Here is a 121,667-nt window from a genome sequence, read left to right as displayed (position 1 = left end):
CTGATTGTACTCGTTTACTCATATTTCTAAGATGGTGTGAGAGTGAGATGATGAGATGTACATGAAATTGTTATTGTTAATTTTCTTTTCTTTTAAAAAAAATATATTTTATTGATTTTTTACAGAGAGGAAGGGAGAGAGATAGAGAGCCAGAAACATCGATGAGAGAGAATCATCGACCAGCTGCCTCCTGCACACCCCCCACGGGGGATGTGCCCGCAACCAATGTACGTGCTCTTGACCGGAATCAAACCCGGGACCTTTCAGTCCGCAGACCGACGCTCTACCACTGAGCCAAACCAGTTTCAGCATGTTATTGTTAATTTTCTATTGTCAGGTGGTTTATAGTGATTATCGTTATTGGTTAAATAGCTCAGCCATTTACTTGTGTGATCTGGCTAAGTTGCTTAACCTCTGAGCTTTGCTTTCCTCCTTTGAAAATGGGGATAACGAGATCAACCTGTTGGGACTATTGTAAGGATTAAATGGGTATGTAAAGTATCTAAACCTTGTAGGCTGTTAAGACAGTAGGGTTAGGGTTGAGGGAAGAGGTAATGACGAGGCCAAAAGGGGTAAGGAATTATAAATGTATTATCTCATCTGGAAAACCAGATGGGCTGAACCCCAAAATGGTGCCAGCGCCAGCGAGTCAGAGATTTTGAAGGACTCTAGGCGAGCCCTGGCCAGTTTTGCTCAGTGGTTAGAGCGGTGGCTAAGGGTATGTACCCCAGCTGGAGGCTCCTTCCTGGGCTTGGGCCCTTGTCAGAGCTCCTGAGGAGGAAACCAACCAATGTGTCTCTCTCACCTTGATGTCTCTTCCTCTCTCTCTTTCCCCATCTCACCTAAAAAATCAAGCGAAAAGATATCCTTGGGTGAGGATTAAAAAATTAATTAATTAATTAAAAAATTAAAAGAAAGAAAGTTACTGGTTTTAGCAAATGGAATGTGGTCTTAAGCGACAGGGAATGTCAGCTGCGAAATGATCGAAAGGTCAGTTTCCCAGGAGAGGGGATATCGATTCAATTACTTGATCAGACCTAACAAGTGGTCTCTTCCCATAGCGTGCTTTAGCGGAAGCTGGGTATTTGGGTATTCAAAAGCATCCAACACAAGGACCTTAGCAAAGCATTTCAAATCTCTGCATCATCCGTTTGTCATCTGAGAGAGGTCTCTACTAGAGACCTTTGCAGCTCAGAACTGCTCCTTCATAAGACATGATTCTGTAACATCAGCATCACCTCAGTCTGATTCAGCCTTCTAATCACCATTATCCACACCCTCTTCCAATTTCTTCAAATATGTGAGCAGTCTCCCCACAGAGGTAGGAGGTGAGAAAGCTCCCTGGTGGCCACCGGAAGCCCAGCCTGCCCTGCTGATAGTGGGGACCAAAAATATTCTCCTGGCCCCAGGCCTGTGGCTCTTGGGACTGTCCTTGGATAATTGCTGCAAGGTCCTGGGAGCTCAGTGCCTGTGTTCAGAAGGAGGTGCTACCCTCCCCACCTCAGGCACTTTAGAGGCTGCCTCAGCCTAGCCACGATCTGGAAACTTCCACTGCCCCTGCCTGTTCCCACACTGCCTCTCTAGTCCTTGAGACACTAGTATATAGCCTAATGTTTTCTCCCCTACAACCCCCCACCCCTTTGGCCTGGGTTCTTTCCATTCCAACCCCAACTTGGAGCATCCTCTGTTCCTTGTCCAGTTCATTCTTTGTCACCCTCGCTCACGGCTCTCTCTGTAGCTCGGAGCTCAAGGCAAAAGCTGCACGTCCTCCATTCCGTGTCTAGTCACTCAGCTCCCTTAGGCTATATATAGCACAGCTGTGCCTTAGATTGTGTAGCGCTTCAAGTCCTAGTCCCCCTTTCCCTCCCCCAACATAGAGAGCCCGCAGGGTAGGGAAGCCCAGCGAGAGGAGGCAGGGAGGAGTCGGAGAGGGACAAGAAAGGGTGTGGGGCATTGTGGACCTTCCAGAGCATGTAACCTTCCATCTGTTATCAGGGACTCGCCGCTTCTCTCCCAGCCTGCTAGCCATTCCCTGCCACTTTCTCTTCTAGAGAAGGAGGAGCAGGCAGTGTGCCGGGGAATTCTAATGATCATCTTATTTAACCCTTATTTAATCCTTTGGATACCTACTAGCTCCGTTTCACAAAAGATACAGACTCACGGAAATTGAGTGGCAGAAGATCAAGTATTTAGAGGGTGGTTGGTCAAGCAGCTGACTGACCCCACATCTAACTCCGGCCTACACTCTGGATCCCCTGTCTGTCGGCATCATTCATTCAAAGCCTGGTAAAATAGAATTTCTATCGGTGCGACCTGATCTGGAAGGAAGTTTGCCAAGCAAATTACTAATGTAGAAATGCTGAGACCGAAATAATTATTAAAGACTTGGCATATTACCAAAAATGTTATCATAGTTTTATCTTATCTGTGTACTAAAGCAGAATGCTCCAGAAATTTGTTCCTTAAAGATTTCTGTGTGTTCTCAGAACCTTTTAAAAATAAAAAGCAGCCTAACCGGAGAGTCGACCTGAGGACTGAAGGGTCCTGGGTTCATACCAATCAAGGACATGTACATTGGTTGCGGGCGCATTCCCCAGTGGGGATGTGCAGGAGGCAGCTGATCAATGTTTCTCTCTCATCAATGTTTCTAACTATCACCCTTCCTCTCTGTAAAAAAATCAATAAAATATATATATATATAAAAAAAAAAATAGCCGAAACTGGTTTGGCTCAGTCTGCAGACTGAAGGGTCCCAGGTTCGATTCCGGTCAAGGACATGTACCTTGGTTGCAGGCACATCCCCTGTGGGGGGTGTGCAGGAGGCAGCTGGTGATGTTTCTCTCTCATCAACCTTTCTAGCTCTCTATCTCTCTCCCTTCCTCCTCTCTGTGAAATATCAATTATATATATATATATATTTAAAAAATAAATAAATAAATAAATAAAATAAAGAAAAGAAAAAGCAGCCCTAACCGGTTTTGCTCAGTGGGTAGAGCCTTGGCCTGTGGATTAAAGGGTCCCAGGTTTAAATCCCGACTCCTGGCAAGAAAGGATTAAGTGAGCTGCTTTCTGTGCCTCAAACACAGGACCTCTGCCTGCCTTGGCCCCCCGAGGCTCACACGCTCTGACTCTAAAGTAAACCCGAACGAGAAACATCCCTCGCACACGGCTATACATGTGCACGCCTTCACGTTCACACGCACTCACTGGGTTACGTTTTCAGCAGAGACATGTACACAAATTTCTGTTCACAAAAGGAGTTGTACATCACCCCTCGTGCTGAAAATACACCCTAGACTTCACAGGGCAAAACAGCTGGTTATAAGTGTGATTAACTGTAACCTTGCCTGGAAAATCTTCCTTCATTTGGATCCTAAGACAAAGAGGTAAGGTTCCTGTGAATTTGGCAGCTTCAGTTGCAGTTAAACACCCAGAGATTGTGATGGCTATTGATTCCAGAGCCTTCTTGTAGATCTGTAGGTTACAGGATGTGCCTCTCCTTAAAGTGAGTTCTGGGTAGTTACAGTTACACCTGGATTCCATGATTTAAGGACAACATTCTGTAACGTGCTAAGTTGGAGTCTTCTTAAATGGCCATTCTTATTCTTTCCTTTTATCTTTATTTCCAGATAGTATCTTTAACTCATCAAACATTATTTTCCTAGGAATTTAAACATTAAACTCTCTATAGAAATAACATGGACGTATCCAACTAATAGAGAGTTACTGCTTGGAATTTTGATCTGTAACTAATATTCTTTGTGAAATCTGCAATGCAACATTTTAAAATGAAATTTTGTGCCCTGAATTTTTGTAATTTTAAAATCCTTGATAGATTATTCTATGATCATAAAGATCAGTATTATCCTTATCTTTAAAATGTATAATTGCCCCCAAGAACACTATATGAGATACTGGTTCCTTGGTAAAAGGTAAATGTGGCCCTAAACTCATTAGTAGTCCTTTTTGTTATTACTGGGTAAATACTTTCATCTAAATTGTAGGTTGGGCAATCTGCTCCACTGCCTGTTTTTGTAAATAAATATATTTTTTTTGTTTAAAAAATAAATAAATAAAGGGTCCCAGGTTTGATTCCAGTCAAGGGCATGTACCTTGGTTGCAGTGATCAATGTTTCTCTCTCATCAATGTTTCTAATTCTCTATCCCTTTCCCTTCCTCTCTGTAAGAAAATCAATTAAAATTATATAAAAGAAAATAAAAAGTAATTTTTTTTTTCTATTTCAGGACTTCCCCTCCACTTTACACTCATTCTCCTGTTAGTCCAGAGTAGTGAGATTTGATTTTAGGAATGATGAGAAGTCTGGATTTTTTTCTCACTCACATTTAATACAAGCCTCAGTTTGTTCTTCTGTGAAATGGGAAGAATAATAGTAATAGTACTTACTTCATAGTTATTGTAAGGATTAAGTAAAACAATCTACTTAATGCCGTTAGCACACTTTTTGGCTCCTAAGTGCTCAGTAAATCACAGCAACTATTGTATTATTATTTTCTCAGTTCTGGGCTGGGATGCTGGTGGAGCATCAAACATGATCTCAACAGGTAGAATGTAAATATCGTAATGTAAATATCTGTTTTCTGATGGTCTTAGGCTATACAGCAGGGGTTCTCCTAAGACCATAGGAAAACATAGATATTTATTACGATTCATTAACAGTAGCAAAGTTACAGTTATGAAGTAGCAATGAAAATAATGTTATGGTTGGGGGTCACCACAACATGAGGAACTGTATCAAAGGGCTGCAGCATTAGGAAGGCTGAGAACCACTGGCTTGGTCCCTGTTCTCTAAAGGGCTTGGAGTTGATCTTGACTCTTGCCGTCTCATCCAGACATTTCCACCCACCCTCCCCACCTCTGGACAGGGTCACCCTCCTCTTGAGAATTCAGGCCACCGTTGGGAGCAGGAAAAGGCTCATGGAAGAGTGTGTGAATGCCTGGGAGGAGAGTTCCCATGGACGCTGGGGATATGTGAAGGCCCAGGGGAGTTGCTGTGACCCTGGGTCTCTTCCTAGAGCAGTGAGTGCTGGGGAGAGAGAAAGAGACATCAGCTGCCGGACAAATTTCCAGCGCAGAAAAGCCCCGTTAGGACAGACACACGGGGGCTGAGAGGGATCGAGGGAAGGAACAAAGGCTTGGGATGAAGTGGGACCCTCCAGAGTGCATCCCAATTTCTCTCCATCTGCGTAGCCATAAGGTACTTTTCTTTTTCTAATCAAGGCTGGATGATCAATGAGCATTCCTAAGCTTCAGTATCAATCTGGTGAGGCGTTCAGCTTGGCCAGCCTACTGGAAAGCAGAGTAACTGTCCAGGAATACCCACTGGAAAACAATAGGAGTACAGATTTTGGAGCCAGCCAGACCTGGGTACAGATCTCAATGCTGCCATTTACTAGTTGTGTACCCTTGGACAAAGGTACTTAGCTTTGGGGAAGCTCAGTCCCCTGGTCTATAAGCAAACTGTTACTTACCATATAGAACAGTAGAGGTTTGAAATGTAATTACCTAGAACAGAATAGGTATTTCTGTAGCCCCCCAGGCAGTATAAAGAGCTCTGGAGATGTGAGGGAAGTCCCCGTTGCTTCAAACTCCTGAACAAATCTCCTTGGTCCAGAAAGCATCTTTGAAGGTATAGAAACCAAGACCTGAGAGCCTGCCTCCCATAATTGGAGCATTATATTTACTTTTCACATTGTTCAGAAGGAAACTTGAGGCCATATAACTCAAGGAAGAACCCAGGATCTCTACTCTGTTTCTACCTCTGACCCAGCCACTTTATGTCCACGAGAATTAAAATACTAAAGCCAGCTAAGGGCCCTTTTCCATTTGGTCTTTCATTACTCTCCAGTGCCTGGAGTCCATCCTGAAACTCAGCAGATGGGGGGTTAAGCCTGGTGCCCTGTCCTATCTCCTCCCCTCTCCACTCCTGGCTTCAAAGTCTCCATAAAGCCCGCTAGTGCTTCCCTGACCCCGTAGTGGCAGCTTCATCTTCAGCTCTTGGCCAGTTCAAAACAGACGCTGAGCTCTGGCCCGGCTGCTTAGTCCACCTTCAGGCCATCTGCTGCGGTAAGCACAGCATGCTGAGACCTATAGGACCAAAGGTTGCTGCTCCTCGGGGAGAGGAGGGATGGCGAGGTATAGAAGTTGCCTAAAGCAGGGAGTTGTTTCATGATTAGACTTAGGAAGCAGCCCACAGGCAGAACCCCTGGTTTAAGGACCAGGCCTCTGGGACTCCATTTAAGTTGTGATCAGAGCAGGCATTTACAGGTGTTAGCAAGTGGAACAATAGGATCACCAGCCCAGGGGTGGAGGCAGGGGTTGGTATTTGCAAAGGACATGGTAAGAGTTGGAAACGGGAGCAGCTCAGGGACGAGCATTTGTTCCGTGAGTATTGTCTCAAACGTATGCTCAAGTATACACAAATCCAGGTCCAATTATTTTAGTCTCCGGCTCTGGTGATTGGGTAGCCACCGCAGTCTGGGATGGCTCTGGTTCCCTGGGGCCAGATCCTGCTCTGTAGATCCCTCAGGAGTAACTGTCACAAACTCAAGACGAGGGGGGCTTGGGGGTGTCCCCAAGGCTCAAGGCCTTTTTGTCCCACCCTCATCTGTGGATTTTTCCAGCTGCTTTTCTTGACCCAAGGATGATACCCATAGGGATGCAGATGGGGGAAAGGGAAGCAGAGAAAACTGAAGTCAGAACGAGCTAGGGAAGAGAGATACTGAGATGGAGAAATGGTGCTAGTGGTCCAGCCATCTGAAACAGGTTTTTTTTAAAAAAGTAGTGGCTCTGTAGGGAATGGTGAGGTCTCCTTTCCACCCCAAACTGAGGAGCACTGGAGTCCTGAGTGTGGGGTGCCTCCTTCTAGGACTGGGCTGAAGCCTGGGGACCCTGCTGCCAACATCTGGGGGCAGGATCATGTCTGCTAACAAAGGCTGGTGGGTGCCACCCCAAGGTGAAGACAGCGTGTCTGATAAGTTCCTGAGGAAGACCAGGGAGTCTCCACTGGTGCCTATAGGTGAGTGGGGAAAGGAAGGGATGGGAGCATGAAGGGGCCTCTTAGAGAACATCTCTCCTGTCCTGCCCACTGAACAATTGTCAGCTAGAAGAGTTAGCAGTAGCAGAGGGGCCAGAAGACAAAGGGGCACCACCTTACAATGAAATGAGGGCGTCTGGATGGGTGGAGGTGGCGGCCACCTGATTGCACGGGGCATCTGGAAACACAATGTCAGGAGGGGAAGGAGCCGTTTGGGCTCCCTTGTCTTCCTTCCTCTAGTCTAGGCCCTGGGAAGGCAGGAAAGCAGCTGTATCAGATGTGGGAGCCAACGGTGGTCAGAGAAGGGCCCGGAGCAGACCTAATGGGGTGGGCGAGTCCTGATGATGGGCTATTTGCAGGTGGGGAAAGGGAGTCATTGGAGGGAGGCAGCTACTTGGGAAACACCATCCAGAGGAAAACTCAGTCGTCTGGGAACCCTCCCACCCCCAGCAAAGCAGCTGTTCATCCGGATGCCAGTCTTCCCAGTGTCTCTTGTCAAGTGATGAGCTTGGTAGATGAGGTCCAGAGGTCATGTTCTCTGACTACAGGCTTAGGAGGCTGCTTAGTGGTGGCAGCATACAGGATTTACCGGCTGAAGGCTCGTGGCTCCACCAAGATGTCCATACACCTGATTCATACCCGCGTGGCAGCGCAGGCCTGTGCTGTGGGCGCCATCATGCTAGGTGAGTTCTGGCAGTTAAGGGACCATGGTTTCAGGCCCTACTCCCTACACAGGCTCCATACCCAGTCTGTGGTGAAACCCCCAAGCAGAGACATTTTCAGGGTTCCGTTTAATCTCCTGTCCCAGGCCTGTGGGGACAATATGATCTGTCTCATGACAGTTTGTCCTAGAGGCGAGAAAAACCATGCCACAAATCAGAGGCTGAATTTCTCTCCCTCTCTGGATCAAAAGGCAGGCAGCTCCTTACCAGCTGTATGACAGTGGACAAATCCCTCTCCCCGATCCCTGGTTTCCCCATGTAACGTAATGACCACCTCTGGCTTGCCTGTATCACAGGTTGCAGAGAGGTTTCTTAGTGAGAAATGCACTTGTAACGCTTTGCAAATTGCCAGAAGGGTTGTCCCCAGGCTGTGTGGTCAGGTGCTTGGAGCAGCTGCTAAGCCCCAGGGCAGAAAGCTGAGCCCTCAAGGGAAGGGCTGGAGCCAGACCCTGGGGCTCGGCCATTGTTACTCCCCTCTGGGGCACCCGGGAATCAGAGGGGTGAAGGCTTCGATGCTAAGGGGTATTTTCTTTCTCCCTCACACAGGAGCTGTGTACACCATGTACAGAGACTATATCAAGAGAGCAACACAGGATGCGGGGGAGAAGTAGGTTTCTACAGCAAGGGCAGTCAGACCCTCACGTCAATCCCTGGTATGTTCCTAATAAAGGAATTTTGCAGAAAATCGAGTCTCTTCTTCGCCTGGGAGAGAAGATGAAGGGATTGGCAGTGGCTGGTGGGGGAGCTCAGAGCAAAGGGTTGGGGATCAGAGTTGTGGCCCTGAACTTCAGGGCAACAGAAACTCTCAGGGGGGCAGAGAGAGGTGCAGGAGACCTCTGATCCCAGAAACCCAACAATTTCCGAGCCAGCTCAGGCCCGCCTAGAAAAACATGGTGGACAGGACGCCAGGAATGGAGTGGGGCATTAATAGCCTCCATGCTCACGGGAACAATGGATTAAAAGGCTGCTTCCCTGCCCCGACCGGTTTGGCTCAGTGGATAGAGCATTGGGCTGTGGACTGAAAAATCCCAGGTTCGATTCCAGTGGAGGGCATACACCTTGGTTGCAGGCTCAATCCCCAGTAGGGACCATGCAGGAGGCAGCTGATCAATGTTTCTTTCTCTTATCGATGTTTCTAACTCTCTATCTCTCTCCCTACTTCTCTGTAAAAAAAAAAAAAAAAAAGTCAATAAAAATATATTAAAAATAAATAAATAAATAAATAAAAGGCTGCTTCCCTGGAGACCCAGACAGGAAGTAGGCTGCAGCTGGAAGCAGAGGCAGTGAAGCCTCATGGGAGACGACATAGATTTAGAACCCAAGGGCCAGGACTGGACTGTGCTGGAGGAGAGGGGGTGGAGGGGGGGCGGGGATGAAAGCAACAGAGAAAGGCAGAGGTTAGAATGTTCTGTTCACTTATAAACCATGTCTAAGGTCAGACTTGTAAAAAAAATTCCATGTAAATTCTGAGGACAGGGCCTCCTGGGGTTAAACATTTTCATCCCCTCCTCCTTCCCTGAGCCAAACTCCTCTCTGTTCCCCGGGAATGGAGCCAGGCACAGGCCACAGAAGAAACCAGGAGGCCGAATGGGCCTCCTGCACTGGGCTCTGGGTTGGAGGCTCTTGGGCTGTCCAGGACGGCCACAGCAGCTCCCACACACGCTGACAACATGGAGTCCAAGTCACATGAGGCCCCCGCTTCCAGTCCAGGGTGCAGCCCACTGCAGGGAGCAGGAGCTGCTGGGGTCCTGGCGTTCACATGGGGTAATTGAGCACAACATCTTGCTTGGCGAGCTCCAGCAACATAGGATCGTCGAAGAACTTGCTGATGCTCACGTCTTCACTCAGGCCCTGCAGAGGGTGGGGCAAATGAAAGAATGAGTCCTGTGTGGTGTCTGAATGAGGTGGGGGCCACCTGAGACCTGTGGCTGAGCAGGAAGCCGGTGGTGGTGGGGGATGGACTGTTAGCCAGGCTGTTTCGGAAGCCCAGCCTTTAGGGCTTTGTCACTGGGGAGCAGGTCTGGCTGCCTGAGGCCTGTGCAGACTGCATCTCTATGCGGTTCAGTAAACTGCCGAGTCTTTGGGAGAAAGGTCCAAGAGTGAGAAAGATAAAACTCCTGCTGAAACCCGCGGGGGCTGAGGGGTGGTGACAGGTCTGAGGGCACACGCACCTTTCTACGACGGGTTTTGATCATGAATTCCCGGGCCAGGTGAGGAGCTGGCTGTGGCTCCAAGGGGCGGATGACAATGCTCTTATCCAGAGGATCCCCAGGAACAATCTGAAAGGCAAAGGGGTTTCAGAGGGTCCAGGCACACCTCTATTTGGGTCTGGAAGCAGGACTCGCTTGGAGGAGGTTGGAAAATCTATCAGGACTTGGAAGGGAAACAGGTCATAAACTTGTACAGGTGGGAGGCCAAGTCGGCCAGCCCGCACCATTTCCTCACCTGCCAATGGTGAAAGACAGACAAGGAAAAGGCCTGCCCCTGGGTGTGAGTCCGCAGGTCAGTCTCAAAGCCAAAGGAGTCGATAGCCGGGATGAAAGCTTTGATGGTGTAGAGAGGGGAGCCTGGAATGGGTGCATCCTGAGTCACGTGCCCCCTGAGACAACACAAAGGCCGAGTCAAAAGCAGAGGAACAATCTGCCCTCAAATATACCCCAAACCAGGATTACCGTAAAAGCAAGCATGACTGTGAATGCACTGCAGGAGACAGAAGGGGCTGGGGACCTCAGCCTAACACCCTGTGGAGGCCAAAGCGGCAGCAACCTCTGGGCCAGAGTGGGAACGTTGATGCCTAAGGTTTTATAGATATTCCCACCACGACGCACTGCAGGACTTTCCCCAGGAGCTCTCTGGGGAGGGCTGCCCAATAAGAAATCTCAAATCTTAATCTGCAGGAAAGCTGGGGACTTCCTCATTCCTATTCTTACTTCCTTCTGAAAAAAAACAGGCTCATTAGATTTCAGGAGTGGAGAGCGTGGGAGGCTGGTCCCTCCATGGTAGCCGAGTGCCTTCCTGCTCGTCCTGAGTCTCCCTAACGTGCGGGTGCTCACCTGCGCCGGGCCAGGACGGTATACACAGCGGAGACACAATCCGCAGGCGCCTGGACCTCTACGAAGTAGTAAGGCTCCATGAGGCGAGGCGTGGCCTGCGACAGAGCAACAAGGGGATGCTCAGCTCGGGGGAGGCGGAGGACTCGCGCCCCGGAGGAGCAGAGCCCCTCGCGCTCACCATGAGGAAGGCGGAATAGACAACTCTCCTGGCCGTGGGGATGATCTGGCCGCCGCCGCGGTGCAGGGGCTCCTGGGCAACCACTGCATCTAGGATCTTAAACTTGACATTTCGGATCACTGAAAAGGAGATGGACAGCTGATTAGGGAGTGGCTCATGGCCAAGCAGCAAGGAGCCTCTTGTAGCTCTACAGCTATCTTGCGGCCACAAAAGGTACAAAATGGCCCTACAGATGGGCATTCTGATAGGGCACGCCAGGCCTGGAGCGAAGAGCTCAGCAGTCAAGCATACGTTTAGTGTTTGTTTCAGACACTGTAAGTTCCCCTAGAAGTTTATGTGCTTCTTCTGCAGACATTTAATTATTTTTTGATATAGAATAAATTCTAGGAATTGAATATTTATTCCCATTTCAGTCCAATCCCATTCTTTTGATACAGCTCCTCAAACTTCTTCCTTCTCAGGAATGAGGAACAAATGTCAACCTAGAAATGACTTCATCTGTAGGCCGTACTAAGTGGCAGTAAAGGATAGGGAGGGAGAGGCAGGAAACAGGCTGGGGACGTGGGACGGCCCTGCCAGGTCCCAATGATAAGCCGACCACCTCCTACACAGGAGCAAGGGCCCTAGAGGACTGAGGTGGGGGAGGCGGAGACACTGGTAGACTTACACTCATCACAGAGGGGTCCCTCCCTGGTTCCCCACTGGAAACCTTGAACAATGCTGTCCTTCACTGAGCCAAGAAGAGCCTTGTCCACCTGCGCAGAACAGAAGGGTTCTTCAGTAGTGAGCCTGGCAAGAGCCAAAGAGTTTAGAGGGAGGAGAAGGCAGGAACGCTGGTGAGAGGATATTCCCCTTCACCAGAAGACACAAAATACGTTCAGGGAAAAAAGAACACTTTGCAGTGTCTTCCACTTGAGCTAACAGACCATCACAAGGCTCCCATCAGTTCTGTACCTCAGAAGGCAGGGTGTCATCCACCAGGATGTTGGGGCCGGTGGCATCAGGGCCAAAAGCCCAGATGGAACGGGCAGCCAGCAGATCCCAATCGTACTTGGTTTGAAAGAACTCTCCCAGCTTCTTCCTGGGGAAGGAGGAGACAACAGAGGGCTCAGCCAGCTCTGTGACTGACTCCTGGGCTATGGATCCTGCCTCTCTGGAGACAGTCACCCCTCCCCACCCACACTGTGCCCAGGACAATAGCAGAGTGGGAGAAAAGAATCACATCCCAGAAGAATGTGGGCTATTAGACCAACAGGTAAGTTACGGCGCCCTGCCCTGTCTCCCTTTAGCCCTGGAATGAGAGCTGTGTTCTCGCCTGTTCCACGTGATCTGGACCACCTCATTCTCGATGTCCTCAGCGAGGCCCTTTTCAAGAGGCTCAGCAATCATGGTGATCTTGTTCCTAGTCAGAGAGGAAATGAGTAACGAGGTGGGTGAGCAGGACTAGCAAGGGTCATTTCTAAGAAAAGGGTGACAAAGTTACAGATAAGGCAATGACATCAGTGAAAACCACAGGAGTAGAGCCAAAAGAGCTTATCTTTTTTCTCTCTTTAGAATCTACTTCTCTCTCTCTCTTTTTTAAAAATATATTTTTATTTGTTTCAGAGAGGAAGGGAGAGGGAGAAACTTCAATGATGATAATCAATGATTGGCTGCCTCCTGTATGCCCCACACCGGGGATTGAGCCCATAACCCGGCCATGTGCCCTTGACCGGAATTGAACCCAGGACCCTTCAGTATGCAGGCCAACGCTCTACCACTGAGCCAAACCAGCTAGGGTGAATCTATCACTCTTTATGAAAGTAAGGTTTGGGGCAGCATTTATATAGAAAGGAGAAGTGACAATTGCAAGTCATCCTGGCATAGAAAGTCTTATGGCAAAGGACTCCATAGATCATGTCCACAGGCAAATGGATCAGAGGCCTGGGCTAAAACTCAATATGCTAAGCACCCCATTCCAAGACTGCGGGGTCTCTATTTCCAGAGTTTGTGACTGTGGTGGAGTTGGTGGGGAGGGAAGAGTGTCGGTCCAAGGACACAACGACCCCCAGCTTACTTCTTATTGGGTGTTTCAGCAAAGCACTTGAGAGAGGATGTTTCTACCACAGTCTCACAGAAGGTGACAACAGGGTCAGCCACCTGATGGGAAACAAGATAAATTACTAGGCAAGGTCTCACTTTGTTGGAAGGATGACCTCCTGCTAAAGGGGATTCTGAGGGCCCCATGACATTACCTCTGTGAGAAGCCCCCTTGTTAATCAGCATCAGTGACAAATACAATAGCAGGCTAAGTCACCATCACTAAGAAGCCTGAGAAAACTTAGTGTAGTGCGGTATCTATGTTCTGGAGTCAAAAATACAAGGGATCAAATCCAGTTCTGAATTATGGTGTTCCAAGGCATCCTTCACCATCCATCTAGCCGCCCCTCCATCATTCATTGACACCATTCCCCAGGCTCCCTCCACCATTCACTGAAATCACCCTGTAGGGTCTGTCAGAGCTGGTACTAGAGACCGCCTGGGGAATATCCCTTCTGTTCTCAACCTGGACTTCTCCCTGAAGCTCCCACTGGCCCTGGCCTGTTCCTGGGAAACCCAGTACCTTATATATAATAGCACCAGCCCTGGGCACACCAGTAGAAGAATCTAAGAGGGGTACTTATCCTAGAGGGTACTCATTCCCATCACCCTACGGCCTTGGAGAAAATGTGTCTCTCAACTGGGACACTGAGGCCATGACGGGGCAGTTTAACTGAGGGGCTGTGTCAAGGTTTGACAATGAATCCAGGAGAGCCAGGCCCCACTCTCACCTTGAAACCATACACTCTGAGCCTTAATGACCACAGACAAATTAATTGTCCAACTTTTTTTTTTTTTTTTAAACAAATGACCAAGAATAACTTTGGCTTGGGAGCACTGACTTTAAACACATGACACTGAGAATAACCCTGCAAAAGGGGGCAAACCAGATCTCAAATACCTTCCTATCATGCTTTTCTGAAACCCATCTAGCATTTAGTTGCTTTAAAATCAGCCTGGAGCTATGAGCCATGCCTCCCAGCCAGGCAGGCACTCAAGAAAGAACGGGCTGCTCTTTACCTTGATGTCTATCTCCGAGTACATCTTCCGCAAGTCATGCATCACACAGTCCAGGTAGAGCTCCCCGGTCCCCAGAATCACGTGCTCGCCAGACTCCTCCACCTGAAACACAACAGCCCTCTGCTCACAGCCTGGACTCTATGGTGCCAGCAACAGCAGACAGACCAGAGTCAAGGCTGGGACCCGGGAGGAGGTGCCTGGATCCACTATCATACACGGCCTCTGCTCCCGGTCGCTTCCAGTCTCTTCAAGAAGGATGAGTGACCTATGAGGAAGTCCCCAAGACCCCGGATCACCCAGGACAGTGCTCCTGGATGTGAGGAGGTCACCAATTTTACCACCATCTTATAAATTTAGGGAAAACCATGCCCTGTGTCTGGGGACATAAGCTGACCTTTTTTTTTTTAGAGCTGACCAATTACAACTACTCAGAAAGGTATGCTGGCAGGCTCGAGAATGTAGAAGGGTCAGGGTGACTCACTTTTTCCTCTCAATTTTCTGGAAAATTAATTCAAAGTGTACTCTAGAAGAAACATCTCTTTCCTATCTATACACTTGTGAAAACTGCGCGAGCGTGCGTGCGCGCATGCACACACACACACACACCCCTCCCCCACCCACAAACACGGGTCTCATCCTGTCTTTAAATGACAGCAACAGGGATTAAGTCCTGATACAGGCTGTTGGAAGCAGCAAATCAGAGGCACCTGATGGACACAAAGCAGTAGGCAGCACAGGCCACTTAGCTGGGGCGAGGAGGGCTGGTAGCTGCAGGCCTCGGCCTACCTTGGTGGTGAGGGACGGGTAGCTCTTGTTGACCTTGCGCAGGCCGTCCAGCATCTTGGGCAGCTCTGAGGGGTTGACTGGCTCCACAGCAATCTTGATAACAGATGTGGTGTTGAACTTCAAGGGCCGGAAAATCTGAGCCTGAGATCCAAAATGCAGAGGAGTGAGGGCACCTGGCCTGAGTAGGCGCACAAAGTGTGGACTTAAGAGAGAACTAAGGACCTATTAGGAAGAGACTCTTCTCCAATCAAGAGCCTCCGGGCTGCTTGAGGCAACCTGAAGGGCCATTTATTGCTGTGTATTTTGGCAGAGCAGAGAGAAGGGAAAGAATAAAAGGCATTCCTTCTGATTCCTAGCACCTGAGCAGAGGCTCCAGGGAGATTCCAGCAGGCTCAGATCTATATAGAAGGCTGAGCCTGGGAACCAGGAAATGGCAGAGACTCTGGGTTAGTTCCCTGCTGGCTCTGCTGCTTATCACTCATGTGTGCTGTGGCATCGTGAGAAACTTTACCTCCTCATTGCCTCGGGGTTCGGTTATGGTTGCCGTCTTCACGATCGGTTGATCAACACCTTCAATCAGAACCCAGTTGCCAGCAGGAACGCGGTTCACCTCAATGTGGTACCTGAAGCAACAGCCAATAAGCAGTGATGATTGGGCAGAATATTGATTTCATTAAGATGTACCAGTGCCTGCTGTGTGCCAGGCCCTGAGCCAGGAGCAGCGGTCAGCCGAACAGATACTTTCTATTATAGCAGGGAGGGCAGCAATAAACAATCAGTCACATGACCACACATATATGTAGTTACAAACTGGTAAGTGCTATGAAAGTACAAGGGACTAAGAGAGGATAAGACAGGAAAACCTAATTCCCGTTGGATGTTGGTGGTAAGCAAGCGCTCTCAAAAGCATGGGATGGAAGGAGACGCCAAAGCACCACAGAACATAGTGCAGCTGTCCCAGCCCTTCAATGTCCTTCTGCCTCCTAGTGAACGGGGTGGATTGGAGGAGGGAAAGGGGCCTCGGCGAGGCACAGCGGCCACATGAGGAACAGGACTGCCCAGTTCTGCTTCCTAGCTGGGATGCTACATTTAGGAGCCGGCAAGCTACCCAGAGGCCCAGGCTAAATATTATTCTGCAGGTGAAGACACTACAGGAATCCAGCAAAGTCTTCTCTCTCGGTTCAAGAATAATCAGTGGAGGGTGGGAAACAATTTCTTTTGGGAAGAAACATAACAGTTGTGACTCAAGAAACACAGAAGAGGAAGAGGGGATTAAGATGAGTAAAAACAGAAATGCTGTTACAAAAGTTCATGTAAGCCATCCAGATACAAAGCGAGGCTCTTGGCGTTATCCCAACAATAGCTGCGCTTTGGCCCTAGCAACGCTGGGTAGAAAGAACTAGAAGGCAATAGATCTGCTGAGGGAGGGGCAGCTTAGCCCCTGCTGGAGGGAGCCAGGCAGCAACGGTGTTTCCAGGGAGGACCACCCCTTGCAGGGGCTTGGGGCAGTTCCAGTATGGCGGACAAGCAGGCCCCTAGAGGCCGCGGTTGGCAGTACCTGGCCACAGAGATCCAAAGGCGACCCACGGTGCATATCTGGGAGTCTTCCTCATCCTCCAGAGTGTAGTTCTCCCCCAGCACCTTCACCGGCTGCCCGGCATGGATGGTACCACTTAGCACCCGGCCAAAGGCGTGAAACTGAACTCCGTCATCTGTGCTGTACATCTTGGTCGTGTGGCACATCAGGGGACCCTGGAGGAGGGGACAGAGTGCAGCCAGGTAAGTACCACTGCCTCCGCCTCCCCTCCCTGCAATGCCATGAGCTCTATGAGGAGGCAGTGCAGGCCTAGATGTGGCGACCTCCTAGGAAAATTCCAATCATGCTTTCCCCTGCTTATTAATAGGTGTCAAAGGCATAAGAGAAAGAAACTATTTTCCTCCCCGCCTCCCCTCTGGAAATAGGGAAAAAAAAGCAGGTTTAGGATGGCCGATTGGCACTGTTAACTTGCAAGATTATAAAACGAATTTGCGCCCCTAGTTTCCTCCAAAGATGTAACTCACAACTCTCAATTGGCTGAGAGTTCATGCTGAGAAACTGGACTGCTGGCGGAATGACTGGGAAAGTTTTAGAAAAGCCAGGGCTGACCAGATTAGCAACCATTTGTTGAATCTTTAACAACTGGTAGGCACCATAACACTTTCTTAATCTTACTTAATCCTCATAATGACCACACATATTATTATCCTCATTTCTCAGATCAAGACCCTCAGGCTGGGAAAGACTGAAAATGTTGCCAAAATCCTATCATTAGCAGCAGTAACACCAGGCTTTGCACTCAGGTCTGTCTGTGCTCCGGTGGAGGGGCAAGCAGAAAAGGGGGAAGAAGGCGTTATTACTCCAGGAACCAGAAAGCACTATCCCTGCCCAGGGGGGAAGAATCAGAGTCGGGGAGCCACATGCCCTTACATCAGGGTCACAGTCGCTCATGGCCTCGCCGAGGTCGGAGTCCACGCCGCCGGTGTAAGTGTGCTCGATCTTGGGCTTGGCGCCCACCTTCGGAGAAGGGATGTGCTGCACACACATGTCCACAAAGCCTGCGGAGGAGAGAAGGCCGTTATTCCACACCCTCACGGGGGGGAAGAGGGCTGAGCGGTGACGTATTCCTCCACTCACGACACTATGATTTTAGGGGAAGTGATACCCTATTTTCTGGGCGTGTGATGCTAAAAGGCTGGAGTCACACTGGTGCCAGGAAGCACAAGCAGCAGCTCTCAGTGATTCCTTGGAACTCAGCTGACAAAGATTTTCCAGTATGGAAAATTTTATTGAATATAAGCACTCACTGCACACTTACACGAAACAGTAAGCACCCCATCTCTTCCCCTTTGGCAAACACTGCATATGTTTCTGTTCAGTAAATTATCCTGGTTTTCTAACAGTCAATAAGTCATGCAAAAAAGACGCTCCATTAGCACCTTGGGGTAGGCATATCTGTTTTTAGTGGGGTCTCCCATGTTCGACCGAGGGCCAGCCCAGAATGACTATTCAAATGATGCACTCTGCAGACTCAGACACCTATGTCGCACTAGACTCAGACTCAAGAAATGGCTGAGGGGCCTCTTTGCCATCATCTTTCCCTCTCCTTTATTTTACAGATGAGAAATGAGTCAGAGAATGACTGGCCCCGGGTCATCCTATGGAAGAGCAGGATCAAGACTTAGGTCTATTATTAACCAGTCCATGTCACCTGCCTTTTTTGTAACTAAAATACAGAAGAGACAAGCTCGGGGGAAAGAGAATTCTGAGTCTACAAACTGTCTCCCATGCCCTCTTCCCACTATTGCACATCATCGACGAGTCCACTCCTAACTGTCCCTGGAAAAAGCACCTCAGTACCTGTTTCCCATTTCCTTTACTTGCACATTTCTGCTTCCCCATTCCCTTTACTTGCATGTTCCTGCTTCCATAGTTTCTTTACTTGCATGTTCCTCTTGGTAGGGAAATGTAATTGCTTTTGCTTCCCAAGACAGAATTCTTGGTACCACCAACTAAAGAAAGCAGCGAGGAAAACCCAGATGCTCTGTATCCCGACCTTATTTTAAAGCCTCAGATCTTTTACCCACTGTGGGTTAGGGAAAAGTTCCCATGACACGTGGCAGGACATCATGATAGTGGCGTTAAGGGGGCCATGAGCTCTTTAGTACCTGTGAATTCGCCAAAGAACTTCTTGCAGACCAGCCTGAGCAGGGGGCGGATGTTCAGCTTTAGCTCCTCCTTGGTTAGGTGGATGCCAAGCTCGTCCAGGGTCCTCGGGAGGCTGGTGTCCACATCCCCCACAACCTGTGACAATACCAGACACATCAGCTGTGGTGACAGCCCCGCTGTGTGCTATGGAGGAGAAGGGAAGGCTGCTGGGCAGTCTGAAGGGTAACTGCACTAGGTTCTTGTCTAAAGGGAGGGCACATGTATGTGATGTTTGTCAGATTGAACAGGAGGCACCAGACAGTTACAGACATGGGATGCTCCAGCAAAAAGAGTATAATGTAGCTTCAAGAAAACCTTTGGTACCAGCCCTTCAAACCAACCCTGGGTGAAGCAGGCTTGATTAAATGCCCACACCAGCCAATAAACCTGGAACTCTCAGATGGATTGTTATCAGTGCTGCCCCCTGGTGTCTGAAAAGCAGCATCTCATCCCACTCAGGCAATCCCTTATCCTCCCCTATTTAGAGACTTCTCAGATTGAGAGATCACTGCGCTGGAAGGAACCAAAAAAGGTCACCTAGCATTCCATCGCTGTCAGGGCAGGCCAAGCTAAACCATCCTCAGCAGACTCAAGGTCTCTACCAGACAGACTCTATAAATTTCTTTTATTAATCCATTCCAGCCTGACACAAGTATTTTTTTTTTTTTTTTTTTTTAGCACTAATAAACTTGAATCATGTTATTTTGGTCTTGTTGCTATGTTTTACTATTTTAAAGCTGGAACGACCACACACGTTTTGTGTTTATGCGTGTGTTCACTGTGCACAGTACTTACTCAACACTTGCATATTTTATAACTGTATGAAGTTTCTTGTACAAAATTATTACTTTTAGTTCTTTTAGGGAGCAAATTCATACAAACATAACATTATACTCTTTTCACTGGAGCATCCCATGTGTGTAACTGTCTGGTGCCTCCTGTTCAATCTGACAAACATCACATACATGTGCCCAGAGTCATTAAATCCCAGCCCATGCTGCCATTCTTCTAATGGCGGCAAAACACTTCATGTCGTGGGATGTACCGTAATTCATCTAATAGATTATCACTGAAGAACTTGTCACTGATTCCCACGTTTTAAATTTTTTTCTTATTGTTAAAATAATGCCATAACAAAGAAATATATATATAAATCTCCATAACTGAAATGATACGTTCTCAAGTGTCACGTTCTTTTAAACAGTCAAAATCTTTGCACAAATCTGTTTAGGCTGTGCCTTTCCTTCCTTTCGTACACTGCCCCTTCACTCTGAATCCAACAGCACTTAGAGGACCACAGTGTTCCAGAGCCAGAAGACTGGTGACCAGCCATCTGCGGACTCAGTAATACAAAGCTGAGCAGGTCAAGGGGCAGCAAGGAGTCCAAGTTCACCCGAAGGCAGACCTAACCCAGGTGGCCTGACACACTTGCCTGAGCGAGTATCTTATACAGGGGCTCCAAGATGAACTCCACGAAGCTCCTTTGGGAGCTGCTGGTTGGGGCCTTTTTGGTGAACTTTCGCCTAAAGATTAAAAAAAAAAAAAGTTACAGGTGGTCCAGGAAGATGACGATGGTGTCACCGACTTCCAGGGTGTATCTCCCAAGTTCTGAGCAAGAAATGTGTGTGTGAGAGCATAACATCTCCAGACTCCTGACGGCATATGGGTATTACTCTCATGAGCGCCTGCACTGAGCTGTAACAACCTCTCACCTGTTAGAGCTCATGAAACCAGCTCCCTTAGAGGAAACATGGTAGCTCACGTCTAAGAAAAAAGTAGGCTTTAATCTTCAGAACTCTGTCCTCACTACTGGGAAATGGATAACCCCTCTAGTGTCACTTCCCACACCCTACTTACGTCTTAGGGTTGAAGTAGATGTCACCCCAAAGTCTCTTAGCAAACTCCTGGTAGTTAATGTCACCTATAAGAGAACCATACAATTACAATCTACTTAGCAAAGCAAGCTATTATTCAAAATTTTCTTTCCGGTGCCACAGGTACCTTTCTAGCACCTTTATTTCCAAGGTCCAGACATGTCCTTCTACCCAGCAGGCAGACAAGGACACACAGACACAAGGACAAGGCTGGCCCAAAGCTGGCACGGCTATGCTGGAGCCAAATGAGCATCTATCTCCAGCAAGCAGAGCACTGAGCTGCAGACAAGGGTACAGTTTTTCTTCTTCCTTTGATGGAACAGGCTCAACTGCCTATATGTTATCCTCTGTCTGCACCTAAGCACCCTCCCTTCCAGAATGGAGCCCAATGGGTCTCGCCTTTCCTCCCGATCCACTGAAGCTCTATTCTGCTGCCAGTGAGGGCAACGTCCCAGCTGCAGCGTCACACTATGGCTCCGACTAGCCCCAAGCCTCCAGAAGGCAGATATCTAGCCCTCTGGAGAGAAAACAACAAAGCCAACCTTTGTCTCATCTTTTTAAAAAATATATTTTTATTGATTTCAGAGAGGAAAGGAGAGGGAGAGAGAGATATAGAAACCTCAATGATGAGAGAGAATCATTGCTCAAGCCCACAACCTGGGCATGTGCCCTGACTGGGAATTGAACTGTGACCTCCTGGTTCACAGGTTAACGCTCAACCATGGAGCCACATCTTTGTCTCATTTTTAAAAAAAAATAATATATTTATTGATTTTTTTTTTTACAGAGAGGAAGGGAGAGGGATAGAGAGCTAGAAACATCGATGAGAGAGAAACATCGATCAGCCGCCTCCTGAACACCCCCCCCCCCCCCCCCGGGATGTGCCTGCAAGCAAAGCACATGCCCTTGACCGGAATCGAACCTGGGACCCTACAGTCCATAGGCAGACGCTCTATCCACTGAGCCAAACCGGTTTCGGCTGCCCATTTTTTTCACAAGAGCAAGCATATGCACACACAGTGTGAGGCAGGACAGCTGACTGGCGGGAACAGAAACCCTGGCGCTCCAGCACCTGCCAGCTGTGAGACCTCTAACAGAGCCTCTCTCCTCAGCTCTGAAAACAGGATGGCAGCCTGGCCGTGTGGCTCAGTTGTTTGGATGTCATCCGTGCACCAAAAGATCTCAGATTTGATTCCCAGTCAAGTTTCATACCCAGGTAGTGGGTTCCACCCACAGTTGGGGCGCATATAGGAGGCAACTGACTGATGTTTCTCTCTCACACTGATGTTTTTCTACCTTCCTTTCTCTCTAAAATAAATAAATAAATAAATAAAATAAAAAAATCAATGGATACATATTTTTGGGTGAGGATTGAAAATAAAATAAAAACAGGGTGACAATGACCCTTCTAACGAAGTACAGAATTTGACACACGACCCAGGACATGGTGCCCAGTGGAATCTGAAGGAACTGGGGAGGCACAGAGGCAGAGGAGTGCAGGAGCCTCTTAGACGGGAAGCTACAAAATCATGCAACTGGGCATCCTGGCGGAGAATCGCCCGCACTGATGCATGGCCGTGAGTTCTTTCGTAGGTCCACAAAATTTCTACCTGCCTAGGCATGGCTGGAAAGCAGCTAGAACACTCCTAATGAGGGAGGCTTCCCCTCTGAGGAAGAGATATGAAAGGGCCTTGTGAGCGTACATAATTCCTCTAGGAGTCTTTTTCCTAAGGAGCCCTTTCTTCGTTCTTCCTAGTTACTTTCCTTGTTCTATTGTTTGGAAACCACTGAGCCTAAAGAAAGGGTCTAGGGCCGAAAAGCGCCTGAAAAGTGAGAATAACGGTTGACTGAATGCTCCCCCAACAGGGGCCTCTGGCATGACGCCAATCTCTAAACCATTCAGCGGGAAAGGCACACAGGCCTCTGGGGAAACTGGCGAGACAGACTGCCAGCCGGGGCTTACCGAACGTGTCGGCATAGATCTTGGCAAAGGAGCCCAGTGTGAAGCAGATGCTGTACTGGGAGCTGGAGAAGCAGACGTTGCCCAGGAGCGGGGACAGGATCAGGTTCTCATCAGTGGAATACATGCTGAAACAGAGACGGTCATGGGTGCACAGCCAGGCTGGCACACACCAACGGCCAAGGGCAGAGACTCAGCACCACAGCCGCTCTCCAGCCCTTGCCCTCTGATGGCGCTTACATAACAGTCAGCTTTGCCAACAGCCTGGTCCAAGAAAGTGACATGATGAAGTTGTCCCCTAACTCACAGTCACAAGCAGACTTCCCAGAGCTGGGAACACTCTGCATGATCTTGGAGAAGTTCACTGCACCGGACAGACAAGGGGAAACTTGGAGGGCAGAGACAAAGGGATTAGAACACAGGAAATGAGTCTAATGCGATCGGACAGAAACACATTCTGGAGAAATCTCAATCTTACAAACACAGACATGAACACCAGCATAAATGAATGAATGCACGAGTAAAAGAAAAAGTAACTTTGCTCCCCATTCCCACCGCCCTAAAGATCTTTCTTCTGCTTTGTTTGGCTTGTTTTATTTTTTAAATATATTTTTATTGATTTCATAGAGGAAGAGAGAGGGACAGATAGAAACATCAATGATGAGAGAGAATCATTGACTGGCTGCCTCCTGCACGCCCCCCATGTACCCTTGACTAGAATCAAACCTGGGACCCTTAAGTCTGCAGGCTGATGCTCTATCCACTGAGCCAAACTGGCTAAGGCTTATTTTTTAAAAATTGTGTTAAAATTTTGTGTCTTATATGCATAACCCATTGACACAAACAATATTGGAGGGAGCCAACGTGGGGGAAAAGGGGACATATATAATAATTTCAACAATAAATTATTTTAAAAAACTGTCTTAAAAGTCATGCAGAAGCAACAGCATCACAAGTTCACTAGTATCTATAACAAAATTAGTTGTACAGGGATCAAATCCACAACCTTACCTTACTACACAATGCTTTATAGAGTTTTTTAATTTAGAAATAAAAGTATTGTATTATAAAGAGCAGTCTCCTACTTCACTCCCAAGTTATGCTCCCCAGAGGCAACTGCTTTCAATTCTCTTAAAGCCATATTTCTAAATAACATGTTTAATATGGCTATTTCTTGTTCAGAGGCTGAAACATGACTTCCTATTTTGGTTGATGAGATTTAGTCCTATCCCGCCCCATCTCCCTTTTTGAAGAAGTTTATCATTTCATATTTTGGATTCTGATATTATTTTAGCCTCTAGTCATTCTCAGCCCGTCCAGAGACGGGGAGATGTCGTTCCTGGTAGTAATCAGTGCTACAAGCAGGGAAGCACCTGAACGTAATCTGTCTCTGGCCACGTAGGTAGTGCCCGCAATCCTCAACTGGAGAGGTGTTGTCTCAGTGGGACGGTCTCCTCCTGGGCCCTTTGAGGGGCCTCAAGAAGTCATCCAGTACATCCTTCAGCCTACAGATAACTGTCTTTAAGACACCTTTAACCTATTCCTCAAAGCCACCTTGATATCGTATTCTAAGTCTTCCAACCATCACTCACACTTACTAACGTAAGCCCTTGTAAACCTGTCTCATAAAGCAGCTATACCCAGAAACAGCAGCCAACAACTCCCTCTTTACTGAGTGCTAATAAGTTAACAGCAGCTAGCATTATTCACTGATCAGTTACTTCTTTTTCTTTTAAAATATATTTTATTGATTTTTTATAGAGAGGAAGAGAGAAGGATAGAGAGTTAGAAACATCGATGAGAGAGAATCATCGATCAGCTGCCTCTTGCACACCCCCTACTGGGGATGTGCCTGCAACCAAGATATATGCCCTTGACCAGAATCGAACCTGGGACCTTTCAGTCCGCAAGCCGACGCTCTATCCACTGAGCCAAACCGGTTTTGGCTGATCAGTTACTTCTAAGCGTGCCAAGTGTGTTACATCAGATATCTACTTAATTTCTTATAACATATAAAAAGGCAAATATTATTATCCCCTTTCACAGAAGCAGAAACTGATCTCATCTCTAAAAGCTTAATTTGCCCAACTTTACGTGGCTGGTATGAGGTGAAGAGGAGACTGTTTCTAGAGCTCAAGGGACTGACAATACTAAGCTGATGGTGTGTGAACATGTGTGCACAGCTGGGGAAGGCAGGGAGTGAAGGAAGCCAGGCTGTGGAGTCAGTCCCGGTAGAGCCAGGCAATGAGCTTCTGGCCCTGTCCAACAAGCTCATCAACACATGCCAAGAAATCCGAGTTGCCTCCAGAGTTCAAGGTTAAGATTTATAAAAACCAGAGTCCCTGAGGACACAGCCAAGGTCCCTTTACCTTATCAATCCATTGACCTCATCCACAATGTGGCGCAGCTTATAGTACGCGTCCGTGGGTGGCAGCTTCAGCTCCAGGATCAGCCGGTCGATCTTGTTGATGCACACGGTGACCGCCAGCCTCTCCTGCACCGCATGCTTGATGAGCCGCTCTGTGTTCAGCATCACCTGGGAGACACGAGGTGGTGAGAGCAAAGAGGGCAAAAGGTTAGGGAGAGGTGGGGGAGATAAGAGATCAACCGTAAGACGTGTGCATGCATATAAGCATAACCAATGGATGCAAAACTCTGGGGGATGAGGGCATGTATGGGAGTGGGGTGTGGGTGGGCAATGGTAAGATATGTACACATATAATACCTTAATAAAAAAATGGGGAAAAAATAAAAATAAAAAGAATGTATAGTTAAAAAAAAAAAAAAGTCCTTAATTTGGTAACTGTTACTATGGTTATGTAAACGAATGTCTTTGTTCTTAGGAAATACATTCTGAAATATTTTACTTTCAAATGGGTCAAGGGAAGAATACGCACACACGTGTGAGTATGTGTATACATGTACAGAAAGAATTACAAAGAAAATGAGGGTGAGTTCTTTGTATTCACAACTTACCAATAAATCTGATATTTTTCCAAAACAAAACAAATTTAATAAAAGCAATTCTGGCTCCCTCTGCTGGCTATCTAATTAATGACAACATGAATGAGGTTAGCCAATTTACCTAATCTTTCAATTTAGAAATATAAGACATCCTTGGTCCTTTAACTCCAATTTCTCTTATGATTAAAAACACTCAGTAATATTTAAAATCCATTTATATGAACATACCTCTTGTTTTTTTATATTTGTCATTTTATCTTTTTTTCTGAATAGCAATGGGTCCTATCATTCATTTTAAACTTCACTGGAATCAGAACTAATTTTGAACTTCATTTAGAGCAAATATGAGCTTTAGTTTTAGAGCAAATATGAGCCTTAATCCCACAGACTCTCATGTTCTCTGGTTCCCAGCTTGCTCAGTGTTCAGTGCTCTGTGGGTGGGGCAAACCTAACAGTAAGTAGGGGTCTAGACTCACGCCCTCGGCAGCATCGATGAAAAGCACCACTCCATCTGAGATGCGCAAGCCAGCCGTGACCTCATCAGAAAAATTCACATGTCCTGTAAAGCAAATACCAACCAAGTCACTAACTAAATTGCACAGTAGTGTCCAGCCGGTGGTGGCAGGAAGAGGCACAATAACTGGTAAATGGTCTGAGGGGTACTGCAAACCCCCAGTTTCCCTTTCCCTTCTCTCCACAGCAATCTGTGGTGGATAAAATTCCACCATTAGAGTCACATCCTTGGATTAAACTTGTGTACATGAAGTCCCCAAACAAAAAGAATGTGTTTTACCTAGGAGGGCATAACATATTCACATTCGTCTACTCAGCAATAAGCAGAGTTCTGAGGAAATGAAGACAATTTGGAGGCAGGAGAAAAGGCAAAGGAGGGCCAGGAGAAGGAGAGATAGTACCGAGATAGTACCTGGCAAGATGCTGTGGGAGCAGGACTGACAGGTATGAGGGCACTGGGCAAGGAAACCGATCTGTTGAAACTCAGATTTTCCTGTTTAAAACTCTGCTCCACTTGGTCTTCTCCAAAAGATAAAGAGTCAGACTCGGGGCAAGGCACACTGCCTATTGGTAACCTGCGTGTCTACTAGCAAGCAGTTGATGTGTTGCTACCATAATCTCCTTCAAAAGATTGAGAGTGGCTGAGGCAGGGAACCATGTCTGACTCACCTTTGTTACCATAGCATGGGCCTGAGCAGACTCAGTGAATAAATGAATAAAATTTCCTAAAATGTAAATATTTCAGAGAAGAGTAAAGAGAGGAGCCTGGAGCGCAGCACTTGCTACGGTAATTAACTAGTCAGAAGCAAAGAGGGTCAAGGAATGTCCTACCTGGAGTGTCCATGATATTGAAGAGGTAAGATTTTCCTTTAGTATCCGGCAAAACCACTGTCACAGGAGTGCTTTTGATGCCAACACCTCTCTGCAAGTAAAAAAAAAAGAGTTCAAGTCTTCTTCCCCTACAAGAGGGGTTCATTCTTCTCTTGCAGTTTGCCAGTTGCTAGTAAAGTACACTGATTTATCACTTTGTAGTAGATATGATTTGTATCTAGCCATCCAACCGGAATGACCTTGAAGATGAAATATCTTAATGTTAACAGCATTTGGGGAGGGATGTTGTTTCAAATACAAAAAAAGTAAAACAAGTTTTATCCTCCTCAAACACTGGGAACAAAAATAATAACCAAGCTTTAGGTACGTAAAAACAAACAATCTGGGGGCATTTTAGGCTCAAAACATAAAAATAAATAAATAAACAAACAAACAAATAGACAAAAACTATAACAGGGAACCTAGCCGGTTTGGGTCAGTGCATAGAGCATTACCCTGCGGACTGAAGGGTCCTTGGTTCAATTCTGGTTAAGGGCACATGCCCAGGTTGTAGGCTTGATCCCCAATAGGGGGTGCGCAGGAGGCAGCCAATCAATGATTCTCTCTCATCATTGATGTTTCTCTTTCCCTCCCCTTCCTCTTTGAAATCAGTAAAAATATACATATAAAAAATTATAATAGGGAATAATTATTAAACTTTAGTCAAATAAATATATTAAGAAACAACAGTAATGTCCAGCTGGTGTGGCTCAGAGGTTCAGCATCGACCTATGGACCTAAAGGTTGCCGGTTTGATTCCTGGTTAGGGAACATGCCTGGGTTCTTGGCTTGATCCCCAGTAAGGTTTCTTTAAAAAAGAGAGAAGCTACTGCTAGAAAGGCATTGTCTTATGGATGAAGTAATCTTACAGATTTTAAGCATGATATAATTTTAAAAATCATGTTGGCGCCTGCATAATTTACAGATGTACACATCTATTAGTATCTGCCCTATTAGACCCATTAAATCCAGTCAAGGATAGGAGGGTTCCTCCCTTTTATCCTACCGCTTGCCTAGCCAGCTCCCTTCAAGTTATAAATAATGGGATGACTGGTAGGTAGAAGTTAGGAGATAAAGAGGTGAGAGCGAGAGAGGGGTTCGAGGTATGCACCAAAGTGTTATCATAAAGACTCCTACTGCCAAAACTGGTTTGGCTCAGTGGATAGAGCGTCGGCCTGCGGACTGAAAGGTCCCAGGTTCGATTCCTGTCAAGGGCATGTGCCTTGACTGCGGGCACATCCCCAGTGGGGGATGTGCAGGAGGCAGCTGATTGATGTTTCTCTCTCATCGATGTTTCTAATTCTCTATCCCTTTCCCTTCCTCTCTGTAAAAATCAATAAAATATATTTTAAAAAAAGAAAAGACTCCCTACAAAACTATTGCTGGGTCTGGTGTGGGCACTAGTCGAGTTTCCAAAGCAAACTTACCTCTTGTTCTGTGAAGAGGATGTCAGTGTAGCAGAGCTGAAAAAAATAAACTGTTGTTACCAACTGAATTCAGACGCCTCTCCCACACAAACCATCAATCACTTTCCCCCACCACTTCCCAACTCAAGGTTTCTGCCACCGGAAGAAAATACATGAAAAGAGCAGGGTCTCCCTACAAAAATTCCAGACAATGAGACCCGTGCCTTCACAGACGGAAAATGCTCGTGGATGTGTTTTGGGGGATGGGGGTGAAGACCAGGTATAGCTGGAAAGCTAAATTATATCAAATGCACCCAATTCTTAAAGGGAGTCACATCCAGCCTTCATGGAACCCCACATGCTGAAACAGTCAAGCTGGCAGAGACTGAATAATTATTACACTGAGACTTGCAGCAAAACTGGTCTCACTCACAGGCATGTAAATTCATCATGAAAACAATACAGTCCATGCCGAAACCGGTTTGGCTAAATGGATAGAGCGTCTGCTTGGGGACTGAAAGGTCCCGGGTTCGATTCCAGTCAAGGGCATGTACCTTGGTTGCGGCATATCCCCAGTGGGGGGGGGGGGGTGCAAGAGGCAGCTGATCGATGACTCTCTCTCATCGATGTTTCTAACTCTATCTCTCTCCCTTCCTCTCTGTACAAAATCAATAAAATATTTTTTAAAAATACAGTCCAATTGTATTATATTTATAGAGGAAGCTTTTAATATTATGACAGGGAAAAAGTGGCTATAGTCGGCCAGTGTAGCTCAGTGGTTGAGTATTGACCCATGAACCAAAAGGTTGCTGGTTCAATTCCCCATCAGGGCATATGACCGGGTTTCGGACTTGATCCCCAGGGGAATGGGAGGGTTTGTGTGTTTGGGGGCAGAAGGGATGTGTAGGAGGCGATAGATTGATGATGTTTCTCTTTCATTGATGTTTCTATTTAGCCCTCTGCCTTACCCTTTCTCTAAAATCAATAAAAAATTTAAAAAAAGAAAAAAAAACAAAGAGAAAAAGAATTGGCTATAAAAGCCCTAGCTGGTTTCACTCAGTGGATAGAGCATCGGCCTGTGGACTGAAAGGTCTGGTCAAGGACATGTACCTAGGTTGCAGGATCGATCCCCAGCCCAGGATGCATGCAGGAGGCAACAAATCAATGTTTCCTCTCTGTCTCTCCCCCTCCCTTCCACTCTCTAAAAAAAGTCAATGGAAAAACATCCTCGAGTAAGGATTAACAACAACAACAAAAGTCAGAACATATTAGAAAAGAGGAGGGATCTCAAGTGTAGAACAGATCATCCAAAAATACTGCAGAGTAATATTCTTTATGCTCCCAATAAAGTTGTAATTATTTCCCTAAAGGCAATTAATAGAAATTACAATCATAAAGCGGCACTTTGACGACGTCATTATTTATAGTGAGTGAGAAGGCTGAGGGAAGGGAGACAGACACCCTGTAAATCCTCAACAGAATTTCTACTTACATCCTGGTCATAGCGCTTTCTGATCTCCGGATGAGTCTGCTCTATTAAACAATCTACAAAACACGTCTGAAAGGAAAAAGGAGGTTAAAACCTGCCAACCACAGAGTAAAATCTATTCTACTCTTCCCCCAGCTCCCAACACAACACATCATTTAGAGATAAGGAGAGGAGGGAGAGAACAAGGAGGATTATGGGACAGCAAAGGATCAACACTAAAACCACAGGATTATTTTCAAATGAAAGATGCAGTCTTTCTTGGACAAGCATCCTCAGGGAAATAAAGACATAAAATGAGAGTAAGGCTCGTTTTCCCCTTTTCTGTCCAGCTGTAGACACAAGGCTTGTGCATGCAAGCGGCTTACTAATAGGCTCTGCAGGCTGATTAGGAAAAGCTAGAATTTCACATCAAGGTTTCACAATGCGCACCGAGCCCCAGAATCAGGAGGCCCAGCCTTATGGGCTCAAACCCCAACCTATGCCTCCGAGGGCTGAAAAAATGAACAGGAACGAAGAGAAATCCTGTTCCAAGTAGCTAACAGTTCTCTCACCTTGCCATGATGGAGGTGGCCACAAAGGGTCACATTTCTGATGAGTTCTGAGTTATCCATCAGATCTGCCAAGAAACTGAAAGGAGGAAGGAAATTGGGAAAAGTTCTTAAGTGGGAAGGGGTGCAAAAATGGTATTTTTAGTTGTTCAGGAACTACTTTCAGAGGCCAATGTGAATTTCTATATGGGTAGAACTCTGGTTTTGGGAATGGAATAGGCTTATCCATGAGAGCGACACAATCTGTGAAGTCTCGTGAGGATTTCAACATCAAAATAATAAAATTTAAAAAGCAAGGAAAAAAATAAACAAAAACCAGTACCAGAACTAACACATATACACAAGTACTATCCCTTCCAAAATCTTCAGACTAATCATTTAGGGATAATGAGAGGAGGGACTTAAAATAACTTTGGGAGTTTCTTTTTTAAAACTGTCATCAGAGCTAGTTAACAAAACAAATGCCATCTCACTAACAATGCCGAGCAGAGAACGTCCATCTTTACCAAAACCAGCATTGTCTTTCTTGCTTACCACCCACATTATTTATGGCAAGTAGCCTTTAGATGACTTTGGCTCTTTAAAAAGATCAAAGTCTGCTTTCAAAGATTGGAGATTTAAAATAATCACCATTGAGAACAGAAAGGAATATGAAGCAAGTTTTGAAGATAACTGAAAATTTGCTTCAAAAATGTCTAAATGATGGCAGGTGAGCTGAACATTTGATGAGGGACCCCCATTCTTTTGAGCAAACGAGATGAAAACATGGCTAAAAAAAAGCTTCATTATCTAACATTGAGCTACAAACACTTCACTATACAAGGGCCATACAAGTGAATTAATCAGTTTAAATATTTGCAAAAACAGTGTGAAGAGTCTAAATTATTCTATATATACAATTAGGTTTACAGTGTTTGTATGGAATATAACATAAAATCAATAACTGATAATTCAAGAATAAACTGTTTCTGGGTGAGTGGGAGGTAATGAACCAAAGACCCAATATGCATTTGTATAACCCATGGACACAGACAATAGGGTGCTGAAGGCCTGGGGCAAGGGGGGCCTGGAGGGGTTAATAATGGGGAAAAAGGGAATATATGTAATACTTGCAACAATAAAGAATTATATATATTAAAAAAGAGGGTTTCAAATAACCTACTTTTGCCCTCCTTTTTAAAATAGATCATTATGCTTCCAAAACACTTAGCAATTTTGCTGAGTCAAAAGAGGCTCTGGTGGCCCAACACTGACATTAAATACTCAGTACTCTCTGAGTACTAAGGCTGGCTTTCAATACCAAACTAGAGATTTGGAAGAAGAGAAAATAGCTGAGATATGGATGAGAGCCAAGAGAAAAGTTAAGAATGCAACTAAATATCCTAGAAGCCATATAAACTGAAAGGAAATCTTGGCAAATTGTAGGGAGAAATTTTGCTTTTGAAATTCACTGGCTACTTCAACCACAAACCACTTCCTACACCCCCATGAAATAATGAGCCTACACTATTCATGGAGAGAGGTTGAGAGACCTTATAACTTACTCCATTTCATACACCGTGACAGGTAACGTCTGCTCCATCAGAGTGAATTTCTTGGTTTTCACTGGCTTAATAATAGGTTCTGGGGGGGAAAAAAAAGTAGTAATGTGCAGGTAGGCAAAAAACATAAAAATACAGAGCTCTATTCCATTAGGCTGGGCTTTCAGAATGTACGATATGTCATATAAATTTACGTTATTCTCAAAGATTACACAGATGCTGAGGAAGTTCTGGGAATGCTACTTTGCACAAGACAGTAAAGGAGAATTGTGAACTGAGCTTGAACTTCATTTTGTGGGACACAGGGAGAGGGACTGGATTTAGGCTGAGGTCAATGTCAGTTCAAAACCTCTCCTTGCACTTACAGAATGGAACTACTCAGAAAATAGGCATCATGAAGTTTGGTTCAAAGAGTTGGGATTATTTGGTGGGAGAACTTAAATACAATCTTCAAGCACCTAAACAGATATTAGGTAAATGAAGAAATCACTCTTACTTTCCTAGAAGAAAAGCTATGAGTTTTATTGAATATTAAAACAGGATTGCCCTAGCCAGTTTGGCTCAGTGGATAGAGCGTTGGCTCATGGATTGAAGAGTCCAGGTTTTATTCCAGTCAAGGGCACGTACCTCGGTTGCAGGCTAGATCTCTGGCCCTGGTTGGGGTTCATGTGGGAAGCAACCAACCAATTGATGTCTCTCTCTCCCATAGATGTTTCTCTCTCTCTCTCTGTCTCCCCCACTCTCTCTACCCTCTTTAAAAATCAATGGAAAAGCATCTTCAGGAGAGGATTAAAACAAACAAAAAACCAGGGTTAAGTGATTCTCAATCCAGAAATAGTACTTGAAGGCAATAAAAAAAATTAATTCATTCACTGAATTCTCATGTTTGCTGATGGCTATGAAATGAAGTGTTCTAGTTTCATTGTTGCCTCCCACAACTCAGTGGCCCCTGCCTTACCTGTGAGGGGCTGGGTGTCTTCCTCCTGAACTATGGTCTCCACCTCAGGACCATACACCTCTTCCGCGGTGGGATAGTACTTTTTGTCCTCATGCAGCACCACCTCCATCCCAGGGTGGTCTTCATCGTGGTCGCCTACATCATCATCATCGTCGTCGTCATCCATCTAAAAGCAAGAGAGGCTGTAAGAGGCACACACTTTTCCTGCTCAATAACTGACATTACACGAGCTAAGGGCAATGACTTCACATGTGTGATGGCCTCTGATTTTGAGTTCTGTGCTAGAGTCAGTGGGACAGGTTCTACTCTTGCATAATCCTTCACAAAGAGAGGACTATAGAGCCAAGGCTGCAGACAGCTCTTCTCATTCAAACGAGCTCCTTCCTAAGTGTGAGCCACTGGTCACAAGTGGATCAAGAGTGGAGAAAGCAAGTGGCTTATCACAACACACCCTTTTAAGGGAAAACATAATTCCTTCCAAGGACAGAAACCAGGAAGCAGAGATAGAAACCGGGAATAAGTCCGTAACTTTAAGATGGTCACTTAGATTCACTGAACTGTTGTAGAAAAATAATTTTCTTACAGAAAACAACAGGTGTTGGTGAGGATGCGAAGAAATTGGAACTCTCATATACCGGTGCTAGCGATGCAAAATGGTGCAGCCACTTTGAAAAACCATTTGACAGCTCCTTAACATGTCAAACACAGAATTACCATATGACCCAACAATTCCATTCCTAGGTACAAATGAAAACTGATGTTCACACAAAAACATAAATAAAGGCTCAGAGCAGCAATGTTCATAATAGTCGAAAAGTGAAAATAACCCAAATGTCAATAAAATGTGGTATATCCACACAATGGAATATTATTTGGCAATAAAAATAAATACTTATACATGCCACAACATTGATAAATCTTGAAAACATTATACTAAGTTAAAGAAACCAAATACAAGGACAATGGTTTTCAACCCAGGGGCAATTGAGTAACATCTGAAGATATATTTGGCTGTTATATATGGTGTGTGGGATCTACTGGGCAGAGGCCAGGGATACTGCCAAATATCCTACAAAGCACAGGACAGACCCCACAACAAAGAATTTTCTGGCCCCAAATGTCAATGTTGCCGAGGTTGACAAACCTGGCTCCAGTGGTTCTGAGCAGAGGAATAATATGATCAGACTTTTGTTTTAAAAAGAATCACTCTGGTTCCTGTACTGAGAATATACTGGAAGGAGGGAGATTAGAAGGAAGTGAGGGGAGGCTGAATCTGGATATGTTCTGAAGGTAGAGTCAAAAGTGTATTCTAGCCGAAGCCGGTTTGGCTCAGTGGTAGAGTGTCGGTCTGCGGACTGAAGGGTCCCAGGTTCGATTCCGGTCAAGGGCATGTACATTGGTTGCGGGCACATCCCCAGTGGGGGGTGCGCAGGAGGCAACTGGTTGATGTTTCTAGCTCTCTATCTCTCCCTTCCTCTCTGTAAAAAATCAATAATATATATATATATATATTATATATATATATATATATAAAGTGTATTCTAATCACTTCTTGGCCTTTTGGGTTAAGTTCAAGCACAATTATCTGTCCCTGTCAGTTTAATATCTGATATGTCCTCTACCTGAGGACAATAAATATATTACATGGAATGCTGGAGCAGGGAGGTGGAATAGGGGCTTAAAAAAAAAGTGCATTCTGATGGTGGGGGGGGGGGTGGGGGGAGGGGGGAAGCTCAGTATTTAGGTCCCAGACCAAAGTTTGAGATGCCCTGTTACCGTGGTTGCCAACCTTTCGGACTTCACAGACCAGACTGCTGCCCTATTAGACATCAAGTAGAGAAGCTAAGAAGGAAGTTGGGCATATAAACCTGAGGTTCAAGAGTAAGGCCCAGGTTGGAGATATAAATTTGAGAGTCCTCAGTGAATAGAAAGTATTTGGTAGATTGGATGGGATCATTAGGGGACTGAGTACAGACAGAGAAAAGGATAAGGAATGGAGCCTGGGACCTGTTGACAGTTATGTCAGGGAGATGAGGAGAAACCAGCGGTGAAAGCTGAGAAGGGCCAGCCAGTGAAGAGAAGGAAAACCTGGGAATTCTCTGGAAACCAAAGGAAGAGAAATGGTCAGCTGGGCTAGTCAGATGCTACAGAAATACCTGGTAAGATGAGGACTGGATCCAGAACAGAGGTCACTCGTGACCTTGACCAGAACATTCACACATGGCCTAACTATATGGTCTTGTTGCTCTTAATAGCTTTAATGGGATAAAATTCACATTTCTCTCAACTCACCAATTTTAAGTGCACCATTTTAATGGTTTTTTAGTATACTCAGAGTTGTGCAATCATCACTGCAATCAATTTTAGATCCTTCAGCCATCACTTCCCAATTCCATGCCCCAACCTAGACAATCATTAATCATTCTACTTCCTGTCTCTACAGACACTAACTCTTTATTTGGCTTCACTCTGAATGTGATTTCCTCAGATTTTTTCTTGGTCATCGCACCAGGAGTAATCTCTCCTTATATCCTATTACCATGGATATAAGTTAATATGTCTTAAATGGCACTTGTCCTCCTTCCCTGTCTCATATTAAAAACACTTTTGTATGCACTTCATCTCCCCTGGCAAGCAGTACGCTCCTGGAGGGCAGAGATAATGCTTTGCTCTCCCTGCCTCACGATTCCTTGCAAATAATAAGTGCTCCATAAATTCTTAATGAATGATTTCTGGGGCTTTATTTAACTTGCAATTCAAGTTTGTTGGGATCATTTTGAATTTAGATTCTGTTATCCAATATATGAGCTTATGTGATGTGTAAATTTTATAAACTTCTTTATCTTTACCTAAGTCATTGACAAAAAGGTCGAAAAGGATGGGACCGAGCACAGATGCCTGGGGCATGTCATAAGAGCTCTGGCAGTGACTCATATCAAAGCTCTCTCCGTCCCATTATTCAATGGCTGGGACTTGTCTCCTATTATGACCCAGCCCATATACTTTCCACAAGGATGTCATGAGTTACCGTGGTTACTCTGGGGAGTGAAATAGAATAAGAACAAAAATATACTTTCTATTTGGCTTGAATGTGTTCATTATTTACGTGTATAATATCTCTTTAAAATAATATATATATATATTTAATATATATTTTATTGATTTTGTACAGAGAGGGAGAGAGATAGAGAGTTAGAAACATCGATGAGAGAGCATCATCGATCAGCTGCCTCTTGCACACCCCCTACTGGGGATGTGCCCGCAACCAAGGTACATGCCCTTGATGGGAATTGAACCCGGGACCCTTCAGTCCCCAAGCCAACGCTCTATCCATCGAGCCAAACCGGTCTCGGCTAAAATAATATTTTTTAAATATATCTTTAGAAAATCATTGATTGGCTGCCTCCTGCAAGCCCCCAAGTGGGGATCAAATGAACAACCTGGAATCAAACCAGCAACCTTTTCACTCATGTGTCGATGCTCAACCACTGAGCCCCTCTGGCCAGGCTAAAATAATATTTTTAAGAAGAAAATAACTGATTTATAAGAAAAATAAGATATCAGATGCCTTGCTCAAATCAAGATATATAATATCCACAGCATATACCTGACCTATATCTCAATCTGGTAATTGTATCAAGAGGAAACTTTTATAAAACTCACATGAGCTTTCTAAGTGGTTAAAGTCATCTGTTTTTAAAAATCTTTCCATAATTTTTACCACGCTTGCACATCACACTCTCTAGCCTGTAGTTTCTGAAATGCAGTGCCTTACCTCCATCTCTGAAAAGCAGGATGAGTTGCCGATTCACTTCCTAGCACCACAGCCAGTCCTGTTTCTTAAAGATGACCACATGGCTCTCAGCTTCCCTCGCCAAGGTCTCCCCCATCCAGGACCTAATGCATCTGGACTTGGAGACTTGAACACACCTAAGCCCCCAAGAGGCTCTCTTTTCACCTCACACATAAGGCTTCAATTTTCTTGTCCCCGTGTTTTTTCTATTGTTTCTAGTTTGAAGGACATTTTTCCTGACGGAGAATACAGATGGTAGCCAGGACTGTTATTCTGCTTCCTGCTGTTTTATTAATGTCACAGCTCCATCGATGAGCAGTGGCCTACCTACTTCTTGTTCTGAACACCACTAAAACATAAAAGCATCTTCAGTGTCGTTTGCAAGTCTCAGACCACACTGAACTTCACCCTCCATAGCTCTCCTGACGGGGAGTCAACGGAAGCTGCACCTTCTCTTTCTGCTGCTTTTATTCGTCTTTCAAAACCTGAGCTCATGAAGGAGTTCCCAGTGCAGCTGCACTTGGAAAGGGTGACTACCTTATATATTTTTTTGGAACTTTAGTAGCTAAGTTTTCTTAGGGAAGTATGAGATCCCAGTAGGTCATATTATAATGTACAAAGGTATATTATGGGAGCACAGAGTATTCAGTACTTTTATTTTGTTGTTTTTTTAAAGAGAGAAGAAAAAAGCAATATATTTGTCTTACCTCATCAAGATCTTTGGTCTCTCTGCCCAATTCATCATCATCTTCATCAGAATCTAGCTCTGGTCCAATATAATTCCCAAACTCGTCATACAAGTCAGTATCCATGATGCTGCAATTAAAGAAGAGAAGTTAGTTAGATTCAGACAAGGTAATCAGGCCTCCACCACATGGTCCCACATGAAATTTATAAACTTTATACATCTAGGCTTATAGTTGACCATATCCCTTCACTCATTTCCTTTCCAATTACACTAACTCATAGTCTCTGTTTACATACTCTTCTTCTTTTAATACTAAATAAAAAATATATAACTTAATACTAGAAGGCTTCAAAGCTAGTATAAATAACTTTCTTTTTCCTGAATTATTTGAGAACCAGAGGCCAGGTGCATGGGATGACCTGCGGGGACCAGCCTGTTGTGGGAGTGCCGCTCATCCCAGTCAGCCCAGCAGTGCTTCCCCTGTGGGAGCGCACTGACTACCAGGGAGGTAGCTCCTGTGTTGAGTGTTTGCTCCCCTGGTGGTCAGTATGCATCATAGCAACTGGCCGACCGGTCATTCTGGTCGTACCGCCATTAGGTTGCCGGGCTATTATTATATAGGATCGGATAGGATAGGATAGGATAAGTTGCTGACACAATGCCTCATCACCACTTAAAAGTTTACTGTAGGAGTTGGCACATTATGGTCTGTGGCCAAATCAGGCCTGTTGCTTGATTTTATAAAGCCTCAAGCTAAGAATTTTACATTTTTAAATAGCTGAAAAATCAAAAGAATAATATTTCATGATATGTGAAAATTAATGAAATTCAAATTTCAATGTCTATAAAAACAGCTTTATTGGAACACAGCCACGCACAATCATTCATATAGTCTATGGCCACTTTCACACTGAAAGAGCAGAGCTGAGTAGCTGCAACTGAGCCCATATGCCCAGGAAGCTTAAAATATTTACTATAGAAAAGGCGTGCCAACTACTGCTTTCGTGTGTGTGATTCCTTCGAACAAGAACATTCCCCTACATAATCATAATGCAACTATCAAACCCTGGCCGGTGTTGCTCAGCAGTTGGAGTGTCGGCCCTTGCACCGAAGGGTCTCGATTCCAGGTCAAGAGCATGCACCTGGGTTGCAGGTTCAATTCCCATGCGGGAAGCAACCAATCAAGTATCTCTCTTACATCAATGTTTCTCTTTTCCCCATTCCCACTTTTACTTCCATTGCTCTAAAGATCAATGGAAAAAATATCCCCAAGTGAGAATTAACAAAAACAAAGCAAAAAAAATACAACCATCAAAAATCAGAAAATCAGACACATTCTTATCACCTAATTCACAGACACCCCCTCCCCCCCAACTTTCACAAACTGTTTTAACAACATCCTGCACAGCAAAGGATCCAACCCAGAACTGCATGTTTGCCTTTAGCAGTCATGTCTTTAGTCTCACTCTGGAACAGTTCCTGTCTTTCTTTTGACTTTTATGACTTAACACTTTTGAAGATTATAGGCTAGTAAGTTTGTAGAATGTCCTTTAACTTGAGTTTGCCTGATGTTTCCTAACGATTAGATTAAGGTTATGCATTTCTAGCAGGAACATCACAGATGTAATGCTGTGTTTTTGTTTTAAAATATATTTTAATTGATTTCAGAGAGGAAGGGAGAGGGAGAGAGCTAGAAACATTAATGATGAGAGAGAATTATTGATTGGCTGCTTCCTGCACACCACCTACTGGGGATCGAGCCTGAAACCCAGGCATGTGCCCTTGACAGGAATCGAACCCTTCAGTCCGCAGGCCGATGCTCTATCCACTCTGCAAATCCGGCTAGGGCAGTGGTCGGCAAACTCATTGGTCAACAGAGCCAAATATCAACAGTACTCAATTGAAATTTCTTTTGAGAGCCAAATTTTTTAAACTTAAACTTCTTCTAATGCCACTTCTTCAAAATAGACTCGCCCAGGCCATGGTATTTTGTGGAAGAGCCACACTCAAGAGGCCAAAGAGCTGCACGTGGCTCGAGAGCTGCAGTTTGCCGACCATGGGGCTAGAGTGATGCTGTGTGTTTTTTCAGTGCATCCCCTATCAGGTGATATCTGATTTTAATTAGTTGTGATGTTACCTTAATCACTTGAGTACAGTGGTCTCTGCCAGGCTTTTCTATTGTAAAGTTACTTGTTTTCTCTTTGTAATTAATAAGTATTTTGTGGTTTTCTCTACTTCAATTACTGAAATTCTATTCAAAGCACAGTTCAAATGCCACCCTTTTCAAGCTTTTTTGGAACCTCAATATCTCACTCCCCTATGCTGCTATTGTCTTCTGCGGCTTTACCAGCATTTACTTGTTTTGAATGGCAGTTAACAGTACTGATTACCCTCACCAACAACTCTGCAGCTTACAAGTAATAAACAACAGATTAGAGCATGGGTTAAGGGTTTGGGCTCTGGAATTGGAAGATTTGGATGTGAGTCCTAACTTTTGTCACTTAATAACTATGTATTCCCGAAACCGGTTTGGCTCAGTGGATAGAGCATCAGCCTGCGGACTGAAAGGTCCCAGGTTCGATTCCGGTCAAGGGCATGTACCTTGGTTGCGGGCACATACCCAGTAGGGGGTGTGCAAGAGGCAGCTGATCAATGTTTCTCTCGCATCGATGTTTCTAACTCTATTTTTCTCCCTTCCTCTCTGTATAAAATCAATAAAATATATATATTTTAAAATAACTATGTAACTTCAGGTAAGCCACTTCTACTCTAAACCTGTTTCCTTAACTGGAAAATGGAGTGCACAATTTCCATTGCATAAAAGGTTAAGAGAATTAAACGAAATAGTGTATGTAAAGAATTTGTCAGAGTCCCAGACTCAATAAATGGTAGCCAGCATTATTTTTTTATCTATTTAAAAATATATTTTTATTGATTTCAGAGAGGAAGAGAGATAGAAACATCAATGATGTGAGAGAATTGATCAGCTGTCTCCTGTACACCCCCTACTGGAGATCGAGACCACAACCCGGGCCTGTGCCCTGATTAGGAAGTGAACCATGACCTCCTGGTTCAAAGGTTGACACTAAACCACTGAGCCATGCCAATCAGGCATTTTTGGCTATTCTTAAGTTCAGGAATCCTGTGTTCTTTGTGCCTACCTGACAATGTATAAGTAGGCACTGTTATATATTAAATAAATGGAATGTTTAATTTTGAGATACTGTTATTTCTTGCAATAGGTTAATCCTTTACCTCCCTCAATGCAACCTGTTGAGTGCTGATTGTAGGCAAAATAGAGAAGAGCCCCCAAAACTAGTAGCTAACATAAACTATTATAATTTTAAATATGCACAGGGATTCGTTACACTTCCAAAGAGCTATCACATCTGTGCTCATTTCATTCTCCCAAATCCATGAAGTGACAGCAGAAATTTTTACATACGGATATTCATGGGACACACCAAGCTAATTTCTACTTCGGGGCCACTGTACTTGCTATTCTCCTCTGAAATGCTCTTCCTTTGGGTATTTATATCTTGTTCCTTCATTTCACTCGGTCTCTATGAAAATGTCACGTTTTCTGCGAAACCTTCAATTGTCACTCTATAAAAGTCCTCCATACACACTCTCTGTTTTATTATTATTAACATTTACCACCAACTGAAACCTATCTATCTATATATGTGTTTACTGTCATCCCTCCAACTACAATTTAAGCAAGGACTCCATTTCACTTAGTGCCTGGAACAATACAGGGCCTCAATAAGTATTTGCTGAATGAATGAACGATTCCAACAAGGCACAGAGAAGAGAGCTGACTTGCTTCCAGTGGCACAAAGCCAGTAACTTTGGGCATCAAACCTCACTGCAACTTCCCGCTATAACGCAGGCTCTCAAAGGAACACAGAGTAAGCACGGAGAGAGTCTGGCACAGGAGTGAAGATGGCACAGGTGGAACCGGAGAGAGGGGACTGAACAGTGAGAGAATGACTCCTGCCTAGGGAAGGGTTTAACGGGTAGACATTGAGGGAATCCTGGAATCTGGGACTGCGTGTTGGAAGTCGCGGGAAGGCGGGTGGGGGTTGGGGGGGGCTTTCATTTCTTTCCCGTTCCACACTCCAATTTACCCGTTTGTAAAGTAAAAGAGGCAGATAGCATATATAGTCTCTTCCAGATCTGACATTTGTTCCCCTTCCCACCCGGAGCAACTTTCCCATCCCGTAGCGCGTCAACTCACCTCCCTCCCGCTCAGCCAAAACCTCCGAGCAGCCTACGGAGCCCGCGCTTCCGGCCCACGCTGCGGCGCAGCCTGCGCCGGCCGTCCCGAAGGACCCCGCCGACGCCGCGGCCGCGTTTCTGCCGCGGACAGCCCTCTGCCTGAGGACTAGCTCGGAGGAATGGTGTCCGCGGACACAGGAACGGGAGAGGTGGAGTTGTAAAGACTGAATGAAACTGAGGCGTGGGCTACTCCAAACAGAGTGAGGCCTGAAGGGGCCTGAATCTGATCAGGCGCCTCGGGACCACACTGAAAGGGGAGGGCCTTCGAGCCGATCACGTGGGCAGGCTGTGACAGCAGTTGCTAGGCAACCACTGCGGCTGCGTCTGGTCTACACGGAGCTGTTCTGTTCCGGAGTATCTGAGTGTCCCCAGAGAAAGCAAGGGAACCGAGGCCAGGGCTGCTGGGGTGACAGGAGGGCAGGAGGGTTAGTTCTGTTTATTCAATTACCGGGTAGGGTTCAGAACTGGACAGGAGCCAGGACATCTGAGTTCAATTCCTGGTCAGCCCAGCCGCCTTCTTGGTTGGGGTAGAGAGGGTGGGCGAAGGGCTTGTTTGCAGACATCCCACTACCCTGCCCTAGGGCTGTTGATGATGCTTCAACCATAACATCTTGCTCAGTGCACCAGGAATCTGAGGCTCAAAGAGGTCTCACCACAAGAAAAAAGCAAGAGCCAAAACTAGAACCCATTTAGGTGATCTCGCGGTAGAACAGGCCAATCAGCCTCATACGCGGAGGCTACAGAAGTACAGGGGCAGAACTAAACAGGGCTCCCAAGTACCTAGTCCTCCAGCCCTGGGCTGGTCAGAGGAATTTGGGACAGGAATCATTAAGCCCCTTCCTCTACCACTTCTACTTGGTTTCCTGCTCAGTCATTGCATTTGGTTTGGGTGAAAAGGTATTCTTTCTCATTAAAGACATTTAATGATGGATGAAATTTTATCCCTGGGCTCCAGAGCAGCTAACAATAGTTCTGCTTTTGTGTGAGGTTCTCCTCAATCACCACAACTTGCTATGTGGAAGAGTGAAGGGACTGAATTCTGAGATCCATATGCTTCCTCAAAGAAAGCACCAATTCTTAGAGGCAGAAAACGAAATTAAGCTATGGCTCCAAACTGAAAGTCATTCCGTTTTCAGTGACAACAAATCTTAAGCACGTCCTCACTGTGTAACTCTATAAAGTAGAGAACTAGGTTCTTGTAAACCCCCCAAATATAACTGACAAGATGTCCGGGAGTGCTTTTGGGTCATTTTGTGGGCTAGCAAAGAATCCACTTTCCTTCCCCTGTTATGGACCTTCCAATGATGTCCATCCTCTTTTCCTCCCCAGGCACAAGCCATGGAGAGGAATGACATCATTGACTTCAAGGCTCTGGAGAAAGAGTTGCAGGCTGCAGTTACCGCCGATGAGAAGTACCGGAGAGAGAATGCTGCCAAGTTTCGGGCAGTGGAACAGCGGGTGGCTTCCTATGAGGAGTTCAGGTTGGCTTAATGTCTTTTTTCTCAGGTCCCCCTGTTATGGGGTCTGTAGTGGGTAAGAGCACGTGCTCTGGAGTCAGACAGTTCTGGGCTTAGTCCTGGTCCCGTCCTCTGCTACCTGTGTCATCTTGTGCGAGTCATTTAACCTCTGTGAGCCTCTATTCCTCATCTGTAAGAGAGAATAACCATGACTATGATCAAATGAGTTATTACATGTTAAGATTTTTGAGCAAGAATGTCTGGGACATGGGAAGTACCTAAAAGCTGTCAGCTGCTGTTGTCGCTGTTGTTATTGTTGTTGCTGTCATATTGACCTGTCAACAGGTTCAACCTATGTCATGCACAGTCCAGCCACCTCACGCCCACAGACGTCGTTAGGTCTGTCCCTGGATCTCTGTCCTTTGTCTGCAGGGGTATTGTCCTTGCATCACACCTCAAGCCCCTGGAGCGGAAAGACAAGGCAGGAGGAAAGAGGACTGTGCCCTGGAACTGTCACACTACTCCAAGAGAGACCACTCTGGACGAGACAACTGAAATCTCCCAGGTAGGCGGGGCCCAGCAGGATTCCCTGCCGTAAAGCTCCAGTCCCGTCTTCTTACAACACCTACCTTTTCCTTATTTCTCATGTTAAGGCAATGGAGGCAGGTTTCTTCCTCTGATCCCAGAAAGAGAGAGTGAGGGGAGTTAAATTGGGCAGGACAAATCGGAAAGTTGAGCGAGGCAGGTCCCTCTCAGCCAGTCCTTTAACTTGCATTCGCAGCTCAGGCAGGGGTTGCTCTGGGTTATAGGGTGTAGAGTATAATGACCCTATGACGGTGTTGGCAGGGAGACCTCGCCTGGCAGGTCCTTAACACTCCCCTGGAGTTCTTTCTCTCTTCCTGAGGTTTCCAGTCGTCCCCTCTGCTCTGCTCAGAGTGAAAACCCTTCCTCTCACGTTCATCAGTAGGACTACCCTGGGACAACAGAGAATCCCAAACCGGGCCTGTGTTCTGAGAGACCCTCTCTCATCCGAAAAGGCGGCCGCCATGGACCACAGCCTTCCCAGGGCTCAGAGAGCAGCAGCAGAGTTCGGCTGAGAACCCATAGGCCTCCCTCCCTCGCACTGCCACAGAACAGCTGCAAACGCTCAGGGTTCTCCTTTCTTTTTTTTCTTAAAAAAAAAAAAAATATTTTATTGATATTTCACAGAGAGGAAGGGAGAGAGATAGAGAGCTAGAAACGTTGATGAGAAACATGGACCAGCTGCCTCCTGCACATGGGGGATGTGCCCGCAACCAATGTACATGCCCTTGACCGGAATCGAACCTGGGACCCTTCAGTCCACAGACGCGACGCTCCACCACTGAGCCAAAAGGGTTTCGGCTGGGTTCTCCTTTCTTTTTCCCTCCAGGAGAAAACACCCCTGCAGCCTGAGACCTCAGCGGAGTTCTACCGTGACTGGCGGCGATACTTGCGGAGTGGGCCAGAGCGCTACCAGGCCCTCTTGCAGCTCGGAGGTCCCAAGCTGGGCCACCTCTTCCAGACAGACGTGGGGTTTGGACTTCTAGGGGAGCTGCTGACAGCACTGGCTGATCACGTGAGGCCGGCTGACCGGCTGGCGGTGCTGGGGATCTTGCGCAGCCTGGCCGGTACCGGGCGCTTTGCCTTGAACCTCAGCCTGATGAGCTGCGCAGAGAGAGCGAGCTGCAGAAGCTTGTTCCAGAAGCTGCAGGCCATGGACACCCCTCCACCCATGAAGGGGGGGCTCAGCCAGGAGGAGCAGGGTCTGGAGGAGCAGCCTGGGGGGCTCCCGGAGGAGGAAAGTCTCCTACAAGAACTGCTAGGGTTGTACCAAGTGGATTGATGGGGCCAGTGACCTTCAAAGGCCCCCAGGGATCACGGGCAGCAGGTTTTGGTTCTCTTGGGGCCTCTGCAGAACTGTGGTAAAAATCCCACACCGGCCGAAACCAGTTTGGCTCAGTGGATAGAGCATCAGCTCGGTCAAGGGCATGTATGCTGTTTACAGGCACATCCCCAGTAGGGGGTGTGCAAGAGGCAGCTGATCGATGTTTCTAACTCTCTATCCCTCTCTCTTCCTCTTGGTAAAAAATCAATAAAATATATTTCAAAAAAAGAAAGAAAGAAAAGAATCCCACATCAAATTCCCTTCTCAACTTGAAATCTTCAGAGCGAAAGCTAGAATCTAATCTTCCCCTCTTCTCCAGCCCCTCTGTGGCCTCATAGTCTGAACTGTGTAGATCCGCAGGATGGACAAGGGCCCAGAAAGTTAAAAGAGCTTTGCTTCCCACACTCAGAGTCTCTCACGGCTGTGGCCCACAACCCCGAAAGATGGCGTGTGCCCCACCAAACGCTGGCTACACCAGTAAGGCTTCCACCCTAAAGGGGAAAAGGGAAAATCACCAATCTTCCATAATAAACCCATACTGATCTCCATAGCTTTTAACAAGAATATTTGTAACATAAACCCAATGAATGGACATTTAATCAGCAAATGGTCAAATGCTGCCTCATTTGAGATGTATTTTTCCCCAGGGGCTGAAATCCCTGCAGGTTGAGTCTGGGAAGGCCCCAAGCCATCACGTTAGGTCTGGCCAACCTCCCAGGCTTCTTCCGGGGGCCAGATGGGAAGGCGGCGGGTTCCTCCAACTCCTGGGTTAACCAAAGGGAAGACCTTTCCTCCAGGCATCGGGGCAAGCCTGGGGCAGGGAGGAGAGGTTTCCCTGACCAGCTCCTCGCCTTGCTTCTCGTTCCAGGTTCTCCTGGCCCATTCTTGGGCGGGTGCCAGTGTTCTAGAAAGGGGAGAGAGGGCCGGGTTCTAGAATGGCTTTTCCTGGAGATCACATTGGGAGGGCATCTTGTCACGAGAGAGGGGCCTCCTGGGCACCGGCTGGGAATAAATTGCCTTGCCCGTGGCCGCTTCCCCTGCAGACTACTGCTGCTTTTCCTGGCTGCCCCCTCCTTCCCTGCAGTAGTGAATTCTGGCAGCCTCAGAGGCCTTTGGTGCCTTGGTTTCCCCCCTCTGACTACCCATCCTCCCCACCCCCCGTTCAGGCATGAACCTGTCCCACATCATTGTGCTCCTGTGGGCCTGGGGGAGGCTCTGGGCCTTTGAAATCGTGGAGAAGGAGAACATCTTTCAGAGGACCCCCTGCCCTGCCTTCCTGATGTTCGATAACGCGGCCTACCTGGCCGACATGAGCTTCGAGCTGCCCTGCCACTGCAAGCCCGAGGAGGTGCCCGCCGTGGTCTGGTACTACCAGGAGCGCCTGGGCGGCGGCCGCACCAGGGTGCTGACGGACTTTGACGGGCAGGTGCTGACGGCCGCGTCCCACGTGCGGGTGGGCAGCGACCTGCTGGTGCGCTTCAGCATCCGCATGTTCAGCCTGCTGGTGTTCCGGGCCCAGCCCGAGGACTCGGGCCTGTACTTCTGCGGCAGCCGCAGCGGGGACTACTTCTACGCCTACGACGTGGACATCCAGAGCAGCGAGGGCATGGTGGCCACCTTCAGGGACCTGGGCCAGGAGCCCTTCGCGGACGAGTACCGGGGGAGCCTGCACGTCTTCACCACCTTCTGGGAGTGGACCCCCTGTGACCGCTGCGGGGTCCGCGGGGAGCAGTGGCGCATTGGCCTGTGCTACCTGCAGAGCCCGGACCTCTCCCCACGCTACCGCAAGACGATGCCGGACGTGGTGTCCTGTGGCTCCCGGGCCGTGCCACGGAAGCTCCAGGCCCAGGCCAGGGACCACGCCCCCGAGCTGCTGGTGCGGAGCTGCAGGGTGCCCTGCAGGAACACCACGAAGATCCGGGGGAAGCTGATGGCCATTCTGAACTACGTGTCCAAGGTGGGCAAACGGCCCTGGCTGCCCGAGGTGCCCATCCAGTACCACCAGCAGAGGCTGAGTCATGGACTCATCATCTCCTGCCCTGGGGCCCGGCCGGAGCAGGCGGTGGCCTGGGACAAGGACCGCCAGCACCTGTACCGCACGCAGTACCTGAAGGGCACCAACCGGTCCATGAGGGTGTTCATCGACCACGGCAACCATCTCCACATCCGCTTCACCCAGCTGGACGACAGGGGCATCTACTACTGCTGGCGGCAGGGCGAGCGGGTGGCCGGCTTCCGGCTGGGCGTGGCCCCCTGGGGGCGCTACAAGGTCTCGTTCTCCGACCCCGAGGTCCGCTCGGCCCTGGAGCTCACCCTGGTCGGGTTCCTGCTCCTCACTGCGGTCTTCGTCGCCGTCCACCTCTGGCGCGGCTGCTGTTACGTGTTCCGCTGTTGTCCCAGCTTCTCCCGCTAGGTTCTCCCTCCGCCCTCTCTGAAGACCCGTGGGGCTCCCATGTGTTTGTTAAATGATTCCAGGTGCTTCTGGGATGTGGGCCAGGGAGGGCGAACAAGTGTGTTAGTCACATCCTGCTCCCCGTTTTCGTGGGCGCTTCTGGGACCTGACCTGGGGCGGGGAGACGCCTGGGGCGGGTGGGACATGGGGACGGAGGCTCTGATGGAAGTGGCCGAGGTGCACGTGTCTTCTCACTCCATCAGGTCAGAGGAGGAGGGAGGGAACCTCGTAGTTATTAAATGGCCTATTCAGTATTGAACGGTGTTGGAGGTGCTTTCTTTTCTTGCCTTTGAGGACTTGCCAAGTGGGTGCTGGTTAAATCGGGGGTGTCACGGAGAAGAAGGAAGAAAAGAGTGGGGAAACCACGTATAGGTCCTCTCTGCCTTCCTCCCAGCCTCGTCCTGGGACCGGCTGGTAGGGAGGTAAAGACCAGGACAGGGGAAATGGGTGAGGAAAATGGAGGACTCTCCTGAGAGATTGCACCCACGCTGGAGACTGGGGGTGAGAAGAGGGGCTGGGAGCACAGGCAGGGGGAGGAGGAGGGAGTGGGGGGAGACGCTGCTAAGGCAGAGCAGGGTTGGAGGAGGGATTTGTCATGTGGTGGCTGCCATGGGGGGATGTTGAGCTCTGGAGATTGAGCTTTTTGTTGAGTTCACAAGGAGCAAGTTGGGTCTTGTGCAAGGTTCCTTGCTGCTCCCTTCCCCGGCCCCAGCTTCTGAACAGATCAGAGTCCACTCAGAGGGAGGCCACAGCAGTTGGCTTTATTTAGCTCAGTAGCTAAAGGCATGCGTGGGTGGCAGGAGGGAGTCAGAGAAAGGGCACCGAGCCTTGGAAAGAGAGTCCCATCTCTCCCGCCCATTAGCCTTAGAGGAAGAGGGGGACCCTGGAGTGGGTCCTCTCAGCCCCATTTCTGGGCGCACACAATCCCATGCTCCCCAGTCCTCCCGTGGAAAGCAGAGCAGACGCTCTGGGTGGAAGTGTGTGTCCCCTCTCCAGGCTGTAGCAACCCAAACCAGGGTCTTCACTCTGCTCGTGCCTCCGTTTCCTGAATTACAAAATACAGTGCTGCCTAGAATACTGGGTACATTTTGCATTTGAGTCAGAGGGGACCGTAGGGCCCTTAGTTGAGGGAAAAGCATCAGGTCACTGAGGCGCAGACAGGCAGGCGGAGTGCGTTGGCCTCACCCAGCTGTGTTTGCTGGGTTGGGAGGCAGCGGCAGGGGCCCAGAGGCTTCGGGTGGACGGGGATTATGCAGCAAGAAAGGACCCGGACAAAGTGTGCCCCGCCCTGTGGACCACAGCCCCCTTTTCTCTTATTTCAGCATCTTCCAGAGGATGCATTACTTCCTTAATCCCCACCACCCAGAGGCCAAGTTAGCTGGTCATCCACAACCCCAACTCTGGTGTCCAGCATCCTCCTCCCACCTCCTCCATCTCTACCGGCCTCCCTCCCCCGGATTATATGGGGGAAGTCCTCCCGGGCTTGACCTCTATGAACTGACACCCAGGGGCCAAGCAGCCCCCTCGACTCCTTCCCGGCACCACTGCCCTCTCTACGTAACCTAAGACCCCCTCGTGCTGAGAATCAGGCTCCCACCTGCCCACACGGCAGCTCAGTGAGGCTGAGACACTAGAATCAACACTGAGTCCTCCTTCTCTCTGGAACCCGGGCAGGCCAGGCCTCCTGTCTGCTGAGGACGCCAGGTGGCAGGATACCCCGCCTGCTATCCGGCTGGCCAGGGTCAGTCTAGATTAAGAATGAGCTGCTGGCCAGGGCTGCCTTGCCTGGGAGGACTTCCCCTTCCTGTCTCAGAGTCTCCATCTTCCTCCGGCAGCCCCGGGGAAACTCCAAGGCCCACTTCCCAGATGGCCCGGAGACTTCCAGCGCTGACAACGGTTGCCATGACAACAGGGATTGGGCTCCCGAGAGTGATTTATTGGGTCTCGAGGCCCTCCCCAACCTCCCTCGTCCCTTCCAATTCTAACCCGAGCTTCTGGCCATGCCCCTCCAGGCTGCCCCTTTGGGGTGAGTGCCCTTTTAGACGGAGATGCTGGGAGTGGGGTGGGTGCTGTCTGGCGGGCCTACTGCTGATGGAGCCTAGAGCAAAAGCCGGCAGAGAGACGTAGTGGGGGGGTGGGAGCCCAGGTCTGGGGAAATCAGCTGTCAGAGGAGGGGCAGCTATCCTGTTTACTGCTGCAGCCCCCTCCCGATGTGGGACAGGGGCCTCCAGAAGGTTCCCGCCTCACATCACGTCCTTGTGCTCCTGCTTGGACTCCTTAATGACCTGCAAGGGACAGAGAAGGGGCACAGGGCCACCGTTAGGCGCTCACACAGACCTGGGCCCACCCCCGCCAGGCCATGTGACCTTGGGCTGGTCCCCAGACTCCCTGGGTCTTTCCTTCCTAGGGTAGGAGCCGGAACTCCCTCAGCAGCAGGCAGAGGGTGAGGTCACCCCTGAACATCATTTAGCGCCATGCCGCCAGGCACCCGGTGAGCTGATGGTGTGAAATTAACTAGTGCTGCTGCTGGCGTGCCGGGGAATGCCAAATCCCCCTTTCCCATTCCTGTGCAAGGTTCCTTTAACTGAGCTGGAAATGGAAAGTTGGCGGTGAAAACGGCTAACTTCTTTAATTTCCTTTCTCTCCGCCCCAGGCCTGGCGCTGGGGCACCTGAGTTAGGGTGAGGACGGGAGAAAGCCCAAGTCAGGACCCATCCAGTGGTCTAGGCGCCCGGGCTCCCCTTAGAGCGGCCAGCGGAGGGGGCGGGGAGTTTAACGACATCCAGGTTCCTTTCCCTCTTCCAGAGCCTCCCTGAAGAGCCCGTGTGGGTTATCGAGAACCTTCTGTGTTCTCGTTCGGCTTCATCCTAGAGCCTGGCCTCAGGAATCCCTGGGGCAGCCAGAGCAGAGGGGCCAGAATCTCAGGGCTGCTGTCCTCACCTCTCCATCCCGCATCTCCACCGTCTTCACCACGATGTTCCTCTTGAGATGGCCCTCGGACACGGACTTGGTGTCCAGGCTGGTTTCTGTGGTGTGAGGAGAGGAGGCCTGTGGGCGCTAGCCATCCTCTGCCACCCCGGCTCCCTGCCACAGCCAGAGCACGAGGGCGGGCCCAGGCTCTTCCAAAGGGGCTGGCGACCCCCAAGTGCCCTCTGTGCCGGACGAGTCCTGGCTACTCTGCCCGCTGCCCTGCTGGCTCTCCTGGCCTGGCTGCGTTCCAGTCCCTCTGTAGGCCGTTGCCCGGGACCTGGCTCTCTGACCACCCAGCACTGTGTCGAGGAAGGAGCACGTGGGCTTTGAAATCAGGCAGGCCAGAGCCCGAGGCCCAGCTCAGCCACACGGCTGTGGGCAAGTTACTTCACCTCTCCCAGCCCCCGTTTCCTGACCTGTAAAATAGGGGCATGGTGCCTGCTTCTCTAGGTGGGAGCGAGAAGTCGATTCGCTGAAACAACGAATGTTAAGTGATTGGCTCAGTACATGGGGTCCCTTTTCCCCTTTCCTACTTCTCTCTGCCTCTTCTAGGGGCCCTAATGGCCCTTTACTGTCTGGGACTCAGCAGTATCACCTCTAGGTGGTCCCTCCTGACACCCCCCCCCCCCCCCCCCCGTTAACTTTTCTGATGCTGAACCAAGTCCTGGGACACACATATCTACTTCCTAAATGTCTGGCCCGGAAGAAGACTCCTTTCCCCCTGCCCCCCACCCCCACCCCCGTAGCTGAGAATCACGAGGCCCACATACAAGTAAGAAGTGACTGAGCTTTTCCCCTCAGAGAGAAACATGGAACACTGATACTTAAAATTAAGAGCAGGGGATGCGAAACTTCATTCACTACAAGGGCAGCGGTCCAGGGGGAAATAATCCTCTTGGGCTGAATCAGCGCTGAGCTGAGCCTCGGAGCCTCGGGGACAGACAGTCAAGCAGAGAGCTTGCCCCTGGGCGCAGAGAGGCCCGAGGGGCCCTCTCCGATGGGTAAGGAGGGAGGCAGGGGCTGGCCTGTGCTCAGAGGCCCCAGAGCAGCTCGTCTGAGCACCTGAGGACACATCGCCCCGAACACCAGCCGGGCTGCCGGCGTAACCTCCATTTGCCCTGTGCCGGGCTGAGCCGGGCACTGAGGCTGCTGGGCAGATGGGGAACCCGGGAGGAGGGAGCCCAAGAGGACGGCGAGCATGAGCTTGGGGGGCTCCCTTTCTGCCACGCGGAGGAAAGCGCCGTGTCTGAGAGGCAGGAGCTAACCGAGAGCCGGCGGGGCCCCGTCTACAGGCGGGGGAGCCTGGATTGGGATAACTTGTACTGTGAGGCTTTTGAGGTGTCTTGTGACCGTGTGACCTTCCCCTCCTCTGGTGCCTTTGCCCCCTGCAGTGACAGGCAGTTGGGAGAACAAAAACATGAAACGCTCAGGTGGGCAGAGGATCTGCAAGGGTGGAGGGGTCTGCAGACAGGACAGAGGTCGAGACCCTCACCCAATTCTGTAGGAAGCGGGGTGCAGGGGTGAAAGCGGGGCCCAGGGCAGAGCAGGACGGGAGTGGCTGCAAGCCCCGCCCGAAACGCCCTGGGCTGGTGTGTTCTGGTCCACGGTGAATCACGAAAGCCCTCAAGGGTCCCCCCCCCCCCCCTTTACCCAGGTTCTCAGCCCCAGGCCCCTCTACTGACCTCGGATCTGCAGGTTGGAGAAGGTCTGCACCGGGATGGTGATGCTGAAAGACAGCGGAGGGAGCACAGTGACCGGGCCGTCCCAGGCCAGGCCCCGCCTCAGGCTTAGGACAGCCTCAGGGAGCGCCTTTCCCAATTTCCCTCAGCGGCCAGCGCGCCCCGGAGCTCCCATAGTCTGCCAGGGGCGTGGGTGTGATCTGTGCACATCTCCATCCCATGGAGGATGCGGACGTGGAGGATGGCAGAGGGGAGGGCAAAGGCAGTTCTGAGGAGGCACAAAAGACAGGTCAGGGGAGCTGAAACCGGTTTGGCTCTGTGGATAGTGTCGGCCTGCGGACTGAAGGGTCCCGGGTTTGATCCCGGTCAGGGGCATGCGCCTTGGTATGTGCCTTGGTTGCGGGCATGTCCCCAGCGGGGGGTGTGCAGGAGGCAGCTGATTGATGTTTCTCTCTCATCGATGTTCTAGCTTTCTATCCCTCTCTCTTCCTCTCTGTAAAAACTCAATAAAATATATTAGGGGGAAAAAAAGGCCAGAGGAAAAGAAGTCCAATTATTGTTGGGGGAGCGGGCGGGTGAGCCTTTTAGTTCAGTCCTTGCCCTGGGACCTAATCATCACCGGTTGAATTGAACCCATTCACTCACTCACTCACTCATCAAACTTTTACTGAATGCCTCCTGTGTGTCATGGGTGCCCCTCTCGGGGCCCTGGCGGAGGAGGGGGCTGGCAGCCTCACCGATTCTCCTCGCCCTCCAGCAGCTTCCTGTAGGTGGCGATCTCCATGTCCAGGGCCAGCTTGATGTTGAGCAGATCCTGGTACTCCTGCAGGTGGCGGGCCATCTCGTCCTTGAGGCTCTGCCCCTCCTCCTCCAGCCGGGCCAGGGCCTCCTGGTAACTCGCCACCTCCCGCGCCTGCCGCTCCTCCTGCTCCCGCATCTGCCGCTCCAGGGACTGGTTCTGGGGGGTGGAAGCCGGCCGGTCCCTCGAGGCACTGAGGCACCGGCTCGTCCTCGGATGGGACCAACTGGGGAGGCATTGGAGGCCCCCTTCCCGCCTTCACTTTGGCCCCGCTCCCAGTCCCTGTCCCACCCTTGGTCCCTCTCCTCCAGCATCCCTGGGGCTGGCACCGTCCCCTCCTCCCGTTCGCTCGCCAGCCCCAGTCGCTGCCCCCGTCCACCGGCCCCCGGCTCTGCTCGCTCACCGTGCCCCGCAGGGACTCCAGGTCGCAGGTCAGAGCCTGCAGCTGGTGCCGGTAGTCGTTGGCCTCCTGCTTGGCCCGGCGGAGCAGCTCGGCGTTGCGGGCAGCGGCGTCTGTCAGGTCCGCAAACTAGACGGGGAAGAGGGCCTTATGCAGCCGCCTGTGGGGAGCTGTGTGGGCCTGAGGGAAGGCAGAGGTCTCTGGGAAATCGGGGAGGTGGGCAGGACCCCAGGGTTGTGGTGCAGGTCACTCCAAGACACCGGGTGGGATTATTCCCCAGAGACTGTGAATCTTGGGTAGCAGATACAGAAGCCACTGCTGCGTCCTCAGCACCCAGCACTATGCCGGGTCAGGGAATGAACGAATGGATGGACAGAGTTGTCACAGAACCCAGAATCTCCTGCACTGGCACCTCCATCTATGGGCCTAAACCCTGTTTCCCCCACCTGGACAGTCCTGGGTTCTAATAGCCCGCCCGCCCCCCGCTGGCAGCGAAGTCCTCAGGGCTCCACCAGGCCGCAGTCTGCTCAGAACCATTGTTGGCTTCTGCCACTCACTCTCCTCAGCTCGGGTGTCCTGGGCCAGCACCTCCGGCCCCACCTCTCTGTGCCTTTCTGCCTCCAGCCTCCGCACATGCTCTGTCCTGCACTCGGAACACCCCTCCCCTCTTCTCTTCATGGCCTGCCCGCCCGTCCTGCTTAGGCCAGTTGCCCTCCTTCTATGACACCCTCCCTGGTCCCCGCCTTGTATGTGGACGCTGCCCTGCAGTGTTGTCGATGGACACCTTACTTGGGTGCCCATCCCATCTTCCTGGTCAGGATGTCTCTGCAGCCTGGGCAGTGCCTGGCGTGCAGCACATGCTCATAATCCAAGGCACAGATGGCAGAGGCATCAAGAATGCAGGCTCCTTGCCGAAACCGGTTTGGCTCAGTGGATAGAGCGTCAGCCTGCAGACTGAAAGGTCCCAGGTTCGATTCTGGTCAAGGGCATGAACCTTGGTGGTGGGTACATTCCCAGTAGGGGGTGTGCAAGAGGCAGCTGATCGATGATTCTCTTTCATTGATGTTTCTAACTCTCTATCCCTCTCTCTTCCTCTCTGTAAAAAGTCAATAAAATATATTTTTTTAAAAAGAAAAAAAGAATGCAGGCTCCCAAGTGAGCTGGCTTGGTTTGGAAAGCTAGCTCTATCGCTTAGAAGCTGTGTGACTTTGGGCGAATTAGTTAACCTTTCTGGACTCCAGCTTTCTCATCTATCAAAGCACAGTACCTACTTCATAGTAAGATAATCTACGCAAAGCACAGGGCCGGACACACGACAGTGTTGTCAAATAGTAATAGTAATAGTGGCCATAAGTTCTTATTAGAGTATTGTCTCTGGGCAAGTCACCTCCCTTGCCTGGTGAATGTCAGTCACCCAGAGAGGATCCTCTCCCAGCTTCCTCCACCCTCCTTTCCCTGAGTGTCTTGTGTGGAGCCAGGAGGACTGCCTGGAGGAGGCAGACTGGCCCGCAATCAGGGTTACCTTGGACCGGTACCACTCCTCTGCCTCATGCATGTTGCTGGACGCCACTGCCTCGTACTGGGTGCGGATCTCTCTCAGGGCCGCGGTGAGGTCTGGCTTGGCCACATCCAGCTCCACGTGGACCTGCTGCCGGGCCAGCTGCCCCTGGAGCTCCCGCACTTCCTGGCCGGGCGAGAGAAGGGAGAGCAGGGCTCAGAGCCCAGGCCACAATCGGGGTTTCCCGACTGACTGCCTGCCTGTCGGACATCGATGCTGGCTAAGGGAAATGGGACAGCCCTAGTCGGAGGGACGTGCATGGCTCAGGCTAGAGGAGGCGGGGGTACGGAGGAGATTTGGGGCCTCATGGTGTCCTCCCCCAAGGCCTGGATAGGCAGGAGCACGGAAAGTGTACCCGTGTCATTATGAGAGAGTCTGCGTTCCTGTGCGTGTGTGCCCTTGGGTTCCCAGGTTCCACGGGGTCATGAGCTGAGGTCAGAGCTAATTGGGATCTGTTTCCTTATGAATGGTTCTCGGTCAAATGGAGACAGATGGCAGGATGAATGGAGTCAGAGAGACTGTATGGTTTTTAGCAAGTCCTTTAATGTTTTTGGTCTGTGAAAAGGAGATTATACGGAAAGGTCCCCTCCCACAGGGCTGTAGTGAAGAGAAAGAGGTCACAGAGCTTTTGTAATGCTCAATGAGTGGAGTGTGTCTCTGTGTGCATTTACCAGGGGCTGTTGATGCTCTCATGTCTGCTTCTATTTCTGTCTTCCTCGATTTCTCTTTTTGTTTTTAATCCTCCCCTTCCCCCCCAGTTCCAATCTTTGTGTTGGGCTTTACCTCTTCATGGATCTTCCTCAAGAACTGGATTTCCTCCTCCAGAGACTCAATCTTCCTCTCCAGATCCAGCCGGGCCAGGGTGGCTTCATCTGCCTCCTGGAGCAGGGAGGAGGCAGAGGGTCACTCTGACCCCAGACTCTTCCCCCCATTCCCTGGCCTTGTCTGTCCCCCGCTTCGGGGGCTGGGAGAGCAGCACATTGCTCAAGAGGGCTGGCGGGGGCCCGTGTTTGGGGGCTGTCACCAACCCTTCCCCCCTCCTGCACCCACCCTTCACCCCTGACCTGTCGATAGGCGGCCAGGTTGTTCTCTGCCTCCAGCCTCAGGTTGGTTTCATCCTGGAGCCTGGGGTGGGGGGACACAGTCCTGGCTCCATGCTCTTCTGAGGACTCTTGGGCCCCTTTCCCAATCCAGAGGGCACCCCCAACCCAGGACTAGGGGAGGGGCCGAAGGAGAGCCTTGGCCAGGAAGGTGAGCAGAAGGGGGCCTTTGCTCTAACTCATTACTAAGGTGCCTGTCAGGGTTGCTGCACCTGCTCCTGCTCACATAGGAACTTCCACCAACACACACTCACTGCTGCTGGCACGCACGCGTGCACGCACACACACACACACACGCACACACGCACACACATCCTCCTGCCCTTGAGGGTACTCATGCATGCCCAGCTGGCTGAGCAAAGCACCAAGCCCCTGGGGTGCCCCCTGGCTTTTGGAAATGGGTGTTAATAAAATCTCTGCTGCACAGCTGTGCAAGGTGAAGCCTTGGCTAGGATCCTAAGCTGATGACAGACAAAGTCCCCTGTGTTCCGAAGCTGGGCTTTCCTCCTCTTTTCCCCATTTCTCCCCCCCCCCCCCAGCCCGATCCTCCTTGGGCACCCCAGCCTTCCCTTCCCTCTGTGAACCCGGGCTCAGAATAGGTGTGCTCCCCTCCCACAGGGCCCCAGCGTGAATGAAGCACACACACCCTGCCTGCTGGGACCCCTCACTGCTCTAGCACAGACTCCCTAGGGGAGGTGCTGAGAGTATCCTCTTTCCTGGCAGAAGGTCTTGGGGAATCAAATCCCCGAGGCCCTGAGCCTCCTCCCAGTCCCTGCCATCCTTTGGGGAGCAGGGACAGCCCTCCCTTCCCAGAGATGTGGAAAGCAGGGAGCAGGGAGTCCTCCCGGCTCAGGAGGCCCCTCCCCCGGGGCCCTCCTCACTTCTGCCGCAGGGTGCCCAGGTCCTGGGCCAGGTTGTCCCTCTCCGCCTCTAGCCGGGCGCTGTTGGCGGTGAGGTGATCGAGCCGCAGGCGCAGCTCCCGCAGCTCGGCCTGGTAGACGTCGGCCAGCTTGGTGGGCTCCTTGGCCCTCAGCTGGTTCAGCTCCGCGGCCAGCGCCTTGTTCTGCTGCTCCAGGAAGCGCACCTTCTCGATGTAGCTGGCGAAGCGGTCATTGAGCTCCATCATCTCCGCCCGCTCGCTGGCCCGTGTCTCCTTGAAGCCGGTGTTGAGGGCCCCGGCCAAGGAGAAGTCCACCCGGGCCGGGAGTGGGGGTGGCATGCGAGCCAGGGAGAAGTGGGTGCTGGGACCCCAGCGGCGGCTGGGAGCCGGGCCCCCCACCACCATCTCGGAGGAGGAAGCAAAGGAGCGGCGGGCAGCCGAGGTGACCCGTCTCCTCTCCATCCTGGCCTGGCTCTGCCGGCTCCCGGGATGCGAGGAGGGCTTTATAAGGAAGGGGCTGTCTTGACTCAGCCCAGATTGTCCCTGGAAACACCCCCTGGCATAGCCTGAGGAGGTGGGGCTGGGTTGCAGTCCAGCCATGGGGAGACTTCTTCTCACCCCACTGAGGTCACTGTGCCCAGAGGCAGGCCTCCTGGGTGTGCCAGCCCCAGCCTGGCCATAGTCAGAGGTACTGGTGGGCAGTGTCTGGGGCCAGAGGCTGGGGCTGAGGCCCAATCACTGGACAAGCAGACCCTCTCTCTAGGAAGATGGGTTAAGAAAAGGTTGGACCAGGTGACCTTTGACCTGCCTCTAACTCTTAGGCCCCATAACCCAGGCCTTCCCTCACTCAGCACTGCTCCTTCAGTGCCTGATGAGTGCTGCGAATGTGACAAAGAACAAGCCTGCTCCATACCCTTAAGGAACAGCCAATGTTACAGTTTCTTCTTTAAAAAAAAAAAAAAAAAAAAAAAAAAAAAAAAAAAATTATTGATTTTTTACAGAGAGGAAGGGAGAGGGAGAGAGTTAGAAACATCGATGAGAGAGAAACATCAATCAGCGGCCTCCTGCACACCTCCTACTGGGGATGTGCCCACAACCAAGGAACATGCCCTTGACCGGAACCGAACCTGGGACCCGCAGGCTGACGCTTTATCCACTGAACCAAACCGGCTAGGGCTGTTGCAGTTTCTTGCCCAGCCAATTCCCAACTGATAGCTGGAGTCCGTTCCTCTGAATTCAGGCATCCCGCACGCCTGCTTTCTTCCCATTCCCTGGAGTTCCGGGCTGGGACTGAAATTGATCCCCGGCCTTTTGTCTGGGGTGGCGATTGCCAACCGGTGGTCTGCAGACTGCTGGTGGTCCGTGAGGTCCGAAAGGTGGGTGACAGCTGGCCTGGAGGGTCAACTGAGGCCTCTTTCTAGCAGTAGGGGATGATGAAAGGAACTTGGGGGTCCTGACAGGGCAAGAGGGGGCAGGCACTGCACTCTCTGGCCCTTTCCCAGCCTCAGTCTCACAGGGCTCACCTTTCTGCGCGCAGCTTCCCGGCACCCCCTCCTGGAGCCCAGGCCTTGACAGCTCCACAAAGCAGTTATGAATGAGCTGGCTGTCCCAACTCCCATCTTTGTTCCTGTAATACCCTGTTTCCCTGGCCACCCCTCACCTCCCTCACACTGGAGATTCATCTCCTTCGAGTTCCCACACATCAGGTGGAGAGGACGGGGGAAGGCCTCCAGGAATAGGTGGGTTTGGGAACCCAGGAGCCAGTGCTTCCAAACTGGGAACCTGGACCCGGGCCCTGTTGCCCCTTGAGACTTCAAATCTATCTACGCCTTTTACTCTGGTCCAGCGGGGTCAGCACCCCACCCGGGACCCCCACCCATCTGTGTCCTTGGACTTCTGGGAAGTGGGCAGCCTTCCCACCCCCGCTCCGCCTGCTGCCCCTGCCGGGGCCTCTGAGCCCTTCTCCTGGGCACTTGCTGAATGGAGCCTTGTTCGCGGCCGCCAGGGAGGGCGCCGCACGCATGGGGAGGGCAGCCCGCAGGGGGCTGTGCTGCTTTTATCCCGGGATGTTAGGCTGTGAGGCAGGGCGCCGCCCACACCCCCTGCTCAAAGGATTTCTCAGAAAGCAACTGATGGGGCTGGCGTGGAGCTGGAAGCGGGCTCTGTGCCCACCCCAGACCATTGTGACTGTGCCAAGGTGAGTCATTCAGTGGGCACGAGGGGGAAGGCCCCGGGGGTGGCCAACCCCGCGCTGCCAGGTCTCCAGCTCTGCAGACAGGGCCTGGCTGCTCGCCCCCTCCCCAGCTCTCAGAGGCAGCTCAGGCCCCTGCGCTGGGACTCACAGGGGGAACCCCGGCAGGCAGCCCATAACGTGCCCGCATGGAAAGCGTCTTCCCCAGCATCCTGCGTGTGAGTCCCAGCACAGGGAGAGGAGGGAAGAGGCCCCAAGTCTTAGCCGCATCTGACCCCAGGGCTTGAGCCGTTTCTTGGCGAGGGAATCCTGAAGGGGGTGCTAGTAGTGACTTTTGATCTTGTCATGGGTGGAGGGGCTGGGGAGAGACATTATTTGTATTGCACATTCAATGTAGAAAAATCAGAAAACACAGATACTCAGAATAAAAAAAAAATGAATTAGCCATAATTTTGCCACCTGGAGATAAATACTACCAGACTCCCCCCCCCCCCCCCCCAAACACACACATATAAATTCATGTTTTCACAAGGGGGCTCATGTTGTACAACTTATTTTGTAATTTGCTTTTTGCACTCAGTGTGCTAGGGACATTTCCCCATATAAATAAATATGTATCTAGCCTGGCCGTGGTGCTCAGTGGTTGAGCACCTATGGACTTAGGTCACGGTCTGGTTCCCAGTTGGAGCACATGCCCAGGTTTCAGGCTCAATTCCCAGTGGGAGGCGTGCAGGAGGCAGCGGGTCAACGATTCTCTCTCGTCATTGATGTTTCTCTCTTTCCCTCCCCCTTCCTCTCTCTGAAGTCAATGAAAACATATTAAAAAGTATAAATAAAAATAGTATTTATCCACATCTGTGGAGCACGGCTACAGCGTTTGGACAGGTTCAAGCCTCAGACTAATGGAGAGGGCACGGTCTTCTGGGCAAAGCCACGTGCAAGTCCCAGCACAATTGGATTGGCCCTCCCAGCACAGTGATAGCCAAAGGCTATGGCTGTGAGCTTGACCTTATGGTCTGAACCTGTGGTCCCACGTGGCTGAGTGAGATGGGCTGTGGGAGGTGCAGCAAGTAAACAAAGCTTGATCAGGTGCATGTATTTGAGTAGATTCAAAACCCGGGAGAACGTTGTAAACATCTTGACCACGCTCTTACTTTACCTCGTGGAATCGGCTATAAAATAAAGACTCGGTTTGCAGGCTGTGGTATTGTCTCTCCATCAGGGCAGCGTCCCTCCCTAGCTTAATTCTCTTGTCCATCTTCTCTATCCTTCACCGCCCCCTCTCAGGTTCACCCATGACTGTGCTGGCTCGGCACATGCATCATCATTCTAAGAGCTGTATGGTTTTCTTCTATATGAATTAATTTAACTAAATCCTATTAGATAGTTGTGTTCTCCCACTCCCTCTCTGCACACATACACACACACACACACACACACACACACACACACACACAATGATGCACATCTGCCCCAGGCAGACACAGCTCCCAGCCTCCACTGCTATTTGCATTCTCCTGGACTGGCTCAGGTCCCATCTACATGGTGTTTCCTCTCCTGCTTCACCAGCCTGAGGGCCTCAACATCTAAAGCCTCAGGCCAATCCCTAGACCAGTGGTCAGCAAATTGTGGCTCTCAAGCCACATGCGGCTCTTTGGCCCCTTGAGTGTGGCTCTTCCACAAAACACCACGTGTGGGCGTGCACACACAGTGAGATTGGAACTTCGTGGCCCATGCCCAGAAGTCGGTTTTCGGCTCTCAAAAAGAAATTTCAATCATTGTCCTGTTGCTATTTGGCTCTGTTGACAAACGAGTTTGCCCACCACTGCCCTGGACCAACTTTTTCACTGGACAGCGGACAGCTGTGGACCACGGGGAGAGGATGCCGAATACCCCTCCACAGGGCCTTCAGCTGAGTCATGTCCCACTTCAAGTTGAAGTAGGTATAAGATGACCTTCTACGCCCTGCACCCCCACCCCTGTGTCATAAATCTGTCAAGATGCCCGTCTGCCCACAGGCCCCACGTGTCTCTCAGGACAGGCCAACGACTACGCCTGGCCTCAACCCATGCACAAGGTGCGCAGTGTTTTCCAGATTTGCCAACCTCTAATTCAAGTGGCTGTTCTGCCACTAGACTGCCGCCCACTGGTTCTGGTTGAGCCCCTGCCGCTCTCCCGGTGCCCGCCCAGCACGGTGGGCAGCAAGTGTAGGTGGGATGGAGAGAATGAGTCTCTCTGGCTGACCACTCAGTGTGTCCATTCCCTGACCGTCTCTGAGGAAGGGAACCGGGCCCTGGTGGCCACTAGATGGCAGTGCTCAGCTTACCAGGTCTGGAGGCAGCGAAAGGGGGGACTCACCCAGAGGCATCACCCCCTTTATTTTCCAGAGCTGCCTCTGACTGCTGCGGCAATGCCCTCTACGGAAAGAGCAAGGCTGTGGCTACTCAATAGCTGTATGATCTTGGCTGACTTAAGGTCCCGTCTCTGAGTCTCCATTTCCATTATCTGTAAAATGGGGACTAGCCATACTTACTTCGAAGGCAGTGAGGGTAAAAGCAGTGAAAGCCGGATGCAGCAGGTGCTTGATAAACCATAGCTCCCATTTAATAACACCTACTAGGTGATTTACAGATCTACACGTGAGCACGTTTGTGATGGGGTGGGCGCGGATTGGAAGCTGGGTCCTCGGGGAGAGGGGCTGCCATGTCCTGTTGACTTCACGGTGGGTGGAGCAGGGGCCGTGTGTTCCCACCTCCCACACTGGGCAGCCAGTTGGCAATGTGGACAGGACGCAGGGGGCGGCAACAGCAGCCGGTGAGGACAGGGTGGGAGTCAGGTCTGTTCGCCCCTCGCCCAGCACCGTTCGCCCCTGGCTTTGGGTTTCCCGGGGGACACGTGTAAGCTCCCTCCAACTGCCCAGGAGGAGCTCAGCGTGGAGGCTGTCTCCCAGTCTTCCTGGCCTCCCTGACTCCTCCTCTCTTGCCCTTCTCCAGCCCTAGACTAGAGGCCAACTCCATTGAGTTTGAGAAGCTGTTGGATGGGGCTGGCTCTTCTGCACCTCAGCTCGCTTCCCGAGGAGAAGGGCCACGCCTTCCCTCATGGATGGGGGCTTCCGAATGCTGGGACCTGAGCCAGACTGAGATCACCCTAAGGATGAGGTCTGTTTCCCCTTTCAGACTAAGGTACCCATAGGACAGGAGCCGACCTCTCCCCATGGGTGGAGCTCCCTGACAGAAGGACCCGTGGTTCACTGTCAGCGGGAGGCCCCTTGAGGGCAGAGGTTATCTCCTTCCAGTTGGAGGATGGCTGCCCCAGGCCAGGGTAGGTTCCTTTGCCATCCACAGCCTGTGCCCAGCCAGCCTCTGCTGGTTAGAAGCACCAACTCCTGTGGCTGCAGAAGGAGTCCTGGATGCACCCCCCCCCCCTCTCCTTCCCTTTCCCCTTCCCTGCCGCCTCTCAGCACGTCGTCGTCATGTGAAGCATCATCAATTCACTCACCTGCACAGACCCAGGGGCCAGGCTGCTTCATTGGGGTTAATAAGATCGAGCTCTTTCTTTCCCCTTCCTCCCCCCTCCCAGCCAGGGCTCACTCCAGCCTCCCCCATCCCTCACCTCTCACCCCGAGACCCACTTTTTAATTGCTTTCTCCCCGATCTGCTCTGCTCCTCGCTCCCCTCCATCTCCCTGCCTGACTGCATCCCTCTGGGAGGGTGAGAGGCGGGGACCAGATGTGTCCCCGGCTGGAGAGGGCTGGCAGGCAGTCTGTTATTTCCAACCCAGTGGTCCTCCAAATGGACAGGATGAGCCAGGGGCCAGCGGTGGGAGGGCTGCGGAGAGTGGAGGGGAGCCCTTTGGTGGCTGGAAAAGCCAGTTTGCAGGATCCTCGGGGTGACTCTGGTCCCTTCTACTCCCAAAACCTCCCCCTCAGTCCTCCTGGGTCCTCCTCCACAGAAGAACCGTGGAGGAAGGGAAGATGGCCATGAACTAGGATGGACCTGGGAACCGGGATCCCTCCAAGCTTAGCCAAGGGCCAGAAGGACATTCCTAGGGGAACCTGGGGGCATAGAAGCGGAAGTCTGTGGGGGCCAAGCAGATGGCTGCGGTGGGCAGGCCTAGAGGGGAAAGCCCAGTCCTCTCCCTTTGACAGTCTCTACACCGGTGCAGGGCTGGCTTACTCTCAGGGACAGGAGCCAGTGCTATCCTGACGTCCTGAATGAAGGGACCATGTCTTGTTCTCTGTATGAAGCTCCTGGCACCGAGTGGGGTTCTCTGAACTGGGCAGGTGTTTGCGCCCCAGAGTGGGGTCCAGACCTGAGCTGCAGGGCCTGAGGTGGGTGAGAAGGGCCTGGGAAGAGAGTACTTCCAAACTCCCAGGAGTGGAATGAGGGGCTCTGCCCAGGCCAGCGAGGCGGAAGAGGCAGGGAGAGGGACCTTAGCGCAGGCTGGGCCCTCGGTGGAGAGCCATCGAATGCCGTGCTTCGCGGGTGACTCTCTTTATGTAAAAACAATCCAATCTTAGACTCCAGTCCCGCCCACGGAGGTCAGTGGGGAGCTGGCTGTCAGCTCACTGCTGCCCTCGGCACCAGCCGGCTCCCAGTAAACGGGGACCAGCCAGGCTGCCTTCTGGGGAGCAGGCACTCTCAGCCCGACCTCCTGTGATCGAGGGCAGGAGCCACATATGCTTAACTCCATCGGCAGAGTCTTTGTACGTTTAATGGGTCACCCGAGAGCACATTTTGCACCGCGGAGCCACGCATGTTTGCTGAGCGAATAGCCGTCTGCAGGACATCCTTGCCTAGTGACCTCTTCCACAAGCATGAGCTGCCCCCGGCCCAAGTGAATCCTGCCTCGTGCAGTGGACTCCGCTGGCCCCCGTGCCAGCCGCCCACCTTGCCCTGTGCCTCTGCCTCTGCCCTTGCAGGGCTGGAGGTGGTGGTGACCAAATGAGATAATATATGTGAGGGCCCCAGGAAACGGGAAGTTATTCCATTTGAATCCGACCAGCGCTCAGCAAGGCCTCCTAAGGTCACAGCGCCATGCCGGGCTGCTGGGGGCTACCGATGTGAAGCTGTGACTGCTTCTGTGGGAATCACGGTACGCAGTGGGGGAAAACTCATTAAGACTAATTGGAGAGGAGAAACCTCAGGCATGCAGGAAAAAACGGGTGCCTGTTCACTTCTAAAGGGAAGCAGCTTGGTGCCAGGCGAAGGAGCAGACCTTGAGTCCTGACATGCCACTTGGTGCCCAATTTTGGGCATGCTTTTTTTCTTTTTAAAATATATTTTTATTGATTTCAGAAAGGGACAGGGAGAGAGGTTTACAAATATCAACGATGAGCCCTAGCCGACTTGGCTCAGTGGCTAGAGAATCAGCCTGTGGACTGAAGGGTCACAGGTTTGATTCTAGTCAAGGGCACATGCCTGGGTTGTGGGCTCGATCCCCAAGTGTGTGTGTGTATAGGAGGCAGCCAATCAATCATTCTCTCTCATTATGGATGTTTCTATCTCTCCCTTCCTCTCTGAAATCAATATATATATTTTAAAAATCAGTGATGAAAATCACCGATCAGCTGCCTCCTGCATGCTCTCTACTGGGGATTGAGCCTGCATCCTGGGCATATGTCTTGACTGGGAATCTAACCATGTCCTCCTGGTTCACAGGTTGACGCTCAACCACGGAGCCGCGACAGTCAGGCTGAGCGTGTTTTGTTGGACTTTTTGAGTCGGTCTCATTAGGACTCCTAGGATCTCCAAGCTGTGTGAAGACGCCTGCAGCTGGCAGGAACTTGGGGCTCGGCTCTGTGCCCTCTCCACTCCTCCAAAAAGGAGTCACACCTGAGTTGGGAGAAGCTCAGCCGAGTGAAGGCTGCTCTCCCCAAGCAGCCGGGACCCCTTTGACGTTAGTGGCATTATTTACACGCCACAAGCAACGTGTTAAATGCCGTTAACGTGCTTGTTTTCAGAAGTGGGTTAAACACAGACTCCTGTAACGCTGTTTACACTGAGTTCATTCAGACAGCCATGTCTTCCCCGAGAGACAGAGGGAACTGGTGAACTGTCACAAGTGAGTCAAGAGGAAAGCGCCCGCGGGGATGGAGTGGGGCGTTTGGGAGACAGTGGGAGGGAGGCTGCCCTGGGTTCAGGCCTGTTGGGACTTGGCTTGGAGCCTCACCTTAGCTTAGAGACCTGGGGACCACTAAGATGCTCTCCCTGACCGTCCTGGTGACCCTCACCCACCCTATAGAGCAGACTGGCCTGTCTGGTGTAACTGTCTTCACCCTCTCAGGAGCAGACCTGAGGCTGCAGGAGGCAGAGGGGAAAGTTTTCTAAATTCAGATTCGTGAGGTCTGAGAGTGCGAAGGTGAGAAAGGGAAGGCGTGTTGCCGTTCTACCCGAGTACAGAGAGAAACGTACCTCCAAGATAGAGATGGTTTATTAATCATTGTAACAAAAATAGATCTATGTATACATGTGTATATGCAGAAATAATGGATCAGAGGATACGTATTCACAACTTTTATAGATGCTAGTATTAAGGCTGAATTTTTTTTTTTATTTAAATTATTTTTTGTTAAAAATATTACATGAGTCTCTTTTCCCCCCCATTGACCTCTCCTTGGCTGCTTCTACCTCCCCCCGCCCCTTTCTTCTTTTTGTAAAAATTCATTTTTAGAGAGAAAGGAAGAGTGAAACGATTGTCTGCCTCTCATACATGCCCCAACTGGGGATCAAACCCACAATCTAGCTATGTGCCCTCCCCGGGAATCAAACCCGCCACCTTTGGTGTACAGGACGACACCCCAACCACCTGAGCCACTGGGCCAGGGCTCCCTTTCTTCTTCACACTGCTGTTTACACCGAGTGTGTAGCCTGTTCAAATAAGGATAAAAACAACGATGCTGTCTTCATTGGGAAATCAAGGCACCACCAATCTCCTGCATTGTCACCAGGACTGTGGCTTTTGCTCCAGGCTGGGGGGATGGGGCTGAAAATGTCCCTTCTTCAAAACCAGGAAGAACCAAACTGGGGCTCCCCACCTGGCCCCCTCCTCCTCCTCATCCCTCCTCCATCATTAGACAGAGCCCTGTTAGACTGGGGGACAGGGAGCAAAGCCCTCCAGCCACCGGCCTGCGGGGAAGGGGTGGGGGGACGATGATGGTAGCACCTTTAAAATAGCAACACATTAACACTCACAACTGAATATATACATGCTGAGAAGCTGAATGTAACAAGAGATTAATAAGAGCACGAGTAGCAGGATGAATGATGGAGAGGAGAGCTAGTGAGGAAGAGGGTGCTGGCGTTAATTGCTCCAAGCTGAGGAAGGCAGGCAGGTGCCGGCTGCTCCAGGACCCAGGAGGGGCCAATGGTCAGGACGCCTTGGCAACACGTCTCCCGGCTGACAGCGCGCCCCTAACCCTCGTCAGTTCCCTCTGGCTCCGAGGGCTGCCAGGCTGTGGGGACGGGAGGGGGCTCTGCAGGCCAGTGGGTGGGCCAGTGGGTGGGGGAGGCAGGGAGGAAGGAGACAAGTAAAGCTCGGTCCCACCGCTCTCTTCCATCCACCTCCCATCTGTCATCAGGATTCCTGCGATGCTCGGAAGTACTCCCAGGTCCTCGGGTCTCTGCCCACCTTGTCACTTCCTACTTCCTGTTTTCATCTGTCACTGCGGCCGAGACCATCCCTGTCCCCAGTGCTAGTCACCGGGGGCGGTGAGGGACTCTGCGAGCCTCTTCAGGGTGCTGCTGGGGAGGCGGGCGATGCGGCTGCGGCGGGAGATGGCGGAGCTGAGGGCGGGAAGGGAAGGTAGAAGGTCACACTGTGCCCCTGGATGGGTGGGGATGGGGGTGGGCCTGGACACCAAGCCTTGAGCACCCACAAGTACTCCCCAGGCCAGATGTGAGGGTGTGAGAGGGGTGGGGGCGGGGAGCTCTGTGGGGTTTGGGAGGGAAGCAGAGGTGAGGGGCTGAGCAGTCCATTCCCTGGATTAACCAGTGAGCACTCCACGCCTCTCTCATGAAGAGGGGGCCTGAGGCCTTGAGCCAAAGAAGGTAGCTACCCTTCACCTGTAGCAGCAAGGGCCAAGGGAACTCAGTCAGACCCAGCCGCTGGCCCTGCTCTCGGCGCTCCCGCTCCTGGCTTTCAGGGGTCCAGCCCAAGTGTCCACCGCCCTGTTGAAAGCTTCTCTCCCCAACCCTCCCCCTAACCCTCCCCCACCCTCCCCACCTCACCTCACCACGCGCCTCTTCTTGCGGGCTGAGGCCTCGGGGAAGGAAGATGCTGGCTTGGGGCCCTTGGTGGTGAACAGGGGCGCTGGTCCACTGCGGGAGGGAGAGGGGGAGGGAGGCAGGTCAGGGGGAAGCAGGAGGCCCCGGCGTGGGGGGCGGGGAGGCTGGACAGGCCGACCTCTGAGGCTTCTTCCTACTAAAGCGGCCGATTCCTCTCCCCGCCCCTCGGCCAGGCTGACAGCTGAGTGACAGGCCTGCTCTGCGAGGACATCCAGGTGTCAGTTTCTGGTGTGTCCAGGGAGCTGGAGTTCAAACGATTCCACCCCTCCACCTGCCCGCCCGGAGCTTGTTACTGAGCAGTGGTTCGGGCTGTGGGGGAAGTGGGGGTGTGGGGGGCGGCCTGCCGCCCTCGGCCTCACACAGCCGGGCGTCTGCCACTTGTTCTTGCCCTTGGTCTGTCCTGGGCTGGCTGCTGTCCCCCCACTCTGACATGCGGTGGAAGGTGCGGGTAAGAGCTTCATCTTCTCTGAAGAACGCCGAATAACGTTTTCTGGGGATCCCCCTTCTGGTTCCACATGCCAGGCTAGACGGTAAAATCTGGGGGCGGCGGCGGCGGCAGACAGAAGTATTTCTCAGGGGCACACAGAACGCCAATCGGGGCAAAGGACCCCAGCGATGCAGAGGGACAGAGAGGGCTGGACTGCCCTCATGAATTCCTGCTCCCTGCTCACCCTCCCCAGGTGGGGTCCCCTTTGTAGCTCCTCATGGCGGGCCTCAAACCAGCAGAGCTGGAGCCTTGAAATAAACAGACCAAGCCGGGCCCCTGAGAGTAGCAATGGCTCCCCGAAACTGTGTGCTCTGCCCGGGGAGTGACCTGGCCAGACCAAAGGGGAAGAGGCAGCAAACGTCCAGGCTCCGAGAGCAGGGCCGAGTTTCACTCCTCCAGGCGGCACCCTGTCCCCTGCTGGGAGGGGAGACTCACCTGGGGACGAAGGGCTGATCCAGCCTGTGCGGGGGCACGTTCTCCCAGCCGGCGCGCTCATGGAAGCCCAGCTTGGAGGGGGTCTCCTCGGAGAGGTCGAAGGTGATGTTGAGGTTCCGCGCGGGCAGGGCCAGTGGGGTGGAGCAGTTCTGCAGGGCGGAAGGGCCCAGAGGCACCCGGCTTTTGACGACCGTGGCTGGACAGAAGCGAGGGGAGTGGCAGGGGGAGGAGCCCCTTCCCTTTTTGGGGGGGGTGGGTCCGAGGGAAGGCTGAGTCTCGGGCAGGGACCCCCTTCGCAGGCAAGGCAGGAAGGACTGGTGCTGGCGCTTGGTCCCCAGCCTTGGGGCTTGCTGACTGTCCTGCTCTGAGCGGCTCAGTTTCCTTCTCTTCTTCTCCACGGATGGCAGAGATGCCTGGGCAGAGGTGCCGTCGGGCTCAGGTGGCACCCCCACACTGGGCACGAGGCCACTCAGCTGCCTTGCCATGGTGCGAGTCACAGGGCCAGAGTATCCTGGAAGCTCTGGGTAGAGAGAAGGAGGGTGTTGAGAGATCAGGGACTGCGCAGAAAAAGTAAAGTTTCTGGAATTTGGGGAAGAGACGTGGGAGAGATGCAGGAGACCCTAACTCCTCAGCTCTGCCAGGGCTCTGGGGCCTCTCTGCACACCCTCTGATCCCAGAGGTCCTTTCCCAGCTCCTGACACCCCAGCTACCCCTCAGCACCAGCTGGCTTTGGAGATGGCACCAAGAGGCAGAAGCAGAGCAGGGGTGAGACTCACTTGACTCTGAACACGGCTCCTGAGCCGGAGGTGCCTCCCTGGCTGGGCCAGGAGTCCTGGAGGCCTCGGCTCCAGGCCCGGGTTCTTCCTCTCGCACCAGCTGCTGCAGGGTCTTGAACTCTGCAATCATGTCAGGGGTCAGGAGGTTGGCTGCCTGGAGCAGGGAGTACTGTCGCCGGGCCAGGCTCAGCACCTTCAGCACCAACCTGGAACAGAGAAGGGGATGCCTGTCCTTTTTTCCCAGGGTCCCCACTGCTCCAGGTGTGGGGAGGAGCTCAGGTGGGCTGCCTGCTCCACCCTCCCAGCCACAGCTCCCGCGATGCCACATCCCTGCTGAAGAAGGGCTGGCAGAGACGGTCACAGATAATGGTGAGAGGCTTCACCCACCGAAACCTGCCTCCCGACAGACAGCGACCTAAGAAGTAGGGGAAGGGTGCCATGTGGCCTGGGACTCAGCAGGTGCAGTGATCTTGAGTAAGCTCATTTACCAGAAGGGCAATGAAAGGCAGTGGTGAAGAGCCAGGCTCAAGTCAGACTGCCAGCCTGGCAGCTCAAACCCCTGTTCCACACTTCCCACCAGCTGAGCTGGGACCACTGCTTACCCCCAGTCTCCACTTCTTTTAAACGGAGACAACCCACCTCATCAGATTGTTGGGAAGATGAAATGAATTATTTTATACGGAGAGTGTTTAAAGAATACTTGATGCCCAGCTGGTGTGGCTCAGTGGTTGAGCATTGACCTAGGAACCAGGAAGTCAGTTTGATTCCCTGTCAGGGCACATTCCCGGTTGTGGGCTCGATTTCTAGTGTGGAACAAGCAGAGGCTGCCAATCAATGATTCTCTCCTGTCATTGATACCCGCCCCCACTTTCTCTCTCTCTCCTCCCTGAAATCAATAAAAACAACAATAATAAAAACACAAACCTGGCATATGTACTCAAGAGTGAGCACTATAGCCAAAACTGGTTTGGCTCAGTGGATAGAGTGTTGGCCCGTGGACTGAAAGGTCCCAGGTTCGATTCCGATCAAGGGCTCATACCTTGGTTGTGGGCACATCCCCATTGGGAGGTGTGCAGGAGGCAGCTGGTCGATGTTTCTCTCTCATCGATGTTTCTAACTCTATCCCTCTCTGTAAAAAAAATCAATAAAATATATATTGGGGGGAAAAAAAGTGAGCACTATAAAGTGAGCTAACTATTGTTTCCTGTAAAGCAGAAATAATGCCATCTACCTTATTAGGATACGAGGAAATGAAATAAGACAGGCTGTGTGATCTGGGTGCTGAGAGGGCCCCTAAAAATGCCTTCAGCCTGTGCTTTCTATTGCATGGCTGGGATGCTGGAAGAGTACGCGTGAATCAATGCACACTTCACAGGCACTGAGGGGCTACTTAAGGGAAATTATGAGCGTAATGCGATTATTGATGTTGTAAATTTAGATTCTAATAAAGCAAATTTCCTTTCTGTCAGGCACACCTCCGATAAGAGAGAAAACACAATTATCTCGGTGGGGATTATTCACGGCCAATAATTTGTCCTCAGGTAGCATCATCCTCTACCTGCCCGGACCCCCCTGAGCCGCCCCCTCCGCCCTCCGTGTGCGCTCAGGGAAGCCGGGCTCATTTTGTAAAGCAGCCTCCAGGCCTTCTGGAAAGAAGGCAGGATATAAATTAAAAAGGACACAGCGGAAATCCACCCCATATCCGCCGGAGCGGATTAGACTGTTCGGGGAAGTGGCTGTTTGGGAGGAACAGACTGGCCAGATGTCAGACGAGCAGGTCTGGCCCCATCCCTCTCGCGTGGTTGTGTGGCCCCGGGCGAGCGCCTCGGGGCCCCACCTGACGAATGGAGGCTTGGTCTGTATCAGGGGTTTTCCGATCAGATGGGAAGAAACCCATCTGAGGACATTTCAAATGGAGCAACTCTGCCTTATCCGTTCGTTCCCCATGTCAGACGTCAGCGTGAGATTTCACTTGAAGGACTCGGCAGCAATAAAAAATTCTGAAAACCACTGAACTGGAACATCTTAAGATTGACTCCGTACCCTGGTGGTCTCAGATCCTGAAGTCTGAAGACAGAGAGGAATTATTTTTGATGATCTGATGGTTAACGTTTTTTTTTCAAGTATGGAGGCGATCAAGAATGTTCTGCAAGCCCTAACCTTTGGGGTCTCCTGTCACATTTTATTTGCACTTCAGCTCAAAGGCGTAGGGGAGGATAATGAGGGCTACGATCTCTAGATCACAGCCACACGACTGAAGCAACAAGGCCAGAAGCGAGAACCCAGGTGTCCGGGCTCCTCGCAATGAGGAGCCTGGCAGAGAGACCCCGAGCTGTAAGTGGGAGCCTGCGGCTGTTCCCTGGGCTCGAGGGGACGTCGCGCCCATGCGTCCCTGCCACTGCTGGGCCCCAGGGAGTCGGCAGCAGGAGCAGATAATAAGCCGCTGATTATTCAGGCTGCGGCATTTTTTTTTGCTGAGTTGGAAACAGACACTCCCCAACAAGAAATAAGATTAAACAGGCCCTTCTGTCTGAGCTTTAAATACACCGCCTAGCATGAAGCGTGCTGGGGAGGGCAGGGTGGGGTTGGCGGCAGCAGAGCTAAGTGGCAGGGGATTTATGTTCCGGGGGGCCCAGGGAGAAAATATTAGCAGCACCTCTCTATTAAGCACAGAAATAACGGTCTGAAATCAATCGCTCTGGCGTTGGGGGGTGGTTGGTATTTACTTCTGAGAAGAAACGGCGATGGCAGCCTGTGGGTGCGGAGGCACGGCAAACGCCGGGCTCAGGAAGGCTGCCCCTCCTCAGACTGGAAGGCAAAGCACGAACCCAGGGTCCTGCCCTAACTCGGTGCTGGCCAGCTATCCCGATGGAATTCGGTGTTTTGCTTCCCCTTTGTTGGTCTGCCAGCGATGTGGAGGCGTAAACAGAGAGAGGATAAATAAATAGAATAGGTGATGATATCAAGTTGTTAAAAGCAGATAATGGCCGGCTGGCTTGGCTCAGTGGCCGAGCATCGACCTAGGAACCAGGAGGTCACGGTTTGATTCCCGGTCAAAGGCACATGCCCGGGTCGCAGGCTCAATCCCCAGTGTGGGGCATGCAGGAGGCAGCCGATCAATGATTCTCTCTCATCATTGATGTTTCTCTCTCTCTCTCTCCCCCCCCCTTCCTCTCTGAAACCAATAAAATTTATTAGATTTTTTAAAAATGCAGATAATGGACATTGCTGAAAAAAATCTGACTCTTAACTAGAGCAGAACCAGAGCTTTTGTCCATTAGCACCAACTCCCACCCCAGGAGGCTGGGACCCATCTCTCCCTCCCTGGACCCCAGAGAAGAGTAAGGGGATACCTACTGCCTAGAACAGCCCTTTTCCAGGTCCTGTGGCGAGAGGTGGTCCTCGACTTGCTTGGCCTCCAGGGCCAGCCCCGGGGACTCCAGCAGTGACTGGCGGGGGCTCTGTGCTGACACCAGGACGGGAACCTGAAGAGGAAGGAAGTCATCAGGCAGCGGGTCCGTGATGACCTCCCTCCCTATGTACGCAGCTTCTAAAAGCCTCCCCCTCCGAGAGAGGGGATGGCAGCTCCTGGAAGGTCCAGTCCTCGCCTGGCTTTCCGTCCTCCCAGTCTCCATCCTCCCTGCCAGCCCTCCTGATGTAGCACAGCCTCCTCTCTTCCAGACACACAGGACCCGACAGCCTCCAAAGACTAACATGCGACCTCCAGGTAGAGAACCTGGGCCCGAGGGGACTCCCTGAGTCGGAAAGGGATTTCCTCGAATAGCCCACCAGCTCGAAGTCCTACCTCCTTGGCTGGGCCTCTGTCTTTGTCCTCCGAGGGCTGCTCCTGGTCCGAAGAGTCGCCTTCCCTGACCCTCTCCCCCTGGGCCCCTGCCCCCAGGCTTTCCTCCTGAAGGACAGCAGACCCTGGGTGGAGCTTCGGGGTGCAGGGCTGGCTGGGAAGAGGAGACGGTGGGGAGGAGCTGCAAAGGCTAAGGGGGAAAAGAGAGGTTAGGGGCAGGTGGGGGAAGCAGGGAGGGGGCAGGTGGTACAGAGCCCGGAAGGATGGATGCTTGGGTAACCAGTGAGCAGTAGCTGAGGGGGGCAGGAGGAGCCAGAAATTTTTGGTTTAGGAAACAAGGACATCAATCTCTTAACTGCACCTCCTTTTGAATAGCAGATGCTGCCTGTACAGGCGGGGGTACCATTTAATCATTTGACACCGAGCATTGTGGGTGCCGGTCAGTGTGCTGGGCACCGGGTGGGAACCCCTAGCTCCAGTGTCAGAACGGAAGCAAGGAGCCCTCGCCGCCCAGAAGCTGGGGAAGGGGGCCTTTCCCTGCCCAACTGGAGGCTGAGGCAGGTGCGGGGGCAGAACTCACGGAGGCTGTGGAGGGCCCGATGTGGGGGGCCGCGGGAGGTCCTGTTGTGGGGCCTGGGCTCCCGCCTCGTACATTCGAAGCTTCTCCCTCAGACTGGCTACCTGGAACCCAAACCGTCAGCTCCTCAGGGTCCCAAGTGAGCAGAGGAGGCAGGGGCTGCCCCCTCCCCCTGGCACCGAGTCTTGGCAGCACCCGTTCTTCTCCTCCCCCCCTCCACCCACCCCCTCCCCCGCGCCAAGGGGCCCCGCCTCCCAGCCATGCCCCCCGGGGGCTCCTCACCTCGGCCTGGAGCTGCTGGCAGACAGTGGCGTACTGGCTGATGTGACAGTCCAGGCTGACCACGTTGCTCTTCAGCTGGGACGGGGACACGGGGGAGAGATCTGTTTGTTCATTCGCAGTAGCTGTGAGCTGCCCCTGCTAAGGGCCGGGCACCGTGCCAGGCACCTCACCCACATCCCCGTGACTCACACTCACAACGGGGGAAACGGGCTTGGGGAGGTCAGTGGCTCTCCTGAGACCTCAGCCGGGGGCAGAGGCTGCCCTTGAACCCAAGACCCCTGACTGCGCTCAGCAGGCAGCCCGGGGCGAGCGAGAGGCAGGGGAAACCAGAGCCGCTCTGCCCTTATCTGTGTCACGTGTTGGGTGTTCATATTGTTTTGCTGCTAAAAGCAACTCAGCCTCGCCCTCCTGTTGCCTCCCTCTAGAGACCATTCTGCCTCAGTCGTCCGTCCAGTGCCGTACTTTACTCTTTTTTTCAGGTCGTGGAGACCATCCTGCCTCTCGCCCACGCGAGGTCTTCCCGAGGACAGGGACGGGGCCACTTCTGCCAGTTTCCCTGAGGACAGAGGCTCGGGGATGTCTCCCCTCAGCCCGGTGGGAACCCCTCGTTCCGCGCCCCGGAGACGGCCCCCAGCTCAGGCTGCACGCACCGACAGTTTGATCTCCTTGGCCCGGTCGGCGTACTTGAGGGTGTTGTACGTGTCCTCGTACGTCAGGCCGGAGGGGCTGATGGCGGCGATCATCACGGTGCGGCAGTTGCCCCCGATGGAGTCCTTGAGCAGCCGGGTCAGCTTGCTGTCCCGGTAGGGCACGTGGGTCTTGCGGCCCTGGGGGGGCAGCGAGCGGGCCGGGGTGAGGCGGCCGGGCCGGGCAGAGCCAGGCTGGGCCCTGGCCGCCTCTGGCCCCGGGGCCGAGGGGAGGAAGCCTTGGCTTTGGGCCCCCGGTGGCTGCGCTGTGGGGAGCCCTGGGCCTGGGCAGCCTTACCTTGGCGTCGGCCAGGGCGTTGAGGACGTTGATGAGGGCCAGCAGGGAGCGGTTGATGTTGGCGCCCTCCCGCAGCCGCTCCCCCTTGGCGTGGGTGCTGGACGCCCGCTCCGAGCCGGCCAGGTCGATCAGGCTCATCTTGGCCACCTGGAGGGCCTGGGTCAGCCCTGGGACCCGGTCCTGCTGCTTCACGAAGATCTGGGGGCGGAGGGCAGGGGTGAGGGGGGGTAGCTGGGCATCAGGAGCCCCGCCTTCGGGCTCCGACCCACGGCCCCTCTCACCTGGAAGATGGCGTGGGAGCGGGAGGAGGTGGCGTTGGCGTCGGTGGGGTGCTGGGTGCGGTTGCGGTTCCCCCGGGTCAGCATCTCCAGCAGCTGCTCGGCTGAGGTTGGCTGCAGAGGAGAAGGCCGGGAAGGGAGCTGTGGCTTCCCCCAGCAGGCGGGCTGGTGTTCAGAGCCCCAGTCACCAGCACCGCCAGGGGGTACGGGGCACCCCCAAGCCGCCCGGCAAGGGAACTCTGCAGGACCCACGGGACTCCCACGGCCTCACCTGGTGGAAGGAAAGTCCCTGGACCACCACCCCCTTGTCGGGATCTTCTCGGATGGCCAGGGGCCCCTTGGGCTCCAGGAGGTCGTGGATCTGCTCGTTGTACACCTGAGGGGAGAGGGAGCAGGGAGAGACCTGGGGGCAGGGCCCTCCGGAGGGCTGAGCTTCTGGGCAGGGGAAGCAGGACCGCACACCAGAGGGGAGCAGCGTTTTGCGAGCTGGGATGGCGTTCAGTGACAGCAGGTTTAGTTCACACGCAGTTTCTGTCTGAGCTGTTTCTGTGTCTTTCCTCTGGGCTCTCTCTGGGCCCCCACCTGCCCCCTTCCTACCACCCTGCCCTCCCCCCCCCCCGCCTCTCCCCCATGAGGTGGTGTGAGAGGAGGGAGGGGCCGCCCGGACCGGGGAGGGGACAGCCTACCTCCTGGTAGCTGATGAGCACCTCGAATCGCTTCTCCTCCTGGCGGGCCTCCAGCCGCCGGTACAGCTCCATGGTGGTCAGGTACATGATGCCGGGGTCCCCCTCTCTGCCCAGCATGGTGTGCGTCTTCCCGGCCCCCGTGGCCCCGTAGGCGAACACTGCAGGGCACAGGGAGGGGAGTAGGGTGGTGGCAGGGCCAGACCCGCCTTCTCTAGTGGCTCCCGCTGTGCATTCCACCAGCTCACCCTCCCTTACCCTCCCCAAGCCCCTTCCTTTGCCTTCCACCTGCTCCCAATCACTCACCTCCCGCCCCATGTTTGCACTGCAGCTTGGGGTCCCCCTTCTACGCCCCGGCTTCCCTACAGGTCTGCCAAGTCCAGGGCAAAGGGGTCTGCATGGGGGGGGTGCTCCTCCCTGCCACAGGGACCCTCTCCTCTGCTGAAGGCCCAGGGCTGGTTCCCTCCATCACTCACCTCAGTTTATAACCGCACACTGTGAGTGTGATTTGGATTAGTGTCTACACACTCACACACACACACACACACAGAACCATGTCTGTCTGATCTGCTATGTATCCCAGGCCCAGGAGGACCTCGCACACAGGAGAAGGATGAAGGGGGAGCCACGGAGAATGCCCGGCTGAGGGGCAGGGGACGCCGGCAGAGGCACAGACCCCGGAGAGGACGCAGGGGGAGGGCAGCGCCGCCGGCCGCTCACCGGAGCAGTTGAAGCCCTGCAGGAAGCTGTCCAGCAGGCGGCGGGTGGTGTGCTGGAAGACGTCCTGCTGGCCGGCCGCCTCGCCGAGGACCCGGTCAAAGACGAACGTCAGGTCCTTGCCCTTCTTCCTGGGGCCCTCGTGGGCGCCGCCCCACTTCAGGCCCACGAGGCCCCCGTCGGGCTCTTCGGGGTCAAACACCAGCACCCGCTCGTCCACCACCTGGATCACGGGCCTCCGCTGGCTCTCGAGCTCCCGTGGGGTCGGGGGTCGAACCCGAACCACAACCTGCACCGCGCTGTCCTCCACGGCCATCACCATGGCAACACCTGGGCAGAGACACCGTGGGTCTGAGGACCGACCCGACGCCAGAGGAGATGACCAGGAAGGGAGGCGTCTAGCGTTCCAGGCCTCCTTCTGCCCCCACCCTGACAGCTGGTCTCTGCTTTATACCTCAGCAGAGTAAGAATATTGGTGCCAGCATCAATTATCATTATTTTTAAAAATATATTTTATTGATTTTTTTTTTTTTTTTTTTTTTTTACAGAGAGGAAGGGAGAGAGATAGAGTTAGAAACATCGACGAGAGAGAAACATCGATCAGCTGCCTCCTGCACACTCCCTACTGGGGATGTGCCCACAACCAAGGTGCAGGCCCTTGACCGGAATTGAACCTGGGACACCAGTCCGCAGGCCGACGCTCTAGCCACTGAGCCAAACCGGTTTCGGCAGCACCAATTATTAATAAATAGCTCTTTCCCACTTGAAATGCCATGTGTATCCAGGTGACTGTGTTTTTTTCAGAGGCCCATGGCTGGGCTTTCTGTGATGTTCCACAATCTGTCTGTTCCTGTGCTAGCACCACGCCGTTCCCATCCCATGCTTTTACAGTATGCTTTTCGCCTAGTAAGGCAAGACCGCCCTCCCCCTCCACTAGCCTTTCTTTTTCGTGATGTTCTTGGCTATAGTCAGACACTTATTGTTCTATTTGACTATAGAAAATGTTATCCATTCCATCCCCAACCCAGAACACATCCCATTCCTCCCCCCACAACAACAAAACACCTTATTGGAATTAAAAACAGAATGGTACTACATTTACATATTCATTTTATATTAAACCTTTTCACGCAAAAACATGGCTCTTGCCTTTCTATTTGTTCAGATATTTTTTTATGTCCCTCAATAAGATTTTATAGTTTTCTTTCTCTTCAGATAGCTCTGTAATTGCCCTTTTAATGTAATTCCCGAGAACTTTATGGACTTAATCACTCTTATGAATGGAACAGCTTCCCCCTATGTCTGTTTCCAGGTGGCAATTGCTAGTATGGGGAAACACGAATTGATTTTTATACATCTGCCTTATAGCCACCACCCTCAAACTCTTATTAATTCCAATTGTGTGTGTGTTTTTAAATTAGGGTTTATTGGGTTTTTCAGGGTATGCAATTATACATCAGAAAGGAAATTTTTTTAACCTTTTTTCTCTATATTTATAGCAAATATTTTATTTCCTGTCTACTGCAATCCTTAGAAACTTCCACAACAATGTTGAATAATAATGATGACAATGAGCATCTCTGTCTTGTTTTTTATTTTAAAGGAAATGGCTTTGGTGCTTCACTACTCAGAAATTATTTTTGGATATGTAGCCATTATCATAGAAGTAATTTTTTCTATTCTAACTTTACTTAGAGTGGTTATTAGAAAGGTCTAAAATTTTACCCAATGCTCTTTCAGCATCTCCTAATCTGTCTCTTCTCCTTTATTTTGTTGAGGTAGTAAATTGCTTGATAGTATTCCTGGTATCAAACCAACCATGCATTCTTAGAAAAACCCTACCCTGACCACGCTGAAGCTTTACATTTTTAAATCATCTAATGTGTCAAATTTTCTTTTATGATTTTTATCATATTTAACAAGACATTACTTCCCCATGGTAATAAATACTTCTATTATATTTCCATCTAATACATTTTATTTTTAAAATTTAGGTATTTATAAAGTTGGATTTATTTCTTTGTGAATGGGTATGTGGTTTCTAGATTTCTTTCCAAATGGTAAGCAATCGTCTCAAGATCATTTATTAAAAACTGTATATATATATTTTTTTTTAAGAGAGCAGGGAGAGAAGGGAGAGGAAGAGGGGAAGAGATATATATATATATATATATATATATATATATATATATATATATAGAGAGAGAGAGAGAGAGAGAGAGAGAGAGAGAGAGAGAGAGAAGAGAGACATCAACCTGCCATTCCACTAATTTATACATTCATTGGTTGATTCTTATATGTGCCCTGACCAGAAATTGAACTCGCAACTTTGGTGTATCATGACAATTCTCTAACCAACTGAGCTACCCTGTCAGGGCTAAATAGTGCATTCTTTCTCTACCAATTTCAAGTGCCACATTTAACATAACTAAGTTCTCCTACGAACGTGAACTTGTTTGTGGACTCTCCACCCTGTTCTGCTGATGCGTCTGTTCCTTTCCCAGTAACTCACTGTTGTAATTACTGTGGCTCTATAATACCTCACCTCATTGTTCTTTTTCTTGGCTATTCTTAAGCATCTTGTCTGCCATATAATTTTAGAATCAGCTTATAGAATTCTACAAAAAATCCTGCTAAGACTTTAATTGGAGTACTTTGAATTTATAGGTTAATATGAAGAGAATTGGCATCTTCATAATATTAAGTCTTCCCATCTAGGAACATAGTATCTCTTTTCATTATTCACAACTTTATAATCCTCAGTAAAATTTTATAGTTTTCTTCATTTGAGTTTTGTGTATTTCTTGACAGGCTTATTACCAGTTATTGTATAGTCTTTATTATATTGTGAATAGGCTCTTTTAAAAATTGCATTTTCTAATTCGTTTTGCCAGAACATAGGAAAGCAACCAATTTCAGTATGCAGATCTTGTATCTGGCCACAGTACTGAACTCCCTTATTAGTTCTAATAGACTGTCATTGATTCTCTTAGGTTTTTCAATTAAATGATGGTATAGTTTGCAAATAATGACAGTGATTTTCTATTTTTAGCTCTTCTAAATTTAGTTCCCCACCCTTCACTGTCCATGAGGAATGGGTGTTAAGTTTTGTCAGATGCTTTTTTGGCACTAGCTGAGACGATCACAGTGTTTCTCCTTCAATTTGTTAATGTAGAGGGTGGCGTGAACAGATTTCCTAATGTTGACCTGGCAATAATTCCAAACACTTATTTGCTTATTCCCTCTCGCCTTCCCCTCGAATCTCTCTCCTTGTTTTTCTCATTTCTCCTTCAAGCCAGCCTACCAAGGGTAGGGATGGAATTTTTGCAATGCAGGAGTCACAGATTTCCTGGAAAAGTTCAACCCAACTCTAGGGGTATGTTAACAGGAGTAACATACTGGGGAATAGGAACAAGCGAGTGCTTTTCCAGGTCCCACTGACAGGACCAAGGTCATTCAGGAAAGAAATCTGGAATTTCTACCCAATACTACAGCAAAGAACTCGTGTGTGTGTGTGTGTGTGTGTGTGTGTGTGTGTGTGGCGGGGGGGGGGGGGGGGAAGATGAGGCAGAATTGAGCTGATTTGAAACTCCTGTCCCCCTCAAAGGGTGGGGAACTAAATATAGAAGAGCTAAAAACAGAAAATCACTGTCATTATTTGCACACTATATAAAATATATATATATGATATATACAGAGGAAGGGAGAGGGATAGAGAGTTAGAAACATCAATGAGAGAGAAACATCGATCAGCTGCCTCCTGTACCCTCCCCACTGGGGATGTGCCTGCAACCAAGGTACATGCCCTTGACCAGAATCGAACCTGGGACCCTTGAGTCCAAAGGCTGTCACTCTATCCACTGAGCAAAACCGGTCAGGGCCCCCTCCAATCTTCTTAATTTCTCCCTATACAAAATAAGATATCAGCTAATATTTTATATATATATAATTAGCTGATATCTTATTTTGTATATATATATTTTCATATACATATATGAAGGGAGGAGATAGGAACACCAATGAGAATCATTGATTGGCTGCCTTCTGCACAGCCCCTACTAGGGATTGAGCCTGGAACCCCTACAAGTGCCCTGACCAGGAATTGAACTGTGACCTCCTGGGTTTATGGGTCAACGTTCAACCACTGACCCACACCGGCCTGGTCAATAATAATCTTTTTATTATTATACATGTGTATAATTTTTTTCTTGTTCCAGCGATTGGACTGCAACCGCCTACCCACCAGATGAGGGACTGTTTAAGCAACTTAGGGGTAGAATCTCCTTTCATCTCCATATCAATCCCACAAAACGGATACTATTTCTTTTCGCTCCCCTCCCCCCGTCCCCGATACTATCCTTACACTCATTTTTCCAGGAGCAAATTGAGACTGAGGGGGTTAAGCAACTTGCCCAAGATCCCAATCTAGTAAGGAAGCCTTGACGGCAGAGTCTGCAAACAGCCTTGTAATGAATGCTACTATATATTATGCTCTCCTGATCACATTGCTGTAATAGTCCCTTATGTTTAGTAATAATTACAGTCTCTTTTCTGTAACTAGCATAATGTATTATGCAAACACTCGCAGCTCCATGGACTGCCCCTAATTTTCAACACTCAGAGAGAATGCCCATCTCCCGTCCTTGCCTCTCCATCCCCATAATCACCCTTCACCCAGGGAAGAGCAGGCAGCGGGTGCTTGGCCCCGAAGTCTGGGTCTGCATTGGCTGCCTTAATGGCAGTCCCAGCTCCCCACAGGGAGGGTTTCAGCTGAGCAGGAGCGACAGAGCAGCCTAACATTCTAAGCAGGAAATTAAAAAGGGCACTGGCAGCCGAGTGCGTGTAACCTTTACAGTTCTCTCCTCTCCGCTTCCTGAGGGCCAGTGAGGCAGGCTGTTTGCCTAATGAGATGTTTTCCTTCTTTCTGAGACAGCGCTGGGGGCACGGGCCGGGGGTCGGGGTGACACTGGGCATGGCGGCAGCGAGGACACCTGGGTCCCCGATCCTGTGCTCTGCATCCGACCGGAGGGAGGTCTATCCACCAGCCACAGCACATCCCTGCTCCCCCGCTCGGAGAGCCAGAGAGAACAGCCACAGATCTGCTCCCGCCCCAGGGGGATGGGGAGATTAATGAGAGAACGTTTGTCAAGTTTGCTTTGATCCTCAGTTGGAAAGAGCATTTCAGCCCAAAGTACGAGGGAGATGATTCTTTAATAAGATCTTCAGGGTTCTGAGCCAGCCACAGTCACGTCCTGCTCTAACCCAGGGCAGCTCATTAAAACCCAGAGGCTAGTTCACTGCCGAGCTGGGAACGGGAAGCCAAGATTCAGTTGTTGTCAGGATAGCTTCCTCGGCCGCCCCCTCCCTTCCCCGCTTCCGCTCAAAGGGACAAATCCAACTCCTCAGAAGCCCCTGGAGGACTGAGGGGATCCGCCTGCAGACACTGAGAGCTGGGAAGGCAGGCGGTGTCTAGTCCTTGGATGTTGTGTTTTTATAGGGATTGCTGTATAATCTTACACACACACCCCCGCTCCCCCACTAAAAAAATAAAAACTACCCCACTACCCAAAATGCTGTAACCCCCCTTCATTGCTCCTTCACAACTCGCACACACTTGGGATTCTTGTCCTAAGCTCCAAAAGAGAAGAACCCCCTTCTGATACGTCTGTGCACCCCAGATGCCTAGGCACCAGACCCCGCCTGCAGTGAAGGCTGTGTAACACCTACCCTCTGGGCGATTAAAGGTCAGAGGAGGACACAATCTGAATCCAAAAGTCTAAAAGTAATTACTGTTATCGCTAACACTTACTGAGGGCTTACTATGTATCGGGCCCTATGCTAAATGCCTTACAAAGGCTGTCATTTAACTTTCACAACACTCGCTTTCCGTAGTTACACCCCAACTCTACAAAGGAAATGTAGGAATCTGTCACAGGGATGATAAATAGCAAGGTCAGAACCTGACCTTGTTCAGACTGGCAGCAGAGGCAATCGATACTCTGTACCAGACCATTCTGCCCTGGAGCTGTGCTTTTGTGGCCTCTGCCTCCCCTCACCCTGGCACCTACAGGGCAACGTCCAAAGACCACTGGTTCTTTCTATGGCGGGCTGTGAAGAGAAGAGCTATGTTCGTCTGTGTATGTGTGTGTGTATGTGTGTGTGTATATGTGTGTGTGTGTGTAATAAGCAATCATAAGGCATAACTGATTTTATTTTGCTTGTTCCTAATTTTATTTTTATTTATTTCTCTTGTCTTATAGTTATGGCTAGGATCTCTGCTACACTAGTGAATAGAGGCAACAAGAGTGAACAATCTTGTCTCTTTGCTGATTTTATAAGGAATGCTCCTATTGTTCCACTTGTTGGTTTAAGAAAATTTACCTCTATTTCTAGCTTATCAAATTAAAAAGAAAATCATGAATGGGTGTTGGATTTTATTGAATTCTATTTCTGTGCCTAATAAAATGTGTTTTCTCCTTTAATCTATAGTTACGTAAATTGTATTAATAGATTTTGTAATGTGAAACCATTCTCATATTCCTGGGATAAACCCAATTTGGTCATAATGTATTTTTAATATACATTGCTGGCTTCTGATTGTTAATATTTAAGACTTTTTTACAACTACATTTATAAAAGAGATTGGCTTATCATTTTCTTTGTCTCATTTTTAGTATCACAAAATAGATGAAATGTTTTCTTGGTTTTTATTTTTTTGGGGGGGTAGTTTGTGTAAGATTAGAATAATTTCTTCTACTTGCTTGTAAATTTGTGGTTGAGTTTGGTAGGTTGGTTTTTTGTTTGTTTTCTGTTAATTCTAACCCAAGGATTTTTTTTTTTCATTGATTTTTAGAGAGCATGGGAAGGGAGAAGAGGAGAGAGAAAGAAGAGAGATGTGAGAGAGACACATGATTTGGCTGCCTCCCACACGTACCCTGACTGGGGCAGGGAATTGAACCTACAACCCTTGACCAGAATCAAACCTAAAACCCTTTAGTGCAAAGGCAATGCTCTAACCACTGAGCAAAACAGGCCAGGGTGGTGGGGTTTGTTGTTATTGATTTCCGAGAGGAAGAGAGAGGGAGAAAGAGATAGAAATATCAATTATTAGAGAGCATCACCAATCAGCTACCTCTTGCACACCCCATACTGGGGATGGAGCCCATAACCTGGGTATGTACTCTGACCGGGAACTGAACTGTGATCTGGTTCATAGGACACTCAACCACCGAGCCACATGGGCTGGCTGTTGTCTTTGATGGGTGTGTTAGTACATTTTAAACTAATTTAATTTCCTCAATGGCCCCAAGTTTGTTCAACATTTTCAGAGCTTATTAAATCAATTTTGGTAAGTCCCCCCCCACCCCCCCCCAGGAAACCATCCAAAAGCATTGTTAGAAAGGGAATTCCATTAAACTTGTTCTCTCTTTCTCTTTTAATTTCTCAGTAACTGAAGTTATGTCTTTATTTTCATGCTTAAGAACATTTTTCTGTTTCTTTATTGCTAGACGTTTGGCTTTTTTTATTAGTCTGTTTAAAGTTGCAGATTTTGGCTAAGTTAAACCTCTCTATTATGTAATAAAATTCTACTTCATTAATTTCTGCTCTTAACTCCTTTTTATCTCCTACACATTATATTGTTCTATCTTATTAAAGTTGTGTATGTGCCTCACTAACTTACAGCTTTTTTTTTTTTAACTTTCAGCTTTTAAGAAAAGTTGAAATGTAAACACTTAAGACTATAAATTACCTTAGAAACATTGCTTTAACTGTATCCCACATGTTTTCTAAATAGTATTTTCACGGTTCCATACTGATTATCTTTTAGTTACAATTATGATATCCCATTTTACTGAGTTAAGTGGGTTCTTAAAAAAAGATCTAAAATGTGGGTTTAATTTCTCTTTACTTTGTCTTTTTAACTAATTGCTTGTGGAAAGAAAATATGACTTGAACTCTGATATTGTTTAGACTTGTTTTGTAGCCAGAGGCAATTTTTATGAATACCTTTAAATATGCCACTTGTATACTCTTTTTGAAAAAAAGTATAAATGGAGCTGGGTTGGATAATATAAAGACCAACAAATTGAGATACCTTAATTCAATAATGAAATAGGCAGAGAAGGACTGGATACATTGGTAGCTGAAGCATGGGATGCGGTGAGGCAGAGAAAGTAGAACTGGGACAAGACTGGAGAAAACAGTGTAACACGGAGGAGGAGGAGCTCATTCAGAAAAACACTGTAGACTGTCTCCTCTGAGCTAGGCTCACCGTCTCTGTGTTTCCCAATCTGTAAAACGTAAATATTAGCATCTCTCCAATGGCGCAGTTGTGAGAATTAACTAAGTTCATGGTAAGTGCTAAAAACAAACAAACGTTAGCCATTATTATCAGGATTAACATGACAAACATCATTTTCCCACGATGCGGAAAGTACTGTCTTGGGTAAAAGCCCCCGTTTCCCGTGGCAGAGACCAGGCTTTATCTTTTCCAAGTTACTTCACTACCTTCAAGGGTCATCGCTAAGGGAAGGCATCCTAGGAGCAGTAGCAGAAAGCACGGTCTTCTACCATACGGATGCTCTTTCATACTTTCCTTCCTTCCTTCCAACTTTACCTCTAGAACTAAGGAACTCATTAGCTAAGTCACGGCCACGGGCAAAGCTCTGCACTCAGTCCTCCCGCAGAGATGAGTGCGGAGGGTGTTAGCTACTCCACACAGGTGCGCAGGGGGTCCCAGGCCTCCAGATCTAGGGTCCAGGAAGACCCGGTTCTTTCTCACACCCGAGCAGGAGGGCCTTTCCCAGAGAGAGCGGATGCCCAGAGGGCCGGGCCCAGTGCAGATGTGCGGACACATCGAGGTCCCGCACACGGGTGTGGAGGACGAGCCCGATCTCCGGCGCAGATGTCGAAGGAGGCGCCATGCTCCCTGCACCGACCCCGCCCTGTTCCCTGGAGACGCACAGACCGGCTGGGTCTCCGCGCCGCGCCTCGGTGTCTGGCTCTAAAGAGGGCGGGCTGGGGCTTACCCTTCGCCGGTTCCCCGCCGCCGGTGTTGCCGCTCGCTGCCGGGTCCCTCGGCCGCAAACCGGAGGCCGGGGCCGCCGGACAATGGGCCCCACAGGCTCCCCTCTTCCCCCCCAAGAAAACCACGGCCCGCCCGCGCCGCGCTTTCAAATCTGCCGGGTCGGTTCATCCGCGCTTCCCATTGGTCAACGCCCGGCTCGCTGATTGGCTGTTTCCTAAGTAACCAAGTACCGGCCCCAACAGTGCGCCTGCGCACTTCCCGTAACCGCTGGCTGGCTGGCTGGCTGGCGGCAGCCTCCGAGGCTGGACGGGTTACACCGCCCGGCCCGGCCGGCCGGCCGGAATCCGCACGGAGCTGAGATCCGGGGTTTGGGGGGAAATGGGAGGCACCGCCCGTCTCTCTCGTCCCTGGGACTGGGTTCATCACCAACTGCGGCAACGAGACATCAAACCCGTTTTCAAATCTGCTTTTTCCATGGGCATCGCTTATCCCAGCCACTGTGCGGGGTTTCTTCCCGCCCCTCCACCACCCCCAGAATGAGTTTCGAGAGCAGCCTCGATGAGGAAAAGCCGGCGGAGGCAGAGGATGACGATTCCACCCGCTGGGCTCTGACAGTGTTAGGAGTGTCACGGACTGATGGTTGAATGAGGGTTGACCCCCTTAGAGCATCGCTGGGTAGCCCCGTCTCCGTCCTCCACAGCCACTTGCTGCTTGGATTCTGGTGGGCCAACCTCATGCTGATACCCATTACCCGAGGTTGTGGGAGTCAGAGAGAGTTTGCCTGATTCCAACCGCTAGTGAAGGAGAGTCAGTTTACTAACCTATAAAATGGGGCAAATACCGTGCGGTTCCTACTGACCTAGAAGACCATGGATGAGACAGCCCTCAACCCCGCTGCCTATGTACAGAGACAGCTTTCTATGACTCTGGTTAGGAGTGAAGTGGGTGATGGCTGCCGGCACCTGTTGCTCACTACTTTCATGAAATTGACCTGAGGCATGGCATGCAAGAAAACAAGAAGCAAAATTCCCTCAGTGGACCTGCCATCAAGATAATAGAGTCACAGCCCAGCCGGTTTGGCTCAGTGGATAGAGCATCAGCCTGGGCACTGAAGGGTCCCAGGTTGGATTCCCATCAAGGGCGTGTGCCTGGGTTGCAGGCTTGTTCCTGGCCCTGACGCACGCATGTGGGAGACAACCAACCAATGTGTCCCTCACACCTACGTTTCTCTCTTTGTTTCTCCCCTTCCCACTCTCTCTAAAAATTAATTTAAAAAAATATTCCTGCCGAAACTAGTTTGGCTCAATGGATAGAGCGTCGGCCTAAGGACTGAAAGGTCCCAGGTTCGATTCCGGTCAAAGGCATGTACCTTGATTGCGGGCAAATCCCCAGTAGGGGGTGTGCAAAAGGCAGCTGATCGATGATTCTCTCTCATCGATGTTTCTAACTCTCTATCCCTCTCTCTTCCTCTCTGTAGAAAATCAATAAAATATATTTAAAAATATATATTCCTGGATGAGGATTAACCAAAATAAATGAATGAATGAATGAATAAATAAATAAATAAATAGTAGAGTCACAGCCCGGCCCACAAAACTCAGATTGTCCAGATATGTCAAGATTATGAGTTTCATCCCCAGTCCCTCACCCACCCCCCTTCCTCTCTTTCTCTAAAATCAATAAAAAAATTTTAAAAGATACTAGAATCACTATTTACTAGTATACTTGGTTGATTTGGCCCAAACTCTTCATTAACCTACCTAGACCTCAATTGCCCTCTCTGTATAATGGGATAGCACTATAGGTTTGATGAGAATAAAATGAGAAAACTATGCAAAGTTATTGTAAAGCTACAAGAAAACCAAGGTGTTCTTGCCATCTCTACTACCCAAGAGAAATGAAACTGTTAAAGAATGGCTTCCAGAGGTTTGGGACTGGAGGAGGGCTTGTGGGATTGTGGCTGGGGTTTTTAGGAGCCTCCTGGTCCAATTCTGATTTGAATAATTAGCTGGGAAAGGTGAGGTGCGTCAGGGTGAGGCAAGGAGCCGAGACTGGTTCTGCTCTCAGAAGGACATGGCATGCAAGTTGAGGTCTGAAGGAGGCGTAGAGCTTGTTTGGCAAAGGGAGCTGTTCCTTGGCTCTCAGAAGTCATGGGGAAAGAATTTTTCAGGTGAGTCACCTGAGCCCATGATGCCGAGAGGCCTTGGTAGGGCCTGGCCAAGCCTACGTGAGTAGACACAAATGGGAAAACCTTGGGCTGATCAGAGGAGACTGATCTGGCACTGGCCCCAGAAGAATTTCAAGACCTAAAACACAGACGTGAGGACCAGGTGCAGAATTTTTGCCTCTTACGGTGGCCAAAGGGTTTCTGGGCTGATATGAGTGGGGGTGTGAAAAGCAGCAGGCTCGCCGAAAACAGTTTGGCTCAGTGGTAGAGCGTCGGTCTGCAGACTGAAGGGTCCCGGGTTCAATTCCGGTCAAGGGCATGTACATCGGTTGCGGGCACATCCCCGGTAGAGGGTGTGTAGGAGGCAGCTGGTCGATGATTCTCTCCCATCGACGTTTCTAGCTCTCTATCTCTCTCCCTTCCTCTCTGTAAAAAGAGTCAATAAAATATATATTAAAAGAAAAAAGAAAAAAAAGAAAAGCAACAGGCTCTATGCTCTTGTGAGCTGTGTGGATAGAATCACTGTTTGCAACAGGCAAGACCACTAACCCCACGAGCTCAAAGGAGACAAAGTGGAGGCACATCCTTTTACCCACACCCTTACCACTCACACACTTTGCACCTAGGCATGGCATTAGTTGGTATAGATATAGAAGAATTTTAAAAGGTCCTTGAGCCAAATCCAAGACATCATTCTTGCCATCCTTAAACGTGAGGCAGCGTTTACCTTTAAGATCCGGCCTAGCACCGAGGCCAAGCTCTATGAAGACAAAAACGTGTTCACTCAGTTTGTCAACAAGGAGGTCACAGGTGTCCTTGGCAGAGCAGTTTCAGAGGAGTGGCCGTAGCCAGAGGGCAGCAGGAAGTGAGAAAATAGAAACAACTCTTTTAAGTCACCTGGTTGTCACAGAGAGCAGAGAAAGGAGGTAGGAGCTGGAAGGGAATGTGAGCTTAAGGGAGGATTTTTGTTGTTGTTGTTGTTAATTCTCGCCTGAGGATATTTTTCCCATTGATTTTATTATTATTTTTTTATTTTTTTTAGTGAGAGTGGAAGGGAGGGAGAGAGGCAGAGAGAAACTTCAATGTGAGAGAGGCACCTTGATTGGCTGCACCTCGAGCAGGGCCAGGGAACCGAGCTTGCAACTGAGGTATGTGCCCTTGACTGAAACTGAACCCTGGACCCTTCAGTTTGCAATCCAAAGCTCTACCCACTGAGCAAAACCGTCTAGAGCTCAAGGGAGGATTTTTAAGAACAGGAGAGATTTAAACACTGATGGGAAGGAGCTGACACGGAGCAAGCAGCTGACGATGAATAGAGAGGTGAAATTAACAATTAAATGAAGCCCCCCAAGAAGATGAGAGAGAGGTCAACCATCTCATTGCCCAGCTGGGTTTACCACAATGTGGGACTTGCCATTTCAAAACCTGGACAGCCCTGAGCAAACAAGGATAGATTGGCCATACTGGTGAGAGAGCGTGGACGCAGAGCACAGTGGCAGGCTGGGCCCTGGAAGGGGGCACAGGTCCTCCATGGAGGCAGGAAGAAGGAGGAGGAGAGGAGGGGCAGAGACGCAGGGAAGTTTGTGGGTTTTATGGTAGAAGCGGATGGAGTTTCCTTGGCGCTTCTGACGTCTCTGAGAGGTAGGAGATATGATCACCCATTGGACAGCGAACTTCACGCTCCCTCTGCTGCCTTTGCTGCTGGGCTGAAGCAGAATAGGTACTCAATAAAATTGGCCGAAGGAATCAATAAATGAGTAAGACTGGGGGTAGGTGTTGCAGGTTGGGTACTCTTAGGAGCAGACTAAGAGAGAGAGAGAGAGAGGGAGAGAGAGAGAGAGAGAGAGAGAGAGAGAGAGAGAGAGAGAGATCGATCAGTGGGCAGGAAGTTCATTGGAGAGTACTCTCAGAATGAACACCTGTGGAGAAGGACAGGAAGCAGGATTAGGCATAGCAGGAAGCTGGGCACTCTGACCCTAGGAAGATTCCTCCTCGTTGTCCCGAGTTTAAACCTGCATGTTGATCAGTCATTGGGAACAAGCTGCCTGAGGAAGAGGTAGGTCGTTGAGCAAGGCAGAGACAGTCCCTGGATGGGGCCGGTAGCCAAGAGCCACCTGCTGGCGGCACTGCCAGCCGCTGGGAGAATAGCTCCTCCGTCCTGGAAGGGACCTGGGCAGTGCCTCACAGCATCCACCTCAGGCCGCGGGAGTTTATGGGGAGGGAGAGAAGTTTGCAGTAGCTGTTGTTCTGGTGGCAGAGTGGTTAGTGGCAGGCACGTGTTAGGTACTGAGTAAGCTGTTGTCATACTTAGAGGAAGCTCTCAGGATGGCCTCGGAGACAGGTAGGTAGATGACTGCTGCGGGAGTCCAGGAAGGCTTCTCGGAAGAGCAGACAAGGGACCCCAGCTTGCATATGAGCAGGTGTTCTGCAGGCAAGGGCCTAGCAGATCCACCCCTGGCTCTGGGCAGGCAGGGAGAGGTTTGTAACTCTCCTGGCCTAGGCAGCTGTCCCAGTCCAAGGAACGAAGGGCCTGTGGTGTGGGGCCTGGGGAGAAACCCTTGAATTGGCTCTTCACCATCTGGGAAAAGTCAGGCGCCCCACCCCTGCACCAGCTGTCCAGGCAGCAGACATTGTAGGAAGGGGTATGTCTGGCGATTGAGGGGAGGAAAGCTGCTCAGGCTGGGAAGTAGTGAGATTCCGCCCTTCCCCTACTCTAGGGAATGGCTAGTCAAGAGGGCTGTTCCCAGAAAGAGTAAGCCACGTGATCTTGGGTAACTTAATTCACCTCCCTGTATCTCAGTTTTCTCATCCAAAACATGGGTGTGACAACAGTAACTACCTGTGGGATCACTGTGAGGCTTAAGTGGAATAGTGCACAGTACAAAAGCTCCTGTGATAACTTAGCTGCTGATACAGAGATGAGCGTGCATGTGTTTCCTCCGGCTCCATATTCCCCAAGCCCCTGGACAAGAGAAGAGAAAACCCTCAGCTGCAGGGTTCTACCACCCACCACGTCCCCAACGGGATCTTTCAATGACAACATGGGGGTGGGGTTTGAGGGGGTTCCTGTTTTGGATGGATGGATGCTTGTTGTCAAACCTTTCCAAACATTATAGAAGTAAAATAATAATAACAATAATATTTAATAATAATAATAATAATAATAAGCCTCAAAAATATAATATATATATAGCCGAAACCGGTTTGGCTCAGTGGAAAGAGCGTCGACCTGCGGACAGGAAGGTCCCAGGTTCGATTCCGGTCAAGAGCATGTACCTTGGTTGCGGGCACATACCCAGTGGGGGGTGTGCAAGAGGCAGCTGATTGGTGATTCTCTCTCATCGATGTTTCTAACTCTCTATCACTCTCTCTTCCTCTCTGTGAAAAATCAATTAGAAAAATTGGAAAAAAAAATATATATAAGCCACTTAGTCCAACTCCCTGAGAAATAACCCGTCCTAACAGTTTGGGAAGTCCCCCCTGCCCCTCTAATAGAAGGTCCTGGATGTATCTGTGTGATCCTGTGAGTGTCTTGAAGCTCTGGGTGGGCTCTCATCCATCTCTGGCATGTTGGATGTGATCAGTAACACTGAAATGAAATAGAGCGAGTAGAAATAGGAACTGATGGCTAGGCCGGCCTCAGGGGTATCCCTGTGCTCTCACTCCAAATTGGAGGCCGCAGAGCAGAAGGGTGAGGGAATCCACATTGGAGACCAGACTTGGGACACTCTGTTCACAATACTTAGCTCCACACCCTGGGTACCCCAAACCCACCCCTCTCCTAGTGCCCCACATTCACTTTGGAGTCACCGGGGAAGAACAACCCAATGTCTGCATCTTCTTTGATGATTATTATCGCCATCCCAGGCATGGAGGGCAGCCAAAGAATTTTAAGTCATGGTTCTCCGGAGACTTGGGCTGTAATAATAAAAATGCATTTGCATTTTGCTTCATAACTCACAAGCAGGTTCTCACCCGTGCACCACAACAGCCTTCACATGAATATGTTTTTATTACCTAGCCCTATTTTATATTATAGATGGAGACACTGAGGCTCAGAGAAGGAAAGTATCTTTCTCTGAAACACTGAGCAAGGCCAGGACCCGAGGCCAGTGCTCCTGTCTCTATTTGCTGCATGTCTAGTGGGTCCTGCTGTCTCTGGTTCTAGCTACCCTGAACCGACAGGAGCAAATGTGACTTCCTCTCTGGGCCTCAGTTTTTCCAGCTGTGCAATGGGGGTTATCCATTCTATGGCTCTCGTTCTCAATCTTGGTATGATGGGGCTAACGGGTAGCATGTAGACAGTATGGGGGCGGGTAGCCCCCTGGCCCTTTTTCCTCCAGCCCCCAGCTGCTCCTCTCTGTAGCCCCTCCCAGTTCCAAGCATGTGTGGACTTCTCACTTCCACTTTATTATCACCTCATTTGTAGGATTTGAAGATTTGTTACCTGGAAGGGAGTGAAGAGCTCACATTTCCACTTCCGCTTTTCAAACACACCTTCATTGCTTGTGAAAATAACCTTGTGAACAGCATCTAACCTGCTCTGGCTTGTGGGGGCACCCAGATAAATACATGCATAAGGAGCCAGGGCAGGAAACAGCACTGGCAGCTGGGAGAATGCGGCCTCTGGACCCCTCTGACTTCCCCTCAGCCCTTGGCGGTCCTGGAGCAGCTGTCAGTCAAGGACATGGGTGAGGCCCCGAGTCATCTTGAGCAATTGGCTGCCTTCTCTGGGTCTTTGCCACCTGCCTCCTCTTCCGGTGCTCAGAGATCCTCCTAGAAACAGCTCCCCTGCCCCCGGACACGTGTCCGGGATTGATCTCCGGGCAGCTCCCCCTCCGAGCAGTAAATGAAATATTGGTTACCAGGAGTGAGGCAGGAGGCAATTAACCCCCAGACCTCGCCGAGGTAGATGTGTTTGTAGCGAGCTGAAGAGGGGAGAGCGGAGCACACCTGCCCCGCTTTCCTGCAAAGTCATCCAATTAGGGCAGTCAGTCCCCATCGGTGGGCTCCCACACCCCTCGGGTCTCCGGGACCACAGAAACCAAGGCAGCACCAGCCCCAGGGCTGGCAGCTGCCTGAGCGCAGGATGGCCTAGCACTCTGCGTGGGTGAGTTCCAGGGGCACCCCCATCCTCACACACCCTGGGAGAGACAGTATCCATTAATTAACCACACATCTTCCTAAAATGGAGGCAATCTGGGGAGCTTCTTCCTTCCTTCCTCCATTCTGCCTGGCCAACCCTCCTTTCTGCCATCCAGGTAGCCCTGTGCTCTAGAATGTTCCTGTGCCAGCAAAGCCCCAGACTGAGGAGCAGGGGAGACACAGGCCCTGCTTTCAGGGAACTTCCTGTCTGAGAGGGAGACACAGCTCCTGCCCTCAGAGAGCCCCCAGTTGGACTAGGAGACAGGTGCTGTCCTTTGAGGACCCTGGAGCCCCAGAGTCTGGTCTCAGAAAGCCCTAGTTTAACAGAAAAAGTACAATGTCTACCCCCAGAGCCACTGAAACAGGAACCACAGTCTCTGCATTCAGGAAGGCCCCAACCCCCTAGTCTCAGTGGAGATAGTCACCTTGCCCTCAACTCAGTCAAAACACCGTCCTCAAGGATCCCCAGTCTGATGGAGGAGACACAGGTCTTGCCTTCAGGTAGCTTCCCATGCTGATGGTGGAGACAGTCCTTGACCTTGGGCATCCCAAGTCTGCGGAGAAAAACCAGATTTGCCCTTGGAGAGCCCCTGTCTGATGGGGAGGACATCTCCCCAACAGGTCCCGCTGCAGCTGCGATGACACGCCAGTGACAAGCAGCTGACGGCTGGCACTGCCGGACCCTCCTGGTGCCCACAAAGAAAAGAGACAGCCCTTGGCTTCAGTCCAGGTCCAGCTGATCACAAACTTGCTGCATGACCATGGGTAAGTCACGAATCTTCTTCAGACTGTGATTTCCTCATCTGCAAATGGGAGACTTCAAGCTCACCTCTCAGAACGACATGAGGATCGTCCAGTTGCCGGAAAGGAAAGAAAGCTAGCCAGCCAGCCAGACACTCCCTGCAGAAATGATTAGCATGCTTTTTATGGTGGCAGAGGTCCTAGGCCAGTGCCTGGGGTCTCTGGGGAGGAGTGGGGTGCCCCCAGGTGTGGTGGGTGGCTAATTATGGGCCAACGTGGCCATTAAAAACATCACAGGGGGGCTGTGGACAGAACTGGGGGCTGGGTGGGGAGGAGTGCTGTCTAATCTAATCAGTCTTCCCAAGGAAACTCTCTTTCCAGCCAGATCTGCCAGGGGTTTTATTGGGTTTGTGGGACCTGCGGATTTCAATCTCCAGACCCCACAGGGAAGGAACAAGTATTAAGCTAATTTTATTAAATGGCCACAGCTGGGAAGCAGGGGCGTGAAGGGAGGATAAAGAAAGTCATTCAAGTCTGCCAGCTCTGACAAGGGTCTATACATGGGACCTGACTGGAAGGGGGCCCACCCCCTCCTTCCTGTCTCTCCAGCTGAGCCAGCCTGCGGGATGGGGGGTGGGAGAGGCCAGATGGGACCTTCCCCTCAATGTAGAGCCTTGGGATTCTCCAGAAAGCTTACACCACGGCTGCTGCCCAGGGCAAATGCTTGTAAATACACCACGCTTCTGCAGGGCAGGGGCAGCGGGAATGGGAGGGCTGAACATGATGGGGAGGGAGGCTGAGCTGCCTCAATGTCATCCTTCCTCAGTTTTGCTCTGGAGATCCCTGACCTCTGTGAAATATGGGATAACAGGTAAGAGCATTTGGTTCAGATGCTGGCATTTGCTTCTTCCTAGCTCTGCGACCTTAGCACATTAATTTAGCCTCTCTGAGCCTTAGTTTCCTCATCATTTCAGAAAAAATAACAATATCCATTAAAGGGCATGGGAGCATTTCCTGATCATCCACCCCACCCCCCTACACACACACCCATAAGATATTCATACAGTTCCTATATGGTATCTTATATAAAGTGGGTGCTCTCTAAATATTAGCTACTATTATTTAGGAATGCCCTGACTGTGTGATTGCCGTGATCCATTACAGGAAGTGAAGGAGGTAGTGACGGGGTGAAGGGACTTGGTGTGCTGTCTCCAAGGAGCAGGGCTTCTTAGCTACACGTAGGACCACAGAACGTAGTGACCTATCGCAATAAGCTAGTTAACCTCTCTGGAAAATTACATCTACTCTCCCAGCCTCCCAGGGCTCTTGGGAGACCGGAGTGACATACCTGGAAGCGTTTCTGCAAACTTTAAAGTGATGTATAAATAATAAAAACTGTTTCTCAATCAAGTGAGGGAGGTCACCTACATTTTCACAGATGAGAAAACTGAGGCCCAGAGGTGAAGTGCTCTGGCCAAGGTCAACCACGTTTTAGTGCGAAGGTGGTCACTAACCCAGAACTGAGTCAGAGAGAGTGACTTGCCCAGGATCCCCTGTGGTGGCGCTGGATGAGAACCTAGTTTCCAGGTTTTAACCTTGCTGTGCCTTTGGAATGCTGATGCCACTTTCAAGGATGGAAAAATGGAGCTTATCCACCATGGAGGATGGTGATATAACCGGTGGCTTCCCATGGCGGCTGCTCAGGCCCATTGCGGTGGGCACTGGCCCCTTGTCCCACCTCCTCTGACTCTGGCACCTGTCTCCCCCCAGATCCAGGGCCGCCTCCAGCAGACCCCTCCCCAGTCTGGAAGACAGGGTCCTAACCTCCTCCTGCAGCTCCTCCCCAGGGCACAGACGGAAACCCAGCGGGGTGGAAGTGCTTTTATTGTAGCTTTGGTCAGACAGGGAGCGGCGGGGGATAGGGCTTTAAGGGGTGCTGGGAAGCTATCCAGTCCCCATCCCACCCCTTCCCCAGGTGGCACCACCCTCGGAGCCAGAGCGGAGCAGGAGGGCAGCACATCTGAACTCAGGAAGCGACTCTGCGGGACCAGACTGGTCCCCAGGCTTGGGCGAGCTGGTGGGAAGGGTGGGCAATAAACAGTCCTATTGTACAAATATACAGAGCGGGCTGCAGCCAGGGTTGGGCAGCAAAGAGGAGAGTGGGGGACGGGTCATCCATCGCCCGGCAGGACAAGGAGGCCGGGGGGTAACCAGGGACGCGGGGAGCCTAATCAGAGTAGATGATGAAGCCGGAGAACGTGCTGTATTTGTTGCTGTTGCCGCCGTGCGCTTTGCCCCCGTCGAGTTTGATGAAGACCTCGTCTCCCGCGTCCAGATGCAGGATCACGCTGTTGCTGGCGTAGTCATAGTTCTGGTCTGCGTCCTGGGCAATGGCGCTGGCCCGCACCTGAGGGGGGTGGGAGAGTAGGGGTGTGTGCCAGAGGGGAGGAGGGAGAGAAGTGGGATCAAGGATGGGGGGGGACTGTCAGAGGTAAAACAGCCACATCCTACCCCCTTTTCCAATCGGACCGTGTGTTTTAGGGGATTACAGAGGAGCCCGGGATTTCCAGGGGCTAATCTGGGTCTGAACTGGGAGTCAAGGTGGAGTCTGCTTCCTTCACTTCTTTAGGGCTTACCATGTGGCCTGCGGAGGACCTCAGCCATGCCTCCTGGAGGGCCCGACCTGGAACCCCCTCTTGCAGAGAGGAATTCTCTGGATCTCCCCAAAGATAGAGGGCCCTTCTCCCTCATTAGTCCTTCACCTCTGCTTTAATTGTAATAAAGATCACCTTCCTTTTCAGCCACATCCACCTGCTCTCACGTTGGAAGATGGACACAGGGCACACGTTGGCCCCATACAAGCAACCACCCTAGAACCGGGACCTGCCTTTCGGACTCGTTGTCTGAAGCTCATTCTGGAGTCTGTCACACCGGAGCAGTGGGATGGAAGGTCTGGTCACTATTTCCCCTCCCGAGGCTCGGATCGGGCCTGCACACCTGCCTCCGAGGAGCTGTAGCTAGACCTGTGATTATCACCCCACTGGAAAAGGATTTCCTTCTTATTTTTTAATCCTCACCTGAGGATATGTACCCAGGGATATATTTTTATTGATTTTAGAGAGAGGCAGTGAGAGAGAGAGAGAGAGAGAGAGAGAGAAGTCAATGTGAGAGAAACATCGGTTGGTTGTCTCCCAAATCCACAACCTGGGCCAATGCCTTGGCCAGGAATGGAACCCATGGCCCTTTGGTGCACAAGGCAATGCTCCTACGAACTGAGCCACACCGGCCAGGGCTCAGAGAGGATTTCGGACTCCGTTTCACTCCATGGTGGGAGAAAGGAAGTAGGTGGAAAGAAGGGAATCCTTACACCACGCTGTGATCCTCAGTCCGATCCGATCTACTTGCTGGCTCTTGTTTTGATGGAGGAGGGGAGGGATGGTAGGACGATGAGGCAAGGGAGCACCAGCATTTGAGTCTGAAGCCTGCCACCATCGCTTTTGCAGGCTCCGACTGTGATCGTAAGACACTCAGGGCGGGAGGCGGTGGAAACACTCCCTCCAGACATACCTTTTCCACAGCTGAGGCCACAGAAGGCCTGAGCCACAGGACCTGGGGCCTCAGCAGGACGTCCTGGGTGACCCATGGGAAGAGAAGAACTATCTCCAAGGTTCTGGCATGTCCTGGGGGGAGGCTCACTGAGAGGGTCCACTCAGCCAGGCTCCTCAGCATCCCACTCCATCCTGCCCCTGTCCTGAGAGCAGCTCCCCCGTGGGCTGACAGTCCAGGCTGGACCAGCCCAAACTAGGGGAGGAGCCCATCCTTCGGGGGAGGGGCGGGTTCAGGACTTCGAGTCTGCTGTGCCAGAGCCGCTGACTCAGCAGCAATGCTGCAAGAGGGGGACCCATCACATTTGCACGCAGAATGCCCTTTAAAACCCAGATCCTGCCGAAACCGGTTTGGCTCAGTGGTAGAGCGTCGGTCTGCGGACTGAAAGGTCCCGGGTTCGATTCCGGTCAAGGGCATGTACACTGGTTGCGGGCACATCCCCGGTGGGGCATGTGCAAGAGGCAGCTGGTCGATGTTTCTCTCTCATCGACATTTCTAGCTCTCTATCTCTCTCCCTTCCTCTCTGTAAATCAATAAAATATATTTTTTAAAAAGCAAACCCAGATCCTTCCAGCATCTTCTCCCTGCTCAGCGGCTCAGCCTCTTCTCCAACCCGGGAAGGAACAGTTTGGGGATCTTGCTGGAAAAACTCACGGTCCACCTATAGGTGGGGGCCAGTGAAATATGGGGGAGACCTTGTTTGTCAAAAAGCTCAGTTTCTCTGTTTAGAAAACAGATGAGAAAATCCTGCCTCACCACTGCCACATTTATAAAAAAGCCTGATGATGGTAAAAAAAAAAAATGTTTTTTCTTTTAATTTTGTTGGGGCGTTGAGCTACTAGGGAAGAGCTTAGAGCAAGCAGCCAACTTCCGTATTGTTCCCTGGGCCCTAATCCTGGTAGTATTTATTGTTATGCATGCATTTCATTATCTTTGCTAATAAATTACGACTAATAACAATTATTTTTATTACCCAGATTAATTTGGCCTTAACTCATTAAAACAGTGTGCTTGTTAATAGCAAAACCCATTAGAGTATAGTCATCTGTCATCAGGAACCTCCTGATGATGCGACAGGCATCAGAACTGTTATGCTTATATTTATTATTTATTCATCACCATGATTGTTGCTGTGATTATCCTAATTATCCATGGACGCAGGGAGAATTTATGCCCTTCCATACCTAGACGGTGAGGGATCCCAGAACGGAACCCAGGGTCTTGAATCTCTGCCCAAGTGGAGGCATATAGCTCCTCCTGAGGGCCGGGAAAGTTTGGGGACTTGCGGTTGCCATGGAAGCAGCAAAGCACGTCTGTGACTTGTCAGGAGAGGGCGCTGTATAATCACCTCTTCAAGGGCTGCCAGGAAGGGAAACTGAGGCAGTGGCTTGACCAGGGGCCTGGAAGGGGTGGGGGGAGAGAACCCAGGAAACATGTCCTTGTCCCCAGGTCAAAACTGGGAAGTGTGCCTCCTTTTAATAGTTAGCCTTGCCTGCAGGAGCCACACATTGATTGGGTCCCTACTGTGCCAGCCACTGGGCTCTGTGCTGTCCGAAAGGCATTAATTAGAAGCCTTAGAGCACATGTGTCAAACACAAGGCCCTCGGGCCAAATCCGTCCCGCCAGGCCTTGCAATGTGGCCCACACCGCACTGTCATCACTGCACTTCGCTGCGTTTCCATCACAATGACAGTTTATGACTGTTCAGTAAACCATTCGGCCCGCGATTTAGGCTGGATTTTAGATTTTGGCCCCTTCTCTGATTGAGTTCGACACCCCTACCTTAGAGGATAGCTAGGGGCCCCTCTCCCATCACCAGCCAAGAGGTTGATCTCCAGCTAGGTCTTCATACCACAGCCCTCAACCTATCTGCCCTACCACCTCTCACCTCAGGCTCTCATCCAAGCCCCTGCTCATCTGTAATTCTCCCGTTCCCCAGCCTGTCCCCACACAGCCCCGTCTCCCCCATCCCAATTTATCAACTTCATGTTCTCCTGGACTCCCATGAACCGAGGGTCTTAGAGGCAGCTGCAAAGCGCTCACCTCCCCCAGGGTACCAGCTCCAACCCAGAGCCTCTTTCTCAGGCTCCTCGGCTCCCCATGTCCTAGTGGCCAGGGCTTGGTGCCACCAGGCCATGAAGTGGAGACTCAAAGCTACCCCTGGGGAGAGGGGTCCATGGGGCTTAGACAAAGACAGAGGGGCAGCTTCAGCACCAGGCAGGACAGTGGTGACTTCCCCCCTCTCCATCTTGCCCAGGGAAGGGCCGAGGCCTAGATGCAGCTCTGCCTCCCTGAAGAAATTCTGAAAATCTCTGTGTAGAGAGAAAGCCGGAAAGAAGAGAATAGAGCCCGTGGTTGCCCCTGGTCTTAAAGGCACAGGGGGTGCAAGCTCCCCTCTTTTGTTCCCTTCCAATGACCAGCCCTGTCACATTTTCCTCGGCTCACTTGACTGTCCTCTTACATCTCTGAGTCATTTCCTACACTTGACCTTTTTATTTTCTCTCGAGCTATGTCCCTTCACCTTGGGGACCCAGGCTCACCATCCTCTGCTCCAACCAGGTTGGTCTGAACTGGGCCTCAGGTTCCACTGAATCACTCCCACCAGCCAAGACATTTTGGGACAGGAGCTCCCAGCCCTCCTCTCCCTCAGAACCCCTGGGGCGTGTTACTGTGTGGTTACTGCTGTCTCCCCTGCACAGGCCATGAGGTCTTGGAGGGCAAGCAGATTGAGCCCCTAGAACCAAGCTTCCTAGGAGGGGATGATTAGTGAGATGAAATGAGTCTCTTGGGTCATCTGGAAGGAGAATTCACCAAGAAGGTGCCCCACTATGTGCCTTGTTTTGGGAGGTGGGTTAGTAAATGGTCTGAGTGATTGTTAAAATGCTGAGTCTTTGAAGTTCCTAGTTAAAGCCACCTCCTTCCTTCTGCTAGTTTATGGTCCCACCTCCTCACTGCCAATCCCCTGTCCCGGCTGGAGGTGAAAGAAGAGACTTCTGAGTCCGTTTCACCTCCCACTTAGTTTCTTTTTCTTGTTTTGCTTTTTTTGTTAATCCTCACCTAAGGATATATTTTCCATTGAATTTTAGAGAGAGGAAGAGACAGAGAGAAACATCGATGTGAGAGAGGTTGGTTGCCTCTGCACACACTTCAACCAGGGCCGGGGAATCTGCAACCGAGGTCTATGCCCTTGAATCAAACCCAGGACCCTTTAGTCCAAGGGCTGACATTCTATCCACTGAGGCAAACTTGCTAGGGCTCACCTCGCAATTGTTGAAGCAAGTACCCCTGGCCCAAGCACACTCCGTCTTCGGGGCCTCCTCTGGCCTCATCTCGGGGCTCTGCTGCAACCTCCTGAGGCGGTGGGGGGTCCAGGGCCCACTTGTGGTCTGGTGACCGCTTCCCTCTCCAGACAAGTTGGGCCCTGATCCCTCTGAACCCTTAGCTTGGTGCCGGCCCAAACTTTCTTTGGGAAAGGAAGAAATTCCATTGACGAAGGTGACATTGCTGCTTCCCTTATTGGTGATTAATAAGGGGAATCGTGGAGCTGTCTGCAGAACGAGCCCTCACAAGATACCGGGGCCTCCCTTTTGGTTAGGAACCAAGGACAAAGAGGAGAGACACAGGGAGCCCGGCAGACACAAAGCGGGAGAGAGATTCCCAAAGAATAGAGAGGGGGCGTGGAGTTACACCCAGGAGAGGGAGGCCAGCGACCTGGGGAGAGACAGATAGCACTGGTAGACACAACAGAGTCAGGCTCCAGAGGCAGAGAGATAGAAGAAAGAGGCAGGGAGAGGCGGACACCGGAAAGAGAAGCAGGCAGTGAGGAGAGAAGATGTGTGTGTGTGTGTATGTGTATGTGTGTGTGTGCGGGACTACTTACAAGCACCTGGTCAGTCAGCTTTCTGCTGACTCCCACCCTCAGGCCAGGGCTTCCTCAGGACAGTGCTGTCGTGGGAAGGGTCCCAACAGTCTCGGGTCTCAGTTGAAGGAGAGTCCTTCCCAGCTCCCACCAGCCCAGCTTTAGCTCTGGCCTGAGCAGGTCCTCCTCTCCCACAGAAATGCTTGGCCTGACCAGCCCGAGACCTTAGTAGTCTGGGAGCACTGGGAAGAGAGGGGCTACCTAAAGGGAAGGGAGACAGCAAAGCTGTGGTCCTGGGGCAGCAGTCCCAAGAAGAGCACCATGCACGGAGGTCCAGAGACTCTGCATGCCTGATGCCTGCCAGCTCCGATCTTTGGGATGGGGACAGGGAATGAAGAGACCCCACCATTCCCCCCTTCCTCCCCCCTCCACTCATACACCCCAGGAATCAAGACTTGCAGCTGGGAGACCTAGAGGGGGAGTTTCCACCTCTTTGCCCCGCCCCCCTCCCCACCCCCCCTTTCTTGCCCCGGTAACTCTTAGTGCCAAGGGGCCGCGCAGTCCCGCGTTTTGCAGAGGGTGTCAGATCGGCCCTGTGGGCCCTTCCTGAAGGCCGGGGATTTATTGCCGTTCAGACTCTGCGCGCCTGGCTCCCTTTGCCTCGGCGCCCGGAGCATCCACAGCTCGCCTTCCCGGTGAGTGCGCCTTCCTGGCGAGCGCGCATAGCGGTGCACCTGGGAGCCCGCAGGCTCCGAGGCTGCCTCCTCCCGCCCGGCCCCCCCCTCATCACCCGCGGGTGTCAGCCAGGCTCCCAGCTCTCCGAGGCCGCTCCCCAAGGGCCGGACCTCGCGCCCGGGAGCCCCGCGCTCCCTCCCGTTCCATTCATCTCCCCCGTTTCCACGCCGCAGGTGCCCAGCAGCGTCTGCCTTTGGAAGCGGCGCCCAGGAATCGAGGAGTTAGAGGTGCCAGCCTGGGGCGACCGTCTTCCTTAAGCCGGGCCACTGGAGGGTTTGCACCTGCGCCCAACGACTCGGGCCAGACACCCACACGCCCCAGGCTCCCAGCGTTCCCGTCCCCAGGCCGCCCCGGGCCCCCCAGGCCCACCTGGCCGTTCTTGCAGAGGTCAGCCCACATGCTGGTGCCGTCGCCGCCGCGCATGAGGACGTGGTAGGTGAAAAAGTAGGTGCCGGGGATGTTGCACGTGAACTTGCCGCTGGCCGCGTCGTAGTTGTTGCCGAGGTTGGTGACCACGTCGTCGAACTTGAGCACCTCGTAGCCCTCGTGCGGGTTCTTGAGGCCGGCGTAGAAGGCCACGCGCGGCACCGTGGTGTAGGTGGCGGTGCTGATGGCGCCGCTGCCCCCCGCGCCCGGCAGCCCGGGAGGCCCGGTCTTGCCCGGCTCGCCCTTCTCCCCCGGCGGCCCTACGGGGCCCGGAGGACCCGGGTCTCCGGGAGGCCCGGGCGGTCCAGGCTTGCCCGTGCGGCCCGGCTTCCCCTGGGGGCCCTGCACCAGCGTGGAGGGCGGGGGCGCGCCGCTCTGCTCGCTCAGCGCGTCCCCGCCGTCGGGCCGCGCGCGGGCGCCGGGGCCCCGGCCGGGGTAGGGGTCGCACACCATGCGGCAGGTCCCGAGCATCTCATAGTGGCCGTCCGGGCCGCCCGAGCTCACCAGCACGGGGATGAGCACCACCAGCACCAGCAGCATCACCACGCCCGCCGCGGCCGCCAGCAGCGTCTTCCGGCCGGCGCGGAGCCTCGGGAGCGCCGGGCCGCCCGGCCGCGCCGTCGGGGCAATGGTGCCGGCGTGAGGGGGGCGCGGGCGGGGCGCCCGCGCTCAAGGGCGGTCCGGCGGGGCTGCGGGCATGGGGCCGGACCCGGACCCGGGGCACCGCGCTGCGCTGGAGGCGCCGCCGAGCCTGGCCGCCGGGTCCTGCCTCGCGCCTGCCTCCCGCGGAGCGGCCGGACTGAGCGCGGCGGCCGCAGCCTGCAGCCCGCGCTCCCGCCTCCTCCCCGCGCGGGGCCGCCGCCCCCTCCGCCCCGCCCCGCCCCGCCCCCTTCACGGCTCTCAGCGCCGGCGGTGGGTGGGGCTTAAGGCGGGACCGGCGCCTGATTGGTCTTCGGGCGAGCAGGCTACGCCCACCTCGAGGGGCGGGGCCGCGGGGCGGGGCCGCGGGGGGAGGAACGGAGCCTAGAGAGGTAGGGGGAGTCTGGGGGAGCCAGATGAGGAGGGGGTGAAAGGGTGAGAAGAGGCTCCTGCAAGGAAGGAGCGAGCAGGGACCCAAGGGCGAATGGAGGAAAGGGCCACTGGAGAGTTAGAGCCGAGGGGGACGGAGAAGAGAGGCCTCGAGGGTCGGTTACGGGGAAAATTGAGAGGGACCGAGAGGCAGAGTGGCCACGGACTGCAGGGGCAGAGGCAAGGATGGGGGTTACCGGGTCTGTTGGGGGCAAAGAAATAGACTGAGGGGAGGACGGAGAGGGAAACAGAAGGGACAAGAAAGAGAGTTATGTCGGGGGAGAAAGATGAGGATGGGGAGGGGGCCATCAGCACTCAGGATTCCGCCACCACCCATCCGGGAGATCTGGGAGGTCCTGGGGAAATTGGGTGCCTGTCAGGGTGCCCAGCGGGATCCTGAGTGCTGCCAGCAGCCGCCCCTCCTCTTTCCTGGCTCCTGGCGGATCCCGGACCTTCCTTCACCTGAGGGGGGGGGGGGGCAAACGCCTTCACCCACTGCTCCCCTCCTCTGACCTTTCCTCACTGGCCTCCAGGCCAGACCAGGCTGCTTTATCCTGAGGGAGAGGAGCGTCTTTATCTTCCTCTGAGCATTTTCCTTCTCTTTTTAGGCAGGAAGAACTGGGGACCCTAGATCACCTCTCCATTCTGACCAGTACAAATACGTCCCCTTTTCCAGCGTTCTGGAGAAGAGGTTGAGCTCACCCAGCCCCTCAGCACCGCCCCCCCCCCCGCCCTCTCAGCAGCCCCCTAAAGCTTCTCCCCATCAGGTTGTAGGAGACAACAACACTCCTCAAGAGCAGCAAAGTGTTTAGGTTGCATAAACTGAAATGTGTCTGCTTCCATAAAAGCACTTGTCACATTATTGGAGGCCCAGCTTGTTGTGCCGCTCCACCTCTCCTCCCTCACCCTGCTTCACCCAGCCCACCAGGGAGGCTCTGCTACTGATCACTCTCCAGCCTCTCTCCTTTCTCCTGCAAGTTCCCTTCCCAGTCCACTCTCTCCCCCTGCCGACCTGTCACCGGGTCCTTAGGATAGGTCCTGGCTCTCTCTACGCCAGGCTGATTGTCTAACCCCGCCCAGAGCTGGGAGGCTGAAAGGGGCTGCGGGACACCACGTGGGGGCTGTGAAAGAGGACCTCCCAATGGCTGACCCCAGGTTAGGGTGACACCCCCCCTCCCCAAAGAAGGCAGCCAAAACAACCCAATCAATACCACGCGTGTGCCAGGCCCTGTGCTGAATGCTTTAGGCATGCGGCCACACTTGGTCCTCACGCCAATCCATAGAGGTAAGACCCAGCCTCATTTCTCCTTTCACAGAAGCTTTGGCAAGGTAAGAGATCTGCCCAAAGTCACACAACTCCTAAAAGTGGTCCAGTCGGGATCCAAACCCGCAGCCTGGCCCCACGCTCCTCCAGCCTCCATGCCCATCATTAAGTCTATCCCCTGCCCAAAGGGAGGACGACGTCAGACGCAGTTGGAGGGGTGCTCCCAGCAGCGGGTGCTCCCCAGGCTCAGGAAGAGGAGTCCTGAGCTCGAGGCTGTCACTCCGGCCCCCTGTCCTCTTGCTGGCTCCCCATGCATGACTCCCCGAAGAGCTACCCGGCTGGGGATCCGAGGGACTAGTGCGCGGCCATCAGCGTAGGATTTGTATACCCCGCCCCCCAGTTCGCCAGTTCGCCGGCAAACGGGTCCCTCCTCCGCCCTGCGGCCGGGGCTCGCTGCCCCCCCAGCCCAGCCAGCACCGCCCGGGGAGCTGGGTCCGAGGAGGGGGAGCGCCCAGCACCCGCGCCGCCCACGCGTCCGAGACGCCCCACTCCCCCCGCCCGCCGCCCCCAGAGGACGCCCGCTCCCCCGGCGCGCGGTGGCGTCTCTGTCAGCCCAGCCGGATTCTCCCCGCTTCGCTGGAGTGGAAAATAACGGCTTCAAACTTTGCAGAGGAGCGAGTGCCAGCACTTTAATTAACAGCCATCTTGGCCTGTGAGCCTGGGCCACCGGCCCGCGCCACCCGCCGGCTCGCCAGGCCCCGCCCGGCCCCGAAGGAGAAGGAGGCGAACCCCCGCCCCGGCGGCGTCTAGGGCCCCTTTCCTGGAGGAGATGAGGAACTGGCTGATGGGGGCGGGGCGAGGCTCTCCCAGCTTAATATCTGAGGACCCCAGCACTGGCACCCTTCCTCCCTCCCTCCCCCTTCCCCCCAAATTCTCTGAATCTGGCGCCAAAGATTCAAGAACCAGAGACTTGATTCTGTATACCAATCCCTGCTGGTGATTCGGGGCTGGTCGATTGACCTGCAGAGTCCCCTGGAGGACGGGTTGTGAGGATGACATGAGATGGACCGAATGAAAAGCTCGGGACTGGGAATCTGACCCTTGTCATGTGCCCAGTGAATGGTGGCTGAGAAAACCATCCCACGGTCAAGGCGAAGATGGCTCTTCCACCCCCTCAGGCCGTGGCTCTGCTGGCCCTGCCTTCTCCTCACAGACCGCTGTGCTTGGCACCAGGAGAGGAGGGCCATGGTCTGTGCTTCCAGGTTCAGAGACAGGACTAGATGAGTGAGGAAGGAACCCTGGAGTTCTGGCTCGAAAGCCTCTTCCTCACCACCTGCCGAGGCTGGGGTCCAGGTCTTCAGAAAGGGAGAGAGGAAGGCCCTGGGAGGGGAGGGCAGCACTGTCTGTAGCTGGGATGCACCGGTGCTGGGCACTGAAGGCCCAGCTTTGCTGTCCCTCCCGAGTGGCAGCTCCCTCACTCCTGCAGCCCCATCATTGGAGCAGTGGGGAGGGCTGTTGGTCATTTCGGTGGTGTGTGGAGGGTGCAAGAAAGTGGGTGAGTCCTGTGTGTATGCCCGACTGATCTTAGGAACCGGGGTGGCTGCTCCGTGGTATTTTGGGGTTCTTGGAATGAACGTGAGTGGGTGCGAATGCATTAGAGACTGTGTTTGTGTGGGTGTTGTGTGTCTGGGTTTGTGAATGATGAGAGGGGGTGCTTCGCCCTGACTCGTCAGCTGGCCAATCTGCATTCATTTGTTCATTCAGTAAACATTTACTGAAAACACCCAGCGAGGCATTGCCAGGTGCTAGTGGTGATGCGTCCAAAAATAAGTTAGACGTAAGCAGTGCCCCCGAGGAGCTCACGCTTTGGCAGGGATCACGGGAAGGAAGACATGATAAGAGCTATGATGATTATTGCAGCGAATACTCTTTGAGCACTTACTAAGTGCAAGATATCGCTCTAAAGCACTGTATGTGGCTTATCCCATTTAACTGTAGCAGCTTATTGTTAGCATGGACTTAAAATGACTACATGGCTTCTGTCACTTAACGTCAATAACTCCATGAGGTAGGCACGCTTATTTTCCCATTATATAGCGAGGACACTAAGTCTTGGGTAGAGGTTTGTCCTGGGTGTTATGAGGCACAGATGAAAAACTCCCTGCCTGGAGGAATCCAGGAAGACTTCACAGAGGAGGTGTCATTGTTCCATCTACCTATCCACTCATTCATCCATCTTCCATCCATTCTAGAAACCCATAGTAAGTGACCACCACACGCTTACTATCACAGGACACAGAGACAATCGTGAAAAGACTTGTGACCTCCTGGGGCTTACAGTGCAAGGCAGGAACCTGGACAGTTAAACAAGCGATTGCTGTCTAGGTTGACAGGTAAGCTGCCTGGGAATGTATGGGGCACGCAGCTGTGTCGCCTCCATTCATCCGGAGGCAGGGGGTCATGGGAAGCCTTCCGGAAGAGGTGACATTTAAGTTAAGCCCTGATGGAAGGATGGCGAGGTGAAGAGGATGGCCACCAGAGGTGGAGGAGAGAGGGAAGGGAGGGAGATTATTTCAGGCAGAGGGAACCGCATGTGCTAAAGACTAGCTTGCAGTGACTTATGGGCTGTGACAAGGAATGTATAATTTATCCCGAAGGCAATTAGAAACTACTGAAGGGTGTTGAGTGAGTGATATAATCAGATTCTTCAGATTAGAAAGATCAGTCTGGCTACTGTGGGGAGCAGGGATTAAAGCAGAGGGAGAGTGTCATGAGGAGATTAAGTAGAAGGCAGTGGCAGTGGTCCAGGGGAGAGCTGACAGTGTTCTGATCTGATGGGATAAGGGTGTGGTGTGGACTCTCAGGATCCTGGAAAGATCTTGAAATGTTTATGAAATGAATTAAGGAAGGATGAATGTTGTTGCTCTTCTCTCACCTGGGTACCGATATGTGCCAGGCACTTTACATACTCTGTTTTATTTGATCCTCACTGGAAGTCTAAGGAATAAGCATTATCATTTCCATGTTGGAGAGGAGGATGCTGAGGCTCAGAGATGTTAAGTAACTTGCCCAGATCACACAGCTGGTAAGAGAGAGAGTCAGGTTCAGCCGGCGTGGCTAAGTGGTTGAGGGTTGACCTATGAACCAGAAGGTTATGGGTTCGATTCTAGGTTAGGATACATGCCCAGGTTGCAGGCTCAAATCCCCACCCAGTGTGGTGTTTACAGGAGGCAGCTGATAAAGGATCCTCTGTCATCATTAATGTTTCTATCTCTCACTTCCTCTCCCTTTCTCTCTAAAATTTTATATATATGTGTATATATATATATATATATATATATATATATATATATATATATATATATTTTTTTTTTTTTTTTTTTAAAGGGAGAGTCAGGATTTAATATTTCGTCTGTTTGACCCCAGGCTTGGGCACTTGGCCCAGCAGGTGCATACCTGATGGGAAGAACAAGGAAAAGCACTTTAGGGAGAAAAAATAGTTTGAGTCAAGGCCCAAGTAGTATAACAGGTATATTTTATTTTTATTTTATTTTTATTTTTTTAAAATATATTTTATTGATTTTTCACAGAGAGGAAGAGAGAGGGATAGAGAGTTAAAAACATTGATGAGAGAGAATCATCGACCAGCTGCCTCTTGCACACCCCCTACCGGGGATGTGCCCACAACCAAGGTACATGCCCTTGACCAGAATCGAACCCGGGACCTTTCAGTCCGCAGGCCGACGCTCTATCCACTGAGCCAAACCGGTGCCGGCTATTTTTATTTTTTGTTGAAGACACTGGGCTATGGCCCTGGCTTGGTCAGGAGGAGGAGCTGGCCACCAAGAGGCAGAGACAGGCTCTCAAAACTCAGTGAGGCCACCAACTCACCATGTCTGTTTGGGGACGCCCACCACACTGAAGGGCTTCTAGTTCCTTCTCTGGGCTGGAGAATGGTCCGGGGCAGCTCTGAAAGGCTGTGATTTCATGTTAAAGAAAACTCCCCATGGACCCATTAAAATATTTTAAATCCCTTCATGGCATTTAAACTCAGACACTTCCAGATCCTCCATGGGGAAAGCGGCCATAATTTCAGCCCCCTTTAGGGGAGGGGCATTCGGACAGGAAGTGAGGGAGAAAGAATGGAAGTTGTGCTGTGAACTGGCTTGGGAAGGAGGGAGGGGAGCCAAACACACCTCAGTGAGCTGAACCAGGCTGGGACTCAGAAGCCCGGAGCCCGGCCAGGTCTTGGGGACTGGGGAGGGACCTTCTTCAGGACCCCCTCCTCCAGCCCCACATTCTAAGGGGGAGAGTGGGATTAAGGGGGCAGAGGCCAAGCACCAGGTCATAAGCAGGTTTTCTCCTGCTCCCTCACCAGAGATCTCTGAGCCTCGTGTGTCCGGGGGTTCCGGGGTGATGCCAGCTCTGAGCCTCCTCCTCCCCACCACCTCTGACCTGCGGCTGCCTGCCACCCTTCCCAGCTCCAGCTCCAGGGAGGCAGCTCCGGGAGGGCCCCGGCTGTGGGAGGGGAGACCCCAGGGAAGGGGCCTTCTCCCTCCAGCCAAGCCTGCATCTCCCGGCTGCATGTATAAGTAATGAGGCTCTGCAGTCCCAACAGGAACCAATATAATGGCAGGCGTGCAGGGGTCAGCCTGTGAGACAGATAGCAGGACGCAGTAGTGACAAGCAGTGCAATTATGCTGAGCCTCCTGCAAAGGCGAAAAGAGGGCCCGCCTGGCCAGCCTGGTTGAATGCTCCCCAGCCCCCTCCACGGGCCTTGACTCTTCCAGACCCCCTAGTCCCCAGCCCCAATGTCTAGGCAAGGTGGTGGGAGGCAGGGAGGCAGGGAGGCAGGAGGGGGAGAGGCAGAGGGCAGTGGAGGAGGGTCTGGGGTGGGTGGGTAGCAGCCAGTTTTCCTGGTTTCTGGGAATACACCTCCTGATCCGAGGATGGGGGCGTAAGGGAGAAAGCCTCCTTTCCCCTGGATGACTGAGGAAGGCTTTTTTCTTTCCTGGAAGCCTTGTTCTTTCTAGGAAAAACCTTTCCTTGCATTCCCACTGCAGCAGACCTCCAACGTAGGGTCTGAAAGGTCTTAGAGCCAAAACCGGTTTGGCTCAGTGGATAGAGCATCGGCCTGCGGACTGAAGGGTCCCAGGTTCGATTCCGGTCAAGGGCATGTACCTTGGTTGCGGGCACCTCCCCAGTAGGGGGTGTGCAAGAGGCAGCTGATCGATGATTCTCTCTCATCGATGTTTCTAACTCTCTATTTCTCTCTCTTCCTCTCTGTAAAAAAATCAATAAAAAATATATATTTAAAAAAAAAATAGAAAGGTCTTAGAGACCCCTCCTTTGACAGTCAGGGAACTGAGGCTCGGAGAGGGCACACTGCTTGACCGAGGTCATAGGCCTATCTGAGGCAGAGCCAGATGGCAGTTCTTGGGGCTCTTTTTTTAGGACCCCACTAATGGGGGTCAGGGGCCAGAGGAGGAGGAGCTGATTGCTCACCCAGTGCTAGGTGGTCTCCACAGAGCCTCTGAAGGGGTAGTGGAGGGTGGGCTCAGGGAGGTCTCACAGCCGGGGGAGGGGATTGGAGCACTGGCTCCCAGGGGAGCTCACGTCATCCGGGGTTGCAGGTGGCCCCACCCCCTTCCATGTTCAGAGAAGGTCTTGGAGCATTCTATCTCCATACATGTGAGCACAGGGGTGACAGAGACAGTCTCTGAGGTGACGGAGCCAGCACACCAGTGGTGCTTGGGAAATGTTCCCCTGGACAGGGCCAGCCCGTGCAGTGGGCAGAGGCCCTGCTCTCAGAAGGGATCTGCCCTTGGTTTAACGCTCTTCTGCCATTGCCTTGAAACTCTTAACTGTTCTTGAACAAAGGACTTCGCACTTTCATTTCATCCTGGGTCCATGAATGATGTAGCTGGTCCTGCTTCTGAACCAGAGGTAAGGGTTGTTCTTTGAGGGGTTTCCTTGGTCCCTGCCTTGGCCCAACCTCATCCCAAGGTGCCCCAAGTGGAGGGGGACACAGAGCTAGGAGAAGCTAGACTCCCTGGGGTCTCCCCATCCTACATGGGTGGCTGTGGACAGAGTCTGGGGTGGGAGAACTTGGCTGCTCCTCCCTGTCAGCCTGGGTCCCATCCCCAGGGCTACACGTTGCCTGTCTGTCCATCTGTGTGCTTATCACTGAGCCACAGGACTCCTGGTCCCAGCTGGACTGCCCCGTCACCGGGAGACAGGGCCCTTTTGGTTTCTCGTGTCCACCCTCCCCTGTTAGGGCAGGAGGGGCTGGTGCAGGGGTGGGGTGGAGGCTTAATTAGCAGCCCCAGCCAGGCAGCAGGCGGCGGGCACAGAGCAGGCTGACTTTTCCCTGCTATAGATCTGCGCTCCAGGAGAGGCACTAGCCGGCTGGCTTAGGCTTTGGCTGGGCTATTTTAGGAATATTCTTAACTCTTCCTGCGCCACCGCCATCGCCGGACCTCTCTCCCAGAGCACATGCCGGCTTCAGCCCGTCCCCCTCCGGAGCCCTCCTCCCAGGCCCTGCTCTTCCTTCCTGGCAGCCGAGAAGGTCACGGTTTTCTCAGGGGCCAGTTGCCTGTCACCAAGGAACATTCCCATCTCAGGTCTCCCAAGCCCCCTTCTTGGCCCTGCTCTGGGCCATTTGCATCCCCGTCTCATTAGAGCTCTGGGCCCAGGAGAGGAGCAGATTGGAGCCTCGCCCAAAGCCCCTTCCTCTCCTCTGATGGAACTGGGAAATTTCCCAGGAGGCGATGGAAAGCCACAGTGCTGGGCCCACCACCGGCTGGCTTTGATGTCCCCACAAGCAGCCAGGGTCCCTCAGTGTCATGGGTTCCTGCTCCCTGTTATTTTCTCCCACTCCAGTGTCTGGCTTCTCAGACAAATCTAGGCCAGGATAGCGGCATTGCCTATGCAAGAATAAATCTGAAACTCTAAGCAAGATGGGGGAAGAGATCTCTGCTCACTTGGTGTCAGGGGGTTCCTGTGTCCGTGCTGGGCCTGCTTGAGCTGGGAGGTCCAGGGCACCCAGGACTCAGTGCCCTCGCTCAGGCACAAGCCTTCTGGGACTGCAATGGGAAGCTGCCACCAAGTGCTATTGGGAACTGCACTTGGAGATCCAGGCATATGGCCGACGATTCTACACAGATGCCCAAGGGCCCGTGGTGTGCCTGACACTGAGCTGGGCACCTGGTCTAGAGGATCAATAATCAATACTTGGTCTCTCTCTGAGAAGGTCACCAGGGTGGCCTGGGCCATGGTGTTGATGGACAGGTCCCACCTAACCCCCCTTCCTCCAGATCCCCACAACCAGCCCAACCCCAGAAGTGACAGGACTGGCTGGGCGTGAGGGTGAAGCCAGATGAAAATGCTCTCGTTCCCCTCAGGGGCTACGGAGGGGGCTCTTGTGGTGGGAGGGGGGTGTGTGTCACTGAGCTGCAAGTCCTCCAGCCTCCAATCTGGAAAGATCCAGGTGGATTTAGCAAGGTGTCCTGGGGAAGATTTTGAGTTCAGAGACACAATACCCTCTAGGCCCTGGGCCCTCAGGGAGAATTATCTGAGTCTTTTTTAAACTAAGAAGGCCCTTCCTTAACCCTAATAGAGAGACATGAATCAGAGACAGGGGGTTGCTGTGAAGGGACCCCTCCCCATCAGGATGGACGAGGAGATTTCTGGCTACGCAGTTTCCACAAGGACACACTGGGAACACAGGCTAACCATTGACAAAACCTAGGAGCCGAGCCCAGGAGTCCTGGCACCTGCCTGGCCAATGCAGCTCCCCTCCCTCCCTCCCCCATATTCCCTCCCCATCAGCTTCCAGGCCGGGAGCCCCAGCTGGCGGAGGATGTCTTGCTCCTCGGCAGCTGGGATTTGTAAATATTTATAGGAACATGGAACAGATCAGGGGCTGACAGGCCCGAGGAGCGGGCAGGGGCCCTACCCAGAGCTCAGTAGCTTCCCTCTCCCTTCCCCACACCCTGACCTGATTTGAGGGAGCCCGGGATGACAGCGACGGGGGCAATCAAGCAGGGCGTGGGGCTGGCAGCTTCCACGTTCAGAAACACAAGCTCAAAGGATGCACGTGTCCACCGCTCTGCTTCCACACGCAGTCACACATCCTTCCACCCTCACCCGCCTCACGCGTGTGCTCACACCCAGCGCCACACTGATCCCACCCTCACACACATCCTCTCAACACTCGTGTACATTCACTATCACACCCATGTGTGTAGACATATGTTTTCTAACATCCACATCGATGCTCACGCTCACGCTCACATCTTCGCACACACGCCAGCTCCCTCACAAACCCTTTGGAGCCCCAGATCCCAGCCACTGCCCACGGGTCCTAATCACAGGTGTTGGGAGGGAACCTCCCTGGCTCCTGTCTGAGGTGGTGGTGGTGGTGGTGGTGGTGGTGTGTGTGTAGGGAGCATGCGTGTGTGTGTGTGTGTGTGTGTGTGTGTGTGCGCGCGCGCGTAGGGAGCATGTGTGTAGGCCCTGAGCTCCGTGGGTAAGGAAGACGGGGAGGAAGGAGTGGATAGAGGTATGGACCAGGAGCATTCAAAACTGATATCAGCTCAGAACGGAGGCAAGACAGAGACAAAGGCAAACCAAGGAAATGGAGACTGACAAGAGTCCAGGCAGATAGAGCAGGAGCTGGGCCCGAGTCCCCCCTCCCCGAGAAGCTGTCACATTGCGGCTCCACTGGCCTGTGAGATGGCGGCACCCCCGCCACTGCAGCCTCTCCCCTCTGGATCTTGTCACTGTGGCTTTGCTCTGCCGCTTGGGCAGCCGGGAGTGGTGACAAGCAGGGAAGACAGTGCCCTGGGCAGCTGAGTGGGAGACAGTGCCCAGGGCAGCTGGCCGTGCCTCTCTGGCCCGGCTGCTAACTCACCCATCAGTGCCCATCTCATCACCCACAGGGGCCCAGAGGAGACCAGTGACTGGCCTGGCCGCCCTTACCTCACAGCAGCGGGGGAGCGGCATCTGAACTGCCCTCCGGAAAGGTGGGCAGTGCTGACCAGACCTGGCCCAGACCCCTGGCCTCTGGAGCTGGGCTTGGAAACCACAGGTTAACTCTTTGCTCCCGGACACCTAGGACCCACCAGACACAGAGCAGAACCGGTGCATGAGGCAGGGCTTGGGAGGGGCTTGGGGAAGAAAGCCGCTATGAGAAACCAAACAGGTTTGGGCATAAACTTTCTATTTCAACCCATTACTGTGCACAAGGATGAGGCCCCACACCCTGGATCCCTGGATACTGTGTTAAATAATTGCCCTTCTCGCCTGGGGTCTGTCTCAGGGTATTCATTCTGGGGTGACAGTCAGTTTGTGCTCTGCAATTGGAAAACAACCCTTTCTATAAAATCAGAAAGGGAAACAAATAATAAGAAGAAGAACAAGAAGAAGGGGAAAGTGCATTGTCAGCTGTTTTCTTGTTTGTTTTTTATCATCAGTGCAGCGTTCCATCCCTGTCCTGATTGATTCATGCTTTCACAGGCTCATTCATGTATTTACTCAACCATTCCTCAGCCAGGAGCCTGGCCCTGTGCTGTGTCCCAGGATCCAGTGCGAGAGCCATACAAGGTTCTCACCTACACTGTTCTTATTTATTATTATTTTAAAATATATTTTTATTGATTTCAGAAAAGAAGGGAGAGGGAGAGGGAGACAGAGACATCAATGATGAGAGAGAATCACCGATTGGCTGCCTCCTGCACGCCCCTTACTGGAGTTCTAGCCTGCAACCTGGTCATGTGCCCTGACTGGGAATTGAACCTTGACCTCTTGGTTCATAGGTTGATGCTTAACCACTGAGCCACACTGGCTGGGCTGCACTGTGTTTAGAGTTGATGGAAAAAGAAGACAAACAAATGCACAACAAAGCGTGATGCCCCCAGGGGGCCAGGGAAGCACTGTCTGGTGCCCTGAGGACCCAGATCCCCCGCTCTTCCAACTGAATGCTCAAAAATGACACAGAATTTCTCATCCCAGGTGAGATTTCCTCTCACCCCTCTCCTGCCTCTGCAGGTCTGCCCTCCTGGGCAACCAGGCCATCTGAGAATGGCAGATACTGAAATCTCAGCTTGCACACTCACTGGCTGGTGACCTCAGGCAAATCATTCATCTCTCCAAGTCACAGTTTCCTTCTCTGTTCAAATATATCACTAGTCCCATCGGCATCAAAAGGGGATAAGTATATAAAGATGGTGCCTGGCACAAAGCAGTGCCTCAACTCATGCTGGCCCTTTCCCTGCCCCTTTGCCAGGGGTATACACTCAGTGGCAGGGGGAGGAAGCTTGAGGGGAGTTTGGAGGTGCAGGATGCCATACACCATGAATCTATGCTTCACGTCATCCTACCGAGAAGTCTGGTTTTGCTCCACAGGGTCTCCTACGTAGGGGACTCTTCCTTTGTCTCCTGGGCCACCTGAACATTCCAGAGAAACATCCCTTTTCTTCACCATTTCCCTTCCCTGTGGCTTTCAAGTTTACAAAAGCATTATTGTGTTGAAACCTGTGTGGCTTTGTGAACCAGTGTCACCACAATAGATTCAACTACAACAAAAATAAATAAAAATGAAAAAGAACATTATTGTGTGTGTGATGGGTCATGAGATAGCGGTGATGGTGATGATGGTGGTGGTAATGTAGGTGGTGAGGGAGGTGGTGATGGTATTGGTGGTGATGGAGGTGGTAATGGTGGAGGTGATGATGGTGATGGTGGTGGTGGTAATGTAGGTGATGAGGGAGGTGATGGTGATGGTGGTGGTGGTGGTGATAGAGATGACAGTGGACATGGTGATGGTGGTAGGAACTCACTTCAGAGTTGGAGCGCTAGAAGAGAGCTCAGTCCCAGCTAACCTGTGGAGGGCCCTCTACACGATGTGACCTGTGATGCTCACTTTGTTTCCTCAGCAATTCACAGAAATTATTGCTTCCTTTTGCAGGTAAGGACACTGAGGCCAGAGATAGCAAGTGACCTGGCTCCCGGCTCAAGCTAGTAAGACATGGAGGTACTTAAACCCCATTTCCTTTGACTCTTAGCACCATGCTCCTTCTCTATGCCATCATGAGGCCACCCACATTTCACTGTAGGGGACATGGAGACCCAGGACTGTTAGTTGATTTGCCCAAGGCCATGCAGCAGTTTGAAGCAGGGGCTGGCTGTTTTCTCTGCATTTCTAGGTCTCAGCAGCCTGCCCATCACCAAGGGCTGGGCTCACTGAGAAGAACCAGTGCATTACCCCTCACAGCCCTGACAGGCCCAGAGCCCAGACCTCCTCAGGCCCCTGGGACAGGCTCGGTATTTGCTGTCCTCCTGACCCTGGACACTGACAACTCTAGTCTCCTCCTCCAGCCCCAGAGTAAGAGTGACAGATACCCAGCTACTGCCTGGCCAATTATACTTGACATCCCCTCCCCCAGATCTGACCATGGGCCTCCTTTGGCTTGTCCACGATGCTGCAGCAGCTCTGACTGGCATTGAGGAGGAGAGACAGGGCCTGCTGCGCGCCTCCCCCCCCCCCCCCCCCCCGGCCCACACACACTCACCCCTGCCTGAGCTCTGAGGTAGTGAGCTTGGGAGTCAGGGCATCTTGCTCTCTTTATCCTTTTCTGGTCTTGGACCTTCGTCTCTTACTCAAAGTAATGGTTAGTCCCTCCCTTCCCCCACTTCCCCATCCCCTGGAGTTACTGAAAAGGAGAGGAGGAGAGAAAGAATCGGACCCAGGCTTCATGTTGTCTATAGACTTCCTCCCCCAGGAAGCCTTCTGGACTCATCTCACACAGTTCCACTCTCTCTGACCTCTCTGACCATCCCTTCAATCTCAAACTGTGTTTGGCTCTAAGTCTCAGTCACGGTGGCGATGAGGGTGGAGGTGGTAATGGTAGTAGTGATGGAAATGGTGGCGATGGTAGTAGTGATGGTGGTGGAGGTGGTTAAGGTGATGGTAATGATAGAGAAGGTAGTAGTAATGGAGACGATGGTGATGTTGATGCTGATGGGGATGGTAGTGAGGGTGGTGGGATGTTATCTCTCGGATGACCAGAGTGAGGTAGGACCTCCTGGCCAACTGGTCACTACCGTCCTCTACATCTTCTTCCACTGCTTTAATAGTAGCCATAAATATATATATATATATATATATATATATATATATATATATATATATATATAAAATTGGTTTTAGAGAGGAAGAGAGAGGGAGAGGAAAGAAACATCATTGATGAGCTGCCTCCTGCACGCCCCCTACTGGGGACCGAGCCCGCAACCCAGGCATGTGCCCTTGGCCGGAATCAAACCTGGGACCCTTCAGTCCACAGGCCGATGCTCTGTCCGTTGAGCCAAACCAGCTAGGGCTAGTAGGACCTCTTTCTTGTCACCCGTAAAACACAATTAATTTGACCCTCCCAATTGGGAGGCAGGTACCAATATTTCAGAGGTGAGACAGTGAGGCACAGAGAGGTAAACAGCAAAGGCTGGACTCAGCCACATCCCCACAGCAGAGTCTTGACTCCTGCCCTCTCCTCTTGCCACCTGAACAAAGCTCTACACTGGAGAGCAGATGTCCGCTAAGTGTGTGTGTGTGTGTGGGGGGGGGGGGTTGGGGTGGCTGGAGGTCGGGGTCTTTGGTGGACCCCACCATCGTGGGGTTTCCATGGCCAGGCCGCGCCATTCTATCTTCTTGCCTCCACCTCGCTCAGGATCGCTGACAAAGGAGAGGAGGCTTGTGGATGTGGGGAAGGGACCAGATTCCACCAGACGATGGTCGCTGAGTCGGGGGTTGTGGGGGCGCTCTGCCTGGCCGGTGCGGGGCACTCGCTCCAGCCCCTGCTAGGGCTCCTGCCCTTGGGAGTTCCCTCCTGCCAGCCTCCCTCCCAGGATCTCATTATACCTCTAAGAGAAACTGACAGCCTCAATATCTTACTTTGCAAATATAGTTTATTCCTTCAATAAAGCCGCCTGCGCAGGGGAATGTTTAAGCCCTGCTCTCCCCCGAGAGCCTCATTTGAATTTCTAAAGTCTTTAGTCGGCTCCTCCAATGGGGCGGCTGAGTAATGAACACGCCGCGGTAGAGCAGGGGATTCATTTCCTGTCCGGTCTGATCTGCCAGCGACAATGGACTGGCCCAGGAAAGAACCACTGGCTACCTGGATGCTGGGGTTGGGGGCGGGGAGGTCTCGGGCCTCTCTGAGCACCCAGGGACTCATGGGTTCTCTATGCCCAGGGGCCCCTAGGCAGCGCTCCCCCAGAGGCCCAGCCCACCCATACCTGGAGAGGAGGCCTCCCCTCCGATTGGCCCCCCTCCCTGCAGGGCAGCCCCTGTCACCGCCCCCACGGGAGCCTCTAATTAAAGGACCGGCACGCCCCTTGGGGACTCATTAGGCCCGCTGTGCAGAGAACATTTAATCATTGCTCAGAGCATCGATTGGAAAATCAATTTCTTTGTCTCTCCGCACGCGCGCTGGAGAAGTGGGGGCAGCGCTGACCTCCTTCTGCTGCCATGTAAAGTGCTGCACATTTAATCAGGGAACAGAAATCAATTAGCCACTTACGAGGTTGGCTTTAGTTACCGAGTCAGTCGGCAGGGCCCGTGCCCCAGCTCAGCCGCTGACAGAAGCGAATCCTCATACCCTGCCCGCCCAGCCTGCTCCCAGGCCTCCCACCAGCTCTCCCGGGGTCCCCTCCCCGCGGCGGACCCTTGTCAGCCAGACTGAACCCCTAAGAATCTCAGTGACACCCTAGGAAAACTCCCCAAAATCTCAAGTTCACAGTCACAGCCTCCTTAGATGTCCCCCTTCCACACGAACCCAGACCCGAGAAGCCACCTGGAGACCCAACAGAGGCCCATTGGAACCTCAGCGTGGCCTCCTGTTGATTTCTGGGATGTTCGGGAGGTTCCTTCACCGCAAAATGGGGATAATGACAGCACCTACCTCACCAGAATGCGGTGAAAGTTCAGTGAATCATCTAAAGTGCCCAGGAAAGAGTTGAGGCTCAAGGAAGAGAACCTGGCTCTCACCGGAGAGGGGTGGTCCTCCCAGCCCCACCGTCAGCCAGGCCAGACAAGGGGCAGGCCGGGTGGCTGTGAGCTAGCAGGCTCGGGCCACTTGCCCCCTCCCCCTTCGTAGCAGGGAAGGTGGGCCCACTGCCCCCTCACTTCTCCCATGTCCCTGTCACCTCCTGGGAGCTTGCCTCTGAGTCAGCTCTGCACCCATTCTCCCCTCCAATCTGTGCACCCCCACCCGGCCACCCCACCCAGCTGCTCCCTCACCCCCATACCCACCTCACACAGCTCTGGGGGTACAAGCTTCCCAGCGACGCCTCACGCACCCAGAGTTATGCACACCCAATTACACAGAGTTGTACACAGTCTGCATGCCCCATTACACACAGCCGCTCGGAGTTCCTCCCAAGCACTGGCGTACCCCGCCTTCTTCCTGCACACACAGCCTCCCCCGCTGCTCACCCACGCCAGCACCCTGCCCCGTGCCTCACACACACTCGGGCTCCCCCAGACTCCCCCTCGGACCCTCACCCCGCAGAGTTGCATCCTGGCGGCACACGCACTCACACGCGCGCACACTCGCGCACCCGCACACACATTCTGTAATAATATTAGACATGCCATTTCTTTTTCATGACAGTTCCAGTGGAGATGCTCAGAGCTGTCACTTGGATGAAAAATAATGCATAATCCTCATCTTCCTTCCTTCCCTTCCCTTCCCTTTCTTTCTTCCCTGTTTAATGAGATCCTAAAAATATTCCTTGCTGTCTCGCCGAGGCTGTGGGCTAAGTGTGAGTCAAGCCTCCCTTCCCCCTCCCATCCCGTTCCTTCCCCTGGCCCCTGAGTGGGCCGCAGGCTGAAGGGTCACAGTCAGCATCAGGCCTTGGTGATGCCAGGTCAGGCCTTTGAAGATCTCTGACTCCTGCTCCTCCCCTGCCCCCGCTAGCCCACCTGAGCTGGGGATGAGAGAGGCAGGAGAGGCACCCGTGGGAGCGGAAAGGAAGGCAGAAGGCGTTCTCAAGTTCCTGACTGCCCTTGGCAATCCCTCCTCAACTCCCGGCCACATTCACAGGAACCACCGGACTGTCCTTCCTCCCACCTCAGGAGGGCGTTGGCCAAGGTCCCTTCTTCGCCTCCTTGCACCCCTGCGTCGTTCTGCCCCCGGAACTCAGGGAAGGGGAAGGTCCCCCTAAGTCCCCCCACTTTTTTCTAACACCCGAGCCGGGCTCTGCTGGGAGAACGGCAATGCGCACGGCTTCCTCCCCGTCCATTCTTCAAGCTCCAGATCAGTCACCTCCTTCCTGACTGCTCCCTAATTCACACAGAAGCAGCTATTTGTTCACTGTCTACAGTGACACCTTTTAATGATATTAAATTTGCTGAGGAGAGGCAATCGCGTGTCGTGCCTGATGGGACCTTTGTCTCTCCGTGGGACTCTCCGCCCTGTGTTTTGTTCCCTTGTTTCCTGTCACTCCCACCGTATCTGAGCCCCTTCCGGCTGGGGACCTGGCTCGCTTCCGTGAATGGACGGATGGATGTGAGGTGATCCAGAGGGAAGAACTCAGGGTCATGAGTCGGGGGCCTAAATGTTCACTCGGTTTCCATGACATTCACTGTGACTTGGGGAAAGCCAGAAGCCCCCTCTGGGCCTCAGTTTCCCCTTCTGAAAAGTGGGAGGGCTGGAGTCTGGGATCTGTGGCAGCTCCCTCTGGCAGTCTTCTTTCTGCCATTCTCCAGTGTCAGCTGGAATAAACCTGTCCATGGCCCTTATGTTCCCTCCCGCTGTGGGTGAGGGGCTGGGGTGCCGTGATGAACGAGGCCCAGCAATCCTGGGCTTTATTCCCCCACCCTTTCCCCTGCCTCCACCTCTCCCATGACGATCCCTTTGCTCCAGGCTTCTTAATTCCTCCTCCCTGTCTTCCTTTTATTCCCTGTCCCTTCTCTTGCTTTTTCTGGCCTGCATTCTACCAGTTAGCAGCTCTGAGCAGGTTCCCTCCCCACTTCCCTTCCTTGACCTTCCCTTCCTCCCTCCCCACCTCCTTCAGCAGGCCCCCCCCCCCTCCCACAGGCCTCCCCATCTCATCCCAGCAGCTCCAGTCCCGAAAGGTTAAGCTAATAGCAGCTTCTTTCCCATCAGCTGCTCTTGTTTGCTCTACATAATTGCAGGAAAGGGGGCTGGGAGAGGGCCCACTGAGTGATAGCGGGTATGTAGGGAGGGGCTGTGCAGCCTGGGCCCTGGAAGGGGGAGCTGGGGGAAGGTGGCACAGAAACGGGATGGTAGGCTGTGTGGGAGCTGATCATAGGGGACAAGAATTGGGCGGGAGGCCCAGCTGTGGCAGAGTTGCCCAGAGAAGGGGGCATAGGGTCTGGGGAAGAGCTGTCAGAGACATTCCTACAACTGGGAAGAAAATAATAACAACAACAGCCAGGAATGACATTTTTCAAGCATGTAGCATGTGCCAGGTCCTGCACCAAGCACTTTACTGGCTGTGTTTCATGATCTTCCCAACAGCCCTAGGATGCAGGCTTAGCCCTCGTGCCCATTTCACAGAAAACTGAGGCCCCAGGAAGTTCCAGAGTTGTCTGAGGTCACATGTTGTTAAATGGAAGAGTCTGCTCTTACTCATTCCTTAGGCTCAGAGATGAGCGTTTGCAAGGACCTGGGGGGACTATTGGGTCCAACCCATTCATTGCCCAGAGGGACAGAGGGAAAGGGACTTGTCCCAGCCACAGCGGGAGTGACTGCCGCCTCTGGCTGAGGACTCGGGTCTGATGCAGAGGGTTTTGCTCCCCTTCTAGGCCTCCGTCCCCTTCGAGACTCTCTGTGCATGGGGTGCGTGGTGAGGGGTGACGAGGCAGACCCGACAAGGGGGAGCTGAGGGGCCTGTGTCCACAGCGGAGGGGTAGCCATGCCCCTTCTCTGCCAGGGAGCCGCAGCTCTGGCCTCCCGCCGGTGTGGGCATCTTCAATAATTTATCAGGGACAGAGCGGAGCCCGAAGCGGCGATCAGGTGAGGGGGGGATGTCACAGCCAGTGGCAGGGAATTCAGGCCACGCCAGGAAGTTGGAGACAGAGTCAGCATGCCGAGGTCCTCGGACCAGGCCCTCGGACCAGGCCCTCTCCGCGGCACACGTGGGGCCACACTGGCCTCCATATTCCTGCCTCCCCCCTCAGGCCTGGGGCCCCGGATAGCTGCTCCAATCAGGACAGCCTGCCTCTTATTTTCCTCCCACGGGGTGGTTACTCGTGGGGAAGGCACTGTTCCCCACCCCCCTTTAGACTTCGGGGGTCCCCAAGGCAGAGACTGTGCCTTCAAGTAAGACTGGGGCTCCCAGGGCAGAGACTGAGTCTCTCCCATAAGATCACGCCCCTCCAGCCG

General features: G+C 51.8%; 7 protein-coding genes and 1 pseudogene across 12 annotated transcripts; 4 read left to right on the top strand and 4 right to left on the bottom strand.

Moving 5' to 3' along the window:
- The first annotated feature begins 5,976 nt into the window (after window positions 1-5,976).
- HIGD1B (HIG1 hypoxia inducible domain family member 1B) lies at window positions 5,977-8,462 on the top strand. Its single transcript, XM_036450722.2, has 4 exons — window positions 5,977-6,085; window positions 6,888-7,037; window positions 7,604-7,738; window positions 8,324-8,462. Exons 2-4 carry the CDS (start codon window positions 6,938-6,940, stop codon window positions 8,386-8,388), a joined length of 300 nt encoding a protein of 99 aa, XP_036306615.1. The 5' UTR covers window positions 5,977-6,085; window positions 6,888-6,937; the 3' UTR covers window positions 8,389-8,462.
- Window positions 8,463-9,171: 709 nt separating this feature from the next.
- Window positions 9,172-41,615, bottom strand: EFTUD2 (elongation factor Tu GTP binding domain containing 2). 2 transcript variants are annotated; one of them, XM_036450713.2, is made up of 28 exons: window positions 41,483-41,615; window positions 37,262-37,370; window positions 32,762-32,927; window positions 31,807-31,885; window positions 30,266-30,341; window positions 29,718-29,783; window positions 28,247-28,282; window positions 26,781-26,871; window positions 25,913-25,995; window positions 24,842-25,008; window positions 22,476-22,600; window positions 20,496-20,559; window positions 20,071-20,161; window positions 18,599-18,734; window positions 17,361-17,488; window positions 16,452-16,645; window positions 15,405-15,516; window positions 14,894-15,034; window positions 14,108-14,209; window positions 13,065-13,147; window positions 12,324-12,410; window positions 11,963-12,089; window positions 11,676-11,763; window positions 11,009-11,127; window positions 10,831-10,925; window positions 10,223-10,376; window positions 9,949-10,056; window positions 9,172-9,628 (listed from the first exon to the last, which is right to left on the bottom strand). In XM_036450713.2, exons 2-28 carry the CDS (start codon window positions 37,364-37,366, stop codon window positions 9,533-9,535), a joined length of 2,919 nt encoding a protein of 972 aa, XP_036306606.1. In that variant the 5' UTR covers window positions 37,367-37,370; window positions 41,483-41,615; the 3' UTR covers window positions 9,172-9,532. The 2 variants fall into 2 exon arrangements, with proteins under 2 accessions (XP_036306606.1, XP_045442146.1); XM_045586190.1 differs by lacking the exon at window positions 29,718-29,783.
- LOC118726678 lies at window positions 34,306-34,448 on the top strand (annotated as a pseudogene).
- Window positions 41,616-41,770: 155 nt separating the features above from the next.
- CCDC103 (coiled-coil domain containing 103) lies at window positions 41,771-45,000 on the top strand. 2 transcript variants are annotated; one of them, XM_036450720.2, is made up of 4 exons: window positions 41,771-41,948; window positions 42,853-43,004; window positions 43,413-43,545; window positions 44,392-45,000. In XM_036450720.2, exons 2-4 carry the CDS (start codon window positions 42,862-42,864, stop codon window positions 44,842-44,844), a joined length of 729 nt encoding a protein of 242 aa, XP_036306613.1. In that variant the 5' UTR covers window positions 41,771-41,948; window positions 42,853-42,861; the 3' UTR covers window positions 44,845-45,000. The 2 variants fall into 2 exon arrangements, with proteins under 2 accessions (XP_036306613.1, XP_045442148.1); XM_045586192.1 differs by lacking the exon at window positions 41,771-41,948 and having other exon boundaries at window positions 41,959-43,004.
- Window positions 45,001-45,057: 57 nt separating this feature from the next.
- FAM187A (family with sequence similarity 187 member A) lies at window positions 45,058-48,267 on the top strand. The gene has a single exon (XM_036450716.2). The coding sequence runs from the start codon at window positions 46,055-46,057 to the stop codon at window positions 47,297-47,299; it is 1,245 nt and encodes a 414-aa protein (XP_036306609.1). The 5' UTR covers window positions 45,058-46,054; the 3' UTR covers window positions 47,300-48,267.
- LOC118726255 (glial fibrillary acidic protein) lies at window positions 48,077-57,219 on the bottom strand. Of its 2 annotated transcripts, XM_036450715.2 has the most exons (10): window positions 56,725-57,219; window positions 55,808-55,868; window positions 55,527-55,622; window positions 54,708-54,869; window positions 53,189-53,314; window positions 52,724-52,944; window positions 51,990-52,033; window positions 51,573-51,692; window positions 50,278-50,363; window positions 48,077-49,623 (listed from the first exon to the last, which is right to left on the bottom strand). In XM_036450715.2, the coding sequence occupies exons 1-10, from the start codon at window positions 57,183-57,185 to the stop codon at window positions 49,582-49,584; spliced, it is 1,419 nt and encodes a 472-aa protein (XP_036306608.1). In that variant the 5' UTR covers window positions 57,186-57,219; the 3' UTR covers window positions 48,077-49,581. The 2 variants fall into 2 exon arrangements, with proteins under 2 accessions (XP_036306608.1, XP_036306607.1); XM_036450714.2 differs by lacking the exon at window positions 51,573-51,692 and having other exon boundaries at window positions 56,725-57,218.
- Window positions 57,220-65,799: 8,580 nt separating this feature from the next.
- Window positions 65,800-85,493, bottom strand: KIF18B (kinesin family member 18B). Of its 3 annotated transcripts, XM_045586188.1 has the most exons (16): window positions 85,250-85,493; window positions 84,316-84,511; window positions 76,224-76,550; window positions 75,507-75,664; window positions 75,092-75,196; window positions 74,824-74,934; window positions 74,543-74,740; window positions 74,209-74,385; window positions 73,559-73,633; window positions 73,280-73,380; window positions 72,703-72,889; window positions 72,255-72,382; window positions 68,898-69,103; window positions 68,122-68,641; window positions 67,143-67,232; window positions 65,800-66,698 (listed from the first exon to the last, which is right to left on the bottom strand). In XM_045586188.1, the coding sequence occupies exons 3-16, from the start codon at window positions 76,540-76,542 to the stop codon at window positions 66,608-66,610; spliced, it is 2,466 nt and encodes an 821-aa protein (XP_045442144.1). In that variant the 5' UTR covers window positions 76,543-76,550; window positions 84,316-84,511; window positions 85,250-85,493; the 3' UTR covers window positions 65,800-66,607. The 3 variants fall into 3 exon arrangements, with proteins under 3 accessions (XP_045442144.1, XP_036307189.1, XP_045442145.1); XM_036451296.2 differs by lacking the exon at window positions 84,316-84,511 and having other exon boundaries at window positions 85,250-85,491; XM_045586189.1 differs by lacking the exons at window positions 76,224-76,550; window positions 84,316-84,511 and having other exon boundaries at window positions 85,250-85,491.
- A 9,676-nt stretch (window positions 85,494-95,169) lies between these two features.
- C1QL1 (complement C1q like 1) lies at window positions 95,170-102,750 on the bottom strand. Its single transcript, XM_036451298.2, has 2 exons — window positions 101,871-102,750; window positions 95,170-95,708 (listed from the first exon to the last, which is right to left on the bottom strand). The coding sequence occupies exons 1-2, from the start codon at window positions 102,465-102,467 to the stop codon at window positions 95,529-95,531; spliced, it is 777 nt and encodes a 258-aa protein (XP_036307191.1). The 5' UTR covers window positions 102,468-102,750; the 3' UTR covers window positions 95,170-95,528.
- Between the last annotated feature and the right edge of the window lie 18,917 nt (window positions 102,751-121,667).

This window comes from Pipistrellus kuhlii, unplaced genomic scaffold, assembly GCF_014108245.1.
Source record: "Pipistrellus kuhlii isolate mPipKuh1 unplaced genomic scaffold, mPipKuh1.p scaffold_m20_p_22, whole genome shotgun sequence".
NCBI classification, from domain to species: Eukaryota; Metazoa; Chordata; class Mammalia; order Chiroptera; family Vespertilionidae; genus Pipistrellus; species Pipistrellus kuhlii.
The sequence above is the reverse complement of the archived record's forward strand: the minus strand, read 5'-3'. Positions and strand labels throughout refer to the sequence as shown.

Bases quoted from the DNA above. Each gene is read 5' to 3' on its own strand.
- C1QL1 (XM_036451298.2), bottom strand. From the start codon at position 102,467: ATGCTGCTGGTGCTGGTGGTGCTCATCCCCGTGCTGGTGAGCTCGGGC. The intron at 95,709-101,870 runs GTGGGCCTGGGG...CACCCCCCTCAG, and splicing joins ACCTCTGCAAGAACGGCCAG to GTGCGGGCCAGCGCCATTGC.
- LOC118726255 (XM_036450715.2), bottom strand. From the start codon at position 57,185: ATGGAGAGGAGACGGGTCACCTCGGCTGCCCGCCGCTCCTTTGCTTCC. The intron at 54,870-55,526 runs GTAAAGCCCAAC...TCGCCCGGCCAG, and splicing joins TGAGGAAGATCCATGAAGAG to GAAGTGCGGGAGCTCCAGGG. The intron at 52,945-53,188 runs GTGAGCGAGCAG...TCCACCCCCCAG, and splicing joins TGGAGTCCCTGCGGGGCACG to AACCAGTCCCTGGAGCGGCA.
- EFTUD2 (XM_036450713.2), bottom strand. From the start codon at position 37,366: ATGGATACTGACTTGTATGACGAGTTTGGGAATTATATTGGACCAGAG. The intron at 31,886-32,761 runs GTAAGGCAGGGG...TTTCCCCCCCAG, and splicing joins AGACACCCAGCCCCTCACAG to AACCTATTATTAAGCCAGTG. The intron at 14,210-14,893 runs GTAGGCCGAGGC...GTTGTGTTTCAG, and splicing joins ACCCGTCCCTCACCACCAAG to GTGGAGGAGTCTGGCGAGCA.
- HIGD1B (XM_036450722.2), top strand. From the start codon at position 6,938: ATGTCTGCTAACAAAGGCTGGTGGGTGCCACCCCAAGGTGAAGACAGC. The intron at 7,038-7,603 runs GTGAGTGGGGAA...CTCTGACTACAG, and splicing joins GTCTCCACTGGTGCCTATAG to GCTTAGGAGGCTGCTTAGTG. The intron at 7,739-8,323 runs GTGAGTTCTGGC...TCCCTCACACAG, and splicing joins TGTGGGCGCCATCATGCTAG to GAGCTGTGTACACCATGTAC.
- FAM187A (XM_036450716.2), top strand. From the start codon at position 46,055: ATGAACCTGTCCCACATCATTGTGCTCCTGTGGGCCTGGGGGAGGCTC.
- KIF18B (XM_045586188.1), bottom strand. From the start codon at position 76,542: ATGGTGATGGCCGTGGAGGACAGCGCGGTGCAGGTTGTGGTTCGGGTT. The intron at 75,665-76,223 runs GTGAGCGGCCGG...TGTGCCCTGCAG, and splicing joins GCAGGGCTTCAACTGCTCCG to TGTTCGCCTACGGGGCCACG. The intron at 73,381-73,558 runs GTGAGGAGCCCC...TTTGGGTTCCAG, and splicing joins GCCAGCAGCTCCAGGCCGAG to GTAGCCAGTCTGAGGGAGAA.
- CCDC103 (XM_036450720.2), top strand. From the start codon at position 42,862: ATGGAGAGGAATGACATCATTGACTTCAAGGCTCTGGAGAAAGAGTTG. The intron at 43,005-43,412 runs GTTGGCTTAATG...CTTTGTCTGCAG, and splicing joins GCTTCCTATGAGGAGTTCAG to GGGTATTGTCCTTGCATCAC. The intron at 43,546-44,391 runs GTAGGCGGGGCC...TTTTCCCTCCAG, and splicing joins AGACAACTGAAATCTCCCAG to GAGAAAACACCCCTGCAGCC.